Source organism: Cydia fagiglandana, chromosome 19 (genome assembly GCF_963556715.1).
Source record: "Cydia fagiglandana chromosome 19, ilCydFagi1.1, whole genome shotgun sequence".
In the NCBI taxonomy this organism is placed as follows: domain Eukaryota; kingdom Metazoa; phylum Arthropoda; class Insecta; order Lepidoptera; family Tortricidae; genus Cydia; species Cydia fagiglandana.
In genome coordinates this window covers 14,904,087-15,048,265 of record NC_085950.1, presented here as the reverse complement: position 1 = coordinate 15,048,265, position 144,179 = coordinate 14,904,087, and the positions used below count along the sequence as shown (strand labels likewise).

Here is a 144,179-nt window from a genome sequence, read left to right as displayed (position 1 = left end):
GATACCATAATATTGCATTGTCATCCGATTTATACATGCATGCAAAATTTCAGCTCAATCGGAAACCGGGAAGTGGATCAAATTTAACTTGCAAGATTTGATTACAGACAGACAGACAACGATCAGGTGAAGTAAATAAAACCTTGTAAAAAATAATCACGGCACACGAGAGGTTAAACTAACTTAAGTGAAAGTCGTGCGTAAAGGCTCCTCTTCACGTTGGGCCAACGCCAACGCCAACGCAAGGCTCCTCGCCTTAAGATGCGCGCCAATCACCAAGGCGATCGTCAAGGTCGTACAAGTTTAAAACTCCCAAACCATAACAAATTGTAAATTAGAATCAACCACCTCCTGGAGACCTTGTTATGTGGGTCTAGGCTGCTGGATGATTTTCACTGCGTAGCGTAGCGGAGAAATACTGCTACGGCCTACGGCGTAGCACTCGTACATTCGTAGCGTTGATGTCGTAGCTAAAATAAAAACGTGCAAGTACCTTCGTAACTAACAAGCTACCCGATTCTTCTGTGACATTTCTTCAAACAAAAAACATCACTTTTTAGGGTTCCGTACCCAAAGGGTAAAACGGGACCCTATTACTAAGACTTCGCTGTCCGTCCGTCCGTCCGTCCGTCCGTCCGTCCGTCCGTCCGTCTGTCACCAGGCTGTATCTCACGAACCGTGGTAGCTAGACAGTTGAAATTTTAACAGATGATGTATTTCTGTTGCCGCTATAACAACAAATAATACTAAAAACAGAATAAAATAAAGATTTAAATGGGGCGACATATACCATACAACAAACGTGATTTTTGACCAAAGTTAAGCAACGTCGGGAGTGGTCAGTACTTGGATGGGTGACCGTTTTTTTTTGATTTTTTTTGTTTTTTTTTTGCATTGTGGTACGGAACCCTTCGTGCGCGAGTCCGACTCGCACTTGCCCGGTTTTAAATTGACATATGTAATCCATATCGTTTCTAGCACAGGCAAAACATCCTCCAGACTGAGCATAGTCGCGCTACCCCCTCTGCCACGCATACGGTAATTTTACTCCATGTTGGAGTCGAAAGTGTCTTTGTGTGACGTCCGTGTCTTTGAACGGACCAATCACGGCACGGTACTTCCTCACCTCGTCCCGCGCACCCCCGCATTTCATCATCATCATTTCACGCAGACGACGTGGCGAACAGAAGAAAGTGTTTTTACAAAATGGTAATAGATAGGATCTGTCAGCAAAATATCAACAGTGGTACATCAATCATCACAGGCGGACCTACTAGAGAGGGTATTCTTTTTATAATTAGGTTTTTTTATTTTATAGGTAAGTTTTAGTATTAATTTTATTTTGTTTGTAGTTTTAGTTTATTTTAATAAGTTATTTTATATTCAATATGTACATATTATTCCTTAATTGTATTATTTACCTAAAAAATAACTTCTTATCATCATATCAATGATCATCATAGTTTATACTCAGAATATACCTCCATCTTTAAGTTAACATGAATTACTTAACTCCAGCCATTATAAATAATAGAGTCGCTTAAATTCAAACTCGGGTAAATCCATCCGTCAGATTATGCGATTTTAGTATCAAGAAAAGGTAACAGGGTAAATATTTTGCTGGAGTCGAATGGATTTACCCGAGTTTGAAGCTAAGCGATACATTCATAGTACCGTAAAATGTGGTGAGTTGGGTGAAATTTGACTTTCAAACCTCGATAAAATTTTATTTTTACATGTGAAAACTGAATGGTGTATATAATAAGTGATTCGCACGTTTGTATTTTAGTTTGTATTTTATTTTGGGTAGTTCCATTTCATAACTTTGACGATAAAGAGGAAAACCCACCTCACCCCGTAGTGTCTCGTATTTGGGGTGAGAGGGTTTTTCATACAAAGGTGATTTTGGAAGATTGTTGGATAGATTTTTTTTTATTATGCGTATTACTATAGCTCCATTTTAAATTGGAATACATTATTTTTGTAGCCGTAGCCTTAAAAAAATTTCTCACCCCCCTCTCAAACCTTCTCTCGCCATTCATAACCTACCTCTCCCCGCGAAACCTACTCACCCCGTTTTACGGTATCGTTCGCAAACGTATCTTCTAAATAAAAACAAGTTTTCAATAGAAACTTTCGTCGGATACGCACAATGCTTCAGTAACAAAACAACTGCTTACACTAATGAAACTAAACACCCACTTCAACTTTCACATCAGTTTGAACTGGAAACTTTACGTTTGCGTTGTGTAGTTGATCAACGATCACAATAGAAAAGGGCTATAGATGTGCTTAAAACTATGTGAGTGAAGTTTTGGTTAGTATGTATTATTATTTATACGTCCTGGGAACAATGACTCAGGCTAATTTAGGGCTAGATTTATGATTTACTTATTTTGTTATTTAATATCTGTTTAAATAAATATATTTGTACGTGTTATACTTACTTGAAGTATTTTAATTAAATCACAATTAGCCCTTGAACTGTAACGTATGATTGCATGTATCTATTGCACGACAAGAATTAAATTAAGGACCTGTCTGGTCTAGTAAGCCGACGTACCCGGGTTCAAGTCCTAGAAGTAGCACAAATATATTACATACATACATATAATCACGCCTATTTCCCGGAGGGGTAGGCAGAGACCACGGATTTCCACTTGCTACGATCCTGACATATTACATCTCAACAATCTTTCGCTATATTACAAACAGGAAAAAAACAGTTTTGTCTTCTGAAAGTAGCTTAAAAATCATGGTGATTTTTTTATTCGCACCGACGATAAGATTTATTGAGCTTACTCCAGGACTTAGTCAATTTGTGTAATAATAAAAAAATGCTGATTGATATATCAACAAACGAAAAGTTACCGAAACAAGCCAGTAGTAACACGTTATAGCACTCAGTGCAGCGGGGTTAATGGCGGCCGTATCAAGCGAGCCAATTAATCACACAACTGTCGTGCCTCGAGCCCTTTATTTGCACCCACAATATTGTTATTTACGAAGCTAAGGTTACTTTTACTTAATTATACTTTTGCTCAAAGTCGAAGTGTCAGTCAAGGGTAAAAACTAAGCGGGTTAAAAGGGGCGGCCGTTTCTCCATACAAACGTAGACCCTATTTTCCTCTCTAAATATTGACATTATGGAAATATTTTTACATGATTTGATGTATATTAACCATAGCTATACCCCTGCGTTTGATTTCTTTACATTTTTTCATTATTGTAAGAATTAGGAGCGGAAAACAGATTTCATACGAATTATCAAATGTTCCTATCTTTTGTCATAATTAAAACTTCGAAAAAAGTCTAACGTAAGGTATATCAGTAGTTCATAATGACAACGAATTGTGTCAAAATATTTTCAATACTGTTAATATTCAGAGAGGAAAATGAGGTCTGCGTTTGTATGATCTGGTCTTCCACTTACGTCTTATGAACGTAGGTAGGTATTTATTATTAAGAATACCTGCAAGAATACTTTTTAAAATTGATTGAACTCTATTTAATCCTGACAGAATATTATATAAAAGCAAACTAGACATCGAAATTGTGGATTGAGACTGTCACGTCTATCTCAAATTTCTGAAAGAGGGTCATTGTAGAACAACAAAGGTGTGCAGAAAATGATACGTTTCTGCACTAGAGCATTTTTGGATCCAAATAGGATTTTTTTACGATATGCAATTGAAATTTGGGGATAAATGGATTTCTTATACAATATTCATTCTGATATTTGACTCCTCATTCTATAACCACAAAACATGTCACAAAAAAAATTACACTAACTTCTTTCACGTATTTTTGATCACTATCGCATCATATTTCGGAGAGCCTAGGTTTAAAGATAACTTAGATAAGTAATGTTAGCACGAGTATGACTCACGACGGTCATTCGATGAACGAGAACTAATTTAATTATGTGGTTGATTCTCCACATGACATGATACTTTTCATTGAAGATAGGTACTAACTAATTTGCTAGATGCTCTATAACCTCCCACCTCCAACTCCCACATGCATATAATACGTAATCAGCATGATATATATAATTAAATTACATCACAAAGGCTCGTGTAGCGTAAATTGGCACATCCTGTTACAGGGTATTGTTATCTAGAAGATTCTAGGCCTCTGGACCTAAAATCCATCTTATTACCGAAACCATTGGGTCTTGTTTTGGCTGTTATATGGAATAATATCTGTAACTTCAATCAATGTTGAATATAGCCTATTTAATTAATCTGAATTGGTGGTAATTTGTTACAAATCACTTGGTAACAAGGCTAATAAGTAATAAGTGTTTGTTAAGTTAATTGTTCACTTAATAACGGAACATGTTGGAATGTACCCCCCCTCTCTAATTCATGAACTATCCCTCCGTGTATTATGTATTTGTACACCTTTATTATTGACCAAGCGTTAGCGAAGGTCTCCGATTCAACATGGTTTCAAAATGCTTTCGTATGTATGGATGTTAGTCTCTAAATATTCGTAGCGTATCTGGCCGCGTAGCCAAGATGCCAATCGCTAACGCTCCGTAGCGATCGAAACGCAACTGTCACTGTCACACTCATGTGGAAGAGTGATAGAGATACATAATGCTTTTCGTTGTCGAAGCGATAGCGATTGTAACCTTGGCTAGGCCGGCTGGCTCGCTGATGTCAAAATGAGATCGAATTGCCGAATCTCTTTGTACGTTCGAATCAGCCTGCAAGTATTATTCAAGCACAAAAAGAAGACATGTCATAGGTATTATAAATGTATTAAGGTATTAATTACATAGTATTTTAGCGAAACGCCTCTGAACTTTCTAATCTACCGCTGAAATAATAGTAGCTCGCGCTACTATACTACCCTATTGGTAGCTTACGCTTAAAATTATGCGACCGGCCGCTGTAACATGCGTAGCGATAGTAGCGATCATCAGATTTAAATTATACGCTATTACATAACCCGTTCAAAATTAATTTCAATAAAATAGATTCTGTAAAAATATATAAAAATAAAATATAATTTTAATTTAATTTGTATGTAGTTACAACAAATACAGTGGAACCTGGATAATTGCAATCTCAAGGGACCGGCCAGTTTTTGTCAATGAACCAGGTTTTTCATTTAAGCAGGTCGTGTCAATTAACGAGGTTCAAAAAATCGTTGTGTCAATTATAGAGGTTTTCATTAATAGAGGTTGCGTTCTGACAAATTTCTTTTATGGAGGTGCAAATAACCATTTAAAGTAGATTTACACGCTTACGTTCTGGGTTTCTGGTCTATATATTGCTTTTGTCTATACTTGCACTTTTACACTACATTAATTAGGTACCACTTTATTTTCTTATCATTTGGGTTTAAAAAATTCCCTTGAATTGTAGAAGAAAGTTTTATTAGAATGTAAAAAGCATACTTTGTTTTTTATTGATCAAAATTATTTCACCTACTACAGGCTGTGATCGATACCCAATAAATAAATTGAATTCTGGATGGAGATATAAATAAAATTATCATTGCTATTAAAATATTGTTTCTGCTGTCTACAACTACATTATTTCAATTACAGAGGCAATAAGTAAGACTCGTTTCAATTATAGAGGTAAAAACAAGAGCAAAAATAACGGATTTTTTTAGCACAGTGTCAATTATAGAGGTCTTAAGTTGCGATGTGGTCAATTACAGAGGCAAAATTACGAAAAGCACTAAAATCTAAATTGCAATTATAGAGGTTCCAAAATTTCAATTATAGAGGCCTTTTAGTCTCAAGGGACCGGGACCGCACTTTTGGTTGCAATTATTGAGGTTTTCCATTTATCCAGGTGCCAGTTAACCAGGTTTCACTGTATATTGAAATATGTATAGTCTGTATAGTGAGTTGTGTGTTAACGTGCAGTTGAGCCGTTCACCATGGTTGCCCGAGTATAAAGCCGTCACCGGCACGTCCCTGTGAATGACGCGCGTCGCTCTGTCTCCCGGCTCGGACAGCTGGATATTGTCATAATTTGCTGCCATTCAAAGGATTAAATCCGTTGTGAAGCGAACGTGAATGGATATTAAACTTGTTAAGCATGACAAAGTGAAATAGATGTCATTCACGAAATAAAAGGGAACAAGGCCTAGGCATATTGTTAGCACGTATCGTTCACAACGTTACCTAAAGGTTTTGAAAAAAAATAGGTAGAAAATGTGTTCTTTTTAGGGTTCCGTACCCAAAAGGTAAAACGAGACCCTATTACTAAGACTTTGCTGTCCGTCCGTCCGTCTGTCTGTCACCAGGCTGTATCTCACGAACCGTGATAGACAGTTGAAATTTTCACAGATGATGTATTTCTGTTGCCGCTATAACAACAAATACTAAAAACAGAATAAAATAAAGATTTAAATGGGGCTCCCATACAACAAACGCGATTTTTGACCAAAGTTAAGCAATGTCGAGCGTGGTCAGTACTTGGATGGGTGACCGTTTTTTTTTTTGCATTTTTTTCCGTTTTTTTTTTCATTATGGTACGGAACCCTTCGTGCGCGAGTCCGACTCGCACTTGCCCGGTTTTTATTTTATTTTAATTTAGATGTAAAAGATCATGGCCCCGACGGAAGACCGGCGCTAGCCTAGCCAGGCTAGCACCTGCTGAGTCGGGATCATTTCATGACCGTGTTATTGTGTTACTTGTTGTTTTATTTATTTTTTGTCACGAATAAACGCGTTCTATTCTATTCTATTTTAAAAACAGCCTTTTGTCTACAACACCTACATCAGTGTAATTTAATCAGACTTGTAATATAAGGATAGAGGTTCTTAGGGTGTATAACATTGTTCAGTTTTGCCTAAATATCTAAAGATCAAAGAACAATTAATCATAGCGCAAAACGGGAATGTGTTCACACGTCTTTGTGAAATTACTTCGTCATTCAAAGGAACGGATTCATTTATTGAAAAACTTTAGCGCGGCATTTCAATGAAAATACGTTCCGCGTCTAATTAAAGAGATTTGTAGAAATTGACAAGGACCCCTATTCGATAAGCGACGTTTGACGTATCGTGTTGATCTCCCGTTGATGTGGGAAAAATCATAAGTTCTCGAATACGTACAATGTCAAAATTTGACATTAACAATCCACAGTTAGGGTGACAAGCAAACCAAACCGAACCACCCTTAGTTTAGAGTTGAGTTTTGGTTGTACCAAATGATATTATCCACCTTTGATGGTACATATCAACACTCAGTATGCAATAAACTCAACTGTTGATTTGACGTGGATGCGAAATCTGACAGTTGTACGTGTCGAATTTGGCCCAAGATTGTAGTCACTGAGTTTCCTCATTGTGTCTATCAGATTTATTTATAATTGATCTCCTAAAGGAATAAACCGATTAATGTAATACCTTTAAACAAACCAATTCTTGTTTATACATATATGTTCATTTAACGTTCAATATATTTCGGGGATCTCGAAAACGGCTCCAATGGGGGTTTTCGGGGCGATAAATCGATCTAGCTAGGTCTTATCTCTGGGAAAACGCGCATTTTTGAGTTTTTATATGTTTTCCAAAGCTCGGTCTACCATATATTATTTTTTAATGCGAAATCTCGATATACTGCTGTATTCGAACTTCAAGATATTCACTAGAGACGACACGTACTAGATCCATTCTAGATACGATATAGTTTAGATATCAACTAGTTCACTTTTGCAGCGCAATTGGGGCAACCAATGTCACTTTTACGTTAGATAGAGTAAGATATCTATTAGATGTGAATTGGATCTTTAAGTCATATCCTGTGGAAAACGTTCAAGAGTATCTCCAGAATCGCGCAAATGTCAAATTTGACAGGTTAGATCTTAAACATAACGTTATCGTATCTTGGTGATGACTAAAAGATATCTAATTGATGTCTATTTCAAAATCCGAATCGGGCCCATAGGCCTGTTTTTGTCTGAATTGGAATTCCATGAAAAAGTAACGAGATATTAATACTTCAATAAAAAGTTACAGGTAGAGATGTCTACATTTCTTTTGCTTCGGAAAAGCATTGTATAAATAAATTTTTGGCAAAAATTACATTTTCGATACCAGCTTTTATCGCTGAGTATACTTTTCTTACAACAGACAACTAATACTAATTGAGACAATTCTAAAAACCCCTAGCTCGATGGTACCATAATATTGCATTGTCATCCGATTTATACACGCATGCAAAATTTCAACTTAATCGGAAACCGGGAAGTGGATCAAATTTAACTTGCAAGATTGACAGACATACAGACAGACAGACAGACAAGGGTAAGGTGAAACTAAATAAAAGCTTGTAATTAAGACCTTAATAAAACATCGTTTCGTTACTTAGATATTGACAGAAAAGGCACAGAATTAACTTTCGAAGGTAGAAATTAGAAATTTGATACACATTCTTCAAATTTCGTAGAGCCACACTGAGGACGGATTTTGAATGAAACCCGGAGACGAAAGTAGGTTGAAAAGTTTTAATCATTTCTACTCGGATTTCTAGTAGGTTGAATGGTATTATTGGTATTGAAATTAAATAGAAAGATTATTTTTACAACCAATGACATGTTTACCTACTTCCTTCTTTAAAACCTTACTGTTCTGCTCAATAAATTAAGGATAAAGCTAAAAATGTTGCTATGTAAAATCATATATTCATCACTGTCCACGTTTAGCCCAGGTATTTAGAGGAGCCGGTAAATTATGTCAATAAATATCTGAGGACTACGCTCGGCGCGCCGTTGCGGACCCTTGTCAAACATGCCATAATATAATGACGAATTTTGATTGATTCATTTAGCTGTCCACATTTATTTGGGGCTTGGTAGATACATATTTGGTTTGAGGTGAAAATTGCATTCAGTAAAAATGTCGGTACGAATTTTGATAAAAGTAGGTTGCTAAAACCGGCCGACAATTGCCATTAAGCCATACATGTTCACGTTCAGTGTAGGATTCCGTAGTTATAGTCTGTATCTTTAGGTATTTAAATAAAATCAAACAAACTCTACCCTCAAATGGCTCCTTCAGCCAGTTTAGGGTAGATGAAAACATTACATGATCAAATAATGTAGGTTAAAGTCAGGTCGTTCAGTGACAAATCCAGACGGTATTAGGTTACAATTACCCGAAAATGTACAAATTATTCGTTTACTTTTATTTAAATACTTTTTGTAGATAATGCAAGCAAATTCTAGTATTTCAGCAGCACTTTTATTGAACTCAGACTGAGAGACTCAAAAACGGCTTAAAGATTACATATTTATATTCAAAATAGTTTGACACAGACAATTGTCTTCGATTACTGCGATAGTTACTCATTAAATAAAACAATACAATTCGTAAAATCAGTTTTATTTATCTAGACACGCGGCAGCGTGTCAAGCCAAGTTCAAGCAAAGGAACTGGCTAGCCAGCGCCAAGTGTAATATTACACGAACCACTTGGTGCCACTTTTGACCCTTCTATAACTCAAAACATCTTTAACGTAAACACATAAAACTACGTGTGTTTAATTATATCCATAAGGACATCTAGAAGCCCAAATTTCATGAAGCTAGCTCAAACGGTTATAAAGATATGAAGGTCAAAAAGTCGTAAATTTTAAGACTGACTGACAGACTTATAGTACCTAAACCTAACCTACTTCCAGATGACCTAGAAGGATGAAATTTGGAATCCAGCTCAGTTATTGCGTGAAAGCGTAGGACAAAATCTAAAAATAAAAAAAAGTTATAAAATAGGGGGGGTCCCCATACAAAAAAACCATTTTTTATTGTGACTGACATATAAGTACCTAAACCTAACCTACTTCCAGATGACCTAGAAGGATGAAATTTGGAATCCAGCTCAGTTATTGTGTACAAGCGTAGGAAAAAATCTAAAAATAAAAAAAAGTTAAAAAATAGGGGGGGTCCGCATACAAAAAACCTGTAATACGCGCTAAACAACCGGCCAACGGTGTGTCGTTGGCGGCGCGCGGCACCACATAATTAATACAAAGAACAGAAGTAAAAAACATGCAGCGGAAACAACAAGAAAAAACATTAAATCTCAATACCTGCCTAGTTTTCCTTACAAAAAGTATTGATATCCCATCAAAAACATAAATGTAAAAAAGGAGAGCCAAGTTCAATACAAAAATTATGCTTGGCTGTGGGGTTCGCCGCAAAAAGAATGGAGATCTAAATGAGTGCCAAGTTCTATGCAAAATCCAAATATGTATTTATAGGAACAAAATAACATTATAAACAAGTATTAAACTCTATTTATTTGCTTTATTGGATACCTATAACAATTGCTGTTATTTAAAAAAAATTTGAGATCTTAAAGTAGGTTAGATTTGGCTTGGCCAGTTTTTATCAGAATTACAAAATATAATTATATGTTGAATAACTTTATAAAATGACTGATGTAATGAAAACTGGCCAAGTCAAATCTAACCTGCTTTAAGATCTCACTTTTTTTTAAATAACAGCAATTGTTATAGGTATCCAATGAAGCAAATAAATAGAGTTTAATACTTGTTTGTAATGTTATTTTGTTCCTATAAATACATATTTGGATTTTGCATAGAACTTGGCACTCATTTAGATCTCCATTCTTTTTGCGGCGAACCCCACAGCCAAGCATAATTTTTGTATTGAACTTGGCTCTCCTTTTTTACATTTATGTTTTTGATGGGATCCTAATTATACCATCCATCGCGTATTTATCGCCTTAGTTCCATCGTTTTAGGAGTAATATCTAGAATCTTTAGCCCTCACTATGTTTGTCGGTAAACCTAATATCAGCCGCCGCGGCGCAAACTGCAAGCGGTTTACCGCATATTGTACCGGTACAGTAATCCTCACGGAACTACGGCCCGGAATATTCATACCATCGCCGACAGTTAATTGGTCGTTAATGAACTTTATTCCGTTGAGATAAAGTATACTATTGGTCAATTACGTGTGTTGCTAAAATGCTTACAGTTTTAGTTACGTTCAATGTATGTACTTAGAAAGTACGAGTAGCTTTTTAGGGTTCCGTACCCAAAGGGTAAAACGGGACCCTATTACTAAGACTTCGCTGTCCGTCCGTCCGTCCGTCCGTCCGTCCGTCTGTCTGTCACCAGGCTGTATCTCACGAACCGTGATAGCTAGACAGTTGAAATTTTCACAGATGATGTATTTCTGTTGCCGCTATAACAACAAATACTAAAAACAAAATAAAATAAAGATTTAAGTGGGGCTCCCATACAGCAAACGTGATTTTTGACCAAAGTTAAGCAACGTCGGGCGTGGTCAGTACTTGGATGGGCGACCGTTTTCTTTTTCCATTTTTTTCCGTTTTTGTTTTTTTGCTTTATGGTACGGAACCCTTCGTGAGCGAGTCCGACTCGCACTTGCCCGGTTTTTAGATTTGCTGCAGCTTTTACTTTATTTTTTATTATTTTTTTTTCTTTCTTTTTTTTACTTTTTTATTTATCTACGAAGCAGGAGGTTTCGGGTTCGAATCCTGGTAAGGGCATTTATTTGTGTGTTCATGACAAATATTTGTTCCTGAGTTATGGATGTTTTCTATGTATATAAGTATTATATATGTATGTGTATATTATAATCGTCGTCTAGTACCCACAACACAAGCCTTATTGAGCTTACGTTGGGACTAGGTTGATCTGTGTAAAATTCTCCTATAATATTTATTTATTTATTTATGTACATTCTCGCGCAAGTGGCAATTGAGCAAAGACAAATATGGTGGCAAAGAGCGAACGTGAGTATGAAAATACAGGGTGACACAGAAGACGTAATACAAAACATGTTTTTCAAACTTACCTACCTAGTGCTAATAATCCAAACTATGTTCCGTGTTGTTTAAATAATAGCAATCGTTGTACCATTGTTTTAATAATTTCCGTTATTTTTGACCCCATCATGGTTACCCTAACTACTTTGTGTAGAACAAAAAAGTTGAAACTACTTTGTAGTAAACACTCACCTTATTTATCATCAAGACTGATAATTTAAAAATAAATGACGCATCGTTGAAGTTACTTGTCATAACAAGAAAATATTGATTAATCAGTTTCATTTGGCGATTGGAAAAATTTAAAGATTGGTTAAGTAATAATGCCACCTCCTTATCCATTCACAAACATTCAACGATTACGTATGGTAGAATTTTATTTTACTTCGCGGAGTACGGTGTAGACGCAAGCTCTTTTTCACGAACTCTACCCAGAGTGTCCGATCCCCACACGGCAATTGATAAACGACTGTCTGCAAAATTTGAGGGACTATGGGCAATTCGGAGTTCCAATTCATGCTCAAGGCAGAGGCCGGCAACCAAGATACACAGAACAATTTCGAACACGAGTACTTAGGTATTTTATCCGCAATCCTGAAGCAAGCACCCGAGAAGCAGCGGCACGATTCGGAACAACCCAAGTTTTTATTTGGAGACTATTACAATCGGAAAAAATGCACCCTTTTCATTTTCAACGCGTGCAAGATATTGTTCTAGCCGATTATCCCAAAAGAACACGGTTTTGTAGGTGGCTGTTGCAAAACCTGAATCATAACATTTTGTGGTCAGACGAAGCTACATTTACAAGAATAGGTTTATTTAATACACACAATGAACATTGGTGGAGCGATGTCAATCCGCATGTGACACGAAGAGATTCCTTTCAAACCAGATTCTCACTTAATGTTTGGGCGGGTATCCTCAATAATTATGTAATAGGACCTTATTTTATTGAAGGTAATCTTAACGGAGAAAAATACGAAGACTTTTTGAGAAACGTTTTGCCAATGCTGATACAACACATACCAGTGGAAAATGTTCAAAATCTGTACTATCAACAAGACGGAGCTCCAGCTCATTTTTCTCTGCGGGTTCGAAGGTACCTTGACCAAGAGTTCCCCAGGCGTTGGATAGGGCGTAACGGTCCTGTAGAATGGCCACCTCGTAGTCCAGATCTAACGCCGCTGGATTTTTTTTTGTGGGGCGAAGTTAAAAGGCAAGTTTATAAACGCCAATCAAATACGGTTGCAGAACTCCGCCAAAAAATTGTACAAGCATTTGAAGTCGTAAAAGCCAACGAATTTGTACTTGGAAGAGTTCAGAGGAACATCGGACGTCGTGCAGAGCTTTGCGTTGTGGAAGGCGGTGGTCATTTTGAGCACCTGTTGAAATACGTTTAAATATTAATAAAATATTGCATGCTTGTAAATAAATGATTTGATTTGTTTTACCAAATGTTTCACTTGTGTATTGATATCAGAAATTACTTCTTGCGACTGACTACTTGACACACAGATTACGTTAGATAATGTGACAAGTACCTAAGTATAACTAACATGACGTCACCAAACGTCCATAGGGTGACCAAACTTACAGGAAATTATTAAATAATTTTGTTAGAAAATTAGCAAAACTTATTTAGATGAATTTTAATTAATGATGTAGTGAATAATGTTCCTTGTCATTAACCGAACCATGATTAGTTATTTTGTATTACGTCTTATGTGTCACCCTGTATAGAATTCGTCATTATATTCGCCATTAAAAAAAGTGTTCAGGTAAGAGGTTATAATCGATCAATCGACTAACACAAGGTTCCTAGGCATCTAGGCAATCCATTTAATTCATTTTTTGTGAATCAGAAACGTCTGCGAACGGTGCTATTATGCTTAGAAATACATAAAGCGAAAAAATATGCTGTCTTGGATGAGACGTACTCAAGAACACTCGGTAGCCCAATGCTGCAATCTGAGCTACCAACACCTCAACCAACAAAGAAAATATTGGCGTTATACATATTAATATTTCATAGCTAAGGCCCCCACATCTAGCGTCTTTCGAGCGTCGGCGTCTGTCGGCGTCTGGTCAGCGCTATGGAAAATGACGTCGCTGCGCAGTAAGAATTGTAGACGCCGACGCTCGAAAGACGCCAGATGTGGGGGGGGCCTAAAGGTCCTAATGATGGTCTGTGAAGCTTAATTTTTAATGTGTGTTATTCTGCTAAGGTAGTTTTCTCGTATACAAGAATATTTCAATTAATAAACGTGAGTTCTACGTGAGCAGATGAACTAAAATGTGCTCGAAAAATAGATTAATTATTTACCACACATAAGACGCAGCTGGCGTCAGGTAAAGCGGCGCCCTAAGTACCTTTGCCCAATATAAGTCTGTATTTTTAGTACGGATCAGTAATTCATGTAAAACGTTCTAATAAAACGAGGTAAAACTGGAGCGAGGGGCCTCCTAAACCTTTCAATTAAAGTACCAACTCGGCACATATTCAATGAGTTCTCAGTTTATAAGGTAATAGGTATTTATCACTTATCTCGCTCGAAATCACTCTACGTGAAGTGATTTGGATATATAGTAAGTTCATAGAAAGTTTTCAGATTATGACTAAGACATCAAGCTTGAGTATACTATAGAATATATTCTTGGACAAATTTAGAGGAACACAAACAAAAAGGTTATTAATTATAGCACCTAAAATAATTTTAAAATTAGTAATTTAACTTTTTCTTTGCGTTCCTCTAAATTTGTTCATATGAGTGTAGTATAGTAGATAAGTGTTCTAATAAAAATGCTTAAGTAAGTAGATCAAAACAATTTGAAAAAATAGTTTTACTCTTAAATGTGTATGTCCCGAGTCGGTCTTAAAGAAAAAACACAGTAATAATTTTATTTTCCTTACGGCACTGAACTCTTGGGGTCGCACTTGGCCAGTTTTATTTCTTATATTTTTACAATATTCAGACGAGAGATACGGTGTCAAAAAATGAAAAGGGTAGTAGCGTAGTTAACATTAGCTGCAGCGGAAATTACTTTCTGAGGTTGATGCCCTGGCAGCTGCCTAAATTAATTTTTATTTGCCTAAATTGACTTGCTTTATTGTACCGACGTTACTTACCTATTACAGAAAACAATCATTACTACCTCTGGCGTAATTACGTCTTGTATAAGGTAAACGTCCTCACAGCCTAAGCCCATCCTGATATCTGTATACAATCAATCTCAAAGATATCAGGTGCTCTAACGCCTTGAAAATAGAAGCCTTGGCGTTAAGTCCGCCAATTGTACTCTTTTTGTAAATTTGTGTAATAAAGTTTAATTAAATAAATAAATGAAATAAAATAGAAGCTTATTCAGATATTTGTGAACACCTTGGCCAGTCCAATATAGGTACACTGATGGCGACAGTACCTTTAAATTGGCCTGTAAGTTAGCAACGTTTTCAAATACTACTAAATATCATAACTCACGCCATTAAATCATCGTCCTTCACGCCGTTGCTACAAGTTCTTGTCAAAAATCCAGTCTTAAAGAAAATCGCGTTGGCATTCTTGTTTTCCTATAAGCCCCGGCTTTCATTTGTTAACAGGTAAAATAATTGGAATACAAGTCCGAGATTACCAAGCTCTACCCGACGGCAATCTTGAACAATCCAAGATTTTTTTAATATGTAAATAATTGAATAATAATAGAAGGAAAACGCAGCGAACCAGACAACTTTGAAAGTAAAATTAATGAGATGATGAGAGATGCTTTTAAAACACGGAATACAAATATTTAAGACATTCTAATGGTTTCTAAATCTTTTTTTAAGGTATATGTCCGAGTAAATGATATCGACCTATTGTAGGTCTTTCACGGTATATTTGGAAAAAGAAACTGCCATTTGCGTGGTCCAACTAGCAATGTACAAATTGCAGAACATTCCCAAAAAGCGGAAACGTTCTCGAGAATATTCTCAGAACATTCCTGCAACATGGAAATTATTGTTTAAACAAGAGAATATACTAGAAATAAAGTTTAAATAGGCATAACTTAAAACTAAATGTTATTATGCATATATTATTGTCTATTACAGTTAGCTATTTTGTTGATGTGATAAATTTACCAATAAGTTGCTTAAATTCTCACTATATATATCAGAGAACATTTCCACTTTCGAAAATTTTATCCAAAATTTTTGTTTGTTGTCCTTAGAATCTAGAGGCCGCTATCTCTCGCCATGCCAAATCTCAGCGCGCTCGGACCAACTTGAAAAAATTAAAAAAAAAGTCGGCCATTTTGATTTTTTTTAATGCAGTTTGTTTTGTCTCGGGGCCCTCTATGACATTTGGTCGAAAACTCCCCACCTATCACGCACCGTTTAAAAGTTGCCATACAAAATAAAAGTGGCCAGTTTTCCCGCAATTGTAGCATTTTTCCAAAAAAAAAATTTTTCATAGGTATTTAGGGGACCCCGAGATACCGTGACCAAAATTTCAGCGCGCTAGGACAAAATAAAAAAGTTTAAAAAAAAAAGTCGGCCATATTGAAAAAAAAATGGCGGCGTCAAAAACTGCCAGGGTCCCTCTATGACATTTGGTCGAGCACCTCCCACCTAAGTCTGACCGTTTGGCCGGGCCGTCATACATTTTTCTGACCGGAAGCGGACGACCAAAAGTCGGAATTTTCTGGGGGCAAGGACTACACCTAAACTATCGTGAATATTCATGGTATAAACTACGATAAATAAATAAATTCTCGTTCTCGAGAACATTCTCAGAAGTTACCGAGAATTTCTCATGTGGAAAGTTTCGCAACTTTGGAAAGTTCTCGTGCGTGCATTGCTAGGTCCAACGGAGAGTTCTATACTTTTATATTAATCGCGGTAATCGCGGTTGTAAACGGCTCAACAGATAATGATCAAATTAACTTTTATTGAAAAAAATCAAATCTTAAAATTATGTCTTAATAAAAATCAAAGTTTTTTTGCTACCTATAGAACAATAAAACTGTTCAGACGCCATTTGAAGGAAGAAGTGCGGGCTGAATAGAACCTTTAATTAAAGGATCGGAAAAAATGATCTCCCCAACCAAAGGACCTTTGAAGCACGACTTATTAACCTCAGCCAGCCTTTGTCCGGTTTGAATGCAGCGTCGGGTTTCTCGCAAAATTGCTCAGTCTGCTTTATTGAGGGCTGAAAAGTATGGCCGATAAGGGTGGGTGTTTTTGTTAAACAACTTAGCGTTAATTAATAACAGTTGTGTAAGTCTTTTATCTTAGTATGCCGCAGATTTATAGACACACGAAAACTTTTTATATTTTTTTAATTAAGTCCAGTTGATTTGATGGAAACCTCAAGTGGATGGGTTTGATGTAAATAAATGATAATTCCAGTTACATTTTAAATAAGAATACCGTTTCTTGGCAGATACTAGAGTAAATACCCAGTCTATCTGAACATTCGGTGGAGCTCATGAGAATAAAGGTTTACAACGTGTCGGTTAACATACGATATTACATTATACACACACGTGTGAGAATTCGTTTTATTACGGTTCCATGTAACAGGATATTTGTGCGTTAACAGAGCGTAGATGGATGTTTTATTGAGCTGCATTACTTACTTGGTGAAAGGGACACCCTATTTATTACATCGAGCTAGCATGGTACACACCCATGCGATGTTGATCAGCCATTCTGTGTTCGTTCTCTATAAGACAAAATGATCAAAGACGGCAAGTCACGAGAATCACAATAAGTTTGTACCGATATAAATAAAATAAATAAATATTATAGGACATTCTTACACAGATTGACTAAGTCCCACAGTAAGCTCAAGAAGGCTTATGTTGTGGGTACTCAGACAACGATATATATAATATACAAATACTTAAATACATAGAAAACACCCATGACTCAGGAACAAATATCTGTATCATCATACAAATAAATGCCCTTACTGGGATTCAAACCCAGGACCATCGGCTTCGCGGGCAGGGTCACTACCCACTAGGCCAGACCGGTCGTCTAAATATATATGCAACTTATCCCATAGGAACACCTCACTTAACGTAGCTCTTTGCTAGAATATACGAGTATAGCGCGGTTGGAGTTCGAACATTCCTTGGCAAATAAAATGAAACCCCTTTGAGCATAAAATATATTCTGGCTTACATTTTAAAATATTTACAAACCTTTATTTTACTTCAATATATGTAAGTTTCTGTAGCCCTAGTCTTAGGTTGTATGCAAACAAGCTAATAGTAATAACGACAAAAAATTTACAAATGGAACGCAAAGGCAGAAATATTTTTCTTCAAATCTAAGCACGAAGAATAACCATCAAGTACGAGTATTTAGATTAATATGCAGTTTCTGGGTTTATTCAGTTTATTTTCACTTTAATCCAACTAGATTATTTCGACGTGTACTCCTATAATTTATTTGTAGGTAATATTCTATAAAAAGCATATTTTTAAAGTAAGTAATGTTAGTATCCATGCTAGTAACTGCAAGATGTTTTTCCGCCCGGAGCAATAGAAAACAAATTGCAACAAATAAACAACATATAGTGGCGCCTTCCTAAGTATCTGAAAATAAAACTGCTTATATAACACGTTTAGAAGCAATCTCTTCGGTTTATTAGCGACTCTAATTTCTGAAGAGTTTATACACTTGATTTTGTATCTACTTTTACTAAATTGATGAAAAACAACTTTAAATAAAGTTTATTTTTATTAGATATCAAGACTCGTCCAATGCGAAGGTTTCTTACTTTCAATTCAAGTACATACCTTTTTTATTCAATAAGCAGTTGTTTGTGCTTTCGGTATTCAGTATTCAGATCTTTATTTGTTTCGTTAATATTTATTTATTTAAATTTTATTGCACCAAATATAAAAATAATGTACAAATGGCAGATTTAATGCCTAATAGCATTCTCTACCAGTCAACCATCGCGCCAAATAAAAGATATGTGTAACTAATATTCTTCATTACTTAAACCAATACTGCCCAGAATTCAATCCAATTAAATCTGATACCTTTACTCTCTACCTCTACAGTTTTCACATGAAACATCTTACGTAAGTCAAATTCCAGTTCTTAATTAATACGTAACTTTTAAGGATGCCGCATGGTTTCAGGGGCCTCAAGTGTTTTTAAGTAGGGTCGCTACAGTTATCTGAGATAATGATCTATCGCTCGGTATACGTCATTTCCTTATTAACAAGCCTTCGTACGGACATCCCACACAAACCGGCTTAATGACCTATGTAAGAGCTTATATTATAGCTTCAGTATAGCGATTTCAGTTTATGTGGGTTCTATATCTTTAGGAATTTCTCCGGATTAGTATCTACAATTTCACGAAATAAATAGGCTGTTGCTGAATATGGCCGGTAGTGGCCCTGGCTGCTATGCATTTTTTTGTGTGTTTGTTACAAATATTAATTCCTGAGATATATATGTCAAAATAACATTTGACGACCGGTCTGGCCTAGTGGGTAGTAGTGACCCTGCCTATGAAGCCGTCCCGGGTTCGAATCCTGGTAAGGGCATTTATTTGTATGATGATACAGATATTTGTTCCTGAGTCATGGTTGTTTTCTATATATTTAAGTATTTATATAGCATATATATCGTTGTCTGAGTACCCACAACACAAGCCTTCTTGAGCTTACCGTGGGGCTTAGTCAATTTGTATAAAATGTCCTATAATATTTATTTATTTATTTATTTATAACAACGTAGTGAAAATTTGACTAATGATCATTGTGTGTGTCATTGGAGAGGTGTATGTCGGATGTTGTTCACTAATCAGCGTGTGGCTGTCGCAGCCAAGATTGTGTAATATTACTTCTCTTCATACAATTTCAGCCTTAAAATGACAGTGGTATTATAGCCAAGTTTCTAAAGTCCTAAGGAAGTTTCTGGCCGAAAGTTGTCGTGGTAAATAAAGAGGTCTTCTTCGATTTCGATCTTACGATTCAAGGGAGCCAAAATGTTCTTTCGCCAAAAGTTTTTCAGTTCTATAGAGGTAAGTATCCCTATGAAAGTCAGTAAACTTATTTTTGTAGTTAATGGGTTTGAAATTAGAGCGGTGGAATGCTCGACGAATTAAAGCTCCGGCCTGATTGTGTATCGGACATATTTCCTGGTCTAAATTAGGGGCTGCGATGCAATGAAGGTTCCAAATAATAGCTGCAAATGCCTTAGTCAAAACAGTTGCTCATTATATAAGATTCAAGGATTGTATAATGTATATTTGCTTCTACAAACGCCAACAGCAATCGCATGCGATTTGCATTATACTCGTATTGCTACATTTGATAAATGGTTACAAATTTTTTAGCTGCGTTTTAGACCTATGTTTGTGTTTTCTTTTTTTTCAAGACAAATATCAGGATTAGAATCGATGAAGTCACCAGAAACATCCTCAAGATAGATAGTTAAATTTTTGGCAACCGTATCTGATCTAAGAAAGCGGTACGATTTTTCAATAGCTTTGCTCTCTAAACCTTCATCCTCTCAGCCATAAGACGTCCACTGCTGAACATAGGCCTCCCCTTGGACCTCCACTTGTACCGGTTGGAAGCGATCCGCATCCAGCGTCTTCCGGCGGCCTTAACAAGGTCGTCCGTCCATCTTGTGGGTGGACGTCCTACGCTGCGTTTGCTAGTCCGTGGTCTCCACTCGAGCACTTTTCGACCCCATCGGCCATCTTCTCTGCTCTAAACCTTATTGAACCTTATATAGGAACCAAATTACAACGTAATGTCGCAAACGTCCATATGCTGCCGAAGACGAAGGATCCCCTTATATTTAGGTTTACATACCTAACGATATCTCGTCCATTTTCTAGATCCTTGGTCAGATTTGGAGCCTTTCTAATTACATTAACCGTTCGTCAGTCTGACCACGTTACGGAAATTAGCGTTGAATTAGTAAACTCTCTGAAACAGTAGGTAAGTACATCGGTACATGTCTATTGCTAATTTTCGTTTACGATTCGGTAAAAAGCTAAAACCTGAAGAGAATATTATTGATTAACTGCATTATTCGTTTGAATTTTAGTTTAATGGTTTTTGCTTGTTTTTCGGTTTGTTTTTTTATAAAGCAACCAAAGATGCTTACAACATTAGATTGTTAACCAAGAGAAGAAAAGCAACACACCCTGAAAAAATGTAGTTCGAACGGAGTGAGAGCGTCAATGGTTCGCGTCAGAAATGGGTGCTTTTATCCGAATTAAACACTATTTTTCGTTTCGAAAACGAGGAAAGTACTAGAATACTCAGTGACTGAAACAAACTATGTATTTTCTTATTGTGATGTTTTCCTACGAAATCATTTTACTTACTTAGACAAATTTACAGGCAAAAAGCTTCATTGTGAGTCTCAACGACGAAAGCTTTGATGTCAAAGTAACTTCTTAAGACGAAACAGGAGCTGAGTTTTAAATATTTTAGGTAAATATACCCGTCTCGCTAACGGAAGCAGCACCTAAAAGTAGTGCGATAAGGACAAGGCGAAAAATCCTGCGTAAAAATCTCAAATATCGAGGTTTCGTACTCCTCTGTTTCCTCCTCCAAAACTTAACCAATCGTAACCAAATTTGGAAATCTAAATGACTATGAAATTATCTGTGTCGGACCGTTTTGCTTTTTTGGCTAATTGATATCAGTTTTGAATGCCACGCCTCTCATTGCGGCATAGTCAATTAGGCCATTTTGGCCATTTTTGAAGGGCTCTAGCGCCTTAAAAAACAATAATATCAAAAAAAGCAAAACGGTCCGACACAGATATTGACAATATTAATCTGTGTTGAAAAAATCATTGCTCTAACTTCAAAAACCACGGAGGAAAATGAGGAGTACGTTTGTATGGAGAAATGACCACTCCTGTTGGCTCTTAACTGCAAATCGAGCCACAGCATTAGGCGCTCTTTGAATCTAATAAGGGACTCCTACACGATATCGTCGTATTGGAAGTTTTAAGATAGATATATAAGGTAATAAGATAGATATATATCTTTGGTGCCACACCTTGCGGCTTGTAACAGGAGCAATAACCAAACTGTAGACTGTACTCCTCAAACTGACCAATATTTGTTTAGCTTATTCTAAGACACAACGACGTATCAAAAATTTAGAGAGACCGTTTATTTTTGGCAAAATGTAGCTGTTTTCATTATGTTTCTTGTATGGGCTTTATTCATTTTAACGAAAATAATTATATTAAATATTATTACGATTAATAAGTATAACTTTATTATTTTAATTGATCTCTCATTTTTTTTTGTCTAAAAACTTATAAACTAAAATTCTACTAAATTAATAAAAATAAAATCTAAACTACAATAAAACCTACTCTCTGCGGCACCTTGCCGAGGGGCGATTTTTTATTGTAGTTTAGCTTTTATTTTTATTAATTTAGTATAATTTTAGTTAATAAGTTTTTATAGAACATTTTTTTTGTATTTGACAGCTGTGCATCATTACTAATAAGATTGCATTGCATTTAGTAGTGTAAGAATCTCAAAATTTAAAAAGAACTCTTATTAGAATATAGTATAGGTCTCTTGGTTATAAATAAGTTTTCGGTAGTTCTTACACTTGTCCCACTTCCACAGTTTTAGTACTTGTTGTCTCTAATGATAACCCTCGCTCGTTCCAGCCTTTGTTCTCTAACAACAGGTCCAGTCATTACAGACGTCGTGGAAGTGGGTATTGTCTTAAATATGTAATAACGGGAGCAGGCAATGCAATCAGCTCCATCGGCAATCGATTGTTGCCGGGAATTGACTCTGTCCTATATTAGGACTTGAGCTCGATTCGAATTTAATAATTTGTTATGGTTTTGATACGATATTGACGTTCGTTCCGTTCCGTATCCAAAGGGTAAAAACGGGATTACTAAGATTCCTTTGTCCTTCTGTCTGTCACCAGGCTGTATCTCATGAACCGTGATAACTATTAGACAGTTGAAATTTTCACTGATGATGTATTTCTGTTGCCGCTATAACTACAAACAGGTACTCCATACAACAAACGTAATTTTTTGCCTTTTTTTGCGTAATGGTACGGAACCCTTCGTACGCGAGTCCCACTCCCACTTATCTAATTTTTTTAGTAAACTGGGTTGAATGTCGTGCGTTAGATCCACTCGGCCACCACCGCTAACACCGACTTGCACCATCCCACTAATCCGGGGTTACGCGGTTAAACCATTAAGCCAGTGTCAAATTGTATTGGTAACCGTGGTAACTCCAGGTTTAACCGCTAAACTTATAGATTAGGATAGGGTATTGGCCATAAGTCACGATGAGCTCACCGTTATCAGAAATCGCAAGCAAAACAAGTCTCTTGAGATTTTCCTCGCCAATAACTTCCGATCCTTATTAGTATTTATTGTCATCGGAGGATGGGAGCTCGTTCACTAGCTGTTGTAATACTCCGTTCATTCGTGATATCAGCCGGGCTAGCACATGATTGGCGCGACAGTATTTCTTGGCACGATAGACTACCCGTCCCTTTATTATTAACATCATCATCTCAGCCATAAGACGTCCACTGCTGAACATAGGCCTTCCCCTTCTGAACATAGGCCTCCCCTTTATTATTAACATAGTTTTTGAAAAAGACGGGTAGTGTATCCCGCGAAACACTGTCGCGCTAATTGTGCTAGGCCTACAGAGCACACCGTAATTAATATGAGGAATAAAACACTAAATAAATACCGAACCGAAACCCTTCCCTCACAGAACTCGCAGATTTTCAATTCAGCATAAAAATATTTCCTTATTTTTGATGTCGAATTGTTTTAGTTTGAAAGGGGAAACACGACAAGAAAATACTTAATAGTAATTCTATTTCAGTTTCTGCGAAATAACAAGGCGATTGCATAGAGATTAGGTACGAGTAGTCTGAGCTTCGAAAATCTCCAGGATTTCGTGGAAGAAAGATAATTTAGATGTGATTGTGATTTCTTGTCGGGTTGTTAGCACACAGATATTTAAGGCATATAGTATATAGTTGACCAAATATAATAGAATGCTTAATAAGAAGTTGACGATTACGACGACGATCATTTTCATATTTTTGGACCCATGTTTCAAATGTTAGAGGGGGGGATGTTAATTTTTTTTATTTCGAAGTGAATAGATCCGATCACTTCATTCAAAAATGGTTTCATATCATAACACTCCTATTTGTTTTGAGACACGAACGACGCACCCAACGCCACGTTATCATTTAAGCAAAAAAAAATGTTTTTATTTTACCGTTCTGCTGCCATACATAATGTATGTATTCATGGCTAATTGCAGGATTCTAGCACTAACGATCACGGAGCAAAGCCGCGTACGAACAGACGGCATGGCGAAATTATAAGGGTTCCTAGTTGACTACGGAACCCTAAAAGTGCTACAAAATATATTACTCCCTTTTGGATATTATATTCAAGGCTGCCAATCGTGACGGACGGGTAACGATGGAACCCTACCCTAAGCAAGCTCTGACTTTCTCTTTGTCGGTGTTTTTAGGAGCTACAGGCGGATATGTGCTGCATACGTGCCCGGCATTTAATCTAAAAGATGTCCGCTCATACGAGTAATCGGCTTCATCACGCCTACTCAATATAGCGACGGTCCGAACCGCTTGTGTGATCGAGCGCAAAGATTCGTAATACACTATGCAAATGTATGGAAATTTATTCAAGAGTCAAAGAGCTTTCACACAAACATAAGACGGCGGAAATGATTAATTACTCATTTTTAATAAAATTTGGCCTGTTTTGTTAAATTATTTTTATCATACTATAGGTTTTCTGTATATTTATATTTAGGTATAAATAACCACATAATGCATCATTTTTGACTTAAAAGCCTTTAATATTTCACAGATTGTAGATAAAATTACATTAAACGCGTTATTTCGGACCAAATATTGGTAATTGGGAAATAAAGTTAAAACATTAAACATCAAACATCAGACGCTTTTGAAGCAATTACACTGTTCGGTCGACCGTCACTTTAAACAAATCCCAGGATCAATGGCTTCATGAGGGCTTTTAATATAGGAGTGTTCTTTGGACAGGTGTCAGCGCGTTTAATATGAAAATCCTTTGTCTACTGAACTGGAAAACAACAAGGTTAGGGTACACCCTATGTCAAGTCACAGAGGTTGATTGATTTGCCTATACCTAGCTTCATGATGTAATACTGGCTATACCTATGTATTTTCAATAAGGAATTAAAATGCCCGATTTTTTGTCATATTCATTGAAGGAAGTTTTAGTTTCAGTATACGTATACATTCGTTTATCAAAGGACATAATAATTACTATACGAGACTAACACAAATATACCAAGAAGGAGGATTATAATCCCGTAGGAGTTTAGGTGTCGAATGTAGACAAATCTAATATTCCTTTCGATTTTCGTATCGGAAATAATATTGACAGGCAATTTTACGACCGACCATTTTCTATTTTGTTGAAGCGTCTTGAATAAAAAACATTTTTTTTCGAAAAAACTGTTATTTCACATGAAGTAGATATGGGAAGTGTACATTTATGTAACAGTACTTAGTAACACAGGTAAAAGTTCAAAACATTTTCATAAAATGTAAAACTTGTAAAAAGTATTTTTAGATAGAAAAATATAATAAGAGTCTAATAGTTAACACCTATATTTAAGTCATAATGGTTACATCTTATAACATTGTTTTCTAAACAAGCGTATGAAGTAGTACTTATTCTAAGACTTAATCTTAATACTGACATTTACTTACTCGTACAATTAACTAAAACTTAATTTTATTGTGGAAATGTAAAGTAATCCAGGTAGCCAATAAATTACATTGATGTATTATTTTCTTTTAGGTTAAGTAGGTAAACATTAAAACCATCTTTGTGAATATATATAATCGCATATTGATTAATGAAAGTATATACAGTGTTAGGCAGAGGGTACATACTAATAGACGGAAAAACAACTAGTAAATCTAAATTTTTAAAAAATTACTGAATTTTCCACATTGAATCGACTAACGCATGTGTTCTATACAAATTCATGGTGAAAAGTATGTAAAGAAATGGATGTCAGTGTAATAGGCTTCAGAATCGTTGGTATTACAATCAAATGACAAATGCCCAAATTGTTTGAATTGAAAATTGAACTGTTGACGATATTATTTCTTCGTACATTTAAATTAAATTTGGCTGGTTTGAAGAACTCTTCATTTTCTCATTCGAATCCTAATTCGGGACAAAAAATGTATGTACCTATATAGTTTGCGTTTCGTAACGAAAATATCATACATATTTGTAATTCCGTGGAAGATTTTTAGGACATACGGTGAAATTGCGCTTACGCTTAAGTATGTACAGAATAGGCAAATCCAGCTATCCAGCAAATACCGACATCCGACGAAAAAAAAATCGGAAGATTACCATATAAAACAATCTAAAGTATATGCGTGTTTAGTGACTATCACTGTGTTGGTTAGATCTCGAGTCTAAAGACCTGTCTTTTGAATAAGCAGGGTATTTTATGGGTTTAATAAAATACCTTTTGCGTTTCGTAACGAAAATATCATACATATTTGTAATTCCGTGGAAGATTTTTAGGACATACGGTGAAATTGCGCTTACGCTTAAGTATGTACAGAATAGGCAAATCCAGCTATCCAGCAAATACCGACATCCGACGAAAAAAAAATCGGAAGATTACCATATAAAACAATCTAAAGTATATGCGTGTTTAGTGACTATCACTGTGTTGGTTAGATCTCGAGTCTAAAGACCTGTCTTTTGAATAAGCAGGGTATTTTATGGGTTTAATAAAATACCTACTTGAGGTTTCATCTGAAAAGTAGTAAAGAATATAGTCGTTATTGAAAAATGTACTTTGCTTTCTAATTTTAAACCGGAAAAGTAACCTTGCACTTGCAGTCCAGTTTGAGAATAACATACATTTTAAGAGAACACCTACTCATTATACTAGTTTAAGGAAGAATATACACAACCTAAAATGAAAACACTAAAGAAATTCAGTTAAGTTCAAGTATCAGTCATACCTATACATACATCAACGAAACGGAAATAAAATCAGATATTATTTAACTTTTTCCTTCAATAAATACGCTCCAAAATCGTCGTATTTCTCCTCGTAATCTATCAATCAATTTCTATCACGTTCTTAAGCGAGGTTTAGACTAGCAAAAACTTGCATGCAATTTTCATTACATTGGGGTATCTGATCAAACTTTTCAATTCAGTTTACTTTAATAGTTGGAAATGTAAGGCAAATTGCATGCAAGTTTTTGCTTGTCTAGGCCTCGCTGTAGACAGCCATGAAGATATACGGCTACACGTCGCGTCAAAAGCATTAGGTATAATTTGAATAGAATTGTCGCTCTGCGTTTCTATTGTCATTGGTATTAGAATTCTACAAATGGTAACATCGACTAGTACGAAAATACATTATCTTTGACAATTTTCACTCTATTAAATGATCAACGAGAATTTAAGCTATGCTTTCGACCAATGATTACATTTCTTTGACTACCTACTATTACACAAATCCAACATCTCATTCTAATCCAAAGGTATCTTTGGTATAAATCATACGTACAAAAAGAAAATAAATACGCGCAAAATGGTGCAAAATATTGCCGTGACACATGAAACAGGTAAAGGGTCAAGGAATATAATTTCATTACCTTGTCACAGTGACTATACATATACGAAATCGTACGAACATTAAATACTTTCACTGTACGATTTGTGGAAAATGGATTGGGGCTTGACAACCAGCGGGCGCAGCACGGTTCCATTTTTATCGACTATCACAATGCGCGTCCCTTATGCACTTACATACTTGTTAGAAAGTGACAGGTATGGTGACAAGGGATAAAAACGCCACCGTGCTACGCCGCCAGATCTAGTTACCGCGATAATATGAAAAACGCACAGCGCCCTCTATTATTTGTGTCTTCAATATTTAGCACTACTTTGACGTGTCTTATAGGTTGGCTTGTCATAAGAGCTGGCGAGAGATTTAATGCTAAACTGTGAAAACTCTTCATACTCTGCGCCAGCTTTCGAGAATCAACCTTTAACTCTTCTTTTGATATAGATATACCAGGCAAACATAAGTTTAAAGGACATGTAAATTCTCACACGACTTTGACTTGGAAATGTCGTTAATGCAGATCTTCTGGAGCAATTCCCTCGCGATACTGAGCGAGATGTGTGTCCGGGAGCTAGCTAGTTTCGATGGCTTCGATTCCTGGAAAAAAATATTTAATTTCTACTTTGAAATTGTTCAAATAAAATCTGTAATTACTGGAAGAGAAATTTTCCGACCAGTTCTGTGAAAAGGCCATTAATTATGCCAATAATCCTGATGGTTAGCTTTGAACTCTATGACGGTCGGGCTTTAGATTTATTCAAACGAAAAATCTTAATTGATTTTTGGTACTGATTAACTCTGTTCGCTGATTTGGGAGTTGTGTTAATTGGATTTTCTTTTAATCTCTGGGATTAATATTTCTTTTATTGTCTGTAGCCTTCAATTTCGTGATCTGAGAATTATAATTTGACCTTCGAATTTATTTTAAATTGATCTGTCTAAAACCCTATGCAATAGAATTAAATAGTAAGTAATTCATAAATTCCTTAATCATTAATCTTTGTAGCAAATTAATTATTTATTTATCATAAACCTTTTATGTATTTATTTTAAACTTTATTGCAGAAGAACAAACAAGTATAAAAAGCGGGCTTTATGCTTTTTATATAAATTATAGAAGCAAATGGTGTTATTAAATCTATTGTTACTAGCGATGGGCCTCTTAGAAGCTAATTCTGAGACCTGACGTTGTAATGCTGTGTCACCATGATGATTATCGGTTGGACCTCTCGACAGCGCAGTTATTCTTTTAGCGGATCTCAGAAAGTGAGTATCAGCAGAGATGCAATTCTGTACTTTGACTTCTCATTCAAGTTGGATCGTAAAGCGCAATCGATGTCATGAGCGCTGTATACACTCAAGCAGTGATCCAACTGCAGAATATTACCTGCTTCCCGACCTTCTTGGCCTGCTTCTTCTCGCGGGTCTCCTTGAGGCGGATCTGCTTGAGGATGCCGACCAGCAGCTCGTCCACGTTGTGCTGAATGCCTGACGACGTCTCGATGAACTTGCAGTCGCGGGACGTCGCTAGCGCTTTGCCCTCTGCCACAGATAACATTATATCACTACACCTTAAACAAAGTCTGTCTCTTTGTTCGCGATAAACTCAAAAATTACTGAGTATTCATGCGATTTTCAAATATCAATAATGACTATTGAGGAAGGTTTAGGTGTTATGGTTTTGTGTAATCCGTGCGAAGCCGGGGCGGGTAGCTAGTACTATAACAAATATTACAGTATCATTGAAACGAAGGGTTTATCTAAAATATATCTATATCTTATTAGCTGTTAACATTGAGATTAATGACACCGCGTAGGTAATTAGGTAGCATCTACCAGATAGGTATGCACAAATGAACCTACAGAGACTTCAATACAGTTGCATTAAACCAACGTAGAAACTCCAAACATTGCAGCAATAGTTGCAGCAGATAAACTCAATTTTACATACGCGACTCTACTAAGCCATCTAAAACACAAGTATAACACAGAGCAGACACAACCAATATATCTGTGTACAACTCTTGTGCCTCAGATATAAAAGTGATTTTACATTTTGCGGTTCAGTAGTACCTACCTACTCGTATGTTGTGTGAGTGTTCTGTATGTACGGTACACGCGAGATTGAACCGCACTCACGGAGCCTTCCATTACTATATTTACTCAGGCCTGTTTGCTGAAAACTTGAACTATCTGAACATTATTATCAGAGATATTGCTCGGATATATTTAAGGATACCATTCTTTTCAGTTATAGTATAAGTATAGCTATTTTTAAGAACTTTTACAAAGAATCTGATCCTTTAAAACATAAAATAATTAAGTACCTTTCTAGTGTCATATTTTGGCTGATATTATTATAGTCGCAAGATTTATTGAGCAGTCTAGATCTACTAAGCTGACAATAAAGGTTCGGCGAAAAGATAGTACACCTTATCAAGTTTTAGCTTTGAGTTCGAGCGAGATAAAAGTGCTTTAATTTGCTATTGACGCGCAGTGATACTGATAGTTTAATCTCAATTTAGTAAGTAGCCATCAACCACTGGTTAACTAGATAATTACACACAGAATAATTACTAAATTCAACTTTTCTGTTTCTATTTTGGTAGTTGATTTTCGTCCATACATTTTTTTGTATCAAACATTTGTTCAGCCAATATTGTACAACTTTTAACAAGCAGAATATGCAAATTAGAACCTAAGGTGTACCTCGTTTTAAGGCAGAAATAATTAATCGATTTCCAAGACCCAAGTGACCCCTTGAGTGCTCCGTGAACAAAGTTTGTACGGATCACTAAAAATAAACAGTATCTCACCATTAGTGGACACCTGTCTCGCCCGAGCCAAGTCGGCCTTGTTGCCAACGAGCACCACAGTCCGTTCCACCGTGAACAGCTCTCTGGCCAGGTACGCCAGCACCTCGCCGGCCCGCGTGAACGAGCTCTTCGCCACCACCGAGTATATCACTACGCAGGCGTGTGGCTCGTAGGTTGACAAGCAGTTTTCCACCTGGATAAAATATGCATCTCAAAATACGTAGTTTAGCTTAGGCAGCTAAAGTAGTTTATTTTAGTCTGTATCAGACATTTGACACTTAATTTACTTCAAATTGTAGAATATTTTAAACGCGCATTAAACTGTCCTATTTATAAGCAAACAGCTACAACTACCTACCTACAAAGTAACATTATTGTGACAACGTGATTTGAATAATCTGATACCAATACTTATAGTGAAAATGCAAAATAATTAGTTTTTATTTCTAGCAGTAATGTTTGTATCTCCAGTATCAATCCATTTGAACTCCTTTACAGACATTTAATCACAACAAATATATTTAAGGCCAACACGCGTATATATGTCAGACGGGGACATTTACCTGTATCTACATTATAGACATTCAACATTGTGTAAAACTAAGTGCCATCCCTCTTGATCAGTGTGTTTATTTGATTACTAACCGACATTTCAGTACTGGGGTGGTCGATAAATATAAGCTCAGACTCTTCCCCGTCCAAAAGTACTGACACTGACTTCTCGCCGAATTCATCATCTGCAACAACATTTATCAGTTAATGGAACATTAACAATCTAAGGTTAAAGATCTGTTAGGGAATTGGGACCATCAGGATAGGGACACGATGTCTTATAACGACGACTAGTTACGATGTCATCACTGTCATCACGGTCTGGTTACTTTTGAAAACTCGTATCTCACTCAAGTTTGACAGTTTATTTTCTTCGTAATCAAAATGCTGAATTACATCATCTGTATTCGCTATTTTCTAGTCCTTTGATCAAATGCAAAGTGAAGAACAATGGATATTATAAATGTAATACCGCTCTTAACTCTAATTCTCCAATTGAATGGTTATTTATAGGCAACATTTCAAAACCTATGTTTCGCGTGAGCGCTCATTAAACACTATAATCGCTTAGCACAATACAATTTACCAAGTATTCAATTTAGTAAAACCATTTAGAATTATATTTTGGTGAATTAAATATTAGCCTGTGTAAACCCAACATTATAGTTATCTAGCTGTATATCAAGTATCTTATTTGTTACTCAATAACAGATTAAAGAACGAAATATGATAACTTTTAGTCAGCTTACCAGGAACAAAGCGCATATCGCACGTGTGTTTTGATATGTTCAAAGCAAGCCGTTTCAAGTTGACAAATCCTTATCGTTTTCACTGCGTCTACCACACGCGTATCGTCGTTTACGTATTCAAGAAGAAGTAAATAAAGACGTGTTTATTTTCTAACACTTCATGGTTCGTGCTGACACAGCGTGGATCTGTGTATTTTCGGTACATCAGCGAGTCTAAACATGCTGCTATTTGTTGATACACTGTAATGGACTACGCGGCGGTGCCGGTATCGGACTGTTTATGTGTACATTAAAACTGTTGATTGAACATTTGTGGACCTTATGCCTACACGATAAAGTTTACGCATTGGCAGTTAAGAGGATAGTGGACTTCTTTTCCATACAAACTGCCTACGTAACTGCCAATACACAATCCAATCTCCAATCTGCCAATGCGTAAACCTTATCCAGAGAACAGGTACGTACTAGTACGCACGTATAAGCTTGGAAACATCCATAATTATGATATGACACATTTTCGGCCCCAATGCATTATTCCACATGTAAATGCTTCCTTGTTACGCAATAGGATTATAATCTGTACCTAATTTCACCCCAACATCATTGGGCTCGTCTCATCACCGTAAGAGGATGAAAGCGTAATACGTGCGTTTACGAGTACGCCTAGCACGCAGAGCTGATTCAATTTCCTAACCATTGGGATTTATATTACCTACACAAGATAAAACGTCGTACGGTAATGTGAAGCTCTGGGGGAGATACGACATTTTGTTAATAAGCAATGAAAGGGTTATGTATTATGAGTGTACGTATAAATATGCCAATTAGGTACATTGGAATTGGATTTTGAAGTCATTATTTAGATCCCATACCCGCCAAAAAAGCTTATACTAGGTTGTACGTTTTATTATTTGCATGCTCTACCTACCAATACTTATAAATGCTCAAGTATGCGTAATATTTTTGGATACCTACCTGGCATATATACCTTCGATTAATAAAACAATTGCAATTTATGTTTAAGTTGATGTAAGTATATGGGTGAATCAACGTTCATTCGATATTATACTATTGTATTCAAGTTATTGTGTATCAAATTAATTATCCTCTGATAGCTTAGCTTAAAAACATCGTAATACCGGAATGTGTCCCTAGTCAGCCGTGTATTCCAAGTTGAATGCAAGACTTCACTTCACTTCGCTCGCTCGTTCGATAAAACCATGGTTTTAACCTTTTGAACGCCAAACGGCGCATCCATTTGCCGTGCCACTGACGCCAAGGGGGTAAATTTTAGTTTTGTGAATAAATAATGCCAACCTAAAAGTGGGGTGATTTTCAGTAGATTTTCATCAAAAAACGATCGACGTCAAATGCCGTCTTTGGCGTCGTTGTCACGATTTTGCGTTGACGTCAATTGCCGTCTGTGGCGTTCAAAAGGTTAAAGTGACCCAGGCGACCGTGACCACGGTAACAATAACAAGCGACAAGAAATAGTTAATTCACCTAATATGTATATGCTAAATTATTTTTTTCCAAAAATGTTGTAAGTGGTGGCGGAAAATATTTCCGGCATTGTCGGTCGTCCCGTATTTTCTAATCTTCCTGTACATACTTTAGACAAAAATATATAGAGCGTATTTGGTTATCTTCAGTTTTAGCTAATATTTCATTAACCAATCACTCCATCAGTTAATTCTAGTCTTAAAATGATTTTAGCCCTTAAGGAGTTTAAGGTAGGTAACAAACCCATTAAACATTTATGATTTAATAAAGCTAATGGCGGTCTGCTTAAGATGGGATTAATTAATGATTTATGAAACAAAATCCGATCCAAGATAATTTCTTCCTGCGCGGAATAGCTACTCGTACAAGACATGACCTAAAAGTAAGACGAATGATAAATGAAACTTAAATTCTTCGTGAATAAATAAAAGGATAATGGATTAGTTAAATTTCCTAAACTCAATACTAATGATAACACTTCAAAAAAAAATTACACGCACACATAATACACACAAACTCTAAAATCCGTTTTTGTACAGTCGGGATATTAAGTCGATATTGACAAAGTGCAAAAATTTGTCCGTACATTAAGGTAGGTAGGTAGATATTTGACTTTGATTTTACCCAGTCATTCAACATTTTTGACTCAAGCGTTAAAGTAATCAAGGCAAGACACATGTCAGTATTCTAGGATATTAACATGGTACCAGGATTAGGTTGACAGGAATGTTAAGGTCGGGTGTCGGGAACTTACCGCGTTTAGCTTCGCCAACGTGAGCAAGTAAAAAGAAGTTGTGTTATTTACAAAAAAGTTAGCGCCAGTCAGCCAGAATTAGAACTAAGGTTGCATCCGCGGGCGTGGGCGGGAGCGGTGAAAAGCATTCATTAAACCTCCTGAACTCCTGGTCGATTCAGATTTGACAAATTTGTTACAGTTTTGAACTGGTTTTGATACGACATTGAAGATCGCTCTAGGTGACTGGCATGTGTAATGAAGTGAAAGTCTTGCGTGGGATGCTTGCCAATCACCAAGGCGAACATCAGCATCGTATCAAAACCAGTTCAAAACAGTAATAAGAAGTTAAATCTAAATAAATTGATCTCCAGCTGTTGTTAACAAGTGAATTTTGATCCCGTTTCAATATAGAGACATCTAGTGATTTCGATGATCGATATTATATTTATCGAGTATATTATTTTATTGACATAATTCAAGTACACAAGACAAGCAACTAGCAAGTTATTTGTTAAAAGGTTATTTGTCAGTAATATAAATTTTATCGGTCTTTAGTCCATGGAGGCGGCTATTGCAAATGATTACGTGAAATGAAAACACCATTAAATTTATATTCCGATCGCGAGCATTTGAAACAATAACCTTATTATCATTTTCCACTAACTGACAGCTGTCCACCGGTAATGAAACAAATGAAAGTCCATTTTGAGCAAACATCAATTTGCGGAATTTAATATTATCGATAAAGATGGGAGGTAATGGGAGTTCTGGCCACCTTGGCAAATGGCTTTAAGTGGGGTAAAGTGGGTGTCACCAAAGTACTTTAATAGCAGGTACAGATTTTGAGCTTCTTCACGTTTTTATAGCAATAAAAAATGTGTGCGCCTTTTATAAAGTTAGACCGTAAAAGTCTGCAGCGATTTTAATAGCTCACGCAGTGCAAGTGTCATTTTAAACGTCAAACTTCTATGAAATTATGACGTATAAATAACACTCACACTGCGTGGGCTATCAAATCCACTGCAGACTTTTATTGGTGCGACTATATGTCTACACATCGTGGACTTGAGACCGAGGTTGCTATGGCGAATCAGGGAAAATTTTAAACATAATAACTTCATGAGGCAGCCCTACTAAACTGCTGCTGCTACAATAGCTAGTAATAATAAGCAATTCATTTTGAGTTTATGACAATGCGATTCTTGTGATATTATCGAGATATTGAGGATCTGATTTAATGTATCAGAATGATAAAATTGACTAAATTGACGTGACTACCATAAATTCACATTGATGAGTTTAATGACAATTCATATTTCATTTTTGAATGAGTTGATATACGATAGCCAGTTCACCATCTCTCACTGTGGCGACTTGAGTAGGTAGATAATAGATTTCGGTTATTTAAAAATATTTGAAAACAAAGGCTGTTCTCAAATTTGTCTCAATAAATACCAAATATAATACGAACGACGTGTAGCAATTTTAAAAGAATTGTAAGGTTATTAACTCCCGCCCACGCTCCGCTCTATTGTCTATGCCCATAACCTGTAACAGCAGCAAAGCTATGTCTAAACTACTAGGACTCGTTAATACTAATTATAAAACTAAGTAAACTACATAATTATTGTAATATACAGGGTGATTTCGGGGTCGTGGAGCAAGAGAGCCAGACATCATACATAATCCAAAGATGAGCCTAATGATGTTGTTAATTATTGTTTATCACCAATAATGATGATTATTTTCCAGGTGACAAGTAGGAAAAAACATTTTTGCATACAATTTGGTAACCCTACTCAATGTGACATCTTGTCGCTTTTCATACAACGTATGTCAAAAGTCATAGGGTGACCATAATTACTTAGTATAGCATTAATTTTCCTTGAAAAATAAGAATAATTAAAGTAATTATCTTTTAATCAAATACTACCATATGATAATGTGGATCATTTACAGAGTCAGAAAAAGTGGTTCTGGATCACGACCCAGAAATCACACTGTATTAAGTTAAGCAGGAGAACTGAAAAATTAATAGTTAAAATTGTTAGATATTTCTATTTACACTACTAACAGGTAAAATTCTAACTACCAAAGGTATTAATTTAAACTTGAAATAAGTGAAAACGACTACCATTTGTAAACATGTAATAAGCAAGCGGTATCCGTTTTTATTTATTTTACAACTTAAGATAATTACTATTAACATGCAGTGTATCAAGAAATAAATACGTTGCGCGTTGATGGACAGTACAAAGCTTTTAACCTCGTACCGCCCACCATACAAAATTATAGCCACGGAAATTAGAATCTTTTTGTATTTTCAATTGGGTTGAATTTCATTTATTCAAAAATTTTACGAGACAAATGAAATGCTGTCTAATTTATTTTTTATTAAGGTTGACATTCCATCGAAACTGATTGTACATCCTAATGTATATTGGGCGGCACGAGGTTAAGCGTGTTTATACTCGTATCATATTCGATACCCTTATCGATTTCAGATTACATGTAAATTGTGTCTTCAATACTTTGAAATATGTACTTTTATGCAAAGATATGTGAAACGAGTGGTGTTAACTAGAGAGCTGGATATGCATTGATTTATTTGTGATGCGTAGGTAATAAATAATGCAATAACATGCAAAATATTACATAAAATTGAGGAGTAAGAAAGCAGCTCAAAGCAGGTGATACAAATCTAGATAAAAAGTGATAATTTAAGAACGATATAAATAAATTTGTATTCAGCAGCGTAATATGTGGGAAATGGATGTTCATGTACGGTATTAAGACTGTTGAGTCTATGAGATAATAAATATTACAACTACCAGGACTGTAGGTACTCGTACCTTGTTAGCTTAAAAAAATTGTTGTAAGAAGAATTGATCAACAACTTAGGACTTTTACCCGCAAAAACATATATATAGATAACCAAGAGAGTGAGAATTGACGTGACGATAGAAGTTTGAACTGAAGTGTGATGAAACTAATGAACGAGTTAGACCAAGTCGAAAAGGCTCACCAAGCTCTCAACTTTGACTTGTTGATTATAAAACTTCCTTTCAAGCGAGTCAACAAGTGAAACAGCCATAATAAGATAATATCAATCGATTGTATCGTCCCCTGGAACGCGGGCCCGCTCGAGCAGTCAGTAATCTATTACTACGAACCCTCGGGGATTTCATATTTATTGCACTGGCCGAGTAAAAAAACACATTTTTAGTCGAAGCTAAAAATAAACGTGCGGGTGACTAAAAGTAAATGTTATTTTTTTATGGAATACTAATACATAAATACATACTTTAAAAGTCTGTTATTTATTTGATATAACCGGCATTACACCTCCCGGGAATAACTAATAGCCGTCTGTAAATTTTAATACCAAGAGTCGCTTGGAGGAAAAGGCTGATCACATATTCTACGAGTATTTGCGAGATTTTATTACCGACATTCTCCGCGTAATTTAATATTTCCCAGTTAAACATAGGAGAATAGATGCTGTAATAAAAGCGATATATTTATATGCTTAAAATGGCAAAGATCATAAAATACAAACTCGACACTGAAATGTGGAGCTTAAGTTCATAAACATTTGCTACAGACACAAATAGTTTTGGTGTTTTCTTGAGAGATATCTCTTAAGATTGTACAAATCATACCCTTGATGCTCTCTTTTCTTAAATGCCTAATAAGAAGAAACGCTGATATTTAGTAAGGATTTATATGTAAGTAGGTATATCTAGGTTAATAAACTCCCAAAGGAATGAGCCCGACTGACCGGCCGAACTATCAATCTTAATGGATCAAGCCTCAGAACGGTTGTCGACCTCACTCCGGACATGCTAATCTTTCCAGTGGTGCCTTTATAGAAAATTGAATATTTTATTCGCTTAAGTGACTGTCCAATGTAATTGTCAAATAATTAATTTCTAGATGTAATGGAAACATAATGGAAAGGAATAGAAAATTAGCCAAGAGCAAAATAAATCTCTGAATCGCTGATTGATGTTGATTTATTAAGTGAGGATTATGACATTATGAGTAGGTCACCTAACCCAAATATGCCCAAAACATGTTTTAGCTCTAAACCCCTTGAGGTTACAGGCTCAATCTGCTGCTAATTTTAATGAGTAGGAACGATTTTTATTAAATACAAATATATTCAATTACAGTTTAATCGTTCTAAAGGAAGTTGAATATGGAGAGGAAAATGAAAGGTTTCTTTATAATATATTAGGAGGCAAACTAGCAGACCATTCGCCTGATGGTAAGCGTTTACCATCACACACAGGTCCGGGATTTCTAAACAGATCACCATTTAAAATTTTTGAATTAAATTTATTTACGTCTAATCCACACTACGCTACTAAACTTAGCAAATCGGGTTCGTACGGTCAAGTGTAAAAATATGGTCGCACTTATCATACTCAAAAATATGTCCCATAGCTCTTATGTCAGTGAATTAAGAACTATAGAACATATTTTTGAGTAAGTTGTATGTACCCATATTTTTATACTTGACTGTACTCAGTTGGCAGCAAACATCCCTTGATGAATGAGGGGCGCGCAGCTAAAAATCACCGCCTTCCGTTTGATATAAAGCTTCGTTACTTTTGCAGCAGTAATGATACTAATGATGTCGTTTAGCGATCAAAGGTGCTGCCGCCCAGACTTCTTTGGTGCCTTAAAAGACATATCTGCTTGTTAAATTACCAGGCCTTGTAGGACTTATTTTTAGGGCTTAAAATTTATGGATGGAATGGAATTACATTTTTTAGGGCTAGGCGGCAACGCAACTCATATCTCTTTTTAATTTTGTTTTGATATACTTATTTATCAATTAGGTATTCATCTTTAATATCTTAGCTATCAAAGTCAACCGATATCAAATTAGATTTTTTAAAAGTACACCATGTAAGTGTCAATTCTATTTAAAGGTCTATTAATTAATTTCAAAGAGAACGTGACAAAACAAAGGCATCAATGGTTTTAGATACATTTTCCATCCTCCAATTTGTTTTCCTTCTTATTCCAGTTTCGTCGTTTCAAATTTATTAGATTCGACGGCTCGATTCGGGAAATGAATTAGAGATGCACTAGATATGATATAGTAAAGATATGTGACGTTCCACGGCAAAAGGTACCTTATGGCGGCTGGCGCCGCGATTCGGGAAATGACTTAGAGATTGACTAGATATGAAATAGTGAAGATATGTGACGTTCCACGGAAAAAGGTACCTTATGGCGGCCGGTGCTTACGTCGCAAAGCGCCGCAATAATATTGGAGCGGCGTTAATAATAGCGAAAGCGCCAACCCCCATAAAGTACCTTTACCCGTAGGACGTCACATATCTTTACTATATCGTATCTAGTTAATATCTAATTCACTTCCCGAATCGAGCCGTTAATATATTGAACGTATGAAATCCCTTTGTCAAAACACGGGGACAAAATGTTTCAGTCAAGTGACCTCGATAGCGCTTTATGAGCCACTCAATATTCCGTAAAGTTTATATCGACGAGGAAACTGCCTTGGATTCTGTTTGTGTTCTTGCATATTGGATGGAAACCCTTTCATTATAAGTTGTATCGGATAAAAGTTACTTATTTATTTAAACGTTGTTTGTTTATTCTTAGCTTTTGAACAATATGGAGAAATACAGCTACTAAATTTTACATCAATGATATGATACGAGCACGGAAGAATGAATGAGCGTGATATGAGATATGATTTTAACACGCTATAAGCGCAAACGTGGTGCATTGAAAGTTTTTTCAAGGTCATATATTTTCAATTTCCACCATATGGGTTGAGGGGACCCTAGCGACATCTACCGTAAGAACGTTACACTTCTTAAATGGCTACCGGAGTTCCAAGACATATTCGAATTTCACCACTTACGATGGGTTGGTCTCGGACTGTCTAGAACACAAAATGACTAGTGTAATATTTTGCCTATATCCCTTTTAGTCTATATCGCAAACGGTCTAGAACACAAAATGACTACAATTATTTAGACCTTTATTTACCTACATTTAGTCGGTTTATCTTTACGTTAGCGATGTCGACGGAGCCCCGCTACCGCGGGGCTCCTATTTCTGTGCGGTTTGGCCTTCGGCCATTAAAAAATAACTAACGAACCTAACCTACCTATATGTGGTCATTTTGTGTTCTAGACCGTTTACGATGTAGACTAAAAGAGATATAGGCAAAATATTACACTAGTCATTTTGTGTTCTAGACAGTCCGAGATCAAAGCGCACTACCCAAGCAAGCTATAATTATGTGGTTAAGCTTATAGCATCGTTCGCAGACGTTCCTGCTTGTTAAAAAAAAACCGGGCAAGTGCGAGTCGGACTCGCGCACGAAGGGTTCCGTACCATAATGAAAAAAAAAAACAAAAACAAAAAAAGCAAAAAAAAAACCGGGCAAGTGCGAGTCGGACTCGCGCACGAAGGGTTCCGTACAATGCAAAAAAAACAAAAACAAAAAAAAAACGGTCCCCCATCCAAGTACTGACCACTCCCGACGTTGCTTAACTTTGGTCAAAAATCACGTTTGTTGTATGGGAGCCCCATTTAAGAGGGCGTAGAGGAGGGTAAATTTTCAGATTCTGTCAAATTACCCCATTTCACGCACAAACGCAGCTCACGCACACTACCTCAATTTACTGGGACAGGTCAGTGACCCCTAATGTTTTTTTAAAGGTGCTGTTTCGAGTTTAGTGTTAACTACTGACCTCCTTTGAGGAATTAAAACTGTCAAACTTTCCTTTGTGAGAAGACAGAGAAAAAACACTTTTTATATATAGCTTTCCTTGTTTGTTCATGTCATGTCACAGGTATGTGACGTATTAGGTAATTATTTATTTTCGTTGTTGACTTTTGTATTAAGATAGGTACAAACGGCGACGCTCTTAACTGTCCATCGGTAGACCTTATGCCTTTTGTAATAAGGTTTACGAACTGTCAGTTAACAGTGTGGTGGTGTGCGATGGTAAGTATGCGGTTTGTAGACATAGACCAAATTAAAACTAGGAGTTTTATTATTAAAGATATAAGAAATCGTCTATTTTACCTACTCGAAGTGAACTACTTATATCTAAAATTATGAATGCAGGTACTACGCTTATACTTTTGTAAGCCAGTAAGTGATGCTTACTTAAAACTTATCGGGCAATCAAAAAACTCATAATTACCTATATTAAAATATTTAAATTTACTATTCCATCTCATACGTTCAATAAGGCCCGGGACCGGGCCTTGTCACCTGCACTGACAGAGGGCCTTTTTAGCCCCACATAATATTAAAGAACTGTGTCCCGGATAGTATGGGTTCTGGGCCATGACCATGACGCGTCCCGAAGTAACTTATACAGGGCGTAATCGTTAAGTGTAGCCAGGCTATAATTTCGTAAATATAACAGATATCAGAAAACTTCAAATTGTTATCGAAAGTGCGTTACCCAATGAGTAAAATTACATTAAGGGGTCATCCATTAATTACGTCACACGTTTGGGGGGGGGGGAGGGGGTCAAGAAAATGTGACATGTTGTGACATGGGGAGGGGGAGTCACAAACACTGTGACGTCACTTTAACTTCATCACTATTCATCAGTAACCGAAAATTAATTTATATTTTTTTATTCGCAGTACATTTAAATAATGAGGTTTTGGAAGTATGTAGGTAATTTTCGTTCCTAATTGGTTTTGTGTTATAAAATTATATATATTTATTTTACCAAAAATATTTTTTTTTTAAATAATGCCGAGTTAGTACTGCCCATTTCGTTGAAAACAAAATTACCTAAAATGTGACGTCACACCAGGTGGGGAGGGAGTTGCAAAATGTGACCAAGTGTGACAAGGAGGGGGGGAGGGGTCAAAAAACCTAGAAATTAATGTGACGTAATTAATGGATGATTCCTAATAACTTTTTTAAATAAAAGCAGAAATATCCCAAACATTAACGTCAAACCCTCCCATACATTTAGTACGACGACTCACCCCTCACTGTAATAAAATAATAAAACTACCGTTTATGAAATAATAAATCTATTATTTCATAAACGGTAGTTTTATTATTTTAATAATTAATCTATTATTTCATAAACGGTAGTTTTATTATTTTATTACAGTTTATCATCGCAAATAATGAATCTCAAGCAGTTTTATCTCTTACGACACCAACGTCCTTTGAAGGGTGAGTCGTCGTACTACATGTATGGGAGGGTTTGTGAGTTAATGTCTTAGAGTAGAGTTAATGTCTGGGATATTTCTGTTTTTATTTAAAAAAAGTTATTAATGTAATTTTACTCATTGGGTAACGCACTTTTGATATCAATTTGAAGTTTTCTGATATCTGTTATATTTACGGAATTATAGCCTGGCTACACTTAACGATTACACCCTGTATATCATTAGATAGTTCATAGCCTATATCTATCGAATATATCGTTCTTATGAGCGTATTTGGTGGGCATACCTTATAAGTTTCAGTACAGGAAAAAGTACATATGAGCTGTACTTTTAATTGTTAGTACAATCGGTATCAAATAGATAGTGACGGCCAAAGTGACCAAATATAGCTATAGGATCTAAATGTGAACGAATAGGGTTAGGTGAGGCATATAAGGCCCACCTTTATTTTAACTGAAATAGTTTTATAAATAATCAGGATATTATTACCAATTCAATTCAATATAGATTTCTCATTTGTTCATGTTTCTTCATATACCAAAATAGTTATAATAATATTCCGGCGCTTTTGAAAAATACACGTTTTATAAAAAAACCATACCATGTTGGTTCGGAGCCGGGCCTTGTTACTTGCACTGTCAGTGTCAGTGTCTGAGTCATAGTACAAGTTCAAGAATAACAGAGAATATTACCGGGCCTTATTACCTTTTATCATGAATTAATTTCATCTTTAATTTAAATGGTCTAGTAAAATAAGGCCTACATGAGTCATGGAAAAACAAATTGTATTTTATTTAGAAAGTACCTATATGTTGTTCATAATCTTCAGTAAGCTGACCTCTAAGAGTCTATCTATTATAATAATTAATGTAGATTGACAGTTTACTTGGCAAATTGTACTTTTACCTTTAGGTTTTATGTCGGAAATATCTCACCCAATTTGTAATTAATGATGTTACTGATTGTTAATCTTAAATATACCTACTTAATATTATGAAGGGCACTTATATTATTTTAGCGGACCGAACGGATGTATATTATTGTGGACCACTTTTTTATTTAAATAATTAAATTGTAATTCATTTCAAAAAAGGTTATTACAATTAGGGATATAAGTAGATACCTCACCTATCTTATTACAAAGCATTACAAAAATGTCCAAAGGCCAAAGCCACGCTGATAAGCCATAAGACCTTAAAACCTATAAACGACCTCATAAACATAAACGTTCACTGAAAAAAACCAAAGGCATTTGTCATAATTTTATTTCGTTACTGAGTTATCGTTTTGCACCGAATATCAATGAAATAAAAGCACAGTTGTTGTTTGATAGATACATTTATATAAACATCGTCACATGAAACCAATATAGGTACTCGTAAAACAGACCACTGCTGGTATTGGCTTTAAATATCGTTCTTTCAACTGATAATATAGCCACAAAAACTCGCTGAGACTGCAGGTCGAGTCTTGATTTCAATTTCTTGATGATATATCATTGAATTAACTTTCAGAGCTCGTGATAGCTCTTAGAATAGCAACAGAACTAGTTGAAACTAAGAATTTTATTGCTGAAATTATGTGAACAACATTGCTCCGTCTTCATAAATAAAATTTTAATAATTTATATTGCTTAGGCTAAAATGTGAAGAATTTTGTTGATAAATTGTTTATCTAGTATATTGACATTATGTCATATATGTTTTTAAAATGACGTAACATGAATACCAGCACAATGAAAATTTATTCCAATAAGAAATAACAAATCTTCAAACTTTTTTCATTTTAAGAGAATTAGGAAGAAGCTAATTACACTGATTTGGTTGTATTCATATATTTTATTAAATAATTTGTTATATTTTTTAAGTATTATGACTTGTGAATAAAAAGATGTCGAAATTTTTATGACTCTAGATCTCCGTGTGACGTTATTTATTTACCCTATTTATTTTGAACACAGTTTTTCACTGGTATCATCATTCGTATACGGATATGAATTTCAAACTGTCAAACTGGGAGATCCTGGTACGCGTCCGCTTTGAACCAAGCCCAGCGGGCATCTGATTGAAAGGAGAATTTGACAGATATGGCGGATGTATGGAAATTTTACGAAAGTTTACGTTTACGATTGAATTTCTCTGTAGCCTTTAAGAGGAAAAATAGGAAAAGCCTGATTCGTTGTAGTCCAGTTATCTGGCTTTCGAAATCACTCGATTTTATAGCATGCGCATCGATTTCTTTATACAAATTTTACTAAACGCTGACACTCGTTCATCTCGTTTTAGGTACAACTTTGCATAGGTGTATTTATTATATTGTAAAATATTTCAGATTTTCAAGGGTGATTCGTTGTAAACACACTCTTTGGGATAATAATGACATTTATTATAATTTTTTTTATCAAGAGATGTGAACGCTAGCGACTAAACGGTGACTGCCTTTTTCGCTGATTTTGCTCGATGCAGTCTTAAATCTTTATTTTATTCTGTTTTTAGTATTTGTTGTTATAGCGGCAACAGAAATACATAATCTGTGAAAATTTCAACTGTCTAGCTATCACGGTTCGTGAGATGCAGCCTGGTGACAGACGGACGGACGGACGGACGGACGGACGGACGGACGGACGGACGGACGGACAGCGAAGTCTTAGTAATAGGGTCCCGTTTTACCCTTTGGATACGGAACCCTAAAAACGGTCACCCATCCAAGCACTGACCCCTCCCGACGTTGCTTAACTTTGGTCAAAAATCACGTTTGTTGTATGGGAGCCCCATTTAAATCTTTATTTTATTCTGTTTTTAGTATTTGTTGTTATAGCGGCAACAGAAATACATCATCTGTGAAAATTTCGTCTAGCTATCACGGTTCGTGAGATACAGCCTGGTGACAGACGGACGAACGGACGGACGGACGGACGGACGGACAGCGAAGTCTTAGTAATAGGGTCCCGTTTTACCCTTTGGGTATGGAACCCTAATTAAACGAGGATATACTCGTCCTATGGGCGCCTACTCGTATGTAGCACGCGTAGCGCCTTCCACGAGCATGTAGCATCTACTATTCTACTCGCAATGAATATTAACCCGCACGTAGAAACTTACAGGTCAGGCCAACTCGAACGTGCACTGACATCAAACCGATATTAGATTGATATTGGAATATTTTCAGTTTCAAGTAGATGGTAGATACATTAAAAAGAAAAATAAACTAACTTATAGTTCGTTTTTTAGCATTAGAAAGAACTCCGCAGAAGCAAGCGTGCAGTTTTTATCAGGCTTGTTAATTGTTAATAATTATTGAATTATCTAATGTAGCATGGTCAACACATACTTTACTTCAAATTGTTACCGCTAAAAGTGCCAGATTTAGAACCACAAGCGAACTTCTGCGAAGTTCTTTTTAGTGCTAAAAAAAACGGACTATATCTATAAAATAAAACTAAAAAGTAATACTAAATAAAATTGAAATACGTGCCCAATTTCTTAATTGGGCCCCTTTGGAATGGTGCCGAGGACGAAATCATATCAGTTAGTCCCCATTCGAGCGTTCATTTCGATCAGACTTGTCCGAACAAGTATTATTTCCAACATCATTCTAATATCAGTTAGTCAATGCACGTTCGAATTGGCCTGTTAAACGAGAACCACTTATAATTATTCTCCTAACATAAAAAATGCCACCAAAACTCTTAATGACCGTAAAACTTCTGAAAATTAATTACGTGACTCCGGCTTTTTTAATTGTGACCGAATTTCTTAGAGTGAGTCTGTGGTCTCTTAATGAAATTATCCTTAATATAAACGAAATTAGATTGTGTATGTACTAATCCTTAGTTCCGCGGGGTGACATGGGTGTGCCGACGCAATTTGGTGGCGTTTTTGCGCCCAGACCCACACTGTATTAACTTTTGGATACTTCGGATTTATGACTTTTATGAGTTAAGGGATTATTACGGATTAGTGGTTTCCGATATAAAAAAGTTAGTCTGTTAGCGTCAATACAATTTAAAATTATGTTTATTAAAACGTAAACACTTTTAGCACAAACAGCATGTTTTTCTAATATAACCGCCAATTGAAACTAGGCATTGGTTTAAAAGTTTAATTACTAAACGATTTTAAACCCTGGCTATTTTATTAAGCAACCGAGATAAATGCTAAGATAAGACAGAGATTTTTCTATAAAATTGATATTACAATAGGTACATATAAGTACATATTTTAATCGGCGATATGGCCTTTCCGTGTGATCCGTTCAGTTCTATGACATGAAAATATAGGCGTGCAAAATAAAACGTTCATCAGATACCAATTATCGGAATGGTACTCCGCTCTACTGCAAATATCGATCAATACTTTCCCTGCACAAACAACGTTATACGATTTCCATCCCTGTCCATTCAGGATACAGTGCTCAGTTGCACGCAATGCAAAGGTGCAATGTTATCTAAAATCGGTATAGATAGATACAATTTGTTCTGGTGCTTGGTTCGCTTCGAATTGCATTCGATGCACGTACAATATGCATTTATGCTAGTCCGTAATGGATAAGTTTCGTAACTACATAACCGGCTGCAGGAATTTAGAAATGGAAATACTTCAGATTACCACAAAAAGCTACTGAAGAGTCTACTATTTCAAAATGAGAGGAGACAATGTGTCCAGCAGTGGGACATAATATACACTGTGTTTTTATTGAATTCCGTTAACTTCGGGGTATGGTTAAGAACGTTTAAGTGAACTAATTGGAATAGTTAATTTTCAAAAAAAAAATATTTTTTTGCTTTTTTTAAAGAAAAAATTAAGTATGTAGTAGGTGGTGATGATTAAATTGATGAAGACAAAGGATATGAAATACGAAAAGACGTTTTTATTTTGTTACATAATTGTATGCTGCGGTATAAATCATTATAGTATGTATTTGTGCTTAACTCAAAAAAAATATCACGTCACGGAAAAATTATTGGAGAAGACGATTATTAAAAAATCTTAGCGAGCATTTTAGTAAGTAAGTAATGACAAACTTTAGTAATCCATAGCAAGTAAGTATTATGTTGTAAAAATAATCAAGATGCACAATTATCAAGGTGATCGACAGAAACTAAAAAGACCTCCTCAACTACCAGTTGTGCGCTTATCCAACGCTTCTAATATACTGGAAGAATTATTCACAAGATGTTACTGTATAATTATTTTCCATCGTATTTTCACGGAACGTGTCTTGCTATCTCAGTCAGCCTCGGTACAAAAAGTACTAAGGTTGACTGAAATAGCATGACAAATATGAACGTTTCCGAAAAAATACAATGGAAAAACCATTATGAACATCAGTATTCTAGAACCAAGAAAAACACTGCGAGGATAAACGAGTATAACCAAACGCCCCTAGACAGAAAATCAAGCATTTTAATTATAACTCTTCAAGGCGCCGGCGGTAATTATAAATTACAGTGAAATTGGTTTTTCTAAGTACGCTGAGACTCGGTTTATTAATTTCTTAAGCGAACAGGTAATACTGGTTTAATGATGTTTCATTTATAACCCGGGATATTTAACCCGTTAATAAAGGAGGTAAATGGGCTTATGGGTAAGCTTTGTAGTTAGACTAATCGAGTTTAATTTTTCAGCCACGGGCTTATCTGTTGTTGTATTTCATTTAAGAATGAGCGAAAATTCAATGGAAAATATCATAAAAACATATATTTCAATGTTCACTCCCTTAGGATTTGAATTTTAAAAATCCTCTCTTCCTCGTAGCGCCTTTAAAGTATATATGTGTCAACTTCTTCCAACTACTTTCACCGGTTTAGATCAAGATTGTATCGTTTGTCAATATATAAATATTAGAAATGTTTATATATAGGTATGTTTACAGATGGCAACGTGTATTTTAGTTTAGTTTTGTGACAAAGAAACAGCAAGAAATGAGCATGCCATGAAATACCTAAGCATTGCATTATTCATCATGCATAATGATAAAGATAAATAGGAAAATTAAAAGAAAAAGCATTCATAATGGTAAAGATAAATTGTAAGCAAAAGCGCATTGCGGCGCATGCTACGCACGCAATATTGTGTCATGTGTGCCGATGTGGAAGTAGCGATGCTTCTTCATCGAAATTTTAAAACCGTGCGTAGCGCGGCCATTTCCTGAAGTGCGGTGCTGCTTACCCAGACTCGCGTCGTAAGTGTTCATATACTCAGACGTCATGAATTGGGAGACGAGTGCAGTCTTCCCGACGCCAGCGTCGCCGAGCAACACCACTCTGTATTTAGGTATCTGTAAACAATTTCAAAGTTAATAATGAGGCATTCACGCCTGCGGCTAAGCAGCGTTGTGGTAACAAACTTTGAAGAATGTAACGTATTTGTAGGTAGGCGGTAAATAAACGCGCTGCCAGCCTAACACAAAAGGGATACATAGCGTAAAGTAAATTCCTACGCTTTCTTGCGCGGGTGAACGACTGCACGAGTGCACGCCGCCGCCGGCGGGTACTTTCGTAACTAAAATCCATCGCATACGTCCGCGCCAGTTACTAGGTTATGTTTTCAATAAGCGTTCAACCCGCTCCCTGCACTCGCACTAAACAGCAGAGGCACTAAGGAGGCTTGTAATCCCAGAGTTATTACAAGCACTTTATACTCTTCTGTCTGCTATCAAGTTCAAAGACAATTGTGATCTCACCGCCACGCCAACCCAGTGAATCCTGGTCCATCTCCCTGAACTTAGTACTCTAGGGCTCATTTAGACGATGCGAGAGCATGCGAGTTTCGTTACATTGCGGTTTTTGATCAGTCGGTTGAATTGGACGTAACCAACAGCCCGCGATTTAACTAAAATTAGCCCTATGGATACGATATACTCGTACTATATGGAAGTAGGTACATCTGGAGTTAACTAATTGTTGTTGCTCACCGGATCTAATTCATCCTCGTCAGGGGTGTCGAGGCTGGCTGAGTCCACGGGCCGGTAGCCAGAGCAGCAGGAGCCGTCGAACGGGGACCGGTCCGAAGCCCTGAAGAATACCGGCCATATCAACAAATCGTATCAAGTATATATTAAGTATTAGATACTATGACGCTCCGCGATTGTTGCGCCATTTAGGGTCCTAGCTAAATTGGTTGTTCAATACTTATTCTATAGAAGTTCCAATTTAGCATGAAGCCTAAATGGCATAAAACAATCCCGTGTGATGACTGTACAATAGATGCTTTATCCGGCGCTTGTCAATCCGACACACCCAGGAATAATCTAGCAATTAGCAATCCGGCAATTTACACTGCCGAAAATCGAATTACAGAGTGGTTGCATTTGATATGTAGAATTTATTTTCTATAAAGCTTTAAATTTCACATAAAAAAACTTTCAACAATCTTGAAATTAGACTGTGGGTAATAACACTATATTCACGTTACACAAAAAGTTTCACAGGTTGAAAACTAGCATCCCATTACATGACAAGTTCACAATAATAGACAACAAGGCGATTGTGTCGTGCACTTTGATAATACGAACGCCACAAAAGGCACAAGGGGTCCGGACCCCGGAATTGACCCTTCCTGACTCTCTAAATGGGGATAATAATAGTAATCTTGAAGCGATTCAAAGGCAAAATGTGAATTCCGCAAAAGGTCAGATGCAGAACAATATTTGATCCCAATGGATTAATGTCAATGGTTAAGTTATGTATGGAAATCTTTATTATTAACATAAAGCTTCTTATGAATACCTACCAGTTTCATATAACTAAAACTTCTTTAAAACTTATGTACTTGACGCCCACTTACTATACTAGGTACTTGAAAACTTTGTAACATGCTTTTCAACTTGGAAAACTTTGATTTCGAAGAGGTTCTTTTCTTTTTAGGGTTTCGTATCCGAGCGGTAAGCACGGTACCCTAGACTCCTCTGTCCATCTGTCTGTCTGTCGCCAGGCTGTATCTCGTAAACCATGATAGCTAAACAGTTGAAATTAGAGACAGATCATGTATTTCATATTTAAATAATAAAGTGGTTCGAAAATATTTCGTTTCAGCTTTTGGACACCCGAGAAGGAAAAATATCGATATTCGAGACGCTGCTACCTACACTGTGTCTCTTGAGTAATTAATATTATAATATCGTTTAAATAGGTAAATATATTTCCGAACGTACCGACTGCCGCCTAGTGAGAGAATAATATTGAATTTAAGTCTTTGTTAAATTCTCAAGTGCCTCTCAATTTAAGGATAACTACGCTATCCTCGTGGAATGTAAATACCTACATTAAAATAACTACTTATAATTAATATTTTACTGCTTTCGCTGAAACGTTATACCTACAGGCTGGTATTTAATTCGAGGTATTCCTTCAATTATATTTAACAAAATTGTGTATAAGTATTTGTATAAATTTGTTTTTTTTTCGGACCTTTTCCTGTGTTTCTGTCTGTAATCAAATTTTGTAATTATAATTTGACCCATTTTCCAGTTATTAATAAAGCTGAAATTTAGCATACTTACGAGACATTTAATTCCGAGACAACGTTATTTATTTATTTATTTTATTTAAAATTTAAATCAGGCAACAAGGCCCATATTACAAATACCTTACAGACTAACATACATATATATATTATAAACTTAAAAACTAAACACTATTTATGCGACAAAACGGGGTGGTTATGTTAGGGTACCATCAAGATGGTCTAATGACGGAGACTGAAAGTCTTACAAAACAACGCAATACCACAAAGTGCGGACTAGTAAGACTTTTGATTACCGCTAAAGGAGTACAGTATACAATACTAAGTTTTAAGGTCACGTGACTAAGATGATGATGATGCCTATGTTAACAAAATGAATAATTTGCTCTTTGACAGGACCCGTTTGCTAAAGACAAAACTAATTTCAGTCCCCAATCTGAACGGAGAGTTCATCCCGTTTGTGGCGAGGATCCTGTCGGCCATCTTTGATTAACACACTGATGGAGACATCCCTTTTTGTCTCTGTTTCGTTGATTAAGCCACGGTGAAGATTAAACTAGTATGTGTAGTAAACTAATCTCATGCTTTAGGTACTTACTTATACAGGGTGCTTCCTGTAACAGGAGCAATAAATTAAACTAAAGGCTGTACTCCTCAAACTGACCAACATTTGTTCAGAAACTTTTAAAAATTACGAACCCTCTAGACTTCCTCTTTTCATACAAAATAAATATTGCCTTCAATGTACGCTGACATCAGTGTGTTTGACGTTACTTGTCACGCTTTTAACATAACAAAATTTGCAATACATTGCGTCTTAGAATAAACTTTAAAGTGTAATAAAAATCAAAAAATGAGTTATTTTCAAAAGTTGCTGGACAAATGTTGGTCAGTTTGAGGAGTACAGCCTACAGTTTAATTTATTGCTCCTGTTACAGAAAACACACTGTATACAGACTCCCCCGATGAGTGCAACTTTGAACTTCGAATTACAAACGTGCGATGAACGATTGTGGCTTCGAATATCCGATTGCCCGGACATCCAGTTCCCATATGTCCAATCCTCGAATGTCCAGTCACAATGGCATAATGTTTAATAGTTGACATTTAACAGTTTACAATATTATAACAATACCTATATGTAATTAAAGGCTTTGGTCTGTCATGCGCCTAATGGAAAACGATGGGCCACAATAAGAGGTTCACAAAATTTATAATTATAATGAAAGGATTTCTGGTGAAATTCTATTAAATAGGTATTATTCTTATGTGGCTGACTGTCTGTAATAAATAATTTCAGATTACTTAGTCTAATTTGTATATTCACTAATTTTATTTCATTATTAACATTTTAATCCCGGGCAAATCTCTGTTCGGTTAAGGCTCTATTAGTCAGGATTAAGGTCCTTACAAAGCCAGCCATTATAATATTCATCCCTATCGCACAATTTTCATAAAATGATTAAATATTCGGGTTAATATAATGGGGTACCTACGCTGTGACACTGACAACAATGAGTGAAAAATTTAATAAAAGTTATGAAGCGATTGTCCAGGTTATACATTTTTAGATCAGCATTGTATATTATTACAAGGAATTTTTTTTATATAATGGAATCCATAATAGTCTCCTACAGCACTACATCTCGAAATCGTATATTCTGTTATGTTCAAGGCTTTTAATGCACCATGTTTCAACGCCGTACAATTGCACGGACTATATAATCGTACTTTTGTTCTATTCAATTCTACATATACATAAATACTGCACTTATATGAAGTACTTTTAGTAAACAATAACTAAAAGGCACATTGATCTGCCACAATCAATGATAATTAAGCCTTTCGCAGGGCGCTCCGTAATGGTTATCGATTTATATGAGTAATGGGCAATGCCACAGGTATTGGCAAGCTTAGGATACAGAGCCGTTCCACTAACAACGAACCATGATTCATTTGGCATGAATAAATATTCTGTCCATTAATGTACATTCATACATATGCATTCATAGCGTGTACTAGGATTAATTTAAGTACTCCTATCCTGCCCCTATCTATCTCTACGTGCTTAGGTGAGAGGGAGACGTATCGTCAAAGTATTTCGACAAAAAGTAATCGCTTTCCTCGACTATTTATAAGCCCCGAAGCAAAAAGAGGGGTGTTGTAAGATTGACACTAATGTCTGTCTATCTGTCTATGGCATCGTAGCTCTCCAACGAATGGGCTGACTTCGGTGCGGTTATTTACGTGAAGCGAATTTCCTTGCGGTGGTTCTTAGCTAAGATTGATAAAAACCGATCAAGCAGTTTGAAAAGTATCAATCATTCCCAAAATGATTCAGGGCATGTTTGCGAAAAAATGCCTTACAGGATTTTGGATTTAGAAGGTTTTTAAAAAAAAATTAATTGTTATTGGCTTTTCAGGCTTACGATAATGTTACTGACAATGTAAAATTAACAACAATCAGTAAATCAATCCAGCATGCACAAATTAGATGTGAGATGAAACTTGACAATGTTCAGACGAGAGTTTTAAATAGGTAGATAATGAAATGTAATAACAATTTCCTAAATAGAATACCTACTTATTATTTTACTTGATATAATAAATTTTGCACCATTGAATGGTTCTATTAAAACCTTATACAAAACCTTTAACATCAAGTCGTCTAGTCTCTGATTTATCTAAAACCGCACTGAGATCGATTCATTATTTGAGAACTTATGACTTTATGATACTACATTCAAACATATTAAACTTATAATTCAAACGCTATTAAATTTTCCCCTTGGGTCGGGTATTAAACATTCCGCTGAATTTTATTTATGTCATATCTTATTTACCTACATATCAAATAATAAAAGTATATATTGATCGAAACCCATGTAAGTAGGTCTACTGCAGTTTTCACATACAGTTTTTTGCAAACTGTGTGAAAAACCCCAGAGTCCGTTCCTGGCATCATTAGTAATAATTAATTCAGTCGCGCTCATTACTGCTCCGTTACGTTATGCGTCATATTATTGTAACGCAATTAAACTGTCATTAGTGGCGTCACGAAATGACCGCAGGCCCCAATTTCACCACGGTGACAGGTGCGACAATTGTAAAACATCATTGTTGCTGACGTCACAGGCATCCATGGGCTACGGATACCGCTTACCATCGGGCGGGCCGTATTCCTGTTTGCCACCATCATTGTATTATTTAAAAAAGCTTCATTATATCGGACAAAAACAGATATTTCTCTTGCTAAGTTTATGACAATTGTCACAAGAAACACGACAATTGTCACGAAATTCCGACATATAACTAATTTCCTGTCAAGATTCACCGACAATTCTACAAATATGTCGACTAGAAAAAATAATTCTTGTTTCACAACATAATTGTAATACATACAATTGTAGCAAAATGCCTGTCATGTTTGTAAGTATTTCTATAGAAAATATTTTATAAAATTGTAATATGTCACCTGTCGCTTGACAATTGTCGCTCGACATATGTCACTGACAATTGTAGCCGTGGTGAAATTGTGGCCTGGTCTGCAGGTAATGGGCTGTCATAATTATATAGAGCAAATAAAATAATTGGTGGTTTTCTGTTTCTCTGACTGACGTATATGTAGATGTGCGTGTAGCTGAAAAGTTATTTAGTTTTTGATTATTTTATTTTCTGGTATACTAAATTAGTAGTTTTTCGTAGAGGTATTTTAAGGGTTCCGTACCCAAAGGGTAAAAATGGGACCCTATTACTAAGACTCTGCTGTCTGTGCGTCCATCTGTCTATCACCAGGCTGTATCTTATGAACCGTGATAGCTAGGCAGTTGACGTTTTCACAGATGATGTATTTTCGTTGCTGCTAAAACAACAAATACTAAAAACGGAATATCTATATATATAAACGTGAAAGACCTGACTAACTGACTGACTGACTTAAATCAACGCACAGCCCAAACCGCTGGGACTAGAAAGTCCAAATTTTGCAACTAGATTCCTTATAAGGTCTGGACCCCTAGACCTTATACTAAGAAAGGATTTTTCAAAATTCATCCCCTAAGGGGGTTAAAAAGGGGCTGAAAGTTTGTATGGGGTTAAAGTTTTCTTTTAAGCTAGGAATTTGAATCTTCGTAAAAAGATATATAATTAAAATACAAGAAAACTAATTTCAGCGTTTTTGAAAATTCATCCCCTAAGGTGGTGAATAAGGGGTTGAAAGTTTGTATGGATATCAAAATTTTTTTCGAGTGGTGGACTTGAGTCTTTGTATTTAGGGATATTATTAGAAGACAGGAAAAGTAATTTCAGCGTTTTGTAAAATTCATCCCCTAACAGGGTTAAATAGGGGTTGAAAATTTTAATCCATTACAAATGCTTTGAAACTTCTTAGAAAGGCATAATAGCCGATTACAAAAAAAAGTAATATCAGCGTTTTGTAAAATTCATCTCCTAACAAGGTTAAAAAGGGGTTGAAAGTTTGATTCCAATACAAATGGTTTTGAAACTTCTTAGAAAGACATAATAGCCGATTACAAAAAAAAAGTAATTGCAACGTTTTTGGAAATTCAACCCCTACGGGGGTTAAAAAGGGGATGAAAGTTCGTCTGAGGGTGCAAATTTTATTTTAAGCAAGGAACTTGAAACTTTGTAAAAACTTTTTAAATTAAAATACAAGAAAACTAATTTCAGCGTTTTTGAAAATTCATCCCCTAAGGTGGTGAAAAAGGGGTTGAAATTTTGTATAGATATCAAACATTTTTTCGAGCGCGGGACTTGAATCTTTGTATTTGGGGATACTATTAAAAGACAATAAAAGTAATTTCAGCGTTTTGTAAAATTAATCCAACAGGGTTAAAATGGGTTTCAAAGTTTGAATCCATTACTAATGCTTTGAAAATTCTTAGAAAGGCATAATAGCCGATTACAAAAAAAAAGTAATAGCAACGTTCTTGGAAATTTAACCCCTAAGGGGGTTAAAAAGGGGATGAAAGTTCGTCTTCAGGTGCAAATATTATTTGAAGCTAGGAACTTGAAACTTTGTAAAAAGGTATTAAATTAAAATACAAGAAAACTAATTTCAGCGTTTTTGAAAATTCTTCCCCTATGGTGGTGAAAACGGGGTTGAAAGTTTGTATGGATGTCATACATTTTTCGAGCGCGGGAGTTGAGTCTTTGTATTTGGGGATATTATTAGAAGACAATAAAAGTGATTTCAGCGATTTGTAAAATTCATCCCCTAACAGGGTTAAAATGGGGTTCAAAGTTTGAATCCATTACTAATGCTTTGAAACTTCTTAGAAAGACATAAAAGCCGATTACAAAAAAAAAGTAAGTGCAACGTTTTTTGGAAATTCAACCCCTAAAGGGGTTAAAAAGGAAATGAAAGTTCGTCTTGGGGTGTAAATTTAATTTACAGCTAGGAACTTGAACTATTTGCAAATAGACTAGACATAAAAATTCAAAATCGCTCTCCTTCTTGATTCGACTGGCAAATCATATTACTTTTTGGCAACCGGGTTTTTTATCCTAATTAGACCCCGCTGAATCCGAATTTGCCGGTTGCTTGATCGAAATCTTGACCGGAAGTGAGATATTTGACATTAAAGGTCCCTTTTTTTAGTTTTTCGTAAATAACTCTTAAACGGAGGCGCATAGCAAAAAATGTTCTATTACATAAGTAATCTGCATAAAATTGCCTACAAGAAAGATTCAGTACAATTTTTCGCTAGGATCAATATTCAAAGAGATATTAACGCGGGAAATTTAATTATAATCACTTCTAAGGTCCCTTTTTTTAGCTTTTCGTAAATAACTCATAAACGGTGGCCAATATCAAAAAATGTTGTTAAACTCGTGAACGGTGTCCCATAACAAAATAGGTTTTTAAAAATAAATTATCTACATAAAATTTCCTTCAAAAAATATCTAGAACACTTTTCTCTAGGATCAATATTTCAAGGGATATTAAAGGAAGAAAGTTAATTACAATCAGTTCACAGGTCACTTGTTATTAGTTTTTCGTAAATAACTCGTAAACGGTGGCTCTTTGCAAAATAATATTCTACATAAATATTAAACATAAAATTGTCCACAAAAAAGGTTCTGTACACTTTTTCTCTACGTTCAATATTTAAAGAGGTATTAAAGGGTGTAAGTTAATTATAATCAATTTCCAGGTCCATATTTTTAGGTTTTCGTAAATGACTCGTAAAATAAGGCTCATAGCAAAATAAGTCTTAATGTTCTTGTAAATAAAAAATCGGCATAAAATTTTCTATGAAAACATAATGAACACTTTTCTCTGGGATAAATATTTGAAACGATATTAAAGAAAGAAAGTTCATTACGATCAATTCACATGCCACTTCTTTTTAGTTTTTAGGGTTCCGTACCTCAAAAGGAAAAAACCGGCCAAGCGCGAGTCGGACTCGCGTTGCAAGGGTTCCGTACATTACCCAAATTTTAAATATGTGAAACGCGAGTGAATTGCCATTAAAAAACCCGTAGGGGTCGGTTCAAAAACTAAGTAATGTGCGACTCGCGCTTGACTGCATATTTCTAATAGGTTTTCCTGCCATCTATAGGTAAACCCAGTAGTTTCGGAGATAAAGCCGGAGATAAAGCCCCCCTCCCCCCCCCCCCATAGCCAAACAATGACCATTCCCCCCCCCCCATTTATCCGTTTACGAGTCATTTAGGAAAACCTGAAAATAGGGACTTGGAAATTAATTATTATTGAACTTACCCCTTTAATACCTCTTTAAATATTGATCGTAGCGAAAAAGTGTACAGAACCTTTTTTGTGGACAATTTTATGTTTAGTATTTATGTAGAATATTATTTTGCAAAGAGCCACCGTTTACGAGTTATTTACGAAAAACTAATAACAAGTGACATGTGAAATGATTGTAATTAACTTTCTTCCTTTAATATCCCTTGAAATATTGATCCGAGAGAAAAGTGTTCAATATGTTTTTTGGAGGAAATTTTATGTAAATAATTTATTCTTAAAAACCTATTTTGCTATGGGACACCGTTTACGAGTTATTTACAAATAACTAAAAAGGGACTTCAAAATTATTTATAATTAACTTACCCGCTGCTTTGTCTTTTTAAATATTGATCCTAGCGAAAAGTGTTCCACATGTTTCTTGTAGGAAATTTTATGTTTATTATTTAGGTATAAGATTTTTTTTGCTATGAGTCATACTTTTCAAATTATTAACGAATAAATAAAAACAAGGAAACTTAGAATTCATTATACTAGAACTTTCCCTCTTTATTATCTTTTTAAATATTGATCCCTGCGAAAAGTGTACTGAATATGTTTTGCTCAAAATTTTATGTAGATTATTATCGTTTAACAAATTTTTTTGATATTGGCCACCGTTTATGAGTTATTTACGAAAAACTAAAAAAAGGGACCTTAGAAGTGATTATAATTAAATTTCCCGCGCTAATATCTCTTTGAATATTGATCCTAGCGAAAAATTGTACTGAATCTTTCTTGTAGGCAATTTTATGCAGATTACTTATGTAATAGAACATTTTTTGCTATGCGCCTCCGTTTAAGAGTTATTTACGAAAAACTAAAAAAAGGGACCTTTAATGTCAAATATCTCACTTCCGGTCAAGATTTCGATCGAGCAACCGGCAAATTCGGATTCAGCAGGGTCTAATTAGGTTAAAAAACCCGGTTGCCAAAAAGTAATATGCTTTGCCAGTCGAAATCGTTTTGATGAAAAATATGACCAGTCTAAAAAAAGGTAGGTATTAAATTAAAAAACATAAAAACTAATTCAAGCATTTTTGAAAATCATCCCCCAAGGTGGTGAGAAAGGGGTTGAAAGTTTGTATGAAGATCAGATATTTTGTGAGTGCGGAACTTGAATCTTTGTATAAGGGCATAGGCACCTATTATGAGAATACAAGAAAAGTAATTTCAGCAACCATCATCAAAATTCACTTGACTTAAAACTTCATACAACTTGGTAAAAAAGAAAGTACTTAATTTCAACATTGCTTGGATATGAAAATTATAGTACTAAAGATGTAAAATGTTGAAGATAAGATTCCACGCGGACGAAGTCGCGGGCAACAGCTAGTAATAAATATTTAAGTAGGGCTCCCGTACAACAAACGTGATTTTTTTGCCGTTTTTTGCGTAATGGTACGGAACCCTTCGTGCGCTAGTCCGACTCGCACTTGGCCGGTTTTTTAATATTATGGTGACCAAAGTTAGTTTCCAAAATCGAGTATGCTGTTATGACTGGCGTACAGTAGACGTCAAAGATATAATATGTTTTCATTTTTCGACAATAAATTAACTATGAATGTAATAGTTCCCAGTTCTTTAAATTCAGTTTAAGTGAAAAGTAACTTAAATATATCTAAATATGTATGTGTACTTTTGTATGATTATTTATGTACCCTGTATATTCTTAATAAAATTGGTTTAAGTGAAATGAAATAAATAAATCCTGTTTCTAAGATTTTGTGAATACATTCATTTATTCATTCAAATTAAATTTCAAAAAGCTTATTATGTAATGAAATAAAATTGTGAAATTTTCCTCACTCACTCGGTTGTTATTAATTCTTTAATGTGCTTCGTTAAATCTACACGGCTTGAGATTCAGATTCGTTTATGAAAATGATATAAATATGATGTTTTTTATTGTAACTGAGCCTATTATAACTTTGGAAACTTCTCAATAATAAAAGTAGATTTAGGGTTTCACGCTGAAGGTTTATAATCGAAGTAAGCAATTTCAGTATTAATGATTACATTATGATGTGTTTTGAAATGATTTTGTCAACCAAGCTTTAATTGCCAAGTTCACCAGTTATTTTCAAGGCCACTTGTATTTTAACATAAACATTTATTGACATAACGATCCCTAGCGGCTTTCATATTCATTTCATCCCACCATTAGTATAAGTATAACGGAACCGAACCGAATAGAACTCATTATTACATACCGAAACTAGTGGAATAAATGTAACCTTCTGAACGCTCAAGCATATCTGTTGTTAACCTGGAAACAATCGCGAGAAGTCGGCCAGTTTAAGTGAAAAATGTCACCGTGAAACTATTTATCATTAAACTTAATAGATAGCACATTTGACATGACACCTTAATGGAAAATTTGTACCGTATAAAAATGTATTAACAGAAATACCCACAGCCCCACCTTTGTCGCGAACTTGGACAAAAAGTCATATTTACATACAGACTCAGCCGAATAGTGTTCTTTTATTAAAACCCAACACCAACTGACGTTGACTGATTGTCCCGAAATGAAATAAACTTTCTCTCCATTCCTGAATTCGTAAACAACTTCAGGTCGGTTAGAGATCACTCGGCTGTCGACCATTGGGATGGTGAATAAAATATTATAATAAAACAAAACGTTTCACTTTAATGGGTCTTTTTAGTCGCATCGATTTTTAAGAGATTAGATTTTCTCTGTATTCATTAAATACTTTTAGTGTGCCCGCATATATGTGACACGGCGGAATATATAATTAATTATTAATTATATTAGAATAAATGTCTTTGAAAAAGAACAACAAAGGAATCGCCTTAATTAAGTGCCCCAGTATAACTTTTGAGTAGCTACGCGTAACGATATTCAGAATAAGTATTCCACAAAGAGCTCGTAACGACAAAATTACGTTTTGCCTCAATGACCTATCCGCAAACGACCACGCCGATCTGTAGTCAAAAATCAACATGACACAGCATATTAAAATATTGATACTTTAGCACTTTGTGATAAAGCTGATTTTCGCTTGGCTACGGTGACTAGCTGTGGGTAATGTAAACCCGGAGACATTTTCCTTTGAGGTGCGACTAACGGCTTCATTCATCTTGTGGTATGTGGGTCAGAAGGCGGCACGCGAAACGGACATCGCTCACAAATCTGCCCTAATCTGATTAGTTGACTGTGCTGTGTCAGATTATTGTGTAATGAATAATGATAGTGTCCGCTCTGTTTATGTGTATTAGGATAATCTCATGTTGATGTGGTCCAAAATATTACCCAGACTTCGCTCCAGGCAACAATGCAGATGGCCGAAGATCGAGAGGCCTGGAGAGCAATGGTAGGAAGAATAACCCAAAGGAGTCACGTCACGTCCCTCAGACATGAAGTCACGACCACGAAGAGAAGAGACATGTTGGGTACCTAATTCCAGGAACGTAATGAATGTACGAGTACTCAGAGCGATTGATGCCCCAATAGTATTTTACAAGGATTCAATATAGTTTGTTTGAATAAAGAGTTTCGATCTTCGGTCTTTGTTATTACTATTAGCTTGATGGTACAACCAAATCTATACTGTACATATAATCTGTACAGGCCGCGTAGCCAAGATGCCGATCGCTTACGCTCCGTAGCGATCGAAACGCAACTGTCACTGTCGCACTAATATGGAAGAGTGATAGAGAGACATAATGGTTTTCGTTGTCGAAGCAATAGCGATTGTAACCTTGGCTAGGCCGGCTGTACGGTACGGTAATATTATGGTACCGTTGATCTGATCTGATGATGGTTATATGAACTCTGTGTTAATGATAAAACAACGTAACCTAATTGTGTTAGGGTTTGTTATAATGAATAGTTGCCTGTTGAAAGAAAACTACTGTCAGCGATAAAATTGCTAGTACGAAAAATGATTTTTAAAAACTTATTCATAATGCACTTGCCTGCTGTTGGTGGAGTTGACAGAGGTGTTGGAGCGCGACCGGCGGTTGCAGATGGAGTCGCCGCAGTTGACGACGCCGCCCTTGGTGGTGATGGAATATGTGCGCAGCCGGTACAGGTCGTCCGAGATGCGGGTTGTAGCACTTGCCTGCTGTTGGTGGAGTTGACAGAGGTGTTGGAGCGCGACCGGCGGTTGCAGATGGAGTCGCCGCAGTTGACGACGCCGCCCTTGGTGGTGATGGAATATGTGCGCAGCCGGTACAGGTCGTCCGAGATGTGGGTTGTAGCACTTGCCTGCTGTTGGTGGAGTTGACAGAGGTGTTGGAGCGCGACCGGCGGTTGCAGATGGAGTCGCCGCAGTTGACGACGCCGCCCTTGGTGGTGATTGAGAAGGTGCGCAGCCGGTACAGGTCGTCCGAGATGCGGGTTGTAGCACTTGCCTGCTGTTGGTGGAGTTGACGGAGGTGTTGGAGCGCGACCGGCGGTTGCAGATGGAGTCGCCGCAGTTGACGACGCCGCCCTTGGTGGTGATGGAGAAGGTGCGCAGCCGGTACAGGTCGTCCGAGATGCGAGGGTTATACGGCTTCTCGGGCAGCGAGCACACGCGCGGCCGGGAGTGTTCCACCACTGGACAAAAAGGGGAAGAGGACGTTAGAGGATTGTGGCCTTTCGGGAAATGTTTGTAAGCCCTTAAAAGATAGCCCATTGGGGAAGTGGCCGTTCATAATAATACTTGGCCTTAGAATAAATGTGGCCGTAAAGTGTCATTTTATGGAACTTGCTAACTAGGGGTTGTGCACAAATCACGCGAGGTGTTTTCGGCTACTTTTTGACCCCCCCTCCCCCTTGGTGATATTTGGTGAGGTTTTTGGCTACCCCCCTCCCCCCACACAACCTCACGTGTATTTTTTTGATTTTTTTCATTACGATACGATACGATCATTTATTGATAAAAAATATTTTTACATGTCATTATATCTTAATCACCTACCATTCGACCTTTTATCATTCGACCTAATTTTAAGATAAATAGTATTGTATATAGAAAATCTTGTTTATTTTTCTATTTTCGTTAAATAGACTGGCTATTTTGAAGTGCAGAGTGAGAAACCGAAAAAAACCGACCGAGAAAAAAATATCTACTCATGTGGTAGGTTTTTTTCTTAGTTTCGTTCACTGTAGAAAAATACACGTGAGGTTTCCTTATACCCCCCCTCCCCCAACGTGATCTATCGTGATTTTTTCGTGACCCTCCCTCCCCCCATCGAACCTCGCGTGATTTGTGCACAAGCCCCTATGTAAACAAACCGCCATATTGAAACTGTCAAAAAATATGAATTTACTAGTGACGTTTGTTAGCAAACAAGTTCTATAGAATGACACTTTAAGTGACCGGATGCGACAAAAGCTCTTAGTACAAAATGTAAATTATTTACTTAACACTCATGCTCACTGCACACCCTGGGTTAATTGATGAGTTAAGTTAATTAAGACGTTATAATTTAATTTGCAAAATCTATAAGCTTTTATTCTGGCGCAGGAAACTACGAAATCTCACAAAATTAGAAAATTGCTCATATTGAGAGTAACGGATAAGTAGTTAAAAAAGTTCCCGCATTAGGTTCGGGAAGTTCGTTAAATGATGAGAAAAGTTGCCGCCGCCAGTGTTATGAAGCTACCAATTTAATGGTCTTTTCTAACAACTTTTCGTATCTATGCTAAATCATTCCAATCAAGTCAAAGAATATACATAATTATAGAAACATTAAATTGGTTTAAACTCGATTAAAATATCGATTAGGAGTGCTTCGATAGGAATCTCTATAGTTAAATCATTGACACTGTATGTAGTCGACTATTTATATTTTAAATTCCAGTATACAGTGAGTAAATCTAATACGGGCGAATCTCTTAACGGTGGTTAGTATAGGACAAAGTAAAGGTAATTAGATAACATTTACTTAAAGTTGCAACAATAATTTTGTCCATACAAAATAATTCAGCCCGCAATGTAATGCAAACACACTCACGTTAAACGCTCGTTGACAGTTACTTTCAAAAACTCCTATTGCGTATGTAATGTCATTAACTGTCATGAGTGGGTAAATAATAAATAAGTATGATGTTTTTTATCTGACGAAATTACTACCTAGTTTAAAATCAAATTACATGAAAAAATCTTATTAAAGCAATCATTTATTTTAATAACGACCTATTGAAATTACAACTGAAATGTACTGAAGTTGCTGAAATACTTACCTAAAGAAAACCAACTAAAAAAGAAAACTAAAAAACACAATTTACAACAATACAAATTCTGAGAAACCTGAGTTTAGTTTTGCCCCCTCCACCCTTCCAGTTACGGGCAATCCTTCGCGAGCTCGCTGTATCCCGTTTACAATTACTCGAGCGTTTCTTGGTACAACCCGATGAGGGAATCGCTCTCTGTACACAGCTAGCGCTCGATGACCATTTTGTAGTGTTTCACCGTAAATTAAAATCATGTCCATTAATTCAGGAGCAGTAAAAGTTGTTAAACGAGGCATTTTTGTAACATACGATTACTTTTGAATCGAACGACTGACATTGTCAAATCAGAGTTGAAATAAAATAAGAAACTTGCAATTCCACCAAAGAGTTTGCCACGTTTTCACACAATGTACCAACCAAGTTGTGTGGTGTTTAGACGGTTTAGTTAATTCTCGAAATAATTTTGGTAATAACTGTACAACTATTAGGCGGGCCGTATGCTTATTTTCCGCCATCCTGGTATAAAAAAACAGGCAAATTAAATACGAAATGAATACACAATAATCACTTATGAGATACTGATATTAGATGAATTTTCAAAAAGGGTATGCTATCAAAGGTGCTTGTCTATTGCTCAGATTAGAAATAATCACGTCAAGTGCTGTCATCGTGACTGATTAAAATGAAGTCAGTTTCTTGTTGATAAACATGATAAATAAATAAGATTTAATATCTTTTAACACGCCTAGTGGTACTTTTATCTACCAAAATAACTACAAAACATTAAAAGCAGTGTAATGCTAACATGTATTGTGAATGTTCCTCCAGATAGGTAAGTTTGTAAATGCTATTGTTGTATTGCTAATGAACATTTGACATTTCGGTACCGCAACCATGTTTACAGTACATTGCTGCTGAGAAATTTGAAAAAAATTAATTATGGTGTCGTAATGAACTGCAACTCAAAAAAACCTTTTACTTCATGATTACACTAATGAATACTATGTCCGATTTAATTTATCGCCCGTATTAGATTTACTCACTGTATACTAATGTTAACTTTGACAGATATTTAATACCTTGTTGCGCTGTAGAGCTGAATGCTTATTAGCTTACTAGAAACAAGTAACTACTACTACCACAGGTGACCCTCGCGCGGGCAGCTCCACAGGTGACCCTCGCGCGGGCAGCTCCACAGGCGACCCGCGCGCGGGCAGCTCCACAGGTGACCCTCGCGCGGGCAGCTTTCTCGCGCAAAGATTGGCCATCGCAATCCAACGCGGAAGGCTGCCTGCGTGATGGGCACCTTACCAAGGGCGCAAAATTTTGATAGGTATTTTTAATTTTTTAGCTTTAGTTTTTAGTTGTGATTAATTTTAGTTCAGTATTCATTTTATAACACTTATTATAGGGCGTCCCACGGCGATGCCACATGGAGGGAAATTACCTTAAATATCATAGATAGCATATTTTGCTGAAAGAAGACTTCATTTTATTTTTAAAACTTAGTTAAATTGCATTCATACTTTTTTAATTTTTTTTGAAAAAAAATGTATGGAAAAAAATTATCGCGTCATTGGAGGAAAAGTACCTTAATTATTGTAAATGAACATCTTACTGAAAGAAGACATTATTTCGATTTAAAAAAACAAGTTGAATTGCATTTTAAATAATTTCATGGTTAAACCGGGAATCGAACCCGCTACACGAGAAAAAAAAAATACCTTGTAGCTTTGTAATACCGATCGAAAGGTTTCAATGTGAGAATTATTTTTTTGGTACAAGGTATTTTTTTTTCTCGTGTAGCGGGTTCGATTCCCGGTTTAACCATGAAATTATTTAAAATGCAATTCAACTTGTTTTTTTAAATCGAAATAATGTCTTCTTTGAGTAAGATGTTCATTTACAATAATTAAGGTACTTTTCCTCCAATGACGCGATAATTTTTTTCCATACATTTTTTTTCAAAAAAAATTAAAAAAATATGAATGCAACTTTACTAAGTTTTAAAAATAAAATGAAGTCTTCTTTCAGCAAAATATGCTATCTATGATATTTAAGGTACTTTCCCTCCATGTGGCATCGCCGTGGGACGCCCTGTATAATAAATGAGTCAAAATATAGTAACTACTTACTACAACTACTTTTACCATGATTAACTTTAAGCATTCAGAGTTTGAAGTTAAGCATGGGAGTCACCTATGGTGATATTTTCAACATAATTTATGCAATGTATATAAAGTTATGTCACCTTTTTGAACAAGTGAACAAAGCGAGTGGATTTTGCCATCGTTCATAACAAAGAGTAACATTACATTCCCGAGGACCTTTCCTTTCTTGAAGAAAACTTGCAAATCACCAAGTTCGGAAAAAACCTGGGTTCGCGTAAATGTTTCAAATCTGATTTATGGGTCTTTGTTGTTTATAGGGGATGTTATTACGGCATTTTGTACTCACCTGGCAATTCTAAGAAATTTGAAGTCCGCCGTTGTCTACCACGCATTGTATTTTGAAAATTTAGAGGTCCGATATCCTCCACCGAATCACAATTTGACATCGTCGACTCTCTTGAGCCCCTTCTACTGGCTAGATATGCAAGGCCGCCCTTCATCGAACCCCGTCGCATAGGCGAGCATGGCCTACTAATACTGGTCGATCGGGTTTGAGGCGTGTCATCAGTGATGTCTGTAAGATCTGATGTAGATTTACGGCAGATCCTCGACGACGTCGTTGTCGCTTCGTCGTCAGCGTCGTTAAGCATTGCAGAGGGAGTGCCTGGCATGGCATCCATCGAATCATCAGTGTGGCTGGAGACAATGCTGGGTGACGTCACTAGCCTAGGGGAACCGACAGTCGACGTCGAGCCGTATAATTTTCTCGTGCGATTGGGAGATACATAGCCGGGGTTAGTGTGTATATGAACAGGCGGTGGTTTTGGTGACCGGGACTTCTCGCGGCGGCCGTGCTTCAGAGATGCGGAGTAGTGCAGGCTTTGCCTGTCAAAGCTAGGATTACAAGGGCTCGAGCGTCCCGATGGAGACTTTTGGGGGAAATTGAAATGTCTGGGACTCATGGGGCTGCGATGTCCGTGCGCTAGCGGTGACTTGGGGGGCTGATTGTGCTTGTCATAGCTGCATCCAGACTGAGGCGTGTAGTAACCAGAGGAAGAGGTGCTAGACGCGACCGAGGGACTCTTTTGGGGGAAGACGAAGTGACGAGGACTTTTTGGAGTGTGGGGTTTGGGAGAGATAGGGGGGTAACCACCAGGGCTGTTCACAGCCATTATTTACCACTGGATCACTGTACTCATCACACTTTAACCTGTAAAAGAAGAAAAATAGTATTAAGGAAAAGTTCAAATATTCACTTACAATCTTATCATCGCGGGAATATTTAATACGAATAGTTTCTCAATTAAATGAAGCTGTTTCAATACAAATTAATATCAAACATGAAGGTACAAAGTTAGCTGGAGCAAAGTGGCGGAACTAAGTTGCGAGTGCTGAAGCATGCCTCCGCCTCGAGTCTAGACGGGGCAATTAATGTGAGGTTTGCCGCGCGTGGCTTTTCTATGTAGTTAGTTTTCTCTATTATGCGGTACGGTCGTCCACATTGATAAGAGTCACACGAACCCCTCGTTAATAAAAACTTTTTACAAAAAAAGAAAAGAGACTTCATAAAGGAAAAAATAAAATATTATGCTACATATTGAAGTAAATATGCGTTACCAACTGATATGTTTGAAGTCGGTGCCCGATTATTTATTAAGATTTATTTATCTATATATATTTAATGTTTACATAATATACACCAACCACCTTCTACCCACTAAGCATTACCCACTAACAGTAAACAATAACCTTTAAGTTTTATTCGGTTCGGCGAATCCATTCGTCTTATTGTGCAAGATCAACACATTATGGGTTCATTACAAGTATCTTGAAAGCAAATCATGCGTTAAGTCACTCCTGGATTTCACTAATCAATTGCTCAGTCAACCTTGCGAACCACCGATGTGTATGTGTACATACCTACAGTTTTACTTGCAACACAACTAACCGTACAAAAATATCTGACTCGCAGTTTTTTATATGAAGAGCCATAAAAAGGAAGAAAAATCGAGAAAACATAGCGAAGACTAAAAAATTAAAAGCCTGACGGATGTCCTCCTCCTTTTAAGAGATCTTTAGAAAACAGACTAAATATACGTACTGTTTAGTTTCGCCAAGTTCAACCGGGCGTGCGTTCTTTTGATGTAATGCGCTTACGGAATCCTAAACTGAGCATACACATCAATACAACGTTTTTTGAGCAGTCCTTTAAGGAAAGATTGACACCTCATATTCCTCGGAAAATTGTTGTAAATGACATAGAAAATATTTTTCATTTTATTTTTCGCAGGCCTTCATGACCGTACTTTCAAATGGCTGTCAGTGACGATAAACTAACGAATGGATCCGAGTTTAGTATCTGGTCTGTATCCACGGAGTTGCGACATTGTTAATGCGGTTACTACAACTCATAAGATATATGTAATATCCGAAATTGGCTTGTACATTTTACTATATAGTTCCTATGAGGTATTAATATTTTTATGTATGTATTTTATTTACATATAAGTATCTATGAGGCAACTCTTTTTGTGGTTCGTGTTAACTGTCTGGTCGACCTTGTGATTTCCATGCCGAAGACAATGGTGCAAAGCTTATAACTAACAGCTTTTCGTAAGGTATGTAGGGGAGAGCATAATTGTACTCGTACATACATCATTATTTTTGATATTTTCCACTAGTTAATCAATAAAATGATGATGAGTTTATCAATAAAGGATAATGTCGTCGGGAAACTTGTGTGTAATGTAGGTGCACATTGCCCAGCAGTGGCATGCCAGCCATTGATTGTTTTTTTAGAAAATGTAAAAGACTTTAATAAGCAGTTCATTATTTGGAAGCAAAGGCAGCGCGAAAATCTGTGTCGCTCTTGTCAACAAATTCCACTTGCTTTTTTGTAACCGCTATTTTTTCATCACATGCGCCAACGGCAAAGGGCCCGGATACAATTTGTCGCAACTTTCGGCCCCACATCGCCCTGTGAGGCGCCGCCACATCAAAGCGTGACGTCAACGACTGATGATGGCCATTCTTGACAGCGTGGGATGCAACCGAACGTGAATAACGTGTAATCTTGGTTGGCGAAAAGCTTTTGATTATTCTTTTCAATGGACTTCCGAAAATGATCTGAATGCGCCTGTCTTTTTTACCCGAAGTGCTGATACCTAGTAATGTTTTCAAGTGTGTAGCAGATACAGATACCTACCTACTACGGTCACCACACATGCACTATTATAGGTACTTACTTATAAAATAGGAAGCGCATACTTAGGCTCACTCCAGTTGTAGCCACGTTTATTTCAGACTTACCAATGATCCACGAAAATATAACCTTAGAGCAATTTAACTTTACGCGTTCGTGTTAATATCTTCAACGCAATTTATTTAACATTTGCATTTGCATTACATTAAGATAATTGCGAAGCATGTCTCTCAAAATATGTTACTCTCAATAACATCTTTAAAATTAAAGGCAAACACAAGAGGCATTACAATTCAATTTGTTACCAAGGCACCACAAGCAAATTGAGTGCCTATCAAAGCCTAAACGCGAAACATACCGCGGGCCACGTAAATAACGATATTATGTTCGAGCGTGAAGGTTTAGTTACCAACATATATTAGGTATATTGACTCACTGGTTACCTTCGATTTGATAAACACAAATATCTCCCAATAAGAAGTTCTGTCACTTCTGGCGAGTTTACGTGGGTAATTCCCGAGAGAATGTTGTGCTATATCGTATAACGTACTTCAAGGTTGCCTTGGTCTACTTTTCATTTTCTACTACTAATGGTATCATATATATTATTGCAGGAAAATGTTTTACAAAACTTGGCTCACGAACACACATATATAGATATTTAATAGTGACCCGCACCGTCTGGGGTTCAAGGTAATACATAATGTAATATTACGCTGTAGTCAATCCCCAAGTTCCTAAGTACTCCTAAGTTCCTAAACTTCCCTAGTTTACCTAGTTAAACCCGATGTTTGTTCCTTGGTTTGACAAGTAGTATTACGACCCGATTCGAACAATACTTATGCCATAGCGATACGATATTGATCTGTCAGTGTCAAAAGTGACAATTTTCACACTTTTCACACTGACAGATCAGGCCGCGTAACCAAAATGCCGATCGCTTACGCTCCGTAGGTAGCGATCGGAAGGCAGTCGCGATAATATGGAAGAGTGATAGAGACATAATGCTTTTCGTTGTCGAAGCGATAGCGATTGTAACCTTGGCTAGGCTGGCAGTATTGAATCGCTATGACATCTTATAAGCATTGTTCGAATCGGGCTGTTAGCGAGATCAATGCTCGAATTCGACTTGAATAAACGTTGTTACTCTCTCAATAGTAAGTAGTTAACTATACTAGAAAATAACGAAATGATCTCTTTATCAAAGTCTTATTACAACTTATGTTAGTTAATAACTTAGTACTTTCTAAGAACCCCGCTAAAAGCAATTACTTAAACGCACAGACACATTAGTATGTACCTACAATAAAATGTTTTTAGGGTTCCGTATTAAAAAGGTACAAAAGGAACCCCTACGGTGCGACTTTATGATGTAACACGCATTGGTGCGCACGACATGCCTTGCGACTCTTCCGAGACTTTTCACATTATGTCACAGAATAAATAATAGTACTAAGTACAGAAGACTCACTCTCTAACAAAACGCGTCTGTTACGATCAGCACAGATATGGCCGCTAGGTGGCGACAGCGCTACGCGCCACTTATGGCCAACCCCAAAATTGGGGCCGAACAGATGTACTTTTAGCTACCTGTAGCAAAGCGACGAAATCGCGGAGTGAGCCACGTCTGATTAACTATGTGGCATTTCGAACGCTTTATTGGGGATTTGCGATCACAACTCGTATCATGCAAGGTCGTATCATAATAATTACAAAGTAATATGCCATTTTATCGATTCGGCCTCCTTTCATTTTAAAAGCCAATTTGAAATATAGGTAAAACAAACGTTTTAATTGAAAGATGTTAAAAGAAACAAAAGGAACCATAAAAAATCAAAGGAACCAATAAAGTCTAGAAAAGAACAACATAATAGCTAAATTTCAATTTAAATAAAAAGCTGAATCCTGCTACAATAGGTTATTTACGCGCGATAAAATGACATAATTCAATTTTCTGGAAACCGAGGCACTCAATCTTTCCCTCATATTTGCGTAAGCGGAACGACGCTCTGATTGGTTCGCTATCAAAAGAAGTGCAAACAAAATTTCAATTTTGGCTTCAAGTGTTTGTTTATTACTATGCCTCGGCTATGGTTTTTTGGGCGCCGCTTGTATTTTTTTGAGACTAAGTAATATCGTTAACCTTGGGTCCCTCCCTACTTACTACATACTTAGGCACATATACAATTATACATACTCGAATACCGTATACGTATGTGTGTTACATTACACCGCAACGCAACCTGTTGCTTAAGTATAGGAGCATTTACCTCTTGGGCTGATACCTATTGTAATCTGTTATAATGATCCCACCAAAAACATAAATGTAAAAAAGGAGAGCCAAGTTCAATACAAAAATTATGCTTGGCTGTGGGGCTCGCCGCAAAAAGAATGGAGATCTAAATGAGTGCCACTGCCAAGTTCTATGCAAAATCCAAATATGTATTTATAGGAACAAAATAACATTAACAATAATTATTAAACTCTATTTCTTTGCTTTATTGGATACCTACAACAATTGCTGTTATTTAAAAAAATGAGAGATCTTAAAGTAGGTTAGATTTGACTTGGCCAGTTTTCATTATATCAATCATTTTATATATATTGTAATTCTGATAAAACCTGGCCAAGCCAAATCTAACCTACTTTAAGATCTCACATTTTTTTAAATAACAGCAATTGTTGTAGGTATCCAATAAAGCAAAGAAATAGAGTTTAATAATTATTGTTCATGTTATTTTGTTCCTATAAATACATATTTGGATTTTGCATAGAACTTGGCAGTGGCACTCATTTAGATCTCCATTCTTTTTGCGGCGAGCCCCACAGCCAAGCATAATTTTTGTATTGAACTTGGCTCTCCTTTTTTACATTTATGTTTTTGGTGGGATATCAATACTTTTTGTAAAGAAAACTAGGCAGGTATTGAGATTTAATGTTTTTTCTTGTGTTTCCGCTGTATGGTTTTTACTTCTGTTATTTGTATAATTATGTGGTGCCGCGCGCCGCCGACGACACACCGTTGGCCGGTTGTTTAGAGCGTATTACAAGTTTTTTGTATGGGGACACCACTTATTTTTTGACTAAACTTTATTTTAATATAGCAAATATAATAATACATATATTGGGGTAGTTTCAAATATCTGCTTGTAACGGTTCCAACGCTACAATAAAAATATATTTTTTTGTATGGTGACCCCCCCTATTTTTTAACTTTTTTTTATTTTTAGATTTTTTCCTACGCTTACACACAATAACCGAGCTGGATTCCAAATTTCATCCTTCTAGGTCATCTGGAAGTAGGTTAGGTTTAGGTACTTATATGTCAGTCCCAAAAAAAAATGGTTTTTTTTGTATGGGGACCCCCCCTATTTTTAAACTTTATTTTATTTTTAGATTTTTTCCTACGGTTACACACAATAACCGAGCTGGATTCCAAATTTAATCCTTCTAGGGCATCTGGAAGTAGGTTAGGTTTAGGTACTTATATGTCAGTCCCAATAAAAAGTGGTTTTTTTGTATGGGGACCCCCCCTATTTTTTAACTTTATTTTATTTTTAGAATTTTTTCCTACGGTTACACACAATAACCAAGCTGGATTCCAAATTTCATCCTTCTAGGTCATCTGGAAGTAGGTTAGGTTTAGGTACTATAAGTCATAAGTCAGTCTTAAAATTTACGACTTTTTGACCTTCATACCTTTATAACCGTTTGAGCTAGCTTCATGAAATTTGGGCTTCTAGATATCCTTATGGATATAATTAAACACACGTAGTTTTATGTGTTTACGTCAAAGATGTTTTGAGTTATAGAAGGGTCAAAAGTGGCACCAAGTGGTTCGTGTAATATTACACTCGGCGCTGGCTCGCCAGTTCCTTTGCTTGAACTTGGCTTGACACGCTGCCGCGTGTCTAGATAATATATGTAAGCGCTGGTGGTCTAGCGGTAAAAGGATGCGACTTGCAACCCGAGGTCGCGGGCTCAAACCCGGCACATACTAGCCAATGAGTTTTTCGGAACTTATGTACGAAATACATATAATGGGCAGTCATTTTTCGGTGAAGGAAAATATTGTTAGGAAACCGGACCAATCAAAATAAGACCTAGTTTGCTACCCTCTGCGGTGGCAGGTTGATTGGCAGTCGCTTTCGTAAAAACTAGTGCTACCCCAAATCTTGGGATTTGTTGCCAAGCAGGCCCCAGACTCCCATGAGCCGTGGCAAAATGCCAGGACAACGCGAGGAAGATAATGATGTATAGGTATGTTACTCGTATTTTTAAACACAGTTAAATATCTCTTTTTTTTGGAATGAACAGGAATATGATAGTTTCCAGAAAGTAGGTAGGTATTAACTACTGGGAAAGAGAATCCACCAAAGTGAATGGGTGGTATATAAGTACTGGGGATTATCACCAGTAGAGATATTTTTATTTCAACCTATTACTAGTAGTACAACTTGATGATAACCAAACCGATAGAAATAACCTGAAAATTCCCGACAACGGCAACGCTAATATTTGACTTTGTTGATGTTATTAATGTTATGATGCAGTTGATATATGGAAAGCATTATAATTTGACACAAGCCATGTAAACATGAAGTGCTGTCCTAGTTTATTAGAGAACATTATTGTTTCGTAGAAACATCGGCGTGCTTGACACACTCGATAAACTACACACGACAGGTGATTGATAAATTTATTGATTACATGGGCGCCTGCATGCTAAGTTTAATATATAAGGTGCTACTTTATTAGTTGCAGATATTTATACAGCTGATAGTACTCGGTTCCTGGAGTATATTGAAGTATGAAACAATATAGCTTTTACAATGTTTATTTGGAGAAAACTGAAAAACTAATTTGCTACGTAAAAACACCCTGTTAATGTGATTATTAAAATATGAACTCATTGACAGATTCTAGTACCTATTTTACCTAACACCTAACTGTCTGGCCACTTTATCCTAATAACCTTTTGCAGTTTTCCTTTTTGTTCGGTAAATTAAAACAAAAGAAAATTAAATTAAATATTCTTAATTTCTATTTAAAGTTAATCATTGTTTTAAAGTAAAGTACCATCTGTTAAAATCTAGACACGCGGCAGCGTGTCAAGCCAAGTTCAAGCAAAGGAACTGGCTAGCCAGCGCCGAGTGTAATATTACACGAACCACTTGGTGCCACTTTTGACCCTTCTATAACTCAAAACATCTTTGACGTAAACACATAAAACTACGTGTGTTTAATTATATCCATAAGGATATCTAGAAGCCCAAATTTCATGAAGCTAGCTCAAACGGTTATAAAGGTATGAAGGTCAAAAAGTCGTAAATTTTAAGACTGACTTATGACTTATAGTACCTAAACCTAACCTACTTCCAGATGACCTAGAAGGGTGAAATTTGGAATCCAGCTTGGTTATTATGTGTAACCGTAGGAAAAAATCTAAAAATAAAATAAAGTTAAAAAATAGGGGGGGTCCCCATACAAAAAAACCACTTTTTATTGGGACTGACATATAAGTACCTAAACCTAACCTACTTCCAGATGACCTAGAAGGATGAAATTTGGAATCCAGCTCGGTTATTGTGTGTAACCGTAGGAAAAAATCTAAAAATAAAATAAAGTTTAAAAATAGGGGGGGTCCCCATACAAAAAACCATTTTTTATTGGGACTGATATAAGTACCTAAACCTAACCTACTTCCAGATGACCTAGAAGGATGAAATTTGGAATCCAGCTCGGTTATTGTGTGTAACCGTAGGAAAAAATCTAAAAATAAAATAAAGTTTAAAAATAGGGGGGGTCCCCATACAAAAAAAAACCATTTTTTATTGGGACTGATATAAGTACCTAAACCTAACCTACTTCCAGATGACCTAGAAGGATGAAATTTGGAATCCAGCTCGGTTATTGTGTGTAAGCGTAGGAAAAAATCTAAAAATAAAAAAAAGTTAAAAAATAGGGGGGGTCCCCATACAAAAAAATATTTTTTTATTGTAGCGTTGGAACCGTTACAAGCAGATATTTGAAACTACCCCAATATATGTATTATTATGAAATATCACAACTTTTTTTTTTTTTTATAGGACATTCTTACACAGATTGACTAAGTCCCACAGTAAGCTCAAGAAGGCTTGTGTTGTGGGTACTCAGACAACGATATATATAATATACAAATACTTAAATACATAGAAAACACCCATGACTCAGGCACAAATATCTGTATCATCATACAAATAAATGCCCTTACTGGGATTCGAACCCAGGACCATCGGCTTCGCAGGCAGGGTCACTACCCACTAGGCCAGACCGGTCGTCATTATATTTGCTATATTAAAATAAAGTTTAGTCAAAAAATAAGTGGTGCCCCATACAAAAAACTTGTAATACGCTCTAAACAACCGGCCAACGGTGTGTCGTCGGCGGCGCGCGGTACCACATAATTATACAAAGAACAGAAGTAAAAACCATACAGCGGAAACACAAGAAAAAACATTAAATCTCAATACCTGCCTAGTTTTCTTTACAAAAAGTATTGATATCCCACCAAAAACATAAATGTAAAAAAGGAGAGCCAAGTTCAATACAAAAATTATGCTTGGCTGTGGGGCTCGCCGCAAAAAGAATGGAGATCTAAATGAGTGCCCCTGCCAAGTTCTATGCAAAATCCAAATATGTATTTATAGGAACTAAATAACATTATAAACAAGTATTAAACTCTATTTCTTTGCTTTATTGGATACCTATAACAATTGCTGTTATTTAAAAAAATGTGAGATCTTAAAGTAGGTTAGATTTGGCTTGGCCAGGTTTTATCAGAATTACAATATATATAAAATGATTGATATAATGAAAACTGGCCAAGTCAAATCTAACCTACTTTAAGATCTCACATTTTTTTAAATAACAGCAATTGTTATAGGTATCCAATAAAGCAAAGAAATAGAGTTTAATACTTGTTTATAATGTTATTTAGTTCCTATAAATACATATTTGGATTTTGCATAGAACTTGGCAGGGGCACTCATTTAGATCTCCATTCTTTTTGCGGCGAGCCCCACAGCCAAGCATAATTTTTGTATTGAACTTGGCTCTCCTTTTTTACATTTATGTTTTTGGTGGGTATATGCAACTAGTAAAGTAGCACCTTATATAGCAATGAATATATAAATAGGTGTGACGTTACCTAAAATGTTATGGAGACCGATATGAAATAAATTTAAACAGGATTAGCCGTGATACTCGTTATTTAGTGATATAATTACCTTTTTAGATTTATTGTAATTGAGGCCTGTAACTTAGCCTTGCTACATTATTTTGTATTTTAGGGCAAATTCATACATTTGCTATTTAACGCAAATCATCATCATCATCTCAGCCATAAGACGTCCACTGCTGAACATAGGCCTCCCCCTTCATTGGGGGGTGAATGCCATAATCGCCACGCTTGGCAGGCGGGTTGGTCATTTAACGCAAATAGATAGGATTAAATATATACAGTAAACTAATAATTAAAACTAAACTAATGTCGTCATCATTTTCATCATGATTTAAGCCTTTTACCGCCTACACCTGAGCTTATAAGCCTTACGTCAAGTTTGCCATTTATCACGGTTTTGAGCTATTTAGCCTCATTCAAAAAGTTCCCGCGATCTTAAAAAATATAGAATGTAAAGATCACAGAAGCCTAAATCAAACAACTTTGCAACAACAGCTGCGACAGCAACTTATATTGAAATCGGTTGAATACTTTTCTACCGCCCACGAAAGACGATAAACTGTGGTGTCATTATGAACCTTTTGAAATGTTCGTAAGAGCCCTTGACAACTCGAGGCGGCCTCTTGGAGTCGAGAAGTGCTTCGACCTAAGGGGGGGACTAGTCAGGCGGACTGAAGGGCCACATTGGTCCCAAGCCACGCATTCTTTTTGCTTGTGCGAGTGCGGGTGATTTAAGATCTTACTTGACCCAGTATATCGCTACCAGGACCCCTATTCCACAAGCGACGTTTGACGTATCGTGTTGATCTCCCGTTGATGTGGGAAAAATCATAAGTTATCGAATACGTACAATGTAAAAATTTGACATTAACAATCCACAGTTAGGGTGACAAGCAAACCAAACCGAACAACCCTTAGTTTAGAGTGGAGTTTTGGTTGTACCAAATGATATTATCAACCGTTGATGGAATCAACACTCAGTATGCGATAAAATCAACTGTTAATTTGACGTGGATGCGAAATCTGACAGTTGTACATGTCGAATTTGGCCCCAGGATATTCGTAAACCTAAGTTATATTGAAACCAGAGGCGTTGCTCTAGGATAGCGATGGAAATAACATCTGGGAAGGAGGCGGCGCGCTGCTGATGGATTTAAAAGGTGTCAGATTTTGCACATGCTAAGGCGTGGGTAAGGATTCAAGTGCGTCTTAACCCAACTGACTTAGAAAAGCGTTATATTGTTCGAGAGTTTACATTCTGTAGGCATGTCTACATATTTGGAAAGCTAAGGTTAGACGGCTTTTCAGCGTTTTAATAGTTTATTTTTACTTGTTAACAAAAATCATAGTTTTATCTTCGCTTATTCGTCATTATACAAGATATCCGTGCATTCTGTAAACAGAAGCAACCGGCGTGCCATCCTATCCGGTGTCAAAGAGGAAATTGCATCGTGCGTAGGTATAGGTACAGAGGCTGTAACAGTAGCTTCGTCGACATAATTCAATGCTCAAAGGTGACCTAGAAACCTTAGTGCAGGTGATTAACTATATCGATGTACATATACCATCGCGCTCCGCGACTGTTGAGCCATTTAGAGCCCTAAGTAAATTAGTTGTTCAATACTTCAGCTATGGAATGTCCAATTTAGCTAGAACCCTACATGGCATAACAATAAAGGAGCTCACTGTCGTGATTTTTATAATCCAAGACGGTAGCGAGATTTTGCTTGAAGATAACGCGTACACTGCACAGCCTACATACACGGTTACGTCTTCATCGTAGTTTATATCTGTGCCTCCAGTGTAAAAGGGTTAAACTCGAGTTTGTCCAAATTACAAATTTTGCCAGTACAAGGTTTATTACATGAAACTACATCTTTTGTGCTGACACCCACGGCCCTACGACTTCTAATTGCTGAGATATCGATTGTGCAAAAGGGTTTAAGTTTGCCAAAAATCTTAACCATTATGTTCAAAACGATTTATTTTTATATAATCTCGTTTAAAAAATTGGTACTTAAGAATCGTGTTACGAACGATAGTTAAAGTAAAGTTTAATCTTAATGAATAAACTACATTTCAAGAAACATTCGGTGTAAAGAAATCAAAATTCACTTAGATCTATTTCAACTACCGAGTCTAGTTCGTGAATGACGGTAAAACTTAAGTTTTTTTATTATTCACAAACATTTTTTAAGACGTCATGATGTGTGAAGGGGTATAAATAATTTACTTTGACCGTTTTTCACCATCTAGTTTCGCCAAATTGAGTTAATGATTATGGTTAATGTTCACTTAGATTCCTTTCCATATAATTTTTTTTTGTTGGTCAATGTTGTGCAAAATGGTGGAAGTCAAATATCAAAAAGAAAGTCCTGTAGAAGAAAAGACATCTAAAAGGCTGATTATGAAATAATTGTGCAACAAAAACAAAAAATAAAAAAACAAAGATGGGGAAGTAAGACAAACAAGTACAACTGCCCTGTTGTCAGTGCAACACTACTACAGTACAACAGTACAACATTACTCTGTTCAGTAACCATTCACAATTTCAACAGAGTAATTAAATATATTAAGTCACTCTTTAATTACATTGATATTATTCTCTTTGGGTTGTTTTTTGTACCATCAATCTAAAAAAAAACAATATTTAGTTCCCAAAATGGTTTCTTTACACAACACAAAAGTTCAAAAAGATTTTAGCAACACTAGAGAAAGTGCAGTTTAACCTTTTCACACATTCATTATTTTTGTGAAAAGGGATATAAGTTGTTTTTGAAAGCCAATATTTCCGTTACTTTCACATAAGTCAGGTTAATTTAAATGACAAGTTATAATTCATGACTTAAATTATCTAAACTAAAAACAAAAACCTATTTTTTTTAGAAACAATGCAGAGAAAACACGGTTTGAAACGTTTTTCGGCCATACTGAAAAATTACATTTTTTGAGTTTAACCCTTTTACACTGGAGGCACAGATATTACCTTCACAAATGCAACTTTAGTTTTGACACCACAAGCATATCCTCATACATCATATTCATAACATACATACATATTTATACAGGCTGTTATAACTTGTAACGCATGATAAAAAGGACGAATTGCGAGACAGTGTGGGTGTTGTGTAGTGACCGTCAACTTTATGACCGGCTTTTAGACCCCCAATGAAGCGTTTACGCTGGCGTAATCAAATACAGAGCCGTTTCCGAGATCCCCGGAATATACGATTATATACAAACAAATAAATAAATATACCAGAATTACTCGTTTCGAATTAAGTAGATTTGACTGGTGACCGAAGAGCTGGCAGCTTTCTCGCTCAACGTATTAGCTTAGTAATACAGCGGGGAAATGCTGCCAGCGTCCTCGGCACCATGCCAAAGGGGCCCAATTTCTTAGATATATTTTAAATTTATTTTATTTTATTTAGTATTAGTTTTTAGTTTTATTTTATAGATAAGTTAGTTTATTTTCATTTTTAATATTTGTACGAGTATCTACCTTATAAATAAATATAAATAGATATAACGCGGTAACGCGGCAAGTATAATGGGCACCTTTGCACCCGGTACAGCCCGCGGAGGCCTTTTAGATTAAAATATTTTAATATTTAGATATATTTAAGTTACTTTTGTATGATTTTTAAGTCAGTATTGTATATTTAGTCTCTGTATATTTAATGTTTGCTTAATTAATAAATTTACATACGTACAATAGATATAATTGATATAAAGTAGATTTAAGATTACAACATGGTAAATAAAGCACGATGGAGAGATTTATACCTCACACATGTTAACCCTCGTTATTCGTGCAGAACATAATTGTAATTACTCGTATGAGCAGACAGAGATTTAGTAGAAACGTTTGCTACAAACATACAGCGACAAGAACATCAGGCGGCGCTAATCGAATTAACAACGTGCAGCCCAGTCGTAGCATTAGCGGATTCCGAGATTCTCGTACAGGAATACTAAGTAGTGTTACGCAAATTTGCGGCAATCTGCGGTACAAATTGTAGGAATGTAATGAGATTCCGATAGCTTGTCGCCGTGTTCACAATTTCGGCCTGCGGAACGTTTCTATAACGAATTATTAAATATTCTTAAATTCTTAAACAATTCGTACCGTATTACACAATCTCTGTTTTGGTATTTTATTGGAACATAAGCTATTCGCGACGCGAACAAGATCAGTGTAACCTGAGTAGAAATGACGGATAGAAAAATAAATGAAATGAATTCTCGATAGATCCACGATTTTTTTTAAAGTAAATCAAAGCAAACCTCAATTTTACTAACTCGAGGCTTAATTAAATTTAACTTTTGTCATAATGACTCCTTTAAATACGTGACTAACATTGTCTTATCCTGACATCTATTTATCGTTACTCGTACCTTGAGTTCAAATTGTATTATATATTTGATTTGGCAGGAAATCTCTAGCTCCATCTAACGCTATGTGAGGTGGGTAAGAGCGGGATGCAAGAAAAAGGTTAAAAATTAAACCCGAGAATAACATTTTCAGCTAAATACCATAACCGTAATTAAACACAAATGGCAAGGGAAGCATTGTTAGAATTAGAAGTTTGTAAAGTAAGCGAGAGGTGTTTGAGCGCCTGATAATTACTTCGATAGACTCCCTTTTCCATTGACGAAAAGTTTAATAAGTTATAGATTGTTCTTGAAGATAAACACACAATAAAAACAAACAAACCACAGTAATCTAACTCTATTTGATGGTAGAACAGCCAAAATGTAATTAACAGTCACCATCATTTTATAATATATCGGAGAGGCCAATATGCTCAAAACTAAAAACGAAATAGTGACGACCGGTCTGGCCTAGTGGGTAGTGACCTTGCCTGCGAAGCCGATGGTCCTGGGTTCGAATCCAAGGGCATTTATTTGTGTGATGAACACTAATATTCGTTCGAGTCATGGGTGCTTTCTATGTATATAAGTATGTATTTATCTATATAAGTATGTATATCGTCGCCTAGCACCCAAGAACAATAAGCTTTGCTTAGTTTGGGGCTAGGTTGATCTGTGTAAGATGTCCACCAATATTTATTTATTTATAGATACCCAGATACCCACACTATAAAACCTTCATAATAGAATCGGATTCAGATATTTGTGATTACCTTGGTCGCTCTTATATCTGTTCGTGGCTGTAAATCGAACGTGTAACGTATTATCGATGGCTCCGAAAAGTCTGGAGTAGCGACCACATTGTATCGGAAAAGCTCACGTGATACGTATTCTAAAAGGCTTGCTACACGGTCGCCGACAAGCCCCCAGACCGCGTGGCCTTGGCCGGTCCCGGACCGTGTAGACAGTTGTTACCAACAAAATTTGACCAAAACGGACCAAGGACAGACCAAGGTCAGACGGTTAGAAGGCTTGTCGGCGACCGTGTAGCAAGCCTTTAAAAAGGCCGCATAATACGTAGTAAAATTCACGGAGTACGAATCATACGGTAATATATAACGTCCATTAGAAGTTTTGTCTAGCAGTGAATGTCCCTTGCTTCATTGGCTTACTGTAATATCCTCCTAAAGCCCAGCCATACAAATGAAAAATGCAAACTATGCCACAGAAATTTGAAGCTTTAGTGTAGGAAATAGAGTTGATTTTGCGCTGTTTAAAAACTGAACGAAATAAAGCAAAAGGTACTCTGTTCCAATCAAATATGATTTAAATTTCATTGAACTGAATAAGTGCTATAGGTAGGACCTTGGGCCTTAGGAGGATATTCTAGCATACTGTGTAAAGATTAGGTACGTCAGACCTTCAAGATATTAAAATACTGATAATAATATCGAAAACATAACAGTGGAGTGACACGTACCTATACATTAAATTCAATAAAAAATAATTTGAATGTCATTACTAAATTGATTTATTAGTATAAAAACAAGTTATCTAAAATGAAATTTAATATAACTAAATATAAACTACCTAAATTGAATCTAGTAAAAAAAAAAAGAAACGTAAATAAAACCCCCACCTATGAAAAGTCTCTCAGGGTTGTCCCCTATTTTGAAAAAAGATTTATGAAATTTCGTTAAATATATTCTTTTTATTTGAAATCTATTTAAGTGGCATTCATCGTTCATCTATTTAAGTGACATTGAAGAATTGAAAATATTTCTTAGAGATTAAACTTGCGATAATATAGTTCACAGCGTAACAAACTAAGGGCCACTTGAGCGTTCTAGGGTTAGCCAACTAACTCGGAGTTAACCGTTTAAACCCTACAGTTACCCGTACAGTTTAACCCTGTATTAAACGGTTAAATCCGAGTCAGTTGACTAACCCTAGAACGAGCAAGTGGCACTAGTATTCTGTATTTACATTATGGCGGATAGTAATTAATTAACATTTTGTGCACCTGGAAAACTAATTAAAATCCTGTGAGAGCTGACGTGTACTGTAATCAAGCTGACCGTTTAAAATTAATTTATTTTTAATTCAAAAATTAATTAGAAACTTGTCACTTGCAAAATTTGTGGCATTTCTTGGCTAGAGTTCTGTTACACTAGTATAATTATTATAATAACAACCGTAAAGAGAGGTTTACTAACAAGAAATTTCATGCAATTATAATCACGGTAATAATAATCTGCTCAAAATTTGGAATGCAGTGTTCCTTAGTAAGTAATGCAAGTTTATGCTAGTCTAAGCCTCGCTTAAAGTAACATTCTTTTTTCAAAGTTTATATACATATCTCGTTAAGTAGGTATAGGGTTTCTTTGCAAAATGAACATAGTAAGTAGGTACAAAGTTAATTTATTTAATTTTTTTAACCAAACTCTCACACTACCAATCTTATAGATACTACCCATTGTAAAGTAGTTTTCATTACTCGAAGTGATTTTGTGCTCTACAAAATATTCATTTGAAAATGGATGCCTTGAATAGGGCGCGCGGTCGCCATAATTTACAACCTCTAAATTCAGCCCGGGGCTCCACGTAACACCTCGACAAGGATTTAGAAAAGATACCGTAAATTAATATTTACTGCCTTTTTATTTTCTTTACAAAATAAGTTTGCGCATTTAATCATTGTTTCTTACTGTCGCTAAGTCCGAGCTGGTAAAAAAAACCGGGCAAGTGCGAGTCGGACTCGCGCACGAAGGGTTCCGTACCATAATGCAAAAAAAAAAACAAAAAAAGCAAAAAAAAAACGGTCACCCATCCAAGTACTGACCACTCCCGACGTTGCTTAACTTTGGTCTAAAATCACGTTTGTTGTATGGGAGCCCCATTTAAATCTTAATTTTATTCTGTTTTTAGTATTTGTTGTTATAGCGGCAACAGAAATACATCATCTGTGAAAATTTCAACTGTCTAGCTATCACGGTTCGTGAGATACAGCCTGGTGACAGACGGACGGACGGACGGACGGACGGACGGACGGACAGCGAAGTCTTAGTAATAGGGTCCCGTTTTACCCTTTGGGTACGGAACCCTAAAAATAGATTAATCAGACATTCCTATTTATTAGTAGCTTTCGGCGTATTATGGATAGTTTTATCCATCTTTATCCACGTGATAAAATAACTGTCACTTTTTAACACCGTGGGATAGAAAGTGACGGACACCATTTTATCTCGCTGTCACGTGTACAAGCACGACCATCATATCCGTACAGATTGGGATAAGCGAAAGAGGCCTAATATGTATTTCGGAACACATCTTTATTACCATAGGAGTATACATAGATGTGTCTTGATATAATTGGTCACTTTAGTTGCTACATTAAGAGGCTGTACTGAGAAGATTATATTTCCTACAAGTAATATTTCTATCAATAACACACTAATATTCAAACCGTACACATACAAAATACAGGTTTCGCAATGTCACAGTCGCCATCAGATATATCGGAGCGGCCGAGGTGTTCACAATATCTGAACAAGCATTCTAACGCCTTGACAATAGAGGCGTGCTCAGATATTTGTGGGCACCGTGGCCGCTCCGATATATCTGATGACGACTGTACGATCTCCAGCCCATTGCGAAACCTGACACAAAGTAACCACAAGGCACAGCGACCCGACTTTATGGCTCTAATAAAGGGGCCCCGGCTTACCTCCTGCCATCACCATTACCTTCAGTAGCGGATTAACTGCCCAATGAGCATGAATGGCCCTTGCGACGCTTCAATTATGCACTTGGACAAGTATTTACAGGTTAGGACCGTTCTACGCTATTGTGACTGATTGTCACTAATTGCTGTTTTGAAACAATTGCGTGCCCTATGTACGGTTTGGTACGGTCAAAGAATTTAATTACAGTACCATTTTGTAACTTGACTACATGTTTGATAACGACAAATAAACACAGATATGTATATTGAATATTCATTACGTCAGCGGGATATTGGATTTACATCTGGATACTTTACTTTTCATTCATAACATTTGATATAATTCTGATTGGATTTTGATTCCATTCCATTTTGATTGAATTCTTATATTTCTAACTAAATTGAATATCGATGTTTAAAGTGTGAAAGCTACGCATCTTTAAAAGTGGGTTTAATTTGCAATTAGCCGCCAATTGAGAAGCTTATAAAATACCTATTAATGGAAAATCCTTCAAGGTTCATAATACGTCAGTAAAGCCGCTTAATCTGTCAGGTAAAGTTTTTCAATGCTCTTTATGAGCTGCAGGGATCAAAAACAAAGTCGACTAATCTCTAATCCCTGTTTGACTTTCGGAGTTACGGCACTCATTCAAATGACGTAATAGCTGATTTGAAAGTGCAAGTTTCGCGAGTTTATTCGGTTTCGCACTCACGACACACATGCACAATTGCACATTTTGTACAACTACCTACGCGGCTTTTGTGTTAAGTTGGTAAAGGTTCAACTTCATAAGTATTTTGAGTCTCAATTATATATAGGTAAAGTTGTTTCCCTATTATTCTAATACTGAAAGTCTTCGTTTATATACCAATAGAATTTAAGTAGATGCACTTTATAAATTCTGATATCTACAGAACAAAACTGAAAAAAATTGTAACGGCGATTCTTCAGTGCGAGAACTCTGGAACGCGAGTTTCCGACACATTTCTGAAGTTTCGATTGTCAAAATATGAAATTATCACGAACTCAACAACGACGTGGAGGAAAATAATTATAAAACCAGTGCGCGTACTTACTTAAGTATTACAAACCATGTTCTTCCAACAATTATAATGAGTTTTACGAAAGGTTAAGCAGGTTTTGCTTCAGAGAAAAAAATATGTGACGTTCCACAGAAAAACGTACCTTATGGCGGCCGGCGCTTATGTCGCATAGCGCCGCAATAATATTGGAGCGGCGTTAATGGTAGCGTAGCGCCAACCGCCGTAAGGTACCTTTAGCCATGGGTCGTCACATATAATCGAGTTACGTCTATATTCGCCGCCCACGCAAAATATAGGTAAACTGCCGTCACTTTATAGAGGAAACGGGGATAAACAGAACCTTTGTAATTTTATTACGTCCCTGAATATCAATCTTTTTAATCGTAAAACCAATAATATGTATTAAAAATAAAAAACAATCACTTGAAAATCCTTCCTTATTAAAAAAACTCATCAGGCATTAACACACCTTCTTTTAACTAGTGTATTGTATATTTTTTACCCCTTTTTCATGACAAATGTAAGAAGTAAGGATGATTGCAATTCAATTTACAGTATTATCTACAATGAATGCGTGTTGTAGCGTATGAGTATTCAGTTATAGGACTTAATTAATTTACCTTACGTCGCTCTCAAAACCACGACAAAACCTTAAGATCTCCAATACATATGTCATCCATCACGTTCGATCAAGCACACTAGTGACAACTCGATCCCTAAATCTTGAGCTCTGACGTCACGGCACACATGTACGACCAGTGTCCTAAGCCTATGGATACGAGTCCGAAAATATCGCAGGATCGATACAGAACAATAAATCCAGGCGTCGCGTTGCGGGACAATCGTTAGCGAGGCAATTGTAATACGAGCCGGGTCTCTACTGGAATACGTCTTGGATATCATCGGATCACGCGAATTGAAATTATATCTACTTGAATAAGTCCTTATCATTTCTCATGCTCTGAATGATGGTTATTGTTGTTCTAAAAAGTGTGCAGAAAGTGACACGCTTCTGCACTAGAGTATTTTACTTTCCAAGTACGATTTCATTCCTTTTTTTACGATAAGCAATAGTAATTTGGTTTTAAATGGATTTGTGAAAAATGGAAAAATTTACGCTTCTGGCAGAACTTGAACCCGCAACCTCCGCTATCTGTGCGTGCGTGGTAAATTTGGAATATCGATCGCAGACGTATCTGCATGTTTACAAAATTGATTTAGGTAGCCTATTTTACTTTCCTCGTATTCGAAATGAAAAGTAGTGTAAGTAATGAACTCTGGTGAAAAGCACTCAATTCTGCCGAGATAGTTAAGCGCTCGAACGCAGTGAGATCCGCATCCATTTCAGTATGGTTGTATACATATGTGTTCCACCCTATCATTAACATAAATCAGCTGATGCACCATTTGATTCATTCTTTGTTTATTATATAAAAAAAGCATATGAAATAGGGTTACAGTTTTTAAACTATTTTAAATTTCACATTAGTCAAATTAACACTAATTCAATTGAAGTAACTCTTGCTGTAAGACGACCGGTCTGGCCTGCCTATGAAGCCGATGGTCCCGGGTTCGAATCCTGGTAAGGGCATTTATTTGTATTATGATACAGATATTTGTTCCTGAGTCATGGTTGTGTTCTATGTATTTAAGTATTTATATATTATATATATCGTTGTTTGAGTACCCACAACACAAGCCTTCTTGAGCTTACCGTAGGACTTAGTCAATTTGTGTAAAAATGTCCTATAATATTTATTTATCTTCTCAAACTTACAAAGTAATCTCTCCTTTGGGTGACCTTCACAAATAATTTCCATTATCTTGAGTTTAACAGTTGAACACAGTACATGTCAAAACATTTTAATTACATTGTTGTCAAGTGATTAAGAGTGACATTCCATTTCCAACTGCAGCTGCAATACTGTTCATTTTACTATGGAAACGCGTCGCTGTCATTGTCAATTGCCATAGAAAATGAACAGTATTGCAGCTGCAGTTGGAAATGGAATGTCACTTTAAGCCAGTAACATCACAACTCATGAAATGTAGACTTGGAGTAATGAATTAAGTTTTAGTGTTTAAATTTCGGACAGGCAAAACGTGGCAGCTTATAAAACACTTGAGATATTGAAGTAATCCACTTACTTTATAACAATATTTTGTTTAATGACTGTTGTTAGTCTCCACAAGTTACTTCTTTAAAGTGTTATCTGCTTTATTTGTACAAATTCTCCCGTGAGTTGCTTCATAATTCATAATATGTCGTTCTAGGTATTGCAGCACCAGCGTTCACAATAATTCGCATTTTCTATCTGGATTAAACGAAATGATTCGATGGTACTTATAAATTACTGATTATTTTACGTGGTTTTCATTATTAACTACCTACCTATAAGTGAAAATAATCTTAAGCGTAAATTCGCAATCCTAAGTTACAGTTTCACAACAATGTTCCTTTTAGGTTACTTCCTTCGACGAAAAAAGAAAATAGAAATGATGCATATTTTATATTCTCTCACTCACAAAATACAAAACCGAGCAGCGATGGGGTAAAACATACTGAAATTTTAATAACTCTCGGCATATATGGAAGGAATAAAATCCTCTTACATAATTATTATGTTATGGCAAAATCCATACACGTGGCGTGCACCATGCACCGGTTACTGAATGAGTGAGAGCCGAGCAATAAAGAGAGCCAGGGGAGTTATTCTGACCGAACATTCATTGCCTATATAACACTAATCAATGTGAGTATCAGTGCGTCGTGATCGCACATGTGTGGCTACTTTCTAAGGTGAATGAACATACCGTAAACTCAGGTAACTATAGTCCTTAAGTTAGTGCAAGTATACATATTTAATTACACAAACGGGTCTACCGCGATATAATTTCATTGTTTTCATTGTTGGTCTTTCCGTGACCACAGCTGGTGCAACTCAGCTGAAACGTCAGAATTAAAGGTAAAAACAATGAAATTATATCGCGGTAGACCCGTTTGTGTAATTAAATATGTGTACAAAACGCGAGAGTATGCTCCAGTTTTTAACATTGATTCTTAACGAGCCCTTATGATTTGTATTTGTTCCATAGTTGTATGTTACGGACTAAAGGTGCCTGATTTTAGTTACGGTACCAATAAGTTTTCAATATCATATTAATGCAATGAGATGCGCAGTCAAAAATGGCCTATCAAGCTTATGTTAGACAAATATAAAGGTAACAAAACTTCTGTGAGGAACACACAAACACAACTCGATACATATTGAAAATAAGTGAGTGACCCCATTTTAATATATTCGAAAATAAAGGTATACCAGTCACAAGTAATAGCGTACCTACGCTGCTGAGTTTAACCTTTCATTTAATGATTAACGACGTAAAATATCCATATTGGCAGTTATGTACGTACGTATGAGTAAAAATATCATCATTTAATAACCCATTATCGCTCCGGCAAACTTAACGCGGCCGACCAAAGGGACATAATCTGGCAAATAGAGTCAGTCGAAAATGGACCTAGAACCATTTCATTAAGGTGTATTTTAATCTGACATAGGATACTACATTGTATACAAGGTAGTAAAGCATAAAGTGTCTCTCTGCGGGAGGTTACCTATGAAACAGAGGCCAATTATAAGCTAGTTTGATCCTATGGCGAGCAATTTTATGACTGACGTCAATGTGTTGTTCATGAGGCGCCATATAAAAACAGAATGAAGCCTAGATACATTCGTTCGTTCGATTCGTTCAAATGAGCAATATTCATGGAACTCGAGATTCCTAGGTGTTTAGGTATTTCAACAAAGTTTCCTACTTAGTAAAATAAATTTTTATAAAGGTTCGTATTTTCAATTTCGTAGATGCCTGATACGTTCAATAACTTCCCGATTCTGAGACACTGCTTCTAGAGCTTTTCAGTAGTATTGTTCTATGCTGTCAAATGGTGACAAAACATTTTCTGTTAACTAGTAGATATTTTGACAGATAGTGCGTGTATATTTTACAGGTGAATTTGCGAGTAAATATGAATCGGTGAAGAAATGGCAACGGATGATATGTTATTCTCCTAGGTCTCATGAGGTTTTTTGCATGCTTATTACATTTGCTTTTTTTAGAGCTATATGTTATAAAAGTTTCAATTAAGAACCCGCAGCCTAAAATAACGCTATTCTAAACAAATGCGCGAATCAGTAGCTATTTTCCCACTTTCTTAAAAAAGAAAAACGTATGTTCTTGCAAATCTAATCACATTTACGTCATTTTGATCGTTCGTCTATTACGAGGCATTTTAACGCGTTTGTCGGTATCGTGTAAACAAATACACTAGCTAAATTTACAGACGCGCACAGTTTTATGCCATTTGGATTAAAGCTTGATTCCAAATAATTCAGGTGCAATAGTTAACTGGGAAATCTGTTGCTCTAAAATTACATTCTCCATCTTTCAAGCTCGTATCTCAGAATGTACAAACTAGAAAAGAGTTTTAAGGTGTAGAATTTAAGGTCGAGTTTCAAAAGCAATACTTATATATTAAGATTAAGGGTTAATAAAGTTAGAATGCGTTTAAATGGTTCATTCAGATGACTATTAATATCATCGGGCTATATTTAAAGTTATTAACTTCGGTTTATTGTTCGGCGATATTTACTCTGCCTGGAGTCGGCGATGAGTACACAGATTCTCAGGATTATGTTGATTGTATTATATGATACGTCATAATGGACGTCACAAATAATCCCAAAGCTATATACATAAGTAAACATGATTAATAGTACCTACACATTATAGGAAGACGTTGTTTTGGTAGTTTAAAGTTAAGCTGTTAATGGGTAACAGGTCTCTGGAGAGGTAGTTAATCTCTTTCCGGTCCTTTAATGGAAAGGTAGAGGTACCCACGGCAATAATAGACATTTAAACGAGCAATTCTTGTACATATATACATAGGGATATATATTTCAGGGATCTCGAAAACGGCTTTAACGATTTCGATGAAATTTGCTATATGGGGGGTTTTCGGGGGCAAACATAGATAGATAGGTCTTATCTGTAGGAAAATGCGCATTTTTGAGTTTTTATATATTTCTGAGCTCGGACTCCCAGTTACATTTAAAAGACGTGAAAACTAGACTAGAATCCCCCCAACGACCGGTAAAGTGTTGCCCTATCTATTCCTGCTATATCAAAGAATTTCACACGGCAGATGCCAGTGCACGGGGTTTGAAATTGGAATAATTTTAATACTAAGGACGTCGGCACCTAAAAGCTTTAATTTTCCCTGAAAGCGGACCACGGTGAAATTCATGCAAATTCTCTGTTCGCATTCTTTTTGCACTCTTTCGGTCGAATAGTTAAAATGAAACAATCTTATACATATTTTGCCGAAAGGAATAACTTTTCATAAATCATGACATATTTATGCTTGTGTTATCATATACATTCTTAGAAGAATTCGTATAGCTCTATGATATAAACTGAAATAAATGTAAGTAATGTAATCTAAGAAAAAGTAACCAAGGCCTCCAGTGACTTGTGAACAAATTTTTGGGCTCGGCTCACATTAACTGGCGTGCACATGCAAAGTTTATTTCCTGTAACTTTTCTATGATAAGTCAAACTAAATTAAAAAGAGTAGGTAATTATGAAAGGTATTAATTAGGTACTAAAAGCTTTGTCAAAAGATGGATTCCATATAACGCCTACAACTCGGGGAACTGGACTTGGTCCTGTCAACCTGACGTCAGAATGGCTGACTACAGTGACTACTTTATTTTCAATATTTCTCGATTTTTACCTACCGAATAGTTCTAAAACTTGGAGTATGACTCGTTATATTAACTATCATGGTCTTGTCACCCTGACGCTCACAAATTATCGGATATCCGATACCAGGAAAAACCTGGTTTATAGAATACTTAGTAATAAAAATAAACAGTAATATTATCCACGAAGGCGCACCCTGTCTTAATTAACACTTTACTTACACAATACTAATTACGTATCGCCAGGTGTGGACGGTATTGTCATTTCGAGACCAAAATGAAAATGACGGATTTTCCGATTAGTTAAATTACTCCACATTCATCATTCAATTGTTAACTGTATACTCGTGCAATAAACAAAAAGTAACAACTGTTTCCTGAAAACTTTAATTATGTTTTGAACACGAAATGTAAACGAAATGTTTTTATCAAGCGCATGCATGTAGTTTTAGATAGGTATTTTATTATTTTGAGCGGGAATGATTACAAATTTTATCATTATAGTAGTCAATTAATATAGATCTTAAGTAGACCAAAGCAATAAAACACACTTAAATAAAATCACAGCAATTCTAAAGCTTTTTATTAATTCGTGTGCAAAATATCAACCTCAAAACGCATACTCGTATTCATCAAAGCAATGGATGATAACGGCATTATCTTATCGAACGTTGACAGAATCATATCACCTGCGTGAATCACTCGCCTGTGCCACCATAATGAGGTGTCAAAGTTAACAAATATTGTGGGGTGCCTTACGAAATCATTTGATACTCGTTGACAACATCGTTACTTTCGGCTTATCTCGGGAATGTCTTTTTTTTCGCAATTTATTCATGTCTCTCGCCTATACGTGTCAGAAAATGATATAAGAATCTTAGAAATCATATTATGTATTGAATGACATTCAAAACGCATATATGGTCGCTTCATCTATGTGTCTAGCCAAGGTGCCAATCGTTTGAGCTACGACAACGAAACACTATCTCTTTCTCTATCGCACTAATATGTAAGAGTGATAGAAAGACAGAGCGTTTCGTTATCGCAGCGCAAACGGTTGGCATCTTGGCTAGGCCCCCTGCCCACTTTCTCCGTCCTATATTTTTCTGTTCTGTATAATTTTCTCTTCTATGGTTGTGCTTACGAATAATTTATTTCTATTCTATATCATTTAATATTATCCGGGAGGGGATCCTATCTCTTTGCATAATAATTGATTGTCATAATGTAATGTTACGCATAAATCTCTTATCGTATTTTTTTTTTCAGCTGAAACAGAAAGTATTTTCGAAAATATTTTGCATAGGTTGTGTAGAATAGGGTAGGTTAGGTTAGGTTTGTGTTATAATTTTTCAGAAATGTTAATATTTCCAGCACAATAACAATTATGCGAAATGAGTTTTATGCGTAACATTACATTAGGACAATCAATTATTATGCGACCCAATATGGACCCATCTGAAAAACATATAAAAACTCAAAAATGCGCGTTTTCCCAGAGATAGGACCTAGCTAGATCGTTCTTCGCCTCCCAAAACCCCCATAGGCATAGCAAATTTAATCGAAATCGTTAGAGCCGTTTCCGATATCCATAATATGTATAAATAAACAAGAATTGGTCGTTTAAAGGTATTAAATAGATAAATAGATATTCATATGTAAGCGTCACGATGTAATACGCTACTTCCTCTTTTAATATAAAATGCCAAAGTAAGTCCAATCCTATCGACCCATTACGTGTTCTGAATTTTAATTACAAGATCAACCGAAAATTTAAACTCCTTTTTCAATCTGACCAAAGTCTGAACTAGACTAGAAGGAATGAGTCTCTTTGGTATCTAGTGAGTAGTGAGACTAAACGCTTGACATAAAAGAGATGATAATACTTGTTGAATTTCATAATAAAATCTAGTCAAATAGATAAAAAATGAGCATCACATTAAGTTGGAGAAAAAAAATATGCGAATCATTACAAAATATGAGATCACAAACATTAAAAATTAAATTTTATTTTATAACATACAAAATGAAAAAGTTGAAGAACCATTTGATTCTTTACATTTTGTAAAAAAATAGATTATATTATATGGCAATTGGCAACTATACACATAAACGCAATACTAGATTTCCAGACTTCAAGATGGCTTCAACTTGATTGTGACATCACGATCAACTGATCAACTGATACCATTAATAGAAACATGTCATCTAGCCTATTTCAGAGTTATTATTGCAAGGTTTTATTAAACTTTTCCTGTTAGTGTGTATAAATCTTGGAAGCTAAATAACAACCACTTCCTGACCTTCGAGATGGCTCAAAATTTACGTATAAAAGACCGATGCAATATTATGATATGATGAAATGAAATGAAAAGAATTTATTTGACACAACGATCTTAAAATTAACAGATATTAAATATCTAAGACATGGTTTTATAACTTGCTGTCTCAAAGAGGATACCACTCATCATGTGTCGGAGCACATAGTGCAATGACGCTGATTTTCAGTGGTTCCTTAAACTTAATCCTTAAATTTAGAAATAAAAACATTAAGAACAATAAAAACACACAATGCGGAGCAAGTAGTCTTAAAAATAATATCCAGCATAAAACAAAACTTGAATTATTCTAATGACAACCAACTGATGTGATGATGGAGACCGAAAGTGGCTATTTAACTCTGTGATAAATTGATAATGCAATAGGTTACATTGAGCTTAAGCACTTTAGAAACTTCTCAAATAGTTAGGCAATCACTTTAATTTTTAGGGTTCCGTACCCAAAGGGTAAAACGGGACCCTATTACTAAGACTTCGCTGTCCGTCCGTCCGTCCGTCACCGGGCTGTATCTCACGAACCGTGATAGACAGTTGAAATTTTCACAGATGATGTATTTCTGTTGCCGCTATAACAACAAATACTAAAAATAAAATAAAGATTTGAATGGGGCTCCCATACATCAAACGTGATTTTTGACCAAAGTTAAGCAACGTCGGGAGTGGTCAGTACTTGGATGGGTGACCGTTTCTTTTTTTGCTTTTTATTTGTTTTTTTTTTGGTACGGAACCCTTCGTGCGCGAGTCCGACTCGCACTTGCCCGGTTTTTTATAATTATGTATTTGTGAAACGTGTATGTGAAAATTAAATAGATCTAATTAGGTGAAGCTGGAAATCAAGAAGAGTAGGTAATTTATAAAATTTGGTATTTATGAAGGCAAGCAATGCATTTATAGATGCAAGAATATATTTTAATGTATGTGCTTCATTTACATTAGCTAGCTTAGTAAATATTGCATCATTTTGTAGCAATTAAGAAGAACACATATTCTTTAATACTGGGTATATATAAATATTACAACTTGGGTTGGTATTGCCGCCAAAGTGTACCTACTTATAAACCTACCCAATTCAGCTTACATTAATATAACATACTGAAGAATATTAAATGTATTAAAACCGCGAAAATATTGTAAACAAATCAAATGTACAAATGTACATCCCTAATATTTCAAACCATCGGCGAAAACCTATTAAGGATAAATCCAGCGTTGGAGTATTAAAAATCGATATTACTTTAACAGGATAATTTTTCATCAATACTAAAGAAATTATCCGGTAATTTTGGTCGTTATCCTTGATATTTATATTGGAAATCTCAAGATTGGCCCATCTTAAGCAACAAGCGGGGCAGCAACAGGTTACAATACACGCGTTCGACAATATTGAATTAAAGCATCTTACCGAGATTAAAAATCCGAGATTTACACGTCACTAGAAGGGTCGCGGGCCGATTTAGTTCGGTATGGGGGGTTTACAAGGGTGATACTTGTTAGAGCAAGCGCGACGCGTCCACCCCGGGCGGCGCTCGGGGGGAGACTGCCACCGGGGACGGTTTACGGGAATTATGAGGATCCTTGGACATTATTCTGATGCTTGGCGAGCATAGAGTCTCATGTCAGCCAGTAAAACAGTAAACCTAGTAGTCTAGCAGTCCTTTTAATGATAAGATCGCCTTTGTGACATATATCTTTTTGTACTTTTCAGTCTCAATCATTGTGTAGTTTATCAATATTTTTTGTTTTCACGATTCATGAACTCGATTTTTCAGCAAAACGTGATGATCTGCGTGAAATGTTTTGTCTACCGCACTGCAATGCGGTGCCCGTTATAATTAATAGTTAAGTTAGAATAGTTTTTTGTTGCATAAAGTTGAGAAAAACTTATATTGATCGGAGACGGAGATACAAATGTTTCCATAAGAATATAAAATTGCTTTAACCAGTTTTATTTACGACTGCTTTCAAGATTTTTTATTTGGAAATTTAAGAGCGCTCTTACAAGAAAAGTCGAAATAATGCAAAATTGATGATACTAGTCGACGAAATTCAGGACTTTGTGCTCATTATTAGAAACAATTAGTACTTGTTCCAGTAAAAGCGTCTTCTTATCTTTTTAAATATCGTTGTAAATATTAGAAAAAGGACTTATTAAATTAGTAATGAATTTTTTTCTGATGGTCGTTTCCGAAAAACCGCGTGAAGCACTGAACGGCAAGCTCTTATTTGGAAATATTGAGAAGTTTACTCTGCTAAACCTGGCTATTTTGTATTACTAATACCCTGTACTTTAGGTATATCAAACGATATTTTTCCTACATACCTTTGAGAAAGAGAAAATCAAAGTAAAACGAACTCAATTTTCTCTCCGAAACAAGTGTCAATTTCTACGAAAATCTACTTAATATCGAAGTCATTTTCATACTCAAGCAATCTGCAACGTTTGCTTATACTGTTGGTATACATTAGTGTTTATGAAATTCTACTATAATTTTTTGGCAATTTTTTGAAAACTACTCTATATTACCGATGACGCGCGCTCGCCAGCTCAGTGCCGCGGCAGAGCTTGTACAGGCAGGACGTGTGTCGGTCGGGTCCGCACATTTTCAACGGCGACGACGAGGTTTTTTATCATTGTGTGCGGCGGGCGCCGTGTAAAACGCTATACTGTGTGCGTGTAAACCGCAACGAGAGACTTTGATCCTAGCACTGTTTTTATAGTATTATAATTTATAATGGTACAGTTTAATAAACTACCGGACAGGATTAAAAATATTTGAAACGACCTGACATTCTATATGTATTTATTTGACTCAAGATAGTACTCAGGGTCTGATGATGGAGCTGGAAGGTGGTCACCGGTACCAATCAACCATGCAACTAAACCACTTCGTGTTTAGGCTCGTTTTATTCGTCTCAACAAGATCTTTGACACAAGATAGTACTCAGGGTCTGATGATGGAGCCGGAAGGTGGTCACCGGTACCAATCAACCATGCAACTAAACCACTTCGTGTTTAGGCTCATTTTATTTGTCTTAACAAGATCTTTGACACAAGATAGTACTCAGGGTCTGATGATGGAGCCGGAATGTGGTCACCGGTACTAATCAACCATGCAACTAAACCATTTCGTGTTTGGGCTCATTTGATTCGTTTCAACAAGATCTTTGACACAAGATAGTACTCAGGGTCTGATGATGGAGCCGGAAGGTGGTCACCGGTACCAATCAACCATGCAACTAAACCACTTCGTGTTTGGGCTCGTTTGATTCGTCTTAACAAGATCTTTGACACAAGATAGTACTCAGGGTCTGATGATGGAGCCGGAAGGTGGTCACCGGTACCAATCAACCATGCAACTAAACCACTTCGTGTTTAGGCTCGTTTTATTCGTCTCAACAAGATCTTTGACACAAGATAGTACTCAGGGTCTGATGATGGAGCCGGAAGGTGGTCACTGGTACCAATCAACCATGCAACTAAACCACTTCGTGTTTAGGCTCGTTTTATTCGTCTCAACAAGATATTTGACACAAGATAGTACTCAGGGTCTGATGATGGAGCCGGAAGGTGGTCACGGGTACCAATCAACCGTGCAACGAAACCACTTCGTGTTTAGGCTCGTTTTATTCGTCTCAACGAGATCTTTGACACAAGATAGTACTCAGGGTCTGATGATGGAGCCGGAAGGTGGTCACCGGTACCAATTAACCATGCAACTAAACCACTTCGTGTTTAGGCTCGTTTTATTCGTCTCAACAAGATCTTTGACACTGAAGATACACAAGGTTTGATTATGGAGCTGAAAGGTGGCCACGGGTACCAGTCTATCATGTAACTGAACCCCTTCGTGTTTAGGCACGTTTTATTCATCTCAACAAGATCTTTGACATAAGATAGCACTCAGGATCTGATGATGGAGCTCGAAGGTGGCGACGGGTACCTGTCTATCATGCAGTGTTGGCATCAATCTGAACTAAATCAATCCGGATTGATCAATCGAATTGACGCGTCAATCCTAATTGATCAATCCGAATTGATCAATTCGAATTGATTTAATTCTGATTGACGCGTTAATCCGATTGAATCAATTAGAATTAACGCATCAATCCTCAATTCGGATTAAATCAATTCTCAATCTAGATTAACCTAGGGTCCCTTTCCCTTCCCTAAGATTAGTTTTCAAAGGTGTCCTTTTTAGGGACTTACTTACTGGACTTAAAGTCGATATCTGAGGTTCCCAGAGGTTCGAAAACATGTTCCTGATGTCAGTATTGACTGATGTCCCTTTTAGGGACATTTTTCGAAATTGACCAATTACGTTCATATTCGTAATCGATGTCGACCGTAGGTCCCGAAAAATGTTTCTGACGTCAGTATTGAAGGATGTCCCTTCCATTTCGGGACATTTTTTTAAATTGATCGTTGGCACTTTAAAACGATATCTGAGATTTCCAAAGGTTCCGTAACATGTTTCCGACGGCAATACAGACGGAGTTTCCTTTTTTTCTGGACATTTATGGGACATTTCTTCCAATTAACCAATTGCGTTCAAAATCGATATCTGAGGTGCCCAAAGGTTTCGAAACATGTTTCTGACGGCAATACCGAAAAATGACCTTTTTTCATTAGGGTGGCGTAATGCAGGTAGTAAAGTAAGTACGCGGCTTAAGTGTAGAATCTAAATATTGCCGTTGAAACCATATTTTGCACCTCAGATATCGATTTTGAATGCAATCAGTCACTTTCAAAGAATGTCACTAAAATGTCCCAAAACAGGACACCTTTCAATATTGCAGTTGAAAAAATGTTTAGAAACCTCTGTTTACCTCAGATATCGATTTTAAACGCAATCGGGTAATTTCTAGAAATGTCCCAATAAAGGACATCTCTCAATATTTCCCTCGGAAACAAGTTTCGAAACCTTTGGGCACCTCAGATATCGATTTTGAACGCTATCGGTTAATTTCAAGGAAAGTCCCAAAAATGTTCCAAAAAAGACATCCTTCATATAGCCGTCGGAAACATGTTTCGGAACCTTTGGTAAACTCAGACACCGCTTTTGAACGCATTTGGTTAGTTTCACAAAAATGGCCTAAATAAAAAGGACATTAGGTAGGTACATACAAAGTAATCGTCAATCCGAATTGACGATTGAGGATTGACCGATTAATTCGAATTAACGATTAGTAATCGTCAATCTTCAATCAGTAGATTTAGAATTAGTTTCGTCAATCGTCAATTCGAATTGATCGGTCAATTCTCAATCGTCAATTCGAATTGATTTTTTGCCAACACTGCTATCATGTAACTGAACCACTTCATGTTTGGGCTCGTTTGATTCGTCTCAACAAGACCTTGGACACAAGTTAGTACTCAGGGTCTGATGATGGAGCTGGACTGTGGCCACGGGTACCAGTCTACCATGTAACTGAACCACTTCGTGTTTGGGCTCATTTGATTCGTCGCAACAAGATCTCTGACGCAAGATACTACTCAGGGTCTGATGATGGAGCTCGAAGGTGGCGACGGGTACCAGTCTATCACATAACTGAACCACTTCGTGTTTGGCCTTCGTGTTTGGGCTTCGTGTTTGGTTTATCACCTAGTGTCAAAGATCTTGTTGAGACGAATCAAACGAGCCTAAACACGAAGTGGTTTAGTTGCATGGTTGATTGGTACCGGTGACCACCTTCCAGCTCCATTATCAGACTCTGAGTATCACCTAGTGTCAAAGATCTTGTTGAGACTAGTAAAACGAGCCTAAACTTGAAGTGGTTTAGTTGCATAGTTGATTGGTACCGGTAACCAACTTCCAGCTCCATCATCAGACTCTGAGTATCACCTATATAGTGTCAAAGATCTTGTTGAGATGAATAAAACGAGCCTAAACACGATGTGGTTTAGTTGTATGGTTGATTGGTAATGGTGACCACCTTCCAGCTCCATCATCAGACCCTGAGTACTGTCTTGTGTCAAAGATCTTGTTGAGACGAATCAAACGAGCCCAAACACGAAATTGTTTAGTTACATGAGAGACTGGTACCCGTGGCCACCTTCCAGCTCCATCATCAGACCCTGTGTATCTTCAGTGTCAAAGATCTTGTTGAGACGAATCAAACGAGCCCAAACACGAAGTGGTTTAGTTACATGATAGACTGGTACCCTTCCAGCTCCATCATCAGACCCTGTGTATCTTCAGTTTCTTGTAACTTGTTTCTTGTAAATAAGCGAGTACCTATAATTTCTTTCGAGTAATATACGTTCATAAGTACGAGTATGGGGCTATTCATAAATTACGTCGTTTCAAATGGGAGGAGGGGGGGGGGGGTCTGGACATCGGATTATGGTAGCATGACGTAGAAGGAAACAGAGTCATCCGAAGCATGGTTTTTGGATGATTTGAGGGATGGGGGGTCAAAAATAGATGACGTAATTTATGAACAGCCCCTATGTACATTTGCACTGCATTTAGTATTTTCGTACTTACCAAATAACAGTTTTAGGACTTTATAAGTTAAGTACAGTTAGTGTTGTTATGGTTGATTTCAATATGCTTCGCGAAGGATCAAGAATGTTTAATCCATCATTGTAGTGCGAGTGTGGTAGAAGGGATCGGAATACTGAGCTCGCACGGCCTGCCGCAGCGCGTAAAATACCTAAACTCGCTCAACCCCGAAATGTAATAGCACTCTTAAAAGCAGTTTTCTTATTATCTACCAAATTGGCCTACTGATTTCAGAGACGGTATCACGTTAATAGTTTCCGATTTTCACTGGATAACTAATTACACGTTAGACTGCGCCGGAGCTTCCGGAGCTTACTTTTCTATGACATGACAGGCGATCACGTGATGCTTTCCATAGAAAACGAAGCGCCGGAATATCCGGCCCGGACAGGGCCCGGTCTAACGTGAGTAATCCTTAACCTGAATGTAATCACCAACTGCCGTATTTGAACTTCAAGATATTCACAAGAGACGACACGTAGGTACTAGATCCATTCTAGATACGTTATAGTTTATATATCAACTAGTTCTCTTTTGCAGCGCAATTCGGGCAACCAATGTCACTTTTACGTTAGATAGATATGTAATAGATGTGAATTGGATCTCTAAGTCATATCCTGTGGAAATCGTTCAAGAGTATCTCCAGAATCGCGCAAATGTCAAATTTGACAGGTTAGATTTTAAACATATCGTTATCGTATCTTGGTGATGTCTAAAAGATGTCTAATAGATGTCTGTTTCAAAATCCGAATAGGGCCCCTATAGATTAACACCCATTACGCATTCTTGTTAACTATGCTGAAATCATTGTTGTCTGGTTTTCTGACCTCTGTATGGGGTTGTAATGACAGTTCTTGGCGACGGTAAGCGGACTTCTTGCCCTGATATAAACCATGCTCCCGGCGACACTTTCTGCTTAGTGTTGCTTCGTGCTTAATAATATTAAAGTCCCTATTTGATATTCCATTCGGTCCGCGAATATTTATAATTTGAACAAATTGTCAAGACGTTTTGAATCTTTATGGGGTCATGGTCAAAGGTTGAGAAAAACAGGTACTTATTCCTTTAGATAGTCAGCAAATTTCTAACATAGATGCATCTATACTTATACAAGTATATACTTGTATAAGAATCCAAGATGGTAGTCGCAGTAGAAGTCTCGTTTTGCAGTCACATTTAATATTAACATATTAGATTGGATGGCAGTTCGAACTGTTTAATCTAGTTATGAAACTGTTATGCATATGATCTATGCATATGGTGTGGCGTTTCTGATTGAAGAAATATCACTGTTAACAAATGGCAGATCATATCCATGACAGTTTCATAACCAGATTATGAAGTTCGAATCGCCCTCCTGTTTTACTAACTTCTCAAGTGATTTCTAATTGCTACGGCGTAGCTGTAGTTTCGTAGCAGTTCGTAGCAAAGTGTTTTAAGGTAACTAGCATCATCCTACAACCTTAACCGGTTAAACCTGGAGTTATCATGGTTACTAGTAAAAATTGACACTTGGGTTAACGGTTTAACCGGTTAACCCCGGGTTAGTGGGATGGTGGAAGTAGCGCTTAGCAAACAAATTGAATGGGCACTAGCCTGTGGGTCCACTTTAGGCACCGCCAAATTCATATTGGAATAATTTAACCGCATCGCTGTCGCTGTGACACCCCATGCGGACTCTCTGTTTGTAGGCGCTTTTTGCTACATACGGGTTTTCCCGTGTTATCGGCTACGCTCGTACCGCGTAGCTCGAGCTGCCAATGAATGTGTTAAAATGCGGAAAACTTGTGTGAAAAGTACTCATAGTAATTATATTTTGGTAATAATTATATCACAAGTGATAAAAACCTAATTGAAAAGTACGATTTCAAATTAAAAAAAACTTTTAATAGCTACATCAGAAAGACATCACAATTTTCTTAACGTCGTCTCGGTTTTTGCAATGACTCGTTAAGGGAGCCTGGGATTTGCTTGGAAACCTAACGACCTAGAGGAAAACATAGGCTTCGTTAGGATTAATCTAGTTTCCTATACTGAAAAGCGACTGGTAAATATCAGTCAAATGTAACTTATGAATTGGTATGAAATAAGAATAAGACAAAAAAAGACAAAAATCCAGTAAACAGATCTTCTGCTAGTTCCATAGATTCTGTAAACGTGATATTAACGGCCCTATTCGAACTTTAAGATATGTCAAATATTAATCACGTTCATTCAAAAAAAGACGTCACTTTTGACACTAACATATCTAATTTACATCGTATCTAGACGTAATATTTACGTATCTTAAAGTTCGAATCGACCCGTAACTCAAAAGTAATAACTGTGCTTCCAAAGGTTCGGAGCCGGCCGCGGTCGTTCCGTTAGCTCGGTAGTCAAGTGTTGGCATTACTTCAGCCCATGCTCGGCCGACTTTGTTTGACTTGCCATGTTAATTGTAGGCAGCTGTTGGCTTTCATCCTCATGTGCGATGTACTACTTGTGATGTATCTGTCGCAGTAAGATAGATAAAGCCATTATATAGTTATAACTCTAGGGATATAATTATATGACGTAACATAGTTATATGAAAGCGATTCATTACTATCTTACTAGGTATATAACTATAATACGGCTTTAGTTTAGTGATATAGTTATATTACTGGATTAAGTTTAGTGATATAGTTATATTACTGGATTAAGTTTAGTGAAATAATTATAGGTAGGAATGCAGCAGTGCGGCGGAGGTATAGTTATATCCCTAGGGATATAGTTATATGCCGTATAATACTTTTTAGCAATATCACGTAAAAGTACAGGTCGATTCACGAAAGCTGGCGCGAGATTTCTACTGAGTGATAGCTATTTTCATTGAAATTCTGTCAAATCTCGCGCCAGCTTTCGTGAACCGATCGCAATGCCTCATAAACCCTTAAGAATAGCAGCATGAAAATATATAATTATAATAGTACTTACCGGATTAGGATATAGGTTTATGGCTTGTTATTGTGTTGTGTACCAATTTTCTTTTAAATTTGACGATGCGTGTTGCGGATGACATATGTGAAAGTATACATTTTATTTTGACGAAACCTGAGGTGGATGAGCTATCTGTATAGTGACGAAGCCTGCGCTGTATTATAATAGTTATCTTACTAGGAATATGATTATAATACGGCATATAACTATATCCCTAGGGATATAACTAAACCTCCGCCTCACTGCCGCACTCCTAATACCTACAATTACTATCTTACTAGGAATATGATTATAATACGTAGTTACGTACTATACGGTATATAACTATATCCCTAGGGATATAACTATACCTCCGCCGCACTGCTGCACTCCTACTTACAATTATTTCACTAAACTTAATCCAGTAATATAACTATATCACTAAACTAAAGCCGTATTATAGTTATATACCTAGTAAGATAGTAATGAATCGCTTTCGTATAACTATGTTACGTCATATAATTATATCCCTAGGGTTATAACTATATAACGGCTATATCTATCTTACTGCGACATATCCACAAGTAGCACTTACATACCGGGTGTGGCCTGTAACACGAGCAAATAATTAAAACATAGATTGTACTCCTCAAACAGTGACACTTTCGTTCAGCAACTTTTATAAATTATGAAGTATTTAGACTCCCTATTTTTTATACAAAATGAATATTATCTTCAATGGACGCCATCGCCACGCCATATCATTGTGATTGACGTTGCTTTTCACGAATTGAAACACAACAAAATTCGCAATACATTGCGTCTTAGAATAAACTTTAAAGTGTATTAAATATCAAACCACAAGTTATTTTTAAAAGTCGCTGAACAAACGTTGGTCAGTATGAGGAGTACAGTCTACAGTTTCATTTTTTGCTCATATTACAGGCCACACCCGGTATTACCTACGTTATTGCCGTCATATTAGCAGTTTAGATTAAGTTTCACGTCTGCTTGAAATTCCAGACCCGAACGAGTTTTTCCAAACTATTATTGTTAACTATTATTGTTAACTTCATAGGCCTGAATTAGGAGCATTCCATGAAATTGTCTACCGTTGTCCCGTACAAACGCGAAGTTTCTGAAGATTTAAAGGTATAAGAGATTCCTTTTCTATGACAAATGGTCAAAAATAAGCACAGAAAAATAATCGGCTGCTTTAAATGCCGAGAAAAAAGTCGCAACACAGGAAATAAAATGCGTTTGTACGGGACAGCCCGTGGAATGCTCCATTAGACGGCGCGCGAACTCGTGTGCGACTTTAGTTACATTGAGGACTATTGGTTACACCCCATTCCGCGACCAATTAAATACCGCAATGTAATGAAACTCGCATGCGAGTTCTCGTACCATGGAAATGCCCACCGATTGCTTTGAGCTCAAGAAATAAAAAGATTGTTCGCATTCGCTGGCGATTGAAGAATATACAACAATACGCTCGTGTACGGAATTTCCCGCAGAAGGATTAGGTATAGAAATAAACAATGCAATTATTGAAAACCTACACGGATACTGAAATACGAGTTCCGAGTTATTAATTAAGAATTAAATAATAACCAATCCGATTTTTTATCATCCATAAACTAAATAATAGCTTCTCTCCCTTAGAGTGACATTCCATTTCCAACTGCAGCTGCAATACTGTTCATTTTACTATGGAAACGCGTCGCTGTCATTGTCAATTTCCATAGTAAAATGAACAGTATTGCAGCTGCAGTTGGAAATGGAATGTCACTCTTATTCTAATGAACGAGTAAAAATAAAATTCTAATATCTGTCGTAAAATCGTAAATCGAGCTACTTAAAAGTTTTATATACATTGAATCAGCCTACGGTCGTAACGTTGTAAACGTAATGTGATTTTTCACGTCTCTTTTGGAACAGGGGCCAATTACTTAACAACTTGTAATAATATTAGCGGAAGTCTCTTTCCAATTCCTTTTATTAGAAAGAGGCTTTCGCTAATATTATTAGTAACAAGTTGTTATGCATTAGGCCTCAGGAGTGACATAATTGATAAAAATATCCTATACTTATCCGTCCTCGGGCTCCTAAATCAGTTCAGCGGCTTAAGGATTATTCACGTTAGACGGGCCGTGTTCGGGCCGGAGCTTCCGGGGCATCGTTTTCTATGGAAAGCATTACGTGATCGACTGTCATGTCATAGAAAAGTAAGCGCTGGAAGCTCCGACCCGTACACGGCCGGCTCTCACATGAGTCATCCTTTAAGTGTAAAGAGGTAACAGATTCTGGAGCTACTTTCATAATACTCGTATTATTAGGGATATATAATATATACCTGTAAAGTACTGTATTTACCTCAGTCAATCATACGATATAATGTATTTCCAACGGTTCGCCAACACAAACATCACTCGGTACGACCGACTCTGTCCGCAGTCTGACATCGACTGACCCTAACTGTTAGTGACGTCACCATGACGTAAGCGCTCGAGACGTCTATACACTACATATACCTATCTTAAACAGTCAAATAATATGCTGGCAGTTACAGGTGTCTCAGCAGGGAAAAACCCACACGTCTGGCATACATAATCGCTCGTATCCCAGATCCTTTTTTTCAATAGCGAGGATCATGACTCATGACTTTCCTTTTTTGGTTCCGTAACCCTAAAAAAGGAATGGGACCCTTTTTTAGGGAAAAAGGGTCCCATTTCTACTCTTTGGGTACGGACCCAAAGGGTAGAAAAGGACCCTATCACTAAGACTGTGCTGTCCGTCTGTCTGTCATCTTATGAACCGTGATAGCTACACTGAGAGAAAAATCATCACCAGGAATTAAAAAACAGTTCTGTACTGGGGGAAAAAATGAATTTTTAGTAATAATTATGGACGTTTCACTATTTCTGTAAAGTTTATTCATTTCTACAAACAGCTCAGTAATCCCAGATATAATTTCAACAAACAGATAATAGAAATTGCAAGAACTAATAGGAATTGCAAAAGTCAATTTGTTCCTATTAGTTAACTCTGCTTGTCCCCGGATTAAGTTTATTTTTGTAATTCTAAGTGTATTTTTGTTGTACTTTTCTCTCAGTGTAGACAGTTGAAATTTCACAGATGATGTATTTCTGTTGCCGGTATCTCTCTCTTCAATCGGTCCCTAATTGCTGAGGATCGTGACTCCGTTTGATTCCGTCAACTAGTTGTCTCCATCGGTCCCGTTCTGTAGCTTGGTGGAGTGCGTCGCTGACAGGTATTTTTAGTTCCTCCGCTATTTGGTCCGACCACCAAAGGACCCGGAAGGAAGGAGGTTGCCGGTATAACAAATACTAAAATGTACGGAACGCTCGGTGGGCGAGTCCGACTCGCACTTGTCCAGTTTTTCTGGCAATCAGCCCGATCCAGATTTGATAATTTGTTATGATTTTGAACTGGTTCTGATACGACCTTGACGACCATCTTGGTGATTGGCGTGAATCTCACGCGCACACCTTTAATTTCGCATGCACCAATCAGTGTGAGCGATAGAATTTAAACTAAGGGGTCATCCATTAATTACATCACACGTTTAGGGGGAGGGAGGGGGTCAAGAAAATGTGACATATTGTGACATGTGGGAGGAGGGAGACACAAACTTTGTGACGTCACTTTAACTTTATTTAAATTATTTTATTCGCTATACATTTAAATAACAAGTTTTTAAAACGATAATCTTTTTTAATCGTGCAATTTTCTTTCCTAAGCAGTTTTGGGTTATAAAATTACTAATATTTATATCGTCAAAAATATTTTGATAAAATATTAATAATACTTAGGTACTTACTTAATTCGATTTGGCGATTTCGTAGAAAAAATGTGACGTCACACTAGGGGGGAGGGGTTTGCCAAATGTGACCAAGTGTGACAAGGAGGGGAGGAGGGGTCAAAAAACCTAGAAATTCGTGTAACGTAATTAATGGATGACCCCTAATGTGAGACATACTAACATTGAATAAATTTACGGTTTCAAACAACAACAACAAAATAACAACTAGTGTGTCTAAACCGTTATTCAGTGTGAGCGATCTTTAAGGCGAGATATGAATCAAAACCATAACAAATTATTACATTTTAATTAGGCTCTTGTTTCGATTTTTGGCTCATTGGATATTACGAAACTTAATATTCAGTAAAGATTGAATTTGATACGTTCATCGAGTAGGGTGTCCTCTGGGTCGTCCGTCATCTATCTTTATTGTCGCGTTATAAGCATGATTTCTCGGGTCGGCTATAAACCTTAAATAATGCCTCTTTCTAGCTACGTTAAAATGTGCACATACAAAAAAGTTTTGCGTTCAACACTATTTTGCATGTGATGTGTGGTGAGAGCGTGCGACTTGCAATCTGGAGGTCGCGGGTTCAAACCCCGGCTCGTACCAATGTGTTTTTCGGAACTTATGTACGAAATATCATTTGATATTTACCAGTCGCTTTTCGGTGAAGGAAAAGATCGTGAGGAAACCGGACTAATCCCAACAAGACCTAGTTTCCCCTCTGGGTTGGAAGGTGATATGGCAGTCGCTTTCGTAAAAACTAGTGCCTACGTCAAATCATGGGATTAGTCGTCAAGCGGACCCCAGGCTCTCATGAGCCGTGGCGAAATGCCGGGATAACGCGGGGAAGAAGAAGACTATTTTGCATGTATAGTCAATGAATTTAATTTCCGACCTATTTCGTATTTTGATTTTGACACAGTGACAATCAATCTGAAAGTCGCTAGAGACCTTATACTATAGTCACTGCGGCAAGGTACAAGATAGGCTTCTTTGACTGTACTTGCCTAGTTTAAAATTATTCTACACATACACGCGTATTCGGGAAACGAGATAATCACAAGATCTAGAGACGATAAGAGACGATATAGAGATCAACTAGATTTACATTAGATATCGACTAGATGTGACTTGGATATCTAAGTCATAACTTGTCGAAATCGTTCAGGAGGACCTCCAGAATCGCGGAAACGTCAAATTTGACATATCTATCTTACCTTTAAATCGTCTTATCTTTAAATTATCCATATCGTAACTTGTTGAGGTCTAGTAGAGATCTAATTAATTTTCCGAACCGAGCCGATAGTATCAAAAATCTGCAGATGAGTAGGTAACTCTTTGAGCTTAGTCATTTATAATCAAAAAGGATGTGTATTCCCGTAATTTTATATGTTGGAAAATTACAAAACTTAGATGAAAATCACCCAAAATTACATCATAATAGAGAGTATTTTCTTTTCTTTGTCGGAACTTTTCAGCATTGTCGGATAACGGGTTTGGACATTCGGAATTACCTGATTTCCTCAGCAGCAATGTACGTTCAGTTTGATTCTACCAATAATTTATCAAGCACCTTCATTAAAATTGATACGCCAATATACGAGAGCAAATATCAAACTATTAATAGAAGACCAGTAGGCGTGGCGTGGGCTCGCTCGTTGCAGGACAGACGGCTCGATTCGGAAAATGAATTAGATCTCTACTAGACCTCAACAAGTTACGATATGGATAATTTAAAGATATTTGTAAGATAGACATGTCAAATTTGACGTTTCCGCGATTCTGGAGGCCCTCTTGAACGATTTCGACAAGTTATGACTTAGATATCCAAGTCACATCTAGTCGATATCTAATGTAAATCTAGTTGATCTCTATATCGTCTCTAGATCTTGTGATTATCTCGTTTCCCGAATACGCGTGAGAGTCCCTGCTTTTAACAAGATAAGTTATCTTTATATGGAATTTTTTTAAACCACTTTTGGATTACTTTTACTCAGAATTACGATTATTGAAATCAGAAATCAGAAATTATTTATTTGCATTGATACAGTATGGGGATGTTACAATATGGTGTTACAGATCATGTACCTAGCTTGCATGCAAGCGTGCAAATTCATCATTATAATCATAAATTTAAATAAATATAAAATTTCAAATTGAAATAATTGAAAAAATAACAAAATATTAACACAATAGGCATGTCACAATACAATTAATAACTAAATATCACTAATTTGAATATTGTTGGTATTGCTATTCGAGAAATGACTTTACGCTGTAAAAACAACGCTCTGAGAGCCGGTTTGTCAAACTGCGTTTAAAAGCGTTTCCCTCTAGCAGCTTTAGTTCCTCCGGGAGATTATTATATATAATAATGCACATATTAAAAACATTTTTCTTGTATATCATCTTGCGACAACGAGGGTGGTATAAACGGTTCATAACGTTTACCCTGGTTCGCCTTTCAAGGACTTCGCCGCGTGTTTTAAAGTACGAGTTATGTGATCTGACAAAATTACATATTTCTCTTAAGTATAGACACGGTAAGGGAAGGATTTTTAGTTTCTTGAAAAGGGGCACACAGCTTTCTTCCTGTCACGAATTACTGATGACCCTGACACACTTTTTTTGTATTTTAAAGACTCTGTCCACTTCCACTGCGTTTCCCCACAATATTAACCCATAACCAAGGACAGATGATACGTATCCATGATAAGCGGTCAATGCTGCTTCAACAGACACAGTGTCTCTTAGCCTTTTGAGTGCAAATACAAAACGACCTAGTTTGTTGCCATGTGTGCCTCCCAGTTTAGGTGCTTGTCAACTGTGATTCCCAGAAAATTAAACGAGTCAACCTCATCAACTGCATTATTATTATGGTTAATATTTAATGGTATACTATTTGCGTTATATGATGTAAATTGTATTAATTTAGTTTTAATTATATTTATATGAAGATCAGATCAGATTGTCAGTTTAAAAAGGTTAATAAGTGTTCGAAAAAAAAACCGGACAAGTGCGAGTCGGACTCGCCCACCGAGGGTTCCGTACTTTTTAGTATTTGTTAACAGAAATACATGATCTGTGAAAATTTCAACTGTCTAGCTATCACGGTTCGTGAGATACAGCCTGGTGACAGACGGACGGACAGCGGAGTCGTAATTAGTAATAGGGTCCCGTTTTACCCTAAAAAACGGCAGTTTAAAGACGCATTTTCACATATATTTTATATAGATCGTCACAAAATTGGGGACACATTTTTTCCTTTGTTCTTAATCAATAGTCCTCGTGATTCTGAGCCAAAGTAAATCAAGAGTTGTTACGAGTAGTTTTTCGGCGTATTTCATTTATTAGAATCTGCATTTAGTATTTATTGTTTTATAATAATTATCATCTGTGAAAATTTCAACTGTAGCTATCACGGTTCGTGAGATACAGCCTGGTGACAAACGGACGGACAAACGGACGGACGGACGGACAGCGAAGTCTTAGTAATAGGGTCCCGTTTTACCCTTTGGGTACGGAACCCTAAAAAGCGTCAAAACCACGACGCAGCCGAGTTCCAACAACTATTATTTTAATGCCTTACACTTTGTAACAATCTCATAAGCTACTTTTATTACCAAAGTATAAGAGTACCTAATCTTTTAACAATTTACTACTATTAAGGCTCATTTAGACAGTGTGAGAACTCGCACTCGCATGCGAGTTTCATTACATTGCCGTATTTCATCGATCGGCTGGATTGGATGTACCTAAACTCAACAGTTCGCAATGAATCTAAAATCGCATGCGAGTTCGTGAACCGTCTATTTAAATGAGCCTTTAGGAATCTAGTTATTTTATTAGCCGATAAATAAAATACATGAAAGAATCTAATATAATCTTACAGTAAAATGCGAAGACAGTTTCTAATAATATATTTCGATTTTATTTTCATTTTGCAAATTGTCATTAAGGTACGCGATGCCGCGTCAAGGGCAAATTGCATTTTTATTAACATCTAAGCAAATTGTCTGTACATCTACAACAACATTGATTGCATTTTATTAGCGAGAAGCGTTCGTCTGCTCGGGAAGCTTATTAAGAAACCTAAAATAATACATTTCAATATTCTTTCATCTCGCTTGCTCTCGTGAACTAGGGGGCGATGTGGATATTTGAAATCGAATTGTTGTCTTAATAAAAATTTCTGAATGCTTCTTTTTCGCGTCCACGCCAACCCTTTGCATAATCGAATGCGTCAAACTAGTACCTGAGAAAATTCGCAAATAAGCTAGAATTAAGGCGGAAACGTACGGCAGTACGTTTTGGACGTAAGCACTCGCGTATACCATGCATATTTACCTAGGTACTGTAACAGGAGCAATAAATTAAACTGTAGGCTGTACTCCTCAAACTGACCAACATTTGTTCAGCAACTGTTTCCCTCAAGTCGGGCCATGGAGGGAAACTACCTTAAATCATTAAGCTGACTCATTTTACTTAAATGAGACGTTCCTTTATTTTTAAAAAGAAACAAAACTTCATTCCTAGATTTTCCAAAACTCGCTTGCCTCGCCCGGGACTCGAACCGACTAAAAATTCAAAAAAATAAAAACTCGCAATTTTATTCTACTAGTCGATACAGTTAATGTTAATGATAACATTTCTCCAAGAAACATTAGGTCTTACACTCGTCTACAAAATATCCATAAAATCTAATATTTAGTACTTAAGATTTTTTTAGACAAGCCAAATTGAAGAAAAACAAGAAATATACTTTGAATGCAGTTTTGTTTCTTTTTAAAAACAAAGGAATGTGTCATTTAAGTAAAATGAGCCAGCTTAAGGATTTAGGGTAGTTTCCCTCCAGGGCCCGACTTTTCTTTCTACCCTGTATAGCGGCTATGGCAGAGATTCACTCCCATATATTTTCACCCGAGTTAACAACTCATCTCATCTCCGCTAAATTAAATTCGTGAACTTATCTCCGATTACTTGATAGGGCTTCGCAGTGGCCAGCTCAGACGCTGAATACGCAAGCACTAAATTAATTAACATTCAACACTTTTACTTAATTAATACAGTTTGTATTTATCTAAAGGTCAATGTTTTGCTTAATTTTATACTTCAATAGCTTTGGAGTTCAAATAATTATCAAATGAGTCATACTTCAAAAATGATAATACATATAATAATACCAATTTGATTTAAGATTGGGTTTGGTATACTCGTAAATTACAAAAAAAATCTTATTATTAATATAACGACCAATCTGGCCTAGTGGGTAGTGACCCTGCCTGTGAAGCCGATGGTCCTGGGTTCGAATCCCAGTAAGGGCATTTATTTGTGTGATGACACTGATATTTGTTCCTGAGTCATGGTTGTTTTCTATGTATTTAAGCTTATACATATTTGTATATTATTATGTTATTAATAGAAGTGACTTTATTATTAAACATACAATAATAACATTTGGAACAATAGAAATTAATAAAAAAAAATACTATAAATTAACTTAGAATTAAAAATTAATAATAAATTAGTACCTACCTAGAATATTTACAGTATAAAAACTTAACCCAATCATAACAGATATTGTGTATGTATTTAAGTACATATTTCTATATTATATATATATCGTTGTCTGAGTACCCACAACACAAGCCTTCTTAAGGTTACTGTGGAACTTAGTCAATCTTTGTAAGAATGTCCTATGATATTTATTTATATTCATTTATTTATTTATATGTTAGCTTAATTTGGAACTTTAATATAAATATTAGGCATATAAATACTGCTTTGTTTTATCTTGGAAGTAGTCGAACATGGTAAATACAGGATGTTAATATTTATTTAGGTATCTATTTCCTGTTCTTTCTCTTCGATATGCTCAAATATTGAACTCTCAATTATTACTTCTAACAAGTTTATTTACCAATAACAAACAAAATGATTATAAAAACAACATTAAAATTAAAACAAAAATTTAACAGATCTTAAATTAACTTATAGGTAAAAAATTCTCCCCAGATTCTTCAAAAATGCTTCGTTTGTTATGGTGCCCATATGGTGCCCACATTTTTTCAGAAATTATTGCACTTGGCATCATTCATATATCATTCTGATGTCAGTGTACGGCTGTACGTTCGAATTGGCCTCTTATTGCAAAAGACGTAAGTTCTATCGATTATTAAAACTGATGTTGTTAGGTATAGGTATATTATGCAAAGGAAGAATTGAGTATAACTTTTAATATTCTCTCATGTTTGTTACCTCAAAACCCTGTAACGATTATACCGATTCATAAAGTTTATTGAGTGGAATTTCCTCTCGATTGGTTTCATAGTTATGAAAATCCAGACTTTATTGTGGAATTTATGAGAAATTCAAGAAAACGAAGTGTTGTTGGGTTCGTTAGCCGTAAATATACCTGATTTAGGTATTTTCATCAACGATAGTCGCTTTAAACTTATTCAGAAAGAACACTAAGTGCGAATAATACTCGTATAAAAAAGGGTTCTGTGCCGTCACGATCCTGTTATACGCGATTAAATTAATTTCATGGGTTGTTCCTGTTTCCCAATTAACCTAGAATAATATTGGAATCTGGTGTGTTTCCGCTTATACACTATGCTGTGGTTTCTCTATGATCATACCACTCCGTTTCTTAGTTAATACGTTTGTTAAAATTACATTCGCTATGTGCACGACTGGTGCTGCCCTCATTTTGGCGGAATTTCTACGTTAAATAATATGGAGTAAAATTAGTTCAAGCGACTGCCGCTAGTACTAATGTCGGACATTCCATAAGACCTGTGTTTGTGACGATCAGCGCCACCGACTTCGCACGTTCCCAATACACGTCTAATTTAACTCCGTTTCGTCGTTTTCATTCACCGAAATTACTTTATGTCAGATTGCCGCATAGCACATATCTGATAGCTCGGCTTAAAAAAAAAACATCGAAACGCCGGGACGTGCCCCTACTGCCCCTCTGCCCCTAAGTAGCCAGCCAGCGTGTTCAAAGTTGAATGTAAGAACTTCGCTTCGCTTCGCTCGCTCGTTCGAATAAGGGCTCATTTAGACAGTGCGAGAACGAGAACTCGCATGCGAGTTTCTTGCATGTGGTATTTGATCGGTCGGCTGAATTGGTTGTAGGTACCTAACTACAATAAATGTAACTAAACTCGCATGAAAGTTCGCGTACCATCTAAATTAGCCCTAGATGTAAAAAATATGTATTTAATACTTTTTTGTAAATAAATGTACCTATAATATCCAATAATAATTTTATCTGTCAAACAATGATTATAACTTATGTCAACTTCAAACTTGCAATAATATTAATTTAGTAACAGGGTTCGTCGGCTCCTTTAAGTACGGGACCCTAAATACCAGGAGAGCAGCACAGACGCGAAGGTTCCATCGCAGCGAATTATGTAAACGAGATACTCTTAAACGTATTACAGCAACTGGTTACCCTTACCTTGTTTATAGAGCTGATTCTTACAGGCTAAAAACTGCATTATTCTCAAAGCCGTAGGTGTTTTTCGTCGAGCAAGAGATGTGTTTTGAAATGAGAAAGTATTCTTGGGCTAGTTAAGACGTATGCAGCTTGTTTACTACAATAACGTAAATTGCTATAACTATAATATATGTGTAATATTCATCTGCGAGTGTCTGGTTAAAATTATCACATTGAATTAAGTAAAACGCAGGTAATCCAAAGCCAAGCAAATATTACCTATATATTTATTTAATTCATTTGGATATAATGTTTCGTTTAGCACCGTTTTATTTTAATTATAATTTACGGCGCGATTCGGGAAATGAATTAGACATTCACTAGATATGAAATAGTAAAAATATGTGACGTTCCGCGAAAAAGGTACCTTATGGCGTCGGGCGCTTAGGGATCATCCATTAATTACGTCACACGAATTTCTAGGTTTTTTGACCCCTCCCCCCCTCCTTGTCACACTTGGTCACATTTTGCAAATCCCTCCCCACCTGGTGTGACGTCACATTTTAGGCAATTTTGTTTTCAACGAAATCGGTAATAGTAACTCCGGCTAACTGGGCATTATTTTTTTTAATGAAAAAATATTTTAGTATAAGAAATATTAGTAATTTTATAACACAAAACCAATTAGGAACGAAAATTACTTCCAAAAACTCATTATTTAACTGTACAGCGAATGAAATATATAAATTAACATTCGGTTACTGATGAAGTTAAAGTGACGTCACAATGTTTGTGACTACCCCCTCCCCCATGTCTCAACATGTCACATTTTCTTAATCCCTCCCTCCCCCTAAACGTGTGACGTAATTAATGGATGACCCCTTACGCTATTATTAACGCCGCTTCAATATTCAGCCGGGGCACCTTTTGCCCTGGAACGTCACATATCTTTACTATTTCATATCTAGTGAATGTCTAAATCATTTTCTGAATCGCGCCGTTAGAGGCGATCCGAGTCATCTCATAGAGAGCTATCAAACTTTATATATGCACAAGCATATTTCAACGATAGTTTTGTAATAACGGGATTTTTGTTGATCGGATAGGCCCACGGCGTAGCACGTAGGGTCTACATGCTAAGCCGTAACACAACGCAGCGATACTCCGTTATAAAGAGTGCTTAAACGCATTACAAATAATTCAACTAGTTAATACATATTATTTTGACTAAGCAATACAATAAAGTAATATTTTCAACGATTTATTTGAAAAGATTAATTTCTACTGTATCTCAAATAAATAACTGCCCTAACAACATGATGTCCATTTATAAACGCCAAATATAGAAACAATTCCGTATCATAAGAACTTCTCATCCTCCAGATGTTCATGACAGCTGCTATAACTCCATATACTCGTAACGGCACTTACGAGCACCCTTACCCTACTCAGAAATGCGTGTTAACTGTCTATGGTATCCTGGTAACTATGAAATTGATGTTTTGGGTAAAATTAATGCAAGAATTGGCCAAAAGATAGATTTTCATATAAGACTTTTAATGAATGAATACGAGTTTTTTAGGGTTCCGTACCCAAAGGGTAAAACGGGACCCTATTACTAAGACTTCGCTGTCCGTCCGTCCGTCCGTCTGTCACCAGGCTGTATCTCACGAACCGTGATAGCTAGACAGTTGAAATTTTCACAGATGATGTATTTCTGTTACCGCTATAACAACAAATACTAAAAACAGAATAAAATAAAGATTTAAATGGGGCTCCCAAGTTCCCATACAACAAATTGCGCCACGAAAATTGCGCTATCACAATCGCTTCTTATGCCTATATTAGATTATGCCGACACCTGTTATCTGGATCTTACTGAAGACCAGCTTAGTAAACTTGAACGCCTTCAAAATCTTTGTATCAGATTTATATTTGGCCTGCGTAAATTTGACCATATTTCCAACTTTCGTGCCCAGCTCAAGTGGCTCCCTATACGTCTTCGACGTAATTCTCATATCTTAGCTCTTCTCTATAGCATTCTTTTCAACCCCGCTACTCCTTCATACCTTAAAGAACGTTTTAGTTATCTCTCCTCCGCCAGGCCTTCACGGAAATATCAACTTGTTCCCCCTCCTTCTTCTACGAAATTTTATAATGACTCCTTCACGTTTCGAGCTGTTCGTCTGTGGAACAGTCTGCCGTTAGACATTAGGTGTGCTAAAACTCTCCAAAGCTTTAAAAACCTTCTAAAGAATCATTACTTATCTCTTCCTTAATGTGCCCCTGTGTATATATTATATATATATATATATATATATATATTGTGTTTGTATTTTTGTATGTGTTTATATATATGTATATGTATGTTATATATATTAAACTATTTGTTTGTACCTATTGGTACATATTTATATAGTTGTATATGACCGAATGTGTAATCTTCTTATTCCTGTAACTTATTTCGTGCACTACCTGTTTTTAAAAGTTTTCTATTCTTTATATCCTGCTACCCCAAGGTTGTCTGGAAGAGATCGCTTACAGCGATAAGACCGCCTGTTGCTACCATTATTTACACTGTAAATCTGTTATTTTATTTTTCTTTGTGGTGCAATAAAGAGTATTTACTTACTTACTTACTTACTTACTTACAAATGTGATTTTTTACCAAAGTTAAGCAACGTCGGGAGTGGTCAGTACTTGGATGGGTGACCGTTTTTTAGTTTGCTTTTTTTGTTTTTTTTTTTTTTTAATTATGGTACGGAACCCTTCGTGCGCGAGTCCGACTCGCACTTGCCCGGTTATATTATTAGCATTATGTACCTGTTAACTATGAGAATAGCAAATTATAAGCTTCAAAGGTTCCCTGCATTACGGATATACCTACTACCATTACGCTTTACAAAACGCGATTTAGCTAGGTTATTCACCTCTGAACTTGGCAGCGCGGATACGTATATTTCCCTATTGTACCGCAGGTGAATTTACCCACAAAAGGAAGATTAATGATAGCTTTTAGAGAATATTTTGACCCTCGAGGAGGCGGTTTCACTTACAAAGTACTTAAATTTAGCTGAAATAAAACCTATTACCTAGATTAAATGCTCAAAGCTTGAAAGTTATTAGATTCTGAGTCTCCAAATGTTGAATACTCGAATTTGAGTTAAGTGCCCGTAAGTTCGTGTTTCCTTCTCTCACTCTCACTGAGCGTAGGCGTGAGATTGTGCGTGCTTGGGACCGAGGATATAATTTTTTCATTTAAATTTGTTTTAAAAATAAAATTGCGCATTTTTAGGAGCAATTTTCATATTTTTAGCTTTTGTGCATAATTTATATTGTTACAATTTTTTAAGATCGTTTTAGACCTAAGTCCGTGTTTTTATTTCAATCGAGTGAAATAAAAAAAATTAGGAATCGAATCAATGATGTCACTAGATTAATTATTAACAAACTTGAGGATTTTATAAGTCTGCTAATAAAATTTTTGGCAACCATAAATTATTGTGATTATAAAAGCGGTACCATTTCTCGAACGAAGGCCAATATATATATCTAGGCGTTGTACAGTCGCCATCAGATATATCGGAGCGGCCAAGGTGTTCACAATATCTGAACACGCACTCTAACGCCCTGACAATAGAGGCGTTCTCAGATATTTGTGAGCACCTTGGCCGCCCCGAATCCGATATATCTGATGGTGGCTGTACGTTACATGCGGGTAAAGAAGCCGGCCAAGTGCGAGTTGGACTCGCGCACGTAGAATTCCGTAGCCCCCCTTAAATATTGAATTTATTCTGTTTCTGGTAGTTGTTGTTATACCGGCAACAGAAAAAACATTATCTGTGAAAATTCCAACTGTATCACGGTATTCACGGTTCATGAGACAGACAGACAGACGGACAGCGGAGTCTTAGTAATAGGGCCCTGTTTTTACCCTTTGGGTACGGGAATATATCGTCAGAAATAAACTCAGTTTACATCGTGTAGCTGCGGATACCTTAACTGAGTTGCAAACTGCGGGCGCGACTAACTCACTTACTTTACTTAATTACATCAAATTACCTGGCTGCCGCGTTATGTTACAAAATAAATAGTTTGCGTATAAAAATCTTTTAAAGTGTTTTTAACCGACTTCCAAATCTCAAAAGGAGGAGATTATCAATTCGGTTGTAGGGGCCCGATTCGGATTTTGAAATAGACATCTATTAGACATATTTTAGACATTACCAAGATACGATAACGATCAACCTGTCAAATTTGACATTTGCGCGATTCTGGAGATACACTTGAACGATTTCCACAGGATATGAGTTAGAGATCCAATTCACATCTAATAGATATCTTACTCTATCTAACGTAAAAGTGATATTGGTTGCCCGAATTGCGCTGCAAAAGAGAACTAGTTGATATCTAAACTATAACGTATCTAGAATGGATCTAGTATGTGTCGTCTCTTGTGAATATCTTGAAGTTCGAATACGGCAGTATGTTTTTTAATTATAATAAATAAACTGAAATACATGTCATTTACGAACGAAAATGATACCAAGGCCTTCAGTGCCCGAGGCTGTATACACGCCTCTAGCTTCCTTTAATTTTCCTCGTTCGTAATATATAACATATTATTCACCCGGGAACATATTACAAATTATGTACCCGGGTATGTCCTTAAACTACGTCCAGGACCCGGGTATGTCCTTAAACCACGCCCAAGACCACCGGTGGACGGGCAGCAGCGTCCCTCAAATTCGGTGTACTCGACTGCGATCGCCAACCCGCCAGCCAAGCGTGGCGATTATGGCATTCACCCCCCATCATGCAGAACACAAATGTCCAAGGGGGAGGCCTATGTTCAGCAGTGGACGTCTTATGGCTGAGATGATGATGATGATGTTTCATCGAAGGGCAGTAGTACCTAAATACCAAATGATATTACATAGTTTGAAGTAACTTATTGACTTCGAACTCGAACTTAGTAACTTTTCATTGGAAGCCAAAAGCCTTATCGCCCGGCTACGTACTCCAAGCTACAAAGTAAGTTACGCGAAATTTTAGTTTATTGTGGGCCCGATTCGGATTTTGAAATAGACATCTACTAGATATCTTTTAGACATCTCCAAGATACGATAACGATATGTTTAAAATCTAACCTGTCAAATTTGACATTTGCGCGATTCTGGAGACATTCTTGAACGGAATATCTCCAAATCGCGCATCGCGCGAATTGGATCTCTAAATCATATCCATATACTTAGAGATCCAATTCACACCTAATAGATATCTTACTCTATCTAACGTAAAAGTGACATTGGTTGCCCGAATTGCGCTGCAAAAGAGAACTAGTTGATTTCTAAACTATAATGTATCTAGTACGTGTCGTCTCTTGTGAATATCTTAAAGTTCGTATACGGCAGTGTATGTCTGAAAGTTGTTGTCACTAACTTAGGACTGTAGGGCTGAGCACTCCTACAAACGAATGTGGAAGTTTAAATGCAAGTTGGTACAACAAGTTACCAACACTCATGAATACAGCTAAATTATAGCGAGCTGTGTGTTTCTTTACTCGTACCCCCTGAAAGAGAAATGCGTTATTGGAGCATTCCATGAAATTGTCTACCGTTGTCCTGTACAAACGCGAAGTTTCTGAAGATTTAAAGGTATAAGAGTTTCCTTTTCTATGACAAATGGTCAAAAATATGCACAGAAAAATAATCGCCTGCTTTAAATGCCGAGAAAAAAGTCGCAACATAGGAAATACCTTCGAGCAACACCGGCTTCCGACACGTCAGAAGGGAGGGGCCCAAGCGATATCTCACCGTACAAATCTTTCTGCCATTTTTCGCGGGGGGAAGGTGCACACAGTGGCACTTCTCACACACTTACATACAACATCCAATCAGAGGCCCTACCGCGAACCACGTTCGACGTGTTGCCTCTCTATGGCACTTGTAAATTCATACGTAAGTGTGACAGGGAGGCAACACGTCGAACGTGGTTCGCGGTAGGCCCTCTGTAATGACGACACAAATACATACAAAATGACACACGTCAAAGACAAATCTTGTAAACCTCGATCTCTTTTTGTGTACGGACGAGTGACTAGTGTCACAACACGCACACTAACACATTTCCGTTGAAGTATGTCATTGTATTCTGAGAGATGAGAAGTCGGATTTGTCGCTCGACCGATTCGCAATTTGTACTGAGCGAGCAAAATCGATAAATCCAACAATTACTTGAGACTAAAATATAATAATTGTATTTAAATGTAATTAAACGTATGATATGTAAAAAAAATATTACATGTGAAATGTAACACTTTCTTTTTGTAAATTTGACGTCCTCGACCTCTTTTTATAACAAAAAACCGAGCAAACAGGCATTTTTGTGCAGCGGTGTTCACGCGCGCGTCTGGACTCGGTCTAGTGAAAAATCCAAGTGCAACTAGTTTTATTACCCGCGGTAGATTATATTGACGCGCTAATCTTGTACCTCGGCAGAGGGGAAATAGTGCGAATGCCGCCTCCCTTCCGTGTTGCTCGAAGGGAAATACAATGCGTTTGTACGGGACAGCCCGTGGAATGCTCCTATTGCGTTTTAAAATAAATGCTGGTAGTGGTAGGTATTTTACAAGCTTTTATTTAGTTTCACCTGACCGTTGTCTGTCTGTCTGTGTGTAATCAAATCTTGCACGTTAAATTTGATCCACTTCCCGGTTTCCGATTGAGCTGAAATTTTGCATGCATGTATAAATCGGATGTCAATGCAATATTATGGTACCATCGAGCTGATCTGATGATGGAGACAGTAGGTGGCCATAGTAACTCTGTGATGAAACAACGTAACCTAATTGTGTTAGGGTTTTTTAGGATTGTCTCGATGACCTATTGATAGATTTATTTTAGGTTATTTTATTTATGTATAGTAGTAACCACACTACTATGCATACATTATATAATTTATTATTTTAAGTACGTAATCATACCCACTTAAATTTTATTCTAAGTATAAATCACTACACCTTAAGTCCCCCTCCGCGTCTGGCTGTTTGTGTCTATGTATGTTCGCGATAAACTCAAAAAATTCTGAACCGATTTTCATGCGGTTTTCACATATCGATAGAGTGATTCTCGAGGATGGCTTAAGTGTGTAATTTGTTAACCCGTGCGAAGCCGGGGCGGGTAGCTAGTTTATGTACAAGAAACTTCCACATGAAAGTTAAAACGTGTACATTTTCTAATAAAGTGTCACAAACGTCAGATAAATAAAACGAGTAGAGCTAGAGCTCACGCGTCTAGACTGGCAGGTTAATTCGAACATACACTGATATCAGAATGGAATATAGCTGATGACATTTAAATATCGTCCATTTCGCTTATACTTATCCGTACATGTATTGGTGCGGGCGAGACACACGAAAATTAAACACGATTCAAATAACATTTTGATGTCAGTGTACGTTTGAATTGGCCTATTATTCTCAGGTCGACGCCCGAAGCGGAACCTGAAAACAGCATGAATATTATAACACCTGCTGCTGTGGAATGGTTTTCGTTTTACAGGGTGTATATTCATGTATATTCGTTTTGTTAAAGGCCGTTGCGTTGCCAATTTAGAATAAACAACTCTATACTATGCAGTTAATTGATTAAAATGATAATGAGGAGTTAAGCCACGGATATAATAAGTATTTGCCACCATAACTTCGTATGGCAATCTTACTGGCACAGGCTTGCAATAGTAGATTGTTAGCTAAGGGATGAAATGATGCCTTTCACCCGAGTTAAACACTCTACTTTTCATTTCGAATACGAGGAAAGTAAAATGCATGTGTTTTTTAAAAACATGACTAAGTATACATTTTTATAATATTTTTGACGGTAGTTTTAATTAACAATTTATGCAATTGTATCGTTATTTATGGAGTGGAGAGTTAAATATCAGAATGGAAATTGTATAACAAATTCATTTATAGCCAAATTTCAATTACTTATCATACAAAAGTAATAAAATCGTACTTTTAACCTAAAATGCTCTAGTGCAGAAACGTATCATTTTCTGCACGCCTTTTAGAACAACAATGACCCTCTTTCAGAGCATAAGAAATGAAAACATTAGGAAGGTACTCTTATTCTCCACTAGTGACCCGCCCCGGCTTCACACGGGTTAACAAATTATACACCTAAACCTTCCTCAAGAATAATTCTAATAAACGGTGAAAACCGCATGAAAATTCCGTTCAGTAGTATATCGCGAGCATACAAACAAACACACAAACAGACAGACGCGGCGAGGAACTTTGTTTTATAAGGTGTAGTCATTAGTACATTCAAAGCCTAAGGGCCCGATTCCGATTATGAAATAGACATCAATTAGATATCTTTTAGACACCACCAAGATACGATAACGATATGTTTAAGATCTAACCTGTCAAATTTGACATTTGCGCGATTCTGAAGATACTCTTGAACGATTTCCACAGGATATGACTTAGAGATCCAATTCACATCTAATAGATATCTTAATCTATCTAACGTAAAAGTGACATTGGTTGCCCGAATTGCGCTGCAAAAGAGAGCTAGTTGATATCTAAACTATAACGTATCTATAATGGATCTAGTACGTGTCGTCTCTTGTGAATATCTTGAAGTTCGAATACGGCAGTAAAAGGATGAAAATAATAACGATCACTATGTAAAATGTGTTGTTTCTTCGAGTACCTAATTAGTAAACAGTAAAAATGAAAGACAAAGTCTGAAGGGCAAAATAAATAGTCGCCATTTACCGCTATTGTTAGAAAATAACATTAATTAAGTAGAGCAAACAATCATATAATTATATAAATAGCACCCCATCTCTTATTATGAGCATCGCGGTTTCATTATTTCGGTGAAGACTCAGTAAAAATGATCTACGCCCTAAGGGCTTAACAGCCTAACGACCTTATTCTAGAATATGAATTTTCCTTAGCTACTGTAATATTGAAAACTTATTAATTGCGCGCGCTTCCTCATTCTAAAGTTGAACTGCATAGGTGCGAGCGGAACGACTATTATTGTAGTTATATTGGACTGAGAATACATTTGAGATGAATTTTCGTTTCTGAAAACGATTTCCGTAGAAAAACAGAATTATAATACAAAGCAAATTTGGCCGCTTATTCAAACCGCTCAGGGGTGCGGAACTGCGGAAGTAATAAGTAAGGGATGACTCCCGCTATAACGATCCGGATCGGGGCCGCGGCGTTTTGTATTATGTGTCACCTCAGCCCGGACACGGACCATTCTAGCAAGAGTTATATTTAATGCGGATTACGTTCTAATACTTAGTTCTTTCTCGTAAAAATCGATTCCGTAAGAAGGGCGCAAGTTCACAGTGATAACGAAAGAAAATCTAAACTTTTTAATTATAACAAATTTGAACTAGCAATTTAGTTATGGACACTTGCCTACAGGCCAATTCGAACGTGTACTTGATATCAAACCGATATTAGAATAATATTGAAATCATAATATGTATCAGTTAGCTGACATTCGCTCTGACTTGTCCGTATATGTATTAGTGCGAGCGAGACGCCCGCACGAATGAACTGAACTGATATGATTAGCATATTATTGCTAACGTTCGAATTGAGTAGAGCATTCAAATATTGTATAAATGCTGACGTATCGCGTTACTAACAGGGACCGTGAGCTCGTTGACACTGACATCTGACATATAACTGCATACCTACATTACAATCAGCATCGTGTATCTCTGTCACTCCAATTACGCAAAATCGATAGAAATAGAGATAAACTATATTCGAATTTCGATATCTATCACTAGGTGTGTATTGCTTGTTAACAAACTACAAGTTGTACCTTAACCCACTATTAGCTAATCTACTTTAATAAAACTCATCCAGAATTAATTATAAATAAATAAAAATAAATAAATTTGGCCATGTGATCGTCTAGTGAAATTAATACGTTGTGAACCTTAGTACCCTTCGTCTTTTATGTGCAGACTGATTAGATTTGGATTTAAAATACTACCCCTAAAATACCCTATGTAATTGTAAATATTTCTACTGTATTTCTATATTATAACACTATCATATGAAAAAAATTAAATAATAAATTATATTTTTTAGAATTTATCTTCTACCGAGCCCTACCGTGACCAGTTACCATGAACAGTAGTGTAAGCCCTTGTTGTTTGTAATTATTTTTCCTTTTATATCCATTCGCTAATCTAGCTAGCTAAAGGAAAATATGCATATGTAAATGTTGCAAAAATTAATACGTACAAACATACTTTATCTACTGTCACGCCTCGGATGAAGTCGGGTCTCTAAACTAAATAATACCTATTTTATTTTGTTTTGTTTTTAATAGGTATTCCTAAACACTATGTAATATTTACTTTTATCTGCGTTTCGGAACCTATTTTCAGACAAGAAGAAACGCCAAGAAACTTATCTGAATATACTATAAATGTATGGAATACTGAAGCGATCGTCTAATAAACATGACTTTTTAACCCTTAGATACCCAATATAGAAAAGCTCAAATTGTCACTAGTGAACTGCTTCGCCTGTCACTAGCTCCCTATAACAAAATTATTTAGTATGTCCTCAAATAACTTTGTTCCCCTATCTCACCAAATATAAAAATGTATTACCTTTAAATCATATTTAATATACGAGCCTCAGTAACCCATCCATATGCTACTAAAACTAGACTTTAATTTATTCTGTATTTTAAAACAATTAACACTCTAATGATTTTAACACTGTATGTAACCAAAATACATGTGAAAGAATAAATAATAATAAAGAAAGAAATAATAATTAACCCTAACACCCAAATAATGACTCTACCCTAACTCTACCCCAATTTCACCTATTCTAATGTGTAAGACTAGCAGCGAACCTCTAGTATTACAGGGGGGGGGGGAAGTGTGTGAGAGGGACCCTAATTTAAGCTGTAAACGTTCGGCCGACAAAACCGAGGTATTGCAAACCCTAGTGTCTGTGTAATTTGCCTCCCTCCGCAGTATAGGCCGTAGCCAAGGGTACTGACGAATAAGGCGCCCTATTCCAAATATAAAATGTGAATATATAAATATATATAACAAGACCACGCTTCTTCAATTACCAACAGATTTCAGTGAGTAAAGATTACTCTTAATGATCCACACGTGAGATCCTCACATCCCTCTGTCAGACCTTGAAGATAACGTAAGAGGTATAATCGTCACCTGTGTAGGTAAAAAGGTTGACGCCAGGCCCCTCTCGCGACCTGGACCTAACACTCTACTGGATTCCCGGAAAAGCCTGCTTATCACCGCTAGGTTAGGCGTTTTCGGTTGATTGACCGTGCAATCAGACACTAATCTGGCTCTAAAACACAAAAACACCAAAACACACGTAAGTATTTACACTGAACTAGCAATTGAACAGTCTGACAAAAAGCAGCATAGTAGCTACGTAATGTCAAACATTCAACCGTAAAAATAACACCTTTGTTTTAACGTCTACGGGCGAGCCAGAGATCGTGACAATCCGACGGACAAAAATAGAATAAACCGTTCCCAGCTTGGCGTGGGGGTATTTATAACCATAAAAGACATTAACGAAACGCGTTTGACGCATTTGACGCGTTAGGCGCACTTCAAAATAAAAACTTTGTGTTTATTTCCTTTAAACTCGAGTTCCAATCTTGAGTAGTTTTAGCAAAGAGATGTGAATCCCATAAGACAAGCAAAGTCAAAAGAAACCCCTTGCCTCGGAAATCAAGACAAAGCCACTCTCTAACAGATGGCGCCACTCTCTTGATATTCAACAATTCTAATGCACATCAATGTAAAAAAACATGGATCAAAACACATGGCGTTCCAAAATTAATAAAAATCATTTATGTCTATATGTAAATATATATGTTTTATTGATATTTTTATACATTTTCATCTTTAGTTTCAATACTGCGTCAACAGATGGCAGCATAATCTTCGTGACTACAAAATTCACCGACAGTAATTCTCTATACACATTCCATTCTCTTTGGATTCAGCGAATCAGTTTTTCTGATTAATGGCCCACTACAAACTTGACTCAGTTAAGTTTTTGTTTGTTGTTTCGAATTTCTCGTGAGAATGTTTTGCTGTTATTTAAAATTAATTTACTGAATGCATATATTATAGTTACTTACATGTATTTATTTTAATTAACATTTGTATATAATAATTGAGGTTTTAAAGTTTATGAAAATAATATAGATCGATTGATCAGCTGTGTCAATCATTATTTATGTTAACTAGATCAGCTAGTGCGTCTAGTTACAAAGTGCTATTCTCGCTGATCCAATTATATTTAGTATGATCTTGTTGCCAATTTACTATCGATGTGGTAATATTGAACTTTATCAGTATTTATTTGCTAATTTTGGCATTTGAGAGTTGGGATGAAAAGGTATTAAGGTTTATAATGACACCTACCTGGTTACGTCCGCCTACACAACGCCTACTTGAATAAATTACTGTTTCGTATTATTAAATAAAACGAAACAATATAATTTAGCGTACAAATTTTTACAGTGAGATCTATTCGAGATACTGCTAAATAATAAAATTACACGCGTATTCGGGAAACGAGATAATCACAACACCTAGAGACGATATAGAGATCAACTAGATTTACATTAGATATCGACTAGATGTGACTTGGATATGTAAGTAATAACTTGTCGAAATCGTTCAAGAGGACCTCCAGAATCGCGGAAACGTCAAATTTGACATATCTGTCTTACAAATATCTTTAAATTATCCATATCGTAACTTGTTGAGGTCTAGTAGAAATCTAATTCATTTTCCGAATCGAGCCGTTAGTCCCTCCTTTTACAGACAATAGTTAACAACACATGCATAAAAGCAAGGTTTATTAATTAAGTTAGAATGTGTGTCCCGTAGATGTAAATTCATAAGATTACATTGTGTATATAACTTTAAGTGAAATTGAATATGATTGTGTGATACATAATATGTACCTAGAATATGACATGAACCTAATGCTGAGTATAACCAGGCGTGGCTCACTCCACGATTTCATCGCTTTGCTACAGGTACGAGTAGCTACAAGTACATCCGTTCCACACCAATTTTGGTGGCTAGCCATAAGCCGCGCGTGGCGCTATCGCCACCTAGAGACCATATATGTCCTGATCGTAACAGACGCGTTTTGTTAGAGTGAGTCTTCTGCACCTAGTACTATTATTTATTCTGTGATATAATCTAACCTCTTCCCATAATGACTTCGAGTAGTATTAGATGGCAACAATCTTTTATAATCGCGACGTATAGATAAAAGGTTACGCGTGTAATTATCTTATTAACAGAATGTTATGTGTAGCGTTTAAATATCCACATAAAGCGGCATCCATTATGTCGATAACATAACCATAGTTGTGGCGAACCTAGCGGTGCGGTTGCGAATGTTTCGATTTGCGATGCTATTTCATTATGTGCCTACCTACATTTACGAAAATTACTGAAAGGCCTACATCAAATTTTAACTCATCGAGGTTTGTTTTTAATAAATTCTGTTCACTTCTGTACGGTAAAGTGATAGGTAAGTAAAAATATAGTTATACCAGACCAGACTAATACGTTACGGCAGGGGTCACCAATTAGTTTCTTCAGGGGTCCGGTTTTTAAATAAAAATTATCATCGCGGTCCGTTTCTACTTGAGTTTATTAAATAAACAAAACAACGGGTTGCACTCCGGGAGTGCCGACACGAGTGAAAACTCAATGACTAGTCCAAAATGTCTGCAGCACTATGTATAATTGACACATCCTCCTTTCTATTGAAAAACTTTAGTTCCGAAATTGCTGGTCAGTGAGCTTGTTTAAAATTCAGAATGAAGTTAATTATACTTGTCACTATTTATTAAGGAATCTGTAACAATTTTCTTAATAAGAATATTTACAGGAACGAAAAATCGGTATACTAGCGCATTTAAAACTCGCACCTTCTCTGGCACTGAAAGTTTCGTTCGACCTAGTAGGAGTCCAATTCGCCAATAGCAACTACTGCATTGCCTGAATCCTTAAAACTTCTCTCCAAACTCCAGTTACGAGTAGTAAATACAATTATTCTGCTAGAAAGTATTTTAGTTTGACTTAAAAATTCAAAGGAATGAACGTTTAAAACAAACGGAATAAGGCTGCTAATGGATTGGAGCTGATTTGTCCGCTTTGGAACTTTAGATTCTCGCTCCGTAGACGTTCAACTGTTAAATTCACAAAACATAGTATATCGAATGTGAGAAACGTCCCTACTATACCTTAACGTCGAGAAACTTCATGCAAACGGAGGGCCAGATTATGTTGGTCTCTCTTTAGTGAAGTGATTGGTATATGTTGCGAAGAACAGTCTTGCAAATAACAAACACGGCGAGCGCGGACGACTTCAGTAGCGGTCCTTGGGCTTGTTTGGACGACGCCATTTACATTTCCACTGAGGTGTATTAAAAGTAAAAAAGTCATTGAAGAACATCTACATAGGTACCGTAAAATGGGGTGAGTTGGGTGAAATTTGACTTTCAAACCTCGATAAAATGTTATTTTTACATGTGAAAACTGAATGGTGTATATAAGTAAGTGGTTCGGACGTTTGTATTTTAGTTTGTATCTTATTTTGGGTAGTTCCATTTCATAACTTTGACGATAAAGAGGAAAACCCACCTCACTCCGTAGTGTCTCGTATTTGGGTGAGAGGGTTTTTCATACAAAGGTGATTTTGGAAGATTGTTGGATCGATTTTTTTTTATTATGCGCAGGGCTCGGAAACCGTTCTCAACGCTCAAACCGGTTTCGTTCATTTGCCCGGGAACGAAATGGATTTCGTTTCCGTTTGCGGTTACCGGTTAAAGAACTGTTCTTTTGAAATAACGGTTTACACCAATTACGTTCTCGTTTCGTTCTTGAGGAACGAAATAAACCGGTTAAATTGAAAACGTCGCAGCAAGATAAAATGAGTATTATTATTTGTAACTGGCAGAATATCAGTGCTTTCCTCGAAAAAGCGAAGCGTATCGCTGCGTAGGAATCATTTTGCGTTCTGCAGTACGCTGTGTGCGCCGAAATATGTTTTTTTTTGTTTATTGTTTTTTTATTACTTTTCTACTTATTAATTAATTAGTGTATGTTTGTTACATGTTTTTTCCTGTTTGTTAATAAATAGTTTTCGATGTTTTATTTTATAATTTTAATTTAATATTTTTTTATAGCAGCTTTAGAATGACCATAGAAGAAGGTATTATTAATTATTTTTATTATTTATTAAAATCAACCAATTATTTATTTTTACAAGAAAACGAATCAGTTTTGTATTTGCCACCATCAATTAGCCCATCTACTTGAAAATTAAAAAAAAACCGGCCAAGTGCGAGTCTGACTCGCGTTGCAAGGGTTCCGTTCGTACATTAGAAATGTAACATTACACAATTTTTAACAATGTATTTTTATGTGAAACGTGAGTGAAAAACCCGTAGGGTCGGATCAAAAACGAAGTAATTAAGTCCGACTCATGCTTGACTGCACATTTCTAAAATGTTTATCCTAAAATTATAAAAAAAATATATTTGGATTCAAACAATGAGCTCTTTTATTTGATACATATCGACGCCCGAAAGCAAACACGTAGTAACCCACAGAAGGTCAAAAAAATTTTTATTGCATTTTTGGAATCTCCGATTTTTTCTGCGTCGATAGGTCGAATCCACGTGCCAATACGATGAAAAATGGGGAAAATAGGAACACAAAAAGTTCTCGTTTTTCTTGAAATGTACTCAGCAAACACGCAGTAATAGCAAAAACACTCAATAATTTAAATCATTGTATTTACAGCATTTTTAATTCCATTTAATTTATACTTTTGTCATTTACAACCTCCGTTGGTCTGACGCAAGTGTAGGTTACTACGTGTTTGCCGCTCATGAATGTGAATTTCTTGCAGTTACGCTATTTGGTGGGAAATAATGTTTAGTCGAGTAGTGGTGTAACACAAATTCACACACTATTAAAATATGAGAGACATGTCTTTTACTACGTTTAGAAGGATCAAGTAAAACTAACCACATAATAATTACTTCACTGTTGTAGGGCGTAAGGTTTAAACTTCTGCGCCTTATTTCGTTTGGCTTATTATTAACCGGGCAACTGAAATATTAAACAGGAACTTTCATTGGGCATATAATAATATAATGTGGCTGTGCATTAATATTTTAGCGCCAAATAAAATATATTAGCCTCAAATATAAGCATCATATTATTTAAAAAACTGGCAGCAAAATCAAGCCACCCAAAAAATTATAGGGAACTTAAAGTGTTAGGTTGGCGCCAAAAATAATAAATTGGCAACTAATATTGTAAAGCGATCATAAAATTTAGTTGTCATCTAGTTATTCACACCTAAGTAATCAACTATAGTCATAACTGAGCATGTCGTTTCAGCTAGGTAGTATTTTAACACAAAAGCAGTTAAATTTTATGGATATTGGTCACTTTTTACACAAAACACCTCAAATTAATTTACCAATACGTAATGGTCAGTATACATATAGTCGAAATTTCTAATCATGAAACGGCTAATGGCCATTATACCATTAAATTTTTAATTACTAATTTCAATAGTTACCACTGTGTTCTGCTAGAGTCAACAGATAGGTGCGACGACGAGCAAAGCGAGGAGGAGCGTGTTAGGTTGACCGTGTAATGACCAAACAAAATATTTTAAAGAACTTTATTTTTGTATTAATAGATAGCCGTTTTCTTTTTAAAATGTGCTTCATAAATGGTCTCCAATATAATAGTTCAGTTGCCAAATAAATACTTGGTACCTGCCTAAAAATAATCAAAAGCTGTAACGGCATTAAAATACAACTCATATTGATATATTTTTAGGCTCCGTTTTTGTTGCCAAACTATTAATTTTAGTACCCATTTCTATTTTTTTAAACTACCCAATTTCGATTAATTAGTTGACCGGTTAAATACGTGCCATTTCGTTTTAACGCGGCTATCGCGGCCATTACTTGAACGTTTGCGCCGTCGCTCAGTGTGGTTCGGGGGGTGAAAGTGAGTCGACGTGTTTGTAATCAAGTAAAAGATTACGGGGATTTTGGATAAAGTGATTATTTTTATTTAAGAAAGGATTTTTTTTTCAATTGTAAGCATGTAAAATTGCAATAGTTACGGTGTGTGTATCGATTTTATGCTTTTATGGGACTTAAATAAAATTTGGTCTTATGGTATCTGATGAAAGTTTGTTTTGTCTAAAGTGGACTTTTATTTTATAAGAGGATGTAGAAACCACTTTTTTTAATCAAACGTCGTTGTTCTACTTTGGTTAGATTTTGATCTTCCATTACGTTATGTCTTTTCCAAAGTGGACTTCTTATTTTTTAGTTGGTTCTACAATAACATTATAACTATTATAAGATTTAATTATGTTCTTGAAAATTAAACAAAAGTTATGTGTTTTGTTTGGTCTTAAGAATGCTTATATTGATTTTAATAGTTCAAATCATCATAATAGATGTGTTATGTTCGTTTATGAATCTCGAAAACATCTTCACATTTTATAAGTATACATTTGAAATGTCGTGCAATTTACTTTAAGATGCCATCAAAGTCATTTTTAAGGGTGTGGTAAAATTTTTGGCAATACATTTAATGCATTCTAAATTGCTTACAAAAAGAAAAAAAATACTGTTACAGCATTTTGTTCACCCAAAATTTCTAAACCACAGCGTTTACGACTTTATTACGGATATCTTTTGTCATATTCAGGAGGATTACTGCGTTTTTTCTGTCCATACAAATTTTAAGGAAATGCTATCCCATACTGTACTGGTACTGGCATTTACTACGAGTTTGCGCACTGTGTAAAAAAGATCAAAACGTAGTAATCCACAAAATATGGTCTCGTAACAACTTGCGGCTAAATTAATTAAATAATTTTTCAAAAAAAATTAGAATGTTGTATCCAATTTTGAGTTAGCTATGATAATAAACAACGTAGTTATGACTTTGTTTTCAAAACTCGAATAGTTTTTCGTCTCTGGTGAACAATTTGGTTTTTGTGGGTTACTACGTGTTTGCTTTCGGGCGTCGATATCAACACGATTTAGTTTGAACTTTTTTATTTTAAATTTTCTCATTGACCCCCTAAAAGTGGCCCCATGTTTAAAATTCGTTTGTTTACGGTACATGTCCGTCTTTGGGTCACAAAATGATCTTCCATTTTTGTTTTCAATGGAACATCTGGAATTTATAATATAAATCTATCCTAATTGGTCATATAAAAGGATTAACAAAATTCAAAATAAATATCTATAGACAATAAATAATTTGCACGCCAGCGTGTCAGCATTGTTTGCTTAATGACGTCCACCAACATTTAATATTCTTTTTTATTTGCATACAAAATGCAAGGAGGAGAGGAGGAGAAGCTGCTAATAATCGAAAAGTGTATGACAAATAGGCTTTACAATTTTTTTGAAAAATATAATATATTCGATGAAAACCAACATGGATTTAGAAAGCAGCATTCGACCACACTCGCAGTATTTAAATATGTCCAAGAGGCTCTACACAACATAAATGAAAAAAAATACTCAGTGGGCTTATTTCTTGACATGACAAAAGCGTACGATAAAGTATCGCACCAAATCCTTCTAGGAAAACTCTATGGCATTGGTATCAGAGGAAATGCATACAATTGGATCAAATCCTACTTACAAGATCGGTCACAATATGTACAGATAGACCACTATAACGAAATCACTGGGGAAATACAAGCCGTGGTATCCAAATCGCGCCGCGTAGTAACATCGATACCGCAAGGGAGTGTAATTGGATGTATCCTCTTCTTAGCATACATAAATGATCTACCAAAAGAACTAGATACTACATGCATAATGTTCGCAGACGACATTTCAGTGCTTATTAACTGCGTAGGAAGTGAGGAATGTCATAAAAAACTAGAAAATTACGCAAACACAATTTTTGAATGGCTACAAGATCATAAATTAGATATCAATCTAAGTAAAACTAAGATCGTCCAGTTTAAACCGTATCAAAAAAAAGAACTAGAAATAGACTTCAAACTAAATAACCAGACTATTGAACAAGTTGACCAGTTCAAACTTCTGGGCATAACCGTCGATAGTGGAATGGATTGGAAACCACATGTACAAAATATAAAAAATAAGCTATCCACATTCATATATGCACTTAGTGTACTCAAAACTAATACAAATTTCGAAGCATCGTTATCTGCATATTACGCATATGCCTACTCCTGGCTACGTTATGGACTTATCTTATGGGGTGAGAGCACTGATGCACACGATCTGTTTCTTCTACAGAAAAGATGTGTCCGAATTTTAGTAAATATTCGAAGGAGAGAAACAACAAGGCCACACTTTATAAAACATAACCTCCTGACACTGCCTTCCCTCTACATTTTGGAAGCAATCATGTTCGTTAGGAAACATTATAATTTATTCGTGCAAAAGAATCAGATTTGTAATAATTATAATTCAAGGACAGGGTATCAGTTAGCGTTGCCAAAAGCGAACCTTGTTATTTTCAAAAAAAGTCCATATTACCGATGTGCCCAAATTTATAATAAAATACCCCCAAATATATTAAAACAAAATAACAATACTAGGTTCAAAAATATAATAATGAAAATTTTAATACAGAAATGTTATTACTCAGTTGACGAGTTTTATAAAGATAATATAAATGAATTTGATATCGCATATAATAATTGACCTTAGCCTGCATTGTTTTGTTATTTTGTTTTGTCTAAAATTTATAAAGAATTATTAATTAATTATATTGATTTATTGACATCTAAATGATGAATTTGGAGGAATTTTAATTTTTTTTTCTAATGACTACAATTTTTACGATTTTCAATTGACTTTTAAGAATTTTGTGTAATTATATAATAATCTAGCATAATTATAGTATGTACATACATCCTTGCTTTGCCCTTACAGGGCCCATGTGAAACTGCTTATAATATTGTGTAACACCTATATTACCATGGTCGCAATAAAGTATTATTATTATTAAAAAAAATACAATTCAGAGCGTTATATCCTTTCAGACTAGGATTATCAAAAAAAATGTGTACCCATTTATTTTACTTACAGTTGTCAGAATCGAAATTATCGGTCTCTTCTTCATTGAAAAATGGTTGACTGTCCGGAACATATTTACAACTTTGTGAAACCATTTTAAATGTAACAAAACACCACCAACACCAACAGTCAAAACTCACACGCCCAAAAAGTATAAAAAATAAACAATTCAGTCAGCAAGCAGTCAAGTAAGTCAACATCGAGATCGAGTACTTAGAGCGGGTAGCCGGGTAATGTATTAATATTGTAGACGGCTGAGATTAACCGGTATTATATCGTTCCTCGAGAATGAAAACATTTCGTTCTCTCAACTAACCGGTTAGAAGAGAGAACTAAATTTTAAAGTTCGCGTTCCATCAATTAACCGGTTTATTAATGAACGAAATAATATAACGGTTTATATGAACGATATTAACCGGTATATCAATACCGGTTCCGAGCCCTGATTATGCGTATTACTATAGCCCCATTTTAAATTGGAATACATTACTTTTGTAGCAGTAACCTTAAAATCCCTTCTCACCCCCCTCTCAAACCTTCTCTCCCCATTCATAACCCAACTCTCCCCGCGAAACCTACTCACCCCGTTTTACGGTACCTATTTATTGGGGACTTAACTGTTGCATTAAGGACAAGGGATTGCGTTTGCCTTTTTTCGTCGGCTGCACGTATTAGGTTGTTATATTATGCAAGCGCAATTGTCTACGGGATATAGGTACTCTTAATCTTTTTTATTCGTCTGATGATTACAACATCTGTCTGTTACCTCATGACGCTTAAGCTGCTGGAAATATTTAAGTGAAATAGTGGTATGGAGACAGGTTTAGACACAGGGAAAAACATAGAACAGTTTTTATCCCAGAAATCATCCCTTAAAAAGGTGAAAATGGAGATGGAATTTACAATAAAGTTATATATGGAAATACTAATTCTACGCAGACTAACTCACGGGAAGATACTAGTTTCTCATAATGTATTAATGGATGTTTCTGGACATATAAAACCCTGACGTCCCCGACTCGCAACACCCACTGACATTTAGAGGATTTGCTCTTGACCTATTCTGGGCTGACCTCCGCTGACCTTGCCGAAATCAGCTCTTAGTTGCACTTATGGAACGGTTGCAGAGCAAATTAATATTTTATGTTTGTGTGTTTCATTGACGATATGTTTTTTATAAATTTATGTGTATTTTTGCTAAGCTCATGGCTTGTCTATTTAAATAATCAAACTCGCCGAAAAACAGAAAGGCGTTAATTTCGAGAAAATAAGTTGCTTGGTTTGAAAACTTTCTGGTATCGTAGCCTATAGAGACACGAAGCTCTGTTGTATTATGTACTTATCAGGTGTTTTCCTTAGAGCATACCTACATCCCACTTTCCAAAAAGTAGGTACAAACAAAATCGGTAAACAATAACGAAATAGGCTGACAGGGGTAAACCTCTTGATTGATCGCTGATTGGTCCTAAACTTATCAAGAGATACATTCGAATTTTATACAATCGTGATATTAATATAGAGATTCACGAAGCTTGCTAAGTGGCCTAAGTAAGGTACGAGACAGGAAAGCTTTGTATCACCTTTGTATAATATACAATAGGTACTTTTTCCATATACTTTCCTTTACTCGCTCAGTATAACTACGAGCGAGTTAATGTCAAAATAACAAGAGGATGACATTCACATATTTAATTACACAAACGGGTCTACCGCGATAGAGTCTTTCCGTGACCACAGCTGGTGCAACTCAGCTGAAACGTCGGAATTAAAGGTAAAAACAATAAAATTATATCGCGGTAGACCCGTTTGTGTAATCAAATATGTGTACAAAACGCGAGAGTTTAAAGATTGACATTCAATTTCTAAGTTCAAATCGGCCTTCAGAAGTTCCCGATTGAATTTTACCTTAGCCGTCGAAATACATGAGAGTATTAGAAAGTCGGAAATTCTCGGGAAGAAAATGGAGTTACATGCTCAAGTTAAAGATTGATTTTTACAAGGACGAAAAAGTTACCTGTGAACGTAGGTGGAACGTAGGTATAAATAGATTTTAATAATGTCTGATTACATTTCATACCGTCTCTCATATTTAGGACTTTTTATCTATTTCCGTCCTTGTATTGTAGATATTTAGAAAAAATTGATGGAGTTGTACGTGGGCAAAATAGATTACCTATTTTTGGAGTGGAGAGGCGAAATATTTTTTGTCGATGTTAGAGAAATACTAGGGTACAGACATTAATTTATCTAACCTATATTCCCTTTTTCTGATGTTACGGACATTTAAACATAAAACTCCTATTACTTCCTCACGTTTCGTATGTCCACAGAAAACCCAAATAATATTAATAATTCATTTTCATTCAAAGGCACATTCATTTGTATCAAAGTCAAAATAATATTTTCCGAACTGATTGATTGATTTGTGTACATACTGATTGATTGATCTAATTGAAGTGATTGATGTCTCCCGCAACCCACCAGCAATTTGTCCTTAGACGAAATAAAGGCCAATAGCATTATAATCTGAACACACTTGATATTTGCGGCAAACTTCACTGTCACAGTGTAAAAAGTAACAGTGGACCGATGCCTTTGATGTTTGCGTAAATGCCAACACCGCACAGTAGGGTTGTAATAGCCTTTTACACAACTGCCCAAAAAAACATACAATTCTAATAAGACACGCTAGCCAAGTAGTACCGAGCTGCTATCAATGGCGATGTACGCAGCTCGGGTGCGCGCGAACCTCCTCGCTATCGCACCCCGCACGATTGCCCTGTCTAGACAGCTTCGTCGAATGACTGTATTGTTTTATAAGTGGACTGTGGTACGGTTAAGAGCTATTAACTCTATACTCGCGAGTACAGAGTAACCGAGTTATGAACCTCGCAACAGGTGCTCCTTTCCTGCCCACCCCCTCTCCCCTAACAGTGATGTCCCCCTAACCTAGCTATGCTTTTACCGCTTTACGTACGATGGCTCTGAATTCGGTGAAAATATTACGTGCGACAAGGGAGTATTCAAAATTGGAAAGAATGAGACATAAAATATGCATACGGGATTGGTAGAAATTGGATATTGTTTTCATTTTACAATTAGGTCGATCAATTGTTTTTTATTGATACCTATTGTCTTATTGTCTTGTCAGGAGGCCGCCCTGGATAGAGTCAAATGGAGAGAGCTACACCGACAAGAGTCTAACTCTTAAATTTACGACAGCGATTGTCTTATTAGCTTGAAAACAACAGTGTCATGGTTTGTTAAACAAAATTGTAGTTTATATTGCTTAAACTATGGTATCAAAAGTCTGTAACTAAACTGTGAAAACAATACATGTTAGGTCAATTTAAATTATAATTAGTTTTTTATTGCTTGTTGATACACTGTTTGTAAAGATAAAATATAACTGTTATATAAAATACTCGATATTATATACTTATTATAGTATGTTTCTTGTCCATTATTAAATAAATATTACAGTATATTAAATACATTCGATTGTAAATATTTCCGGCAAAATATTGAAACAAAGGACGCCGCGGGGTGGATTCCCGGAAACAGCTCGAATCAATACGCCCAAACTGTTATGTACAAACAGCAACACTCCTATCTGTCCATCGGTGGACCTTATGCCTTTTGTAATAAGGTTTACCGACGGACAGTTAACAGTGTGGGCGAGGGTACCTATGTCGATGCATCCAATATGGCGGATTGCGCGTAAAATATTCTCTATTAATTTTTTGGGAACATGGGTTTCAATATTTAATGTGATTTTAATTTGTGTCTGAAAGGCAAATTCTTGGAACTATGTTAAAAATTAATCAATCGGTTTTCAACCGAATACGGTCCCTGGGTTCCTTAAGGATGCAACTGGGAAAATGCTAAAAGGAAGAGAATGATTTTTTAAAACAAAATTTTAACTATTGTAATTACATCCATTTCGCAAAATGAATAAGTTTAGCCAGTGAATTTTGATCTAATAAATTTCTAACCACAAGCATACTCGTAGAAAACGTATATTTGAAATTTTAACATTTTACGTTATGTATACAGGATGACTCACTCTAGACCTGGCCAGGGCCGGACCGGAACTTCCGGCGCTTCGTTTTCTATGGAAAGCACCACATGATCACCGACCAGCCGTTATAGAAAAAAACCGGGCAAGTGCGAGTCGGACTCGCGCACAAAGGGTTCCGTACCATAATGCAAAAAAAAAAACAAAAAAAAGCAAAAAAAAAATGGTCACCCATCCAAGTACTGACCACTCCCGACGTTGCTTAACTTTGGTCAAAAATCACATTTGTTGTATGGGAGCCCCATTTAAATCTTTATTTTATTCTGTTTTTAGTATTTGTTGTTATAGCGGCAACAGAAATACATCATCTGTGAAAATTTCAACTGTCTAGCTATCACGGTTCGTGATATACAGCCTGGTGACAGACGGACGGACGGACGGACAGCGAAGTCTTAGTAATAGGGTCCCGTTTTACCCTTTGGGTACGGAACCCTAATGACGTGTCGGACGCCTCGGCCCGGGCACGGTTCGGTCTACCGTGAGTCAGCCTTAATAGGTGTTTAATTAAAACTTTAATTTTAAAGCAAGGTAATGTGCTTTAATGTTCGGAATGGCATAACCTGTCGGTACAAGACACATTCTAAGCACACAATCCTCTCATATTAAAATCGGGTAATAGGCTAAAACAGCGGTTTGACGGTATTGTTTATATTTCATTCCCCGGCAAATGGTTCGACTGTTGTTCATGACGCGCCCGAGCGAATCGTCTGGAGGCAAGCCGTTTTATATTGATCTGTAGGGCTAAGATGGTTAGCTCTTTATCATTTGTCAGCATGCCTGTCACGTTCCAACAAATATGTAAGTGCGAAAGTGAGGCATGGCATGACAAGTGATAAAAATGCGACCATGATACCGCTTCTGCACGGATATTATCGTCGTGTATGTCTACCTAACAGCGCAGCGTGATAACAATAGTGTCCGTCTCTTTCAATTACTTACGTGGTGTTAAAACGTAACACTAATTTTATCACGTGGATAAAGCTCAGTATTCAAAATTGGAAATATGTAATAGGTTACCTGTAATGGAGTTGACAATTACTGGCAAAGGTTTTTATAGATAGATAGCATAGGTTTTTATAGATAGATAGCATAGGTTTTATCAGCCTCTAGTTTTGTTCTATGAGATTTGGCTTAAATGGCTTGTTTATAGTTGAGAATCTTGAAGTACAACTCAAGTACCTATCATTACGCATACCTACACTGACATGGCGCAGTCGGTAGGATCACACAAGGCACTGCAGGTAGTCGTAGTATTGTCAGGTAAAACCTATACTGGCGCCATCTGTAAAATACTTCAACCAGCCAACCCCATGACAACTACATATTTATTATGTACTTTATGAGCTTTAGACCTCTGGGACTTCGTGAAGCGTGCTCATTTCAGTAGTAATATTGATAAAACCTATAGGTACTTCTAAATAGTAAAAAAAATAATAAAATAAATTAGTGATTAAGCTGAGGGCCAACGTGCAAAATCTAAAGAGAAGTATATTTTCAGTTATTATGGTTCTAAAACGCTAGGGCCGTAGGTACGGTTGTTTGCCACAAATTATACAAGAGACGATGGCACGGTAGAAACAAAATGTTTGAAGAATTACGTTGGATTATATAATTTCCTTTTCCGTAAATTTTCATTATGAACGGTTATCATAGGACGTTATCCGAATACAGAGCCTTTTACCGATTACGTAGAAGTGGGTAATGGAGCTGGCCCATATCAATATGTTAATTAGTTCACGAATAATACAAAACCACGGAACAATGGAAAAGGATTTTTGTTTTTAATAGAAATGATGATAACATTAAGATTTCAAAAATGGATAGATCTACAAATTTCGGTTTCGGTCAGTAACATTACAGTTAGTTCGTACCTATTACTCGTATTTGAAAAAGCTTACATACATAATTTCCTCCTTGGATTAGAGAGGTATATTGTTGGAGAAGCTTTCGTAACTAAAACATTAAAAATTTATAAAACTCCCGATGCTACTGGTTGGACTTGAATTTAGTTTTCGCCCATGTGCCGGAGTAGCAACTATTCAATTTTTTTATTGCCGGGGACTGTAAGTAGGTACCTAACGTAATAAAGCCTTTCTGTACCAAATATTCTCCTAGGTTACCTAGTCTAAAACATATTGTGACGAGCAATAAATATTAAATCTGGGCCATTTGTTTGTAGAAAACTACAAACCTATCTACTGAATATATTTGAGCTTTTATATGGAAAACTCGTAAATCGTAATATTAATAGAAATAGGTCAACATATTTCGTGCTACTAGTCGTCTGGCACGTGTACAATGTACATACACGTGTATCCTTATTAAATTAGGTACGTATAAAATAAAACCTTAGTCCGTGCAAGCAGCAACAATCAAATAACTTGTTCTCCATTGTATTTCCGTTGTATTCAGGATTATCTTATTGTATTGTGCTGTGTTTGATTGCATTCTCGATGCGGCTTTGTGCGATTTATTTGAAATCAAAAGGTTGGAAGGTTTCCCGGATATTATTCGATATCCGCACGTATCGCTGCGTCGCTAGTTTTATTGGAGTGGATCGATTGCTTTCAAATAGCTTCACGGTTCAATGCTAATATATTGACGATACAATTTTGAAAAATATTGGGGTAAACAAATATAATTATAACACATAGACTGCTATAGTATACCTAGGGTAGTAATGTAAGAAATGTCTCAGATCACATTATAATTGATGGCCGAGGCGAAGCTGACGTCGTCGACAGACAGTAATGTATTAGGTATTGTTATAATGGCTACATGCAAGATTTACTTATTACAGCTCAGCATTCAACGTATTAGCATAGATACAGTCGCCATCAGATATATCGGAGCGGCCAAGGTGCTCACAATCATCTGAACACGCCTCTATTGTCAGGGCGTTAGAGTGCGTGTTCAGATATTGTGAACACCTTGGCCGCTCCGATATATCTGATGGCGACTGTACCATAATTGTGAGGCAATGTCTTAAACAAGAGTTAGATTCAACTATTACATACTTAAATACATAGGTAGTTACACCTGGGGCCAAATTCGACACGTACAACTGTCAGATTTCGCATCCACGTCAAATCAACAGTTGATTTTATTGCATACTGAGTGTTGATTCCATCAACGGTGGATAATATCATTTGGTACAACCAAAACTCAACTCTAAACTAAGGGTGGTTCGGTTTTGTTTGCTTGTCACCCTAACTGTGGATTGTTAATGTCAAATTTTGACATTGTACGTATTCGAGAACTTATGATTTTTCCCACATCAACGGGAGATCAACACGATACGTCAAACGTCGCTTGTCGAATAGGGGTCCTGTATTATAGAGTATAGACCGACCGCTTAAATGAGTCCTCGCCTACGCGGTACGGGGGCAACGGGGTGGGACAACCAAGGGTGGCGGGGAAGGCGCGGCAGGCAGGCGTACGGCGGCGGCGGAGGACTCATTTAAGCGGTCGGTCTATAGCTAGGTCTAACAACCGGATCTCGTGCTATATCTACCCGAAGTAGCACCATAACATTCACAAAGAGATGCAGAGCACCGATCCTTCACTGTTAACGTAATGGAAGGACCGACGTGTGTGCGGTACCACGCGCTAGCCGAACAATCGAGAATCAAGCGAGTTCTGTTCCATTTCTGAAGATAGACTCCGTCACTCTCTAATTAATGCAGTTAGAAAAAGACCGGTAGGCTATCTCGCTGGTGTAATAGTGTCGCGGCACCTACGGATTAGAATAACCACTCATGCTTTTGGTAACTGTAGCTACCAGCTGTCACCCTTATTTTATTATAATAATAGAGGTCACTGAAAAATATCAAGCAAGTAATAGACTCATGAATAGCAATCAATCCGACCATTTTATTGATGTCATCATCATCATCATCATCTCAGCCATAAGACGTCCACTGCTGAACATAGGCCTCCCCCTTGGACCTCCATACGTGCCGGTTGGAAGCGACCCGCATCCAGCGTCTTCCGGCGACCTTAACAAGATCGTCTGTCCATCTTGTGGGTGGACGTCCTACGCTGCGCTTGCTAGTCCGTGGTCTCCACTCGAGCACTTTTCGACCCCATCGGCCATCTTCTCTGCGTGCAATGTGGCCTGCCCATTGCCACTTCAGCTTGCTAATCCGGTGGGCTATGTCGGTGACTTTAGTTCGTCTACGGATCTCCTCATTTCTGATTCGATCACGTAGAGAAACTCCGAGCATAGCCCTCTCCATAGCTCGTTGAGCGACTTTGAGTTTTGAGATGAGGCCGATAGTGAAAGACCACGTTTCGGAGCCGTAAGTCATCACTGGTAACACACATTGATTAAAGACTTTCGTCTTGAGGCACTGAGGTATGTCGGACGAAAAGACATTACGTAGTTTCCCGAACGCTGCCCAACCGAGTTGGATTCGGCGGTTGACCTCTTTCTCGAAGTTGGACCTACCTAATTGGACTACTTGTCCTAGGTAGATGTACGAGTCAACAACTTCGAGTACCGAGTTCCCAACAGAGACTGGGATGGGCACAACATTGGCATTTGACATAAGTTTCGTCTTGTCCATGTTCATTTTCAAGCCCACCCGTTGTGAAACTCGGTTGAGGTCATCGAGCATCATGCTGAGTTCCTCCATCGACTTTGCCATGACTACGATATCGTCGGCAAACCGAAGGTGAGTGATGTATTCGCCGTTGATGTTGATGCCAAGTCCTTCCCATTCCAGGAGCTTGAAGGCGTCTTCCATTACGGCAGTAAACAGTTTCGGAGAGATAACGTCTCCCTGCCTTACGCCTCTTCGCAATGGAATCGCCCTCGTGCTCTGCTCCTGTACTCGGACCGACATGGTGGCGTTACTATACAAACACTTCAACACTTCGATGTACCGATAGTCAATATGGCATCGCTGAAGAGACTCAAGCACCGCCCATGTTTCCACCGAATCGAAGGCTTTCTCATAGTCCACAAACGCTAAGCATAATGGCAAGTTATACTCTTCGGTCTTCTGTATAACTTGCCGCAGCGTATTAGGTCAAGAAATGAATGCTCAAAAAACGTTGTAGAGGGAAATGCTAGGAACACAATTTTTGACTCCGTAACTTTGTTTGGACTAGTTAGGAGGTGAACATATCAAAAGTCCCCGGCTGTAGCCCCGCTGCTGGGGGGTAGAGGGGGGTAAGAAGGTCGAATTTTTCGGTTTTTCATTGATATCTTGGAAACTTTGCGTCTTAGCGACATGACTACTAAGACAAACCGAAAGCTGATAAAATTAGTTACATGTTTTATCCTGTCAAGTTTTTCGATATCATGAATAGTTTTTGAGATACCCGCTCTTGAAAGTTTATTTAGGGATTTTAATTTTATCTTGATATCTACGTGAGTGAAGCTGTTAGGCCATGTTTGGTATCATTTTCGTATAAATCGGGGGTGCTGAATTCATTTATGGTATCACAATGACACCATTCCGAAGTAAAACCAAAATTTAAAAATAAATATTTTTTTAAATCCCTCTTCACGCTTAAACCGCTGAACCAATTTCGTTGAAATTTGGTATAGAAATAGTTTAAATCTCGACACACGACATAGGATAGTTTTTATTACCAAAAGCATCTTTTGAGGGTGTGAAAAGTGGGGTGGAAGTTTGTATGGGGAGTCAATAACCGCTGAACCGGTTTAGATGAAATTTAGGACGGAATACATCTGTGATTTAGATGAAAGTGATACCAAACATGACTTCAAACCTTACCTTGAGCAGTATTAACCTCAGGAATTCAGTTTCGTCGACGAAGTTGAATTCCCCTCATACTCCATTTCACAACTTTAAAGGATGATTATTGAGATAAAAAGTATCTTATGTCCTGTCTTGGGACTCGAAATATCTGTATACCAAATTTCAATTAAATCGGTTGAGCAGTTTAAACGTGAA

At 36.5% G+C, this 144,179-nt stretch overlaps 1 protein-coding gene across 1 annotated transcript; it reads right to left on the bottom strand.

Moving 5' to 3' along the window:
• Window positions 1-25,308: 25,308 nt before the first annotated feature.
• Window positions 25,309-94,864, bottom strand: LOC134674080 (uncharacterized). Its single transcript, XM_063532136.1, has 9 exons — window positions 94,650-94,864; window positions 65,921-66,784; window positions 61,654-61,840; window positions 48,955-49,054; window positions 48,210-48,318; window positions 30,942-31,033; window positions 30,297-30,489; window positions 28,868-29,022; window positions 25,309-28,077 (listed from the first exon to the last, which is right to left on the bottom strand). Exons 2-9 carry the CDS (start codon window positions 66,744-66,746, stop codon window positions 27,946-27,948), a joined length of 1,794 nt encoding a protein of 597 aa, XP_063388206.1. The 5' UTR covers window positions 66,747-66,784; window positions 94,650-94,864; the 3' UTR covers window positions 25,309-27,945.
• Window positions 94,865-144,179: the final 49,315 nt, after the last annotated feature.

Bases quoted from the DNA above. Each gene is read 5' to 3' on its own strand.
- LOC134674080 (XM_063532136.1), bottom strand. From the start codon at position 66,746: ATGGCTGTGAACAGCCCTGGTGGTTACCCCCCTATCTCTCCCAAACCC. The intron at 49,055-61,653 runs GCAAGTGCTACA...GGTATTCTTCAG, and splicing joins GTCAACTCCACCAACAGCAG to GGCTTCGGACCGGTCCCCGT. The intron at 31,034-48,209 runs GTAAGCAGCACC...ATGTTGTTGCAG, and splicing joins CACTTACGACGCGAGTCTGG to ATGATGAATTCGGCGAGAAG.